This window comes from Pygocentrus nattereri, chromosome 15 (genome assembly GCF_015220715.1).
Source record: "Pygocentrus nattereri isolate fPygNat1 chromosome 15, fPygNat1.pri, whole genome shotgun sequence".
NCBI lineage: Eukaryota > Metazoa > Chordata > Actinopteri > Characiformes > Serrasalmidae > Pygocentrus > Pygocentrus nattereri.
The window spans coordinates 31,499,514-31,643,692 of NC_051225.1; the positions used below are offsets into that span (position 1 = coordinate 31,499,514).

The 144,179-nt window shown below is 39.9% G+C and overlaps 1 protein-coding gene across 50 annotated transcripts; it reads left to right on the forward strand.

Annotated features, from left to right (window-relative positions):
- The first annotated feature begins 19,034 nt into the window (after positions 1–19,034).
- adgrl2a (adhesion G protein-coupled receptor L2a) lies at positions 19,035–120,851 on the forward strand. Of its 50 annotated transcripts, none has more exons than XM_037545255.1 (27): positions 27,653–28,324; positions 46,756–46,934; positions 65,103–65,316; positions 71,861–71,970; positions 75,767–75,781; positions 77,017–77,817; positions 90,868–91,164; positions 91,545–91,648; positions 92,170–92,355; positions 94,065–94,103; positions 96,712–96,895; positions 97,396–97,518; positions 99,566–99,771; positions 100,400–100,573; positions 100,788–100,997; positions 103,160–103,380; positions 104,303–104,369; positions 109,007–109,098; positions 111,016–111,060; positions 111,630–111,656; positions 112,400–112,568; positions 112,853–112,981; positions 113,607–113,703; positions 115,802–115,930; positions 116,573–116,590; positions 118,032–118,070; positions 118,721–118,860. In XM_037545255.1, exons 2-26 carry the CDS (start codon positions 46,796–46,798, stop codon positions 118,067–118,069), a joined length of 3,834 nt encoding a protein of 1,277 aa, XP_037401152.1. In that variant the 5' UTR covers positions 27,653–28,324; positions 46,756–46,795; the 3' UTR covers position 118,070; positions 118,721–118,860. The 50 variants fall into 50 exon arrangements, 49 of the variants coding, with proteins under 49 accessions (XP_037401128.1, XP_037401148.1, XP_037401157.1 ...); XM_037545254.1 differs by having other exon boundaries at positions 118,032–118,084; positions 118,721–118,851; XM_037545252.1 differs by having other exon boundaries at positions 116,573–116,624; positions 118,032–118,084; positions 118,721–118,810.
- The last annotated feature ends 23,328 nt before the right edge of the window (positions 120,852–144,179 follow it).

Here is a 144,179-nt window from a genome sequence, read left to right on the forward strand (position 1 = left end):
CCCGATATTGACGGTTCCCTTCCTTTTGTACATCCTGTGACTGTGATGTTCTATGATATTCATGCAGAAGAACCTGTAATAGCACAAATAATCTTATAATCCTAATCGTATCATTACTACTCTATTATTGTTTTCATTTACTCCAAATAATTACTGTTTTGCTTATCCTCTTAAACTGCAGGCTTACTGTTAAGATATTAATATTAAGGCTAATTATTCAGTAAGTACTATGAACTACTACACACACATTTTCTAAGCCACTTATCTTTCTGGGTCACGCGGGGAGCTGGAGACCATCCCAGCAGTCATTGGGTAGAAGGCAAGACCCTGGACAGGTCTTCTTCTTCTTCTTCTTTTGGCTGCTCCCTTTAGGGATTATCTGCCTCCATCTTGCCCTATCCACTGCCTCCTCTACTTTCACACCAACCATCTCCATGTCCACCTTCACTACATCCATAAACCTTCTCTGAGGTCTACCTCTTCTCCTTCTGCCCGGCAGCTCCATCTCCAACATTCTTTGACCAATATATCCACTATTCCTCCTTAACACATGTCCAAACCATCTCAACCTGACCTCTCTGGCTTTATCTCCAAACTGCTCCACCTTCACTGTCCCTCTGATCTGCTCATTTCTAATCTTGTCCATCCTTGTCACTCCCAACGAAAATCTCAGGATCTTCATCTCCACCACCTCCAACTCAGCCTCCTGTCTTTTAGACAGAGCCACAGTCTCCAAACCATACATCATAGCAGGACGCACTACTGTCTTGTAAATATATATATACATATATGTGTGTGTGTGTGTGTGTGTGTGTGTATGTATATAAGCTATAGAATCCTCATCCTCATTGTACATGCTCATTTGTCTGACCTCCTTTTATCTCAAGCTGTTTTTGTTACTGTTATGTAAGAGTGATATATGTAAACGACTTCTGTTTGGCTGTCCTGAATTGTGTCTTATGCAGACGGCAGTCCAGGCTGAAACACCCCTTCCAGCATGAATTCTGTAATCCGAATGAACAGATATATGTAAAGCTATTTTGGTTTTAATGACATCCCAAAAACAATGCTTTCAAAACAGACCATTGTCACAGTTTAGTTGCCATAATTGGACCACGTAAATTGATGAGTGAATGTTGTGTTTTAAACTTTTAACAACATTCGCATGTTAAACTCTTCTGTTTAAAATTGCGCCGATTTGCAAGTTTTTCCATGTAGTTGCTGAATACTGAATAATAAGCATTTGATACTGGTACGTTTTTCATCCTCCTCCTCCTCCTCATTTCTCCCCTCAGTGCAAGATCACAGCTGCTGCTTCTCCTTTTGTAGTAATGTAGTAGTTGCTCAGGCTTTGGTTAAATGTACAGCAAGGGGATTTTTGGTTAGTTGTCCATCCTTGGTCAATATTGGGAGCTTTTGAAGCTCAATATTGACCTTAATAATATTATATTCTTAAGTTTTAATTGACAATCAGGCAACAGCTCTGTGCAAATTACACCAGAATGGATGCTGGAACTTAAATAGCTAGTCCTGGACTTAAATTTAATGAGAACCAGTAAATCTGTAATTATTTTCCCATGGACTAAACAGCCTAAAATGATGGGAGGGTCAGGCCTGACAGCTGGCACTGACCGCCTCAGTGCAATCTGGAAATAAATACAGTCCAGAGGGCTGCATACACACACACACACACACACACATTCTAGTAAAAATATCTTTGTGGGATAAATCCACTGAATCCTGTCATACCAAAAGCAAAACATCATCAATGTTTTAATGTTCTCCTTCTGGTAGGAATAATAATGACTGAAATATAGAATATATCCTATATAGAATACAGTGCTGTGCAAAACCAGAGACCCAATATTAAATCTCCACTTATTTAAGTTACAGTCAGAACAGCCATTAAATACAAGCTATTCATTTTTCTACATTAAGAAAGAAAGCAATAAAACACATATTTAATAGAAGATTATTCTTTAAAAAGCTTGAACAACTAAATATATCATCTTTTTCAGTATTCATTGTGTCCACTGGCTATTACAGCTTCCATTCTTTTCAGGAGACATCATGCTTTACTTGGATGGTCACTTGCAGATGATCTACAGATACTTAAATTATTATCAAACTTTCTGGTGATACTCAGTTCGTTATCAACAACAATTCGGGTTAGGTTTAGAAATAGGTGTAGGTTTTGCCTTGAGTTTAGGTTTAGGGTTAGGGACATCTGAAGGGATACTTTTCCACATCTCCAAAGTTCAGTCTTAGGAGTTGGTCTCATTTTCTGCTTCTCATGATCTAAGCAATCTCGAGGACCTCCAATGATGCTGAGGTCTGGACTCTGAGGTGGTCAGTCCATTGTTCTGAGAACATCAACGGCTTCTCTTCTTCTTTTTCGTCTGTTTTCTTTTCTCAGTACAGGTTTCTTGACACATCCTTTCAGACACATAGTGTTGAGTTATCTTCTCACTTTTCAAGATCTGAAGAGTGGAGCTTGATTTTCTCCTTTCTCTCAAACATGAAAGGATTAAGTGCTGTTTATCTGATGGGGACAGTGTTGGTGGTCTACCAGGTTTGTTAGGAGTCCTATTATCTCTGTTTCTTTTTTACCTCTTCCTCATGTGAGTGGATTATCTTATATCAAATATCAAAAATACTGGAAAAAAATGACTTGTACTTAATGGCTGTTTTGACAGGAAATGAACTAAATGACAAGGAGCCTCTGATGTTTGCACAGTACTGTAAATTGTAAATTATATTTTCTCATTCACAAAATTTCCCGAAATGGGTTGAATTGTTACCGTGCGCTTTGGCCACAGTCTTGGCATTCTTCTCCACAAACACGCAGACAGAAGCATGCTGTTAATTCATATTCACACTATTAACACATTGGCACCTGACCATGCTCCTTATCCTCCAGCGTTCTGTGCAGCCGGTGACAGCAGGAGCCGAAGGGAGGTCAGTTGACGAGTTGTCACAGCAAGTCTCTGATCTTCAGGCTGTAATTAGTGCCCGGTTGCTCTCAGATGTGCTGCGGCCCGGCAGCGGCGAAAGGAACGACACCAGCCGCACTCTAACCAGAGACTCTGGCCCTGTTCCAAATCTTCTCAAATTGCTTCCTCTCCTCATCTCCTTTTCCTCTGTGATGCTCCGTGATTGGTGAAGCAAAAACGGCAAAGGATCGCTCGTCCAATTGATCACAGACAGGAAGCAAGGAAAGGACACTTCTTTTACAGCGTTAGAGTTTGGCCTCTTATCTCGCGCAGCTCACTGGGCATTGGGAGAGGCCCTTTTATGGCTGCAGCTGGTGCGTATTCTGTCATTGTCACCAGCGCCCCTGAAGGACGTAGCCAGGGGCTGTAAATAAAGACACGCTAACCATCTCTGTTTTGCCCAACAGCTGTAACATTTTGCTTCATCTGGCTCTGAAATCACTCCGGGTGAAAATATGTGGAAATTTGTGTTGTGGACGGCCGTGAACTGAGAACATTCCCTCACCACAAAATGTTTCAAATTCTGTTTCAACACCATTTTAAACTGTAAATGGCAAAACACCCCTAGTAAAATGTGGACTCAAAGGTGAAAACACAACTTTATAGAGAACAAAATGAAATATTTTACTGTTAATTTTAGCAAACTTTGATTTATCTGCAATTTATCTGTGTTTAACATGCTGGAATAAAATATAGAGTAAATAGTACAATAGAAAGTAAAAGTAAAATATAAAGTAAACTGTGCCATGTGCAATAATATTTACACAGGCCACATTTTATGTTGTTTTTTCCCCTAAATGTTTTAAATTCAGCACATAAACATCAATAGTGCAATAAAATATGCTGAAGCGTGTGTTCACTTGTTTTCACTTAGAAAATCAGTACAACAGGGGACTTGACCAGGGAGCCCAAACCTGACTGCTGTCCCAGTATAAATCACAGTTTTGCTTATATTTCATGTTTTTATATTAATATTTACTATGCAACAAATGTAATATATAATAATTTCATTCTGAAATATATTCAAATGTAAACTATGGACCAAGCAGATTATATATATATATATATATATATATATATATATATATATATATATATATATACAAGTATGTTTTATTCAATATTTAAAGTTTTTGAGGACATCAAATATATTCAGAGATATTTAGAGATAAATAATACACTGTAATTTCTTATTTATTGTCATTTCTTGATGTTTTCATTTTTAATTGAAAATGAATGAGCCATGAAAATGAAGAATGCTGTTTTTATTATCCATTTTTTCATGTTTCATTCCGAATGTTCTTCAGCTTTCTCAGTTATCTATTATTATAAGGACACTGCTTTCTCTGTAACAAGTTTTGTTTAGAATAAAATCTGTTTATATTAATGTACACTAAAAAGTAAACAACATTTTTTCCCCTCCTGTACATTTGCCATTTGTTTTTGGACAGCAACAAGATGCATATATACTTAGATTAGATGTAAAAATGTAAAATGCAAAACAGCTGCCATTCTTTTCTGCACAAAAAATGCAGTGCTCCCTGAAGTTGCATAAATACCAAGTAAATGCAGAGAGTGATGTAATGTTGCCGCTGCATGATTTTTTATTTTTATCTGGGCAGTAAACATGTATTTGTTCAACAGAACACTAACATTACAAAAAAAACACTAAGGAAAGAAACATTGTGAACTAATGTTTATGAATGTGTTAGCTTAACCATTTCCAAAGCTGTCCATCAACTCAAGTATTTGCTGAAAAAATGAATGAAAAAGCAGTCAATCAAGCCTTGAGAAATGACGATGCTGTTAGTAACCTTGTGGTCAGGGTTGGGCAAAGAGATTAATAACTGATCATCACATTGATTTATCAGTCTACTCAGGCTTTAGCAGAGCTCAGTAACACTGAGATTAATAACTGATCATCACACTGATTTATCAGTCTATTCAGGCTTTAGCAGAGCTCAGTAACACTAAGATTAATAACTGATCATCACATTGATTTATCAGTCTATTCAGGCTTTAGCAGAGCTCAGATACACTGAGATTAATAACTGATCATCACACTGATTTATCAGTCTATTCAGGCTTTAGCAGAGCTCAGATACACTGAGATTAATAACTGATCATCACACTGATTTATCAGTCTACTCAGGCTTTAGCAGAGCTCAGTAACACTAAGATTAATAACTGATCATCACATTGATTTATCAGTCTATTCAGGCTTTAGCAGAGCTCAGATACACTGAGATTAATAACTGATCATCACATTGATTTATCAGTCTACTCAGGCTTTAGCAGAGCTCAGTAACACTAAGATTAATAACTGATCATCACATTGATTTATCAGTCTATTCAGGCTTTAGCAGAGCTCAGTAACACTAAGATTAATAACTGATCATCACATTGATTTATCAGTCTATTCAGGCTTTAGCAGAGCTCAGATACACTGAGATTAATAACTGATCATCACACTGATTTATCAGTCTATTCAGGCTTTAGCAGAGCTCAGATACACTGAGATTAATAACTGATCATCACATTGATTTATCAGTCTACTCAGGCTTTAGCAGAGCTCAGTAACACTGAGATTAATAACTGATCATCACACTGATTTATCAGTCTACTCAGGCTTTAGCAGAGCTCAGATACACTGAGATTAATAGCTGATCATCACACTGATTTATCAGTCTACTCAGGCTTTAGCAGAGCTCAGATACACTGAGATTAATAACTGATCATCACACTGATTTATCAGTCTATTCAGGCTTTAGCAGAGCTCAGTAACACTGAGATTAATAACTGATCATCACATTGATTTATCAGTCTATTCAGGCTTTAGCAGAGCTCAGATACACTGAGATTAATAACTGATCATCACATTGATTTATCAGTCTACTCAGGCTTTAGCAGAGCTCAGTAACACTGAGATTAATAACTGATCATCACACTGATTTATCAGTCTACTCAGGCTTTAGCAGAGCTCAGATACACTGAGATTAATAGCTGATCATCACACTGATTTATCAGTCTACTCAGGCTTTAGCAGAGCTCAGATACACTGAGATTAATAACTGATCATCACACTGATTTATCAGTCTATTCAGGCTTTAGCAGAGCTCAGTAACACTGAGATTAATAACTGATCATCACATTGATTTATCAGTCTACTCAGGCTTTAGCAGAGCTCAGTAACACTGAGATTAATAACTGATCATCACATTGATTTATCAGTCTACTCAGGCTTTAGCAGAGCTCAGTAACACTGAGATTAATAACTGATCATCACATTGATTTATCAGTCTACTCAGGCTTTAGCAGAGCTCATTAACACTGAGATTAATAACTGATCATCACATTGATTTATCAGTCTACTCAGGCTTTAGCAGAGCTCAGTAACACTGAGATTAATAACTGATCATCACATTGATTTATCAGTCTACTCAGGCTTTAGCAGAGCTCAGTAACACAGGGATTAATAACTGATCATCACATTGATTGATCAGTCTACGCAGGCTTTAGCAGAGCTCAGTAACACTAAGATTAATAACTGATCATCACATTGATTTATCAGTCTATTCAGGCTTTAGCAGAGCTCAGTAACACTGAGATTAATAACTGATCATCACACTGATTTATCAGTCTATTCAGGCTTTAGCAGAGCTCAGTAACACTGAGATTAATAACTGATCATCACATTGATTTATCAGTCTACTCAGGCTTTAGCAGAGCTCAGTAACACTGAGATTAATAACTGATCATCACATTGATTTATCAGTCTACTCAGGCTTTAGCAGAGCTCAGTAACACAGGGATTAATAACTGATCATCACATTGATTTATCAGTCTACTCAGGCTTTAGCAGAGCTCAGTAACACAGGGATTAATAACTGATCATCACATTGATTTATCAGTCTACTCAGGCTTTAGCAGAGCTCAGTAACACTGAGATTAATAACTGATCATCACATTGATTTATCAGTCTACTCAGGCTTTAGCAGAGCTCAGTAACACTGAGATTACTAACTAATCATCACATTGATTTATCAGTCTACTCAGGCTTTAGCAGAGCTCAGTAACACTGAGATTAATAACTGATCATCACAGTGATTTATCAGTCTACTCAGGCTTTAGCAGAGCTCAGTAACACTGAGATTAATAACATCATTGCATTGATTTATCAGTCTACTCAGGCTTTAGTAGGAACATCAGTGTTGGTGAAGAAGCTGTTAATTGAGGCCCTCTTTTGAATGTATTTCAATTCTAAAATAATTAATAAACATGCACTGATGGTGTTTCTTTTGAAGATTTTATGTTTTTAAATATACTCGGTATTTCAAAAGACCTAAAAATTGAAAAAGTAACTGCCTTTAAAAATTTTTAAAAATAACTTGGACTGAAAACACATACTTTCTATATTCTGAACATGTGGTCTCAATACTTGTTCCATTTCATTCCATCCCAAACATGCTTGTGATACAGTTGTGACTGAGTATTTATGTATAATCTATGAGATGTGCTGGCCTCTGTCAGCAAGATTATCTCAGATAGAAAAAAATGCTGAGGGGTTTATCTACGTGGTGTGATTCTTTATCTTAAGACACTTTACTGTAATTATCCTCTCTACGTGTGGTATTTCCCCTGCTAAATGCCACACTTCTTACTCTCATTCTATCAGCAGAATTACCATCTTATTTTTCAAGTCATTTTCCAGTAGTGAGGGGGGAAAAACTAATTAAGCCTCAATAAATTAATAGGACAGGAGTTTTCAGTTATTTCTCTTCATCACAGAACTCCACCAAGCGTTCTGCGCTTTATCACATAAATGGAGACCAATAAACACAAAATATGGCCTATTCAAAAATGAATCTGAAGTCTCTATAGAGCGTCTTAAATTGCTTTCACCTCTTTAGCTGACCCACTGAATAGACATTTAAATTAGCAATACTGACAACTGTCTCCTTCTCTATGATCCAAATAATTGGACATTCTAATAAAATAAAGAGACTTTTTTAATTCTGCACTGGACTTTAGCTTCATTGGACATGGTACTGTGTAGATTTTACTAGAAAGAACCACATTTTTTAACGGGAAGTGTTCAGACGTTAGATGTGCATCAACCATCCGTCTCACTGATGAGGGATGAGCATTTTGATAGCCTTTCTTTGAAAATAAATAAATGCATAAACAAACCAACAAACAGTTATAATGCTAGCGCATAAATTATACACACCAGCTCCTCATCCTGTTTTATGATAATTGTAAGATATATGGTCCCTTTGGCCACTCAGGTAAAATACCCTGTTTCAGAGACAATTCTGCCTGCAAGTAAGCTCTTTTCAGTTAAGCCTTTAAGTGGTAGTGGTGGGAGCTGGGGAGACCCCATAGTTCCACAAGAATGATACCAATGTAGACCAAATCCCTGCATCTCCACAGCTAGTGCTTCCAAAACCCACTAGTCTATAACGAACTGCCTGACAATACTAATAGAGCTACTGGATCTATGAATCTCTACTGTTTTATGAATTGATCTCTCTACTGTTGTGATAGGATAGCAGCTCTGCTTCCTCTGTAGCAAGGTTCTTAACCGGTTCTCGGCTTGGATGTACGGATCTATGAAAACCTTCAACTGGTATGGGAACTTTACATTGTGTGGATACACATATCTCATTTACTCATAAACTGATTCTTTAAAGAACCACCCACTGAAAAGTTCTTCAGGGAACTAAAGGGAGTTCCTCCACAATCCTGCTGGAAATTCTTATTTGGCGCCTTTATTTTTAAGAATGAGAATAAATGGCAAGTTGATTTTAATGGTGACATCCAAATCTGACCTCAAAATATGTCCAGGAACTATTGCTGGTCTGCAAGTTGCCTCTGGACAGGATATGGTCAGAGCTGCTTACACACAGTCTTTGCACTAGCAGGTGATTTTTCTTCTCTTTGAAGGAACTATCAATGCTGTTCTAATTGACCTTTCTGAAGCTGTTCTACGGTTCTGCTCCCATTTGATTAGCTTTTCCCAAACTGGTATGATGTCGTGTTTCATTTTTAGCAGCTACTAGTTATTGCTAGCCTTGAAGGCCATGGTTCTACTAAGCCATGCTAACAAAAAAAAAGCTGCTTTCCTTCCTTTTCAAATTAGAACCTGGATGGAATCCAGGTACAGAAAACAGATACATCACTTCAAGACTTTTCAGCCAGCTCTGTGAGATGTGGAGAAAAATGAGTCGTCATTCATTTAGCATTGCTGAGATATTATACCATACGGAAAAGAATATGCTCCAAATGTATTGGTCAAATATTTTTTTGCAATGTATGAAAACAGCCCAAAAATATATTTGTTAAATGTACTTTTAAAATACAATTGAAATATATTTTCCAAATGTATTTTTTTAAATACAGTACTGTGCGAAAGTTTTAGGCATCTAAGCAAATTTTTTAATAGTTTACCTCAGCAGCGAGTTTATCACAATATACATTAGAATAAAGTCGTATTCATAATTCAAATAAACATAAAAACTATAAAAAGTAATAAGAATTTCTTGGGTCCATATTTTTCCTTGACACCTTCACAGCCGCCACAGAGACGTTTTAATATCATTAAAATTTAATATCATCAATTACATCATGAGCACAATTTACTGAAGCTCTGATTGGTCAAACAAGGAGTTGCTTTTTAACTACATATAATACTGGGCTTCCTCGAGGAGAGGCTTGAAAATGGGTAAACAAACACACTAACATACAGTAAATCACTCTTTATTTATATGATTATATATATATATATATACATATATTCATCATTAATGAATATTCTATAAATTTTGTTTATTCAAATATTAACACTTTTCTCAGCAAATAAACACAAACTACGCAGATACATAGATTTTGAAAATGTGTCTTGGGTGCCTAAGACTTTCGCACAGTACTTTATATATGTATGAAAATGACTGAAAATGTGTTAAATACATTTTTTAAATGTATTTATTTGTATTTGTTTTTATATTTCTTCAATTGTGTGTAATACACATATGCCGTAACAGCACTCACACAAAATGTATTTCAAATAAACAGAATATCAAATCATTGGCCTGCATTTTCACAGTGTATCAATACCTGCAGCACTTACTTTTGTAAAATACTTTTAGTATTTAAAATGAAGTAGAATACAAAATCATTTCAAAAGATATTCCAAACACTAATGTGCATTAGACAAGTATTTTGGCTGTTTTCATAAATTTTCAAATGTATTTGATAAATACATTTACATACATTTATTTTTATATGGTACATTTCTAGGTCTAATATTTCCCCATACATTTTAAAGTATATTTGGTTAATATGGCTATGTATTCTAAAATACATTGAATAGAATTAACAACCATTTGTCACTGTGTTTGCACACTGTGAAATTAGACCTCTGCATTTAACCCATCCGGGCAGTGAAACACACACATACATACACACTAGTGAACACACACACACACTAGGGGCCAGTGAGCACACTTGCCCGGAGCAGTGGGCAGCCCTATCCACGGCACCCGGGGAGCAACTGGGGGTTAGGTGCCTTGCTCAAGGGCACTTCAGTGTTCTACTCAAGAAATGTTAAGCTAGCATTGCTAGTTTACTACACCTGAGATGTTAGTCTTTGATAGTTTATCCTTGTCTTCTCTACAGAAACAAGATGGACAAGAGTAACTTTGTAAAATCAAAAAAGCTGAAGCTTTTTGTCTCCTGCTAGAGATGCATTGCCTAGTGTAGAGCAGATATCCTGACAGGGTGGAATGGATCATTACTAGGACAAGGCCATTTTACTGTGTGCTAGCAATAACAGGCTGGACAATGAAGGAGAATGATTTGGCGCCCCAGCTTATTTTGTGACCTCCATCATGCAAGAGCTATTCAATTTTCATAGTCAGCCACAACATTAGCCTCATCCTGTTATATCAACTTTTTATCCATGCAGTGCTGCTTCTATTGCAGACTGGACTTTTCCAGGCATTTGGCCGAGCGAACTGTGCATGTGGTCTGTGCACTCTAACCCCCCTGGCAGACTTTCCTGCACATCAGAGCTCCCTTCGCTGCGTATGGGGGCACCGCTGCTAATCCCCCTGCAGCCGCCCAGCGTGGACACAGTTTGGTCCCTTTCCAGCCTCCACATTTGCCCCTATGCTCCACCACGTCCCTCAGGATGGGAGCACATCTGTGTTTGCCCTTACTCCCTCAATCCCCTGGTTTCCACCCCCCACAGGCACATTTCCCCTGCACTGAAATGTCATTCCCTAGCACTCACACATCCAAGAAGCAGCATCTTGGAAGAATCCTTTACCTTTCTGCTACAAGGCCAAGAGAAATTGCTGCTGTTTTGTAATAGAAATTCTGATAAACCTAGTTTTGTTGACTAGTTTGCTTTAGAATCATGCAATCCTAATGGAGCGTCTTCTCAGGCCATTGTAAGTTTCTCGTTATTTGATAAGAGTAATACATTCGCAATAGGGAAATAGTCAGGAATTCTCTTTTATTTCAACAGTTTCAATACTCATAGACCAAGCCACTGTCATATATCACAGCTGCCTTTCATCCGCACAGGCCATAGTAAAATGAGACTAGTCAGGTCTTAATGTAACCAACAAAAGCCGGATACAAAATCCATACAAACTCAATTAGGAATCAATTTGAGTTTGTGTCAGACAGTCTGGTGCCAACAGAGAGGGTTTTCTATCAGCTTATGCGCTAGAAAAAAAAACTCAAACACTTTTCATTTAAATATTTCACATGCTCTGCTTTAGAGTAGCTTAGGCGATGCTCGCTCCTTGTTTTGCTCTCTTGCTCTCTTGTTGTTTTGTCTCTATTGTCTTGCCTCTTGGGCCAATCCACATACAATGTTAGAAGATAAGTGCATGGGGAATATCCTGTAGTTAGTCTTATTTTGCAAGAACTGAGCAATCCATGTTTGATTGCTGCTGCATCAAAGTCTTCCCCATCCAAAGACATGTTAAAAAATGAGCAGAGATGTTTTTCACGGAGGCCTAATAAACAGTGAAATGTGGACAGTCTGTATGAAGTGCCAGACAGAACTGGATATAAATAAGGAGGACTACAGAACCAGACTAGCAGAAAGAAGCACACAAAATACAGTGTGTATTCTGCTAAGAATAAGATGTGGATCCAGCAACAAAACATCAACCCATAGGGAAATTGGATATATGGCAATATATTGTCACTGTCCAATGGAAAACATGTATCTCCATTTTTTCCCATGTTCACTTTTCTGAATCATTTGAGCTCAGCAGCTGTCCTTTACATTGTATGATAATTTCATGATGATTGGACCAATAGAAATGCTCCAAAATAGCTTAGACTAAAAACTTTTCCCATTAAGTTACATTGAAAGCAAAGAACGTTTTTGCTGTCTCCTGTAAAGTTACTTTTTTGGAGATACCTGTTTTTAATTGAACAGTAATGATATGTATTTCAAACATATGACGTATTAACATATATCGGTTTTCCTTTTACACTGCAAAAAACAGTGACTTGTCAAGAAAACATGTAAAATCTAGGGAAAAAATCGAATATTCCTCCTGGTGATGTTGTTGTAAGCTTAATTTAAGATTATTTAACTTATATCTAGACATTTTCTACTTGTTTTAAGTCATTTTATCGAGTAAAATGATCTTACTATATTGGCAGATAATTTTGCTTGTTTTAAGAAATGGGCTTGAAGCTATACTATTAAACAAATAATTATCTGCCAGTATAGTGAGATACTTTTACTTAATAAAATGACCCTTTATTAAGTAAAACTGTTAAATAAATTACAGAAATAAATGAGATAATCTTATTAGTGCACAGCCATCTCAAAAACTAGATTTATGACCATTTCACTTGAAAAAATGTCATTTTTAATGTAAGTCAATGGAACCAGACATATTTCCAAGTCATTTTGGGTTGTTTCTTTTGGTCCATTCACTATGAAACTTATTTATTATTTATTATTATTTATTATTCACTATGAAACAGTATTTAAAGGACAACAGGCATTTTCAGATTATGCCAACTTATTTGAATTGAGCCATTTTTTAAATGTGAGACATATACCATATGAGTCATATACCACCATATATCAAACACATATGTATACACACATATTTAACAATATATGTAGAATGTAGAATGTAATGTAATAAATGTTTTTACTACATATATACACAATATATGGACCGTACATGTGTGTGATAGGTGGGTGAACACTCAAATGCTTTTATATATGCAAAATTTCTGATATATGTATATTCAGAACATATGCTGTATGTATGTGTATTTTAAAATATATGTCTAACCTTTGATAAAACATATGCAGATATGGCCATATATCAGATTTCCAGAGGGGAATGGTTTTGTGTTTGTAACACATCTGCAGGGGGCTCCTTGTCTTGGAACCAGGCAGCCATATTCTGAAGCTAATAGCTAAACAACAACAGCAGCGGTAACAACGTCCAAGGTTTTCCTCTTGATTTAACAGGAATTTGGACATTATGTTGCTGTCATTTTCCTCGTTCGAGTGAGGCTCCTGTTGTACGAATCCTGTTTTGGGGTGGTTTGCTTGCTGCATCTGAAGTGGCTCTGAAGCAGTGGGGGAGCAGGCGAGCTAGCAGTTAGCACAGTGTGGCTCTGTCAGGTGCTTTGATTCTCTGCTCTTTTTAAAAACACAGGCAGCTCTCTGGAAATGGTATGGCCTCGCTTTTTTTCCTCTCTTTAAAATTTGCCTTCCCTTTATTGCGCTCTTCTTTGCTGCTTTCCTTGTCTTAAAAGCAGAGTTAAGTGTCAGAGTGCCTTTATGATAATTATCCGTCGAGATTGAAGTTCTGTTGCTGTAGCTGCCTAAGGGAGCCTTGCTAGCCCTGCTAGGCATTCACAGGAAAGAACAAAGATGAATGCAGATAAGGGGCGAAAACAAGAACGGGAAAAAAGCTGAGTCTTTTGCTGTGTAAATGAAACGATGGGGTAAAAACAGGTGAATTTAGGTGCGACATCAACAATCAAGATTCAGTTTTTAGCATGTTTCAGGAGAGCCGGCTGGGCAGACATGAATGTGTATGAGTTAGCCTCTGAACCCTGGGAATGGTTTAGTGAAAGGAGGCTTGTAAGAACACAATTAGGAGAAACTCTTGTGCGCCGACAATGCAGTCGTGGTTATGAGGCCTACTTTAGCTTATTTGGGCTTAATTTCATCCACTGGCGCAGCCAATCAAATTTAGCCTTTACCTAATTGTAGCTCAGACGATAAAATGCCTGTAGTTCCAAATAAATCAATAAAAATATAGTCAGACAAATAAATAAGTAAAATAAACAGTGACATAAACTGTTTAGCCTGGCTTCAGGAGGGCATCATAGACATAACTGTGGCACTGAGATTGTGTTTGCATTTCAGAAAAATGATAAGGGTGGCCTACTGAGAGGGCAGAAGCTCAAAGTCATGCAAATTATGGTTAGAGGTAACTCCATATGCTTAAATTCTTAACTCCGTATTCTTAAATTTGAACCATTTCTACTGTCATACAACTTTTTCGACTGCACTTGAAACACTGCTGCTAAAATAACACCATGAGTTCATGCTCTGCTTGGTTTATCTGCTCTGTGTCACCAGGCTGCGCTGTATCTTAGGCCTGCTTGGATTTCACACAGGCTTGATATCTAAACCATTACTTACTGAATGTTGCTTCATGTATGTGACGTGTAGATCACAGAATCTTCTTGAAGTCGTCCGCGTTCCTCAAACAAGCGCTTTGTGTTTTGAAGGGTTTCTTTGCCTGAAGAGGATGAAAGTGGAATGGAAAAGCGTTCCACATTCTGGGGGATGTGAGTGTGACTGATCAATTGTGGGCTAAAATGGTGTCATGCACCCTCATTCCACATCTATCCACACCGCTTCTGCTATAGCACGATCTCTCCAAGTTACACACTGTTTACCGTTTATGTACCCAATTATTGCCATAGAACTCTCAGACTATTGTATGAAATTTGTACACGTCGTATTATCCCTAATCAGGTGGCGAGGACTTGAGAGGAAGCTTTGGTCATTGTCTTAGCGATATTATACCATAAGCTACTTCAAAGAGTGAATAATACAGGAGAAAGATCTAAAATGATTGCGTTATGAATGGGTCCTTTATTTGTGTCATCAACAGTGCAAATAACACAGCCTACTACACCAACCCATTGTTAGAATCACAATTTCTGTTGAGTGAATCCTGACAGCAGGACAATAGACTATTAGTTCGCGCCTAAACATTTGGGGACATGGCCTCTTGATCTAATTGCATGGCGTGATGAATAACGTCGGGTCCCGACGACTGCCTGAAGAAACGAGAGCGCAGCTATTGAGAGAGGACAGAGCCGTTCTGCGGCTGAATGATGGCGGAGAAAAGTGGCTGGACTCCAGGGATCTGTGCGGAGGCTTCATGATCGTATGGGCTTCCAGTCACCTGAGCTTGGCTTCTGTCTGAAACCAGAGTGCTTTGCTGACAAGCAGTCACTCAAAGGTGCAACCAAGCCTTTCAACAAGACTGCCCAGCGGCCAGTGACCAGAGAATATCCTCTCAGAGAAGGAGCAGCTCAGCTTATGTCATCAGTAGTAATTACTGCAACTGGAGAGTTAGGTGAATATTTGGCTGCTCAGCGTCTGCTAAATTGCTAATTAAAGCCACGATTTTTGGAAAGGAAGAGAAAATTAGCTATTGTGCTAAATCTTGAGGAACTGTTAATAATTTAGGCTCATTAACACCTGAAGAAGCGATTTATATTCCTGAGTGGCAGAATTGAAAAAATGGAAAAAATGCATCAAAGTACTACAACTGGAGAGGTGAGTGTGTGGTTAGCCTAATGTCTGCTAAATTGCTAAATGAAGAATTTGGAAAGGAAGAGAAATGAGCTTTTGTGCTAAAATGCTAATTAGATCATTAGAAGTTTTTCTCATGTAGGCCGCAGTACTAAAAGGGGAAACTGACGAAAAGAAACATCAAAGTACTGCAACTGGACATGCAGGTTAATATGTACGTAAATTGCTAATTAAAGCTAAGAATTTTGAAAAAGAAGCGATAATGATCTATTGTGATAAATAATAAGCAATAGCTAAAAATGAATCTGAAGATGATGTTCATACTCAACTGTCGGAGCAATAAAAAAAAAGCTGGAAACTGAAAAAGAAAGTGCAGTTGGAAATGTACTACAGCTGGATATGAATGAATGAATGGAAGTGAATGTGTAGCCTAATGTGTGCTAAAATGCTAAAAGCCAAGAGCTTTGGAAAGGAAGAGAAAAGTAGCTGTTGTGCTAAATATTGAAGCGTCACTAATTATTTGGGCTAATTATATTTATGTGTTATAAAAAACATGGAAATGGGAAAAACACTGTCACAGGACTGATATGGAGGTGAAGGTGTGGTTAGCTTAATAGTGGCTAAATTGTTAATTGAAGGGAAAATTAGCTGCTGCGGCAAATATGGAGCAGCTGTTAATTATTCAATCATAAAACTGGTTCATATTCATGAGCAACAATAGAAAAAGCAGAAACTGTTAAAAAAAAAAACAAGAACTGTAACTGGTGTGTAGGCAAATGTGCAGTTAGTGTAATGTTTGCTTAATTTCTCCTTAAAGCCAAAAATTTTGGAAAGAAACAACTTTTGTGGTAAATATTGAGCTGTTCCTAAATATTCTGAATAAAACTTGAAAAAGATGTTCATATTCATGATTGGCCGAGCAAGAGAAGGATTAAAGTACTGCAACGGGGTCTCAATATGGTGAAGGTGTAGTTAGCCTAATGTTTGCTAAGCTGCTAATTCAAGCCATAGTTTGGAAAGCCAGATAAAATAAGCTATTATGCTAAATATTGAGCATTTGCTAATTATTTAGCTTAATTATAAATAAAATTGGAAACAGTAAGAATACTGCAGCTGGATATGCAGGCAAAGGTTTGGTTACCATAGTGCCATCGTGCCAAACTGCTATCTAAAGCTAAGAAATGTGGAAAGGAAGAGAAAAAATTGGCTACTGTGGTAAGTAAGGAGAAACTGCTAATTGTTCAATATTAAAGATGTCTGTATTCACGATCGACAGAACAATAGAAAAAGCTAGAAACTGAAAAAGAAAGCAAGTTCAGCAACTGGATATGAAGGTAAACGTGTAATGTTTGCTAAATTGCTAACGCCATACGTTTTCTTAGTAATTGAAGAACTATTGTGCTAATATTAAGGAACTGCTAGATTTCCATTATAAGACCTGAATAACCATGATCGACAAAGCAAGAGCAGGGGATCAAAGTGCTGCTGCTGGATTTGAAAACGTGGCTGGATGTGTAGTTAAATTCCAAATTAAAGTCACACGTTTTGTGCAGGAAGAGATCGTTATAGCTGGTGCGCTGGACACTGAGCAACTGCTAATTATTTCATTATATCCCTTGAAGAAGATGTCCATATTCATGATTGATGCAGCAGTAGAAGAAATTGGAAACTGGAAAAAAGAAAGCATCGAAGTGCTGTCATGATTTAGCCCATAGCTGTACACTTCATTTGCAATTTTTCATCTCATCAAGATCAAATATTTTACTTGCTGGACAGATTATAAGGCAATGGTGCCCTCCATCAAATCTATGGGTGAAACTCAGTGAGTGATTTCATTTTGAAAGCTGTTTGGTGAAGGAGCGGAATAATATACTCCAGGCAAGACACATTTCAAAAGGCCTGTCTGCACTCCCCCCGATTTGTGGGGGGAATTTAGCACTACTAGCATTAATATGAGGATTCAGCTGAGAAATTTCTCTTGGGCTGGGGGAGTGATGCAATTGGTTACTTTATTTGCTACATGTGCCTCTCGATTGGTGCCCTACATATGGAAGAATTTGGACCAATGAGTGATGGGGCGGTGACTGCTGACATCACCAGCTTCATTCTGTGCTGTGTTTTGAGCCAAGGAAGCACCAGTGCATCTGCCCGCCCGAGAACCGAGAGAGTGATGTTAGGCTTTTGAGATGTTCTACGCTGCGTCCTAACATTTATAAATGACATCCGCAACCTTTGGAAAACATGTGCTAATTGCCTCAAATGCCAGATGCCTGCTTTGTTTATTCAGGTTCTGCATTCAGTTCCTGCTGGTTTGTCCTGTTGTAGAAGTCCCACTGTTTCACGCATCGGCTCCTAAACAAGCAGGCCCTCTCCAGGGGCGGAACTGAATCAAGTAGCTTACACTGTAGTCTTAGAGTGGCTTACTGAGGGAAGTGGCACTGAACAGGCAAATGATGGCGTACTAAACGACATGGATGTGGGTTTAGCATGGTGTAAGCCTACGGTATGATAATAAAACACTTACCAGCCCTACTGTTTTGAAACACATAGGTTTTTGACATTGATTTCTGTCATAGTACGGCAGGATCTGTGGCTTGAACCAGGCCTCGGGCACAAATTTCAGTGAAAAAAGTAACGCAAGCTCTCAAGTTTTCTCCTGTGCATTGTATGGGTTAACAAAGTTTGACAGGGAAATGGGCGCAAGATTCCAGTTGAGGATTATTTCCATTCTAAAGAGGAGTCCGTTAGCGCACGTCGCTATTTGGGATTTTGTTGACAAGGGTATCTCTTGTGCATTGTGTCCATTGTCGTTGTACAATAGTAGAATTAACATTAAAATCAGACTGGGTGAGGCGAAGGCTCCAGCGCACAGTGAGCAGCTCCTATAATCCAATCTCCCTAATGGAGTCGATGTGGCGACTGTGAAGCCCGAGCAGCAGGGATGTCTTTTGTGGGAAAATTGAAGGTCTGTATGATTTCGGGCTCCAAACCATACAGAGGTCATTCTCCTTTTGCTCGAGTTATATCCTCTGGCTGTGTTTACAACATGCTGGCTGGTAGGTGGTATTTTCAGGGCAAATCTTCAAATGAATCAAATGCCAGTTAGCTGTCTTGCTGTGGAAATGTTTTCTCCCTCTCTCTCTCACTCGCTGGGTCTATGTCTCTCTCGCTCTTTGTTGGAGGTGTTAAACCAAGCAGTGCTTTGGTTCCCAGAAAAGCACCAGAGGACAGCTGCTGAGACGCTGGTTGGCTGAGGCATGATGCCAGGTGAAGGATGCTTGTGTGGAAGACGGTTCATTTTATGTGTCAGGTACCGTAATTTCTGTTCTTAAAAAACAGCAGGACGACATGACCGAAGCTGCCTTGAAATCAGATATGCTTGAAAGTGAGAATAACAATGGAAGGGCAAGGCCTTAGACGGATCTACTCTATCAGTGGATGTCCGTGTGCAAAGCAAGGCAGATTCTGCTGTATATTAATGCTCCTAATTTCATAAATGGCTCTGAGAGTATAGTGCCTATTGTGAATGAAGCTGTGTGAAATAATATACGACCTAATTTATAGCTATTGGTTCACGTACAGCTTATTCGTCTCATTCACATAAGCCTTTGCATAAATGCTCCAGTCTTATATCACAAGCCATTCAAGCCTCGGAACATATATTTAGTCCTAGTCTGTGCAGAAAAGCAAGAGTGGTTAGTCAGAGCATGTGAAAAAGAAAGATCTCTTTGAAAAAGATATGACATTATACATTTGCCATACATGCAGTGTTATAGAGTAAGAAGCCTACTGAGCACCGCACAGTCCGTCTTCATCACTCGAAGGCCGTGACGCTGCGCTGTGATTAATAAGGTGTGCCTTCTTTTCTGTGACTGTTATTAAAGTAAATACAAAATATTGTAACAAGATTCAGGCTTTGTGCTTCACTTGCTCTGCCGTCCCATGAGGCCAAATACGCATAGTTAAGATTAGTTTAAGCAACGAAAGCTGTGCATTAATTTCGTCCACTTTATGCCTTGCTGAACACCCGCTGAATATATTTAGAACAATAATGTTTTATGGAAATAAGCTATATGTATTAAAAAACTTTAATAATTGCGCTCTTTCATACGAGCCCAAAGAAGTTCCTTTCAAATTAGTCGAATTAATAAGAATGCACTGCTGGACTGGGGATAGTGCATTTACAATTACGCACGTCCGTGAAAGAACTTTTCCCCCCTCTCAATTAAAATTCAGGCAATTATGTATTTCATAAGATTATTGACCTCGGAGGGGACTTTTCACTTTCTCCTTCCCTTTTATTATAGTATTCACCTTAATTAATATAAAACTATTGATTAGCTCCTCCTCCATTACAGAGGTGAAGCACCTTTCATGATGAGTTGTGGTTAAGGAGGAAAAGTGGGTTTGTTTCTAATCAGATTCCAAAGTTTTTCTCATTCTTCTGAAGCATTTCAGGTGTGAGATAATGAGCGCCACCTCTTTGAAATCGCACACACGCAGATTAAGGCAGTCGAGAGGCTGGCGAACCATCAATCCTGTACATTTAGGAACTAATTTATCATTATGGGAGAATACTCACATTTGTTTTATGATCTACACACAGACATGTATCAAAGTGACCGGCTGTATCTAGATATACGAGCGCTAAAGGAAAGCCAGAAGATCCATTGGACTGCTTGCTAGCCTCCTCGGATCTAGAAAGCTAATTGATATCCAAGTTGTGATTGTATGTTGACAGATCCGTGCTCTTGCATAGTCATTCTGACTTGAATCAACTCAAATGGTTAGTGTGAGCTAATGTGAAATGCACTTGACCATTATGGTTATGGCCTTAAGCCGAACAGTGTGACGGTGCATCTTCTGGGCCTACAAAGTGCTTTTATTCTGCTGGATATAAAGGTGTGCAGAAACCCTCTGTTGATGGTGCATTAAAGAGGATTTTTCACAACTGCTGCCTAATTCAATAGCTGAGACGTAAATAAAGTCATTCGGAGTAGTTTGATGTGAAATGGTTCTTTTGTAGAGACTCGGATTTCTTTGCAGTGGTGGTTATAGGAGCCAGGTGTCGCGACGTCTACAGCATAAATATACCCATTTTATTGACTATCCAAAACGGCCAGTGAACCCACATAAGTGTTATAATGGAATACTGATGATGGTAAAACAGTGGTAAGTCTGAAAAGGCTGTTTTTCTTTAGGTACTATTTTGCCTTGCAGTGCCCTACAAGTACCTCTTTCCCATGAATTGAGTAAAAATGATACATTTAAGGCCAAAACTGTCTCAGAACTATGATAAAACAATGCTCAAAACATTCAGCGATTGGCCAATTTATGGTTTCTATTTTAGCAAATCTGTGTTGCAGGTTTATGATGTTACTAACATGAGCCAACAAAAATGTTGCAGCGTAACTATACATGACTCATTTTGCTAAATGGCCATTTACACTTTACTTTATGCATTCATTTATCTGACACAGTGTGAGCTTCGGGTTCAAAATAAAAACAGAATCGGAAACAACCATAAAAATTCATGATTGGTGCGTCTCTACATTTTGTGCAATGACATTCTGTGAGGCGGCTTTTAGAGGCCTTAAACTGTCTGGATTTCTGGTTCCTATCACCACCACTTGGAATGTTTCTCTGGAATGGCACACTTCACTTCAAACCACTCAGAACGTCTTTGGTTACATCCTAAAGATTAGTTATGCAGGAATGTTGCAAAGTTGTTCCTCTTCAAGGTAAATCTAGGTGAAACATTGTTCATGTCAATATAGTCAAAATATGACACTGGCTTTTAGTTTCAGCAGTATTTATAAAACAGTAGCAGTAGATACATGATAACATTCATCTCCATGAAACAGCAGTGTCTCTGTTGCCAAGCAAAACCTAGTTCAGAATAACTAAAACGACTAAAAACGAAATTAATGTTCCAGTTTTGGAAATTTGGTTTCTGTCAGGTTGATGTTTCTAACACTGTGTAAGGTTATGATTCATTTAGAGAAGAAAACAAAACAAAACATGATGAAACACGATAAAATAAGCTACATCAGGTTTATAAGACCTACTTTTGAGAAGTGAAGAAAACAATACACAAAACAAAATAAGCTGTATCACATTTGGGAGACCTTGACCGTACAGCAGCAGTCCTCTAGAATGAAAGGTCCATTGACTTAATTAATGCACTTAAAAACCTTCTGATGGTGTGCATTTTGGAAAATTTGGGAAATGTTATGCTATTGAAGCGCATTACCGCCCAACACTGCAATAAGGGTCTCGCAATAACAGCATTTATATATATATATATATATATATATATATATATATATATATATATATATATATATATATATATATATATATATAATCACATCGCCGTGTTCTTCATAAGACGAATTTATAAACAAAAGAATTTTCAAGGAAGTCATGCTTTTCGATTTTAGCAGCTTGTATAAACAGCACAAGGAGTTTAAGCACAAGACACTTAGCTGTTTAGACCAGCTCCATTATGTTGTTTAGACAAGAACATTAGGACACTCAAATGAGGTAATGGGTCTGAGACAGTATTTGTACACAATGTGGTTTTAGAAGGCGTGCACATGTGAAGTCCGGCTCAGTCATGTGGTTCATTGAAACGTTCACTAATATTTTGCCAGTAAGTTTGTGTTTCAGGCTGCATAAAATTGTTGGGGAATAATTTAAAATGATGCTCTTGGCTTGTTTGTTTGTTTAGAAGCAAGTAAACTCTCATGCTTCAAGCTGTGGCTTTGTGATGCCATGACCATGCGCATGCTTATAGATAACGGTGCCCAAAAGGGTTTTTGGAGTGATGCTATAGAACCCAAAGTGTGGCCTGTGGTCCAAAGTTGGCTCGTGAGCATGTTTGATTTGGCCCGCCGGAACATTACCCAAAATCCACCCCCTTCAGTGTAATATGAAAACAAGGACAATGAGCAGAAACATACAAACATGTTTTTGGACTACAATTTTTAAACTACAAAGACAGAACAAACTATTTTATACTATATATCATTTACTGTTTCAGTAACAAAATACACTGTAATGGTAAAAAATACATTTTAAAATGATGCACCTTCTTTATTTATACATTATTATGTCTTTTTGGCCTACCACAAATGCATAGTGGCCCTCCAAGTCAAAAGGTTTGGGCACCTTTGCCATAGAAAAACTACTTTTGATTATTCCAAAGACCCTTTCAGTGGTTGGTTCTTTAAAAGTGTCAGTCTGAAGACCCCCGTTTAAATTATAATCTCCATATGATGTAAAGATTCTATACCAATTGAAGTTTTTTTTTTTCCTGGAACTGAATGTCAAAGCCAATAACCACTCAGGAACCTTTATTTATAAGAGTATAGGCCATTTCATGCTGGGTCTTATGATTCAAATAGACTTAACAAAATCAGGTATATAAGAAACAGCCATTGGGTTGAACAGTACTCATTCTTATCTTTCCACAGTACTGCAGTGGTTCTGTTTCGATTTAAATATGTACATCCACCTTAGCTGGAGTATGTCACTACAAAGCAAACCAAAGCAGAGTTTCTGGCCACTGCTGCACGATATTATGGGTCACCATATATCATTTCTCTTGATGGGATACAACTAAAACACATATGTTTCCACTTGGTTGTGGCCGTCACAGCATCGAGCCCCTGGGTTCAGACTTAACATCTAGTTTTAATTACAGTGACCTTAATAACAGTTGCTAAACCATTTACCACTGGTTGGATTTGTTTCACAGATATTTGTTTTAGCAGATATCTTATTTCAGAGAGAGAGAGAGAGAGAGAGAGAGAGAGAGACAGCAAGAGAGACTAGCAAGCCATGCAATGCAATGCCTACACGTATGAACTGTTGAAGAAAATAAGGTGCACTGGGAGACGTTTTCTGGAATGGCATTTGTTTGCATAGTCTGTTAAGTTAACGGTCAAGATATTTGACATTTGTGTAATCCAGAAACATATGTGGTCATAAAGGCTGTTGAATTTGAAGTTCCTCCGAGGCCTGCGAGTACGACTCCGGCTCCGCTAGCCAAACAGTGATATTTAATATGAAGTGTGAACGTTTGAAGAGCAGTAAGATTGTTTAACGTTCAAAGAAATGCACCGTTTTGATCATTCAGACCCCTGTTTCATGATTTGGATATATTTGTGTGTTAGGCGGCTATTTAGTGGTCCATTACAAAGGTATAGACAAATGGTTTTCCTGTAAACAAACCATTTTTACAACATGGTTATCTAAAAAAAAAAAGAGCAATGCTTATGTAGATCCAAAATTAAATCTGATTAAATTAGCACAGCCTTGCGCATTATTTCCCCTCAGAATAAAATTAATCTTTCTCATTTAAACATAATTTATTGCCTTAAATGTCTCTATTGTAATGGACATATCAAGGGACTTCACTTTGCTCTTTTTTTGTGTCTTAAAGTGCAATTAATGGAACGTCCTCCCTGAGCGTCCACACCCAAGTGTGGAGGCCAGTCTGGGAGATGAAACATCAGTGGAGTCATGCTGAATTATATTGACTGAAATGCATATTGTCTTTCTCTTAGACATATGAATGCTAGAAAGCAGCAAAGATGAAGGTGGATGTGATGTGTACACAAAACAATCACCATAGCGATTGAATCAACATATAATAATATGCTGATTGTTTTTGTCTTTTAGTGTGTGTGTGTGTGTGTTTATATATGTATATGTAACCCCTTAATTTCACATTTTAACCATAAAATGCATGGAATTTAGATATGAAATTTTGCCGATTACTATTTATTGCTTTGACTGTGTTTTAGCTCTTAAAGCACTGCTAGCTACTAAACTCACTTCTCCTGCAAAATTCATTTTAACAATCACTATGCAATATTTTATTGCCATGTGAAATGAGGAATGTAACATTTTTCATGTTGCACAAGAAGAGATTTGAGTTGCAGAAATATACACTGTTTGAATCTGAAGTTAAATAAAATCTAATTACCGCTCTCATCTCCTACAAACTAACATTATAGGAAGAAAAAACTTTCTTGGCAAGATTCTGTCATTTCTATTGGTCTAGCAATGTAATTTTGGCACAGTATAAACAGCCACGGGCATTTTCAAAATTTTTCAAAAAATTGCATTTCAGACTGGATTCAATGTCTGTTTGGAAGTGAGTCATACTTTTCAAAAAATTCAAATAGCACTGAAGTGTTACTAAACTACATACACAGCTGTGTGCTAAAGTTTGAATACATTTTTTTTGTAAGTAAAAATATGTTAACATAAATAGTGCACTTTATGCATGTGTTAGTGCACAAATTATATTTTACTTGCTATATTATATTATTGTACATATAAAAAAATTATATAAAATAAAATTAACACATGCTACATTTTATTAATTTTTTCCCCCAATATGTTCAATTTTGCAATTTAAATTGTGCGTGATAAGTATAAATTGTGTTAAGTTGTGCATGATAAGTATATCATTTTTTTCTAAATAAACAAAACGTGGTTGCACTGAAGCACTAAAACGTTTCCATCACACATATTACAAAATATGTATTACACATATTACACAAATGCTGAGGAAATGTAAAAATTAGGGCTGTGCCTATATGAAAATTGTGAACTGATGTCGATATCGGGTATTTTTCAGCACATATCTGTTGACACACATATGCTGATACATGACCATTATAAAGATAAAGGATTACAAATGGATTCAAATGAATAGAAAGCAGATATTTTGGCACAGTAGACTAACATTGCTCAAACATGCAGCTTATCTGAAGTACAATAAATCCATCATTAAATACTGCTTTGAAATATTGGTCAAATGTAAACATCTACCCAATGGAAATAATTGTTATTAAGCCAATATTTGCTGATTCCAATATCATCTTAGATAAGACATCTTTTATTACAAAGTCATGGCCTTTTTGGTCAGTGGAGCTACAAGCACTAAGGCTGGTGTGGACTCTGAAACGGAAAGTCCAGAAGTCCAGAAAGAGAAAATGCTAGGAGATCAGTCTTGTAAGCAACTATTGTTTCGCTGTGCACTGTATAAAGCACTGAGTGCGTGTAGAGGCTGTTTGGTGTTTGCGTGTGTCTGGCAGCCCCACGGTTTTTTTTTCTGTCATTCCAACAGATTTTTTCCCCCAGAATGTTTGAATGTATGAATGAATGAACAGAACATGAATGAACAATATGAACTTTTGATGAAAACGTTTGGCATCTCTCCAACATGGCTGCAAAGCTGCCAGTAAATGCCTATGAAAACGTTTAAAGTAGTCATCATCTTCCATTGTTTCCAGCACTCTGGCCATATTCCATTTTCACTGAAGGATTTAGGCCTGAATTGAATCAAGTTGCTCTAAAGCCTACAGGAAAACAGCACTGAAACAAAGCACTTGAAACAAACATCTAACATTTATTTTAGCATTGATCAAGGATTATACTAAAGATGTCTTAAGGAACCGGCCAGACATTAAGCAAAATAATGTGTTCATTAATAAATTCATCCATTACTGCTTGATTCTTTTACTGAATTGTTCCATTGTCTGGTAGGCTAATCTGCAAAATCAGTCAAATGATTACAGTGATATTATTCATCGACTCTTTTATTGGAACATGTACACAGATGCTACCCAATGGTAAGAAGTGGGCTGTAATGATAATGTTATTACCTGGAGAACAATTTGTGTCATAATCTAGCTGAGAGACCCAATTAAGTGCCTTAGAAAAGCAGCGCCGCTGCAGTTAACCCCTCCCGAGGTTGGTGCTCTGAGAAGATTCCACATGTGGTTTTACTTGAAGCTACGCTAATACATACACATCACTCGTTCTTGAAGAAGGAATGAATATTTGCCATTGAATGACCTTTATTACATCTGTTTTCTCTTTTGTCTCCAAAGAATATGTTGATTATTATGTAAAATTATGCTTAGAAAAACACGAGCATGCCCACTCATCCTCTAACCTTCACCTGGTGAGTAGGACTCAAATTCATATTTCTCCTCGGCACTTAAAAGACACGCTATATTACAACCAGGTGTATAGCGGCCCTCCGCGTAAAAAGTATTTCAGAGCCATTTTCTCCATGTCTAATCAAATGAGAAGATAGTGTGCCAGTGAAGAACTAGCTAGCCTTTTTCTCTAGCCTACAGTGGCCATTTTAAACAGTGTAAGGCCTTGCATTGTGTGGGGTGCCATTGCTTCTATGGTGCATCAGACAAATTGAATAATGTTAAGCATTTTCTTCTTGAAAAATGGCAATATGGAAAATTGCGTCGGTGAAAGAGACGAGCGGCGTTAGCCTTTTTTTTTTTTTTGCTGTTTTGCTCCATTCGGCTCCATGCATAGTGGCGCGGCTTTCAGTCTTTCTGTTTCTGATTGAGGTCAAGTTGAGAGAGAGAGAGAGAGAGAGAAAGAGGGAGAGAAAAAAAGCAATCTGCACTTTTTTCTGCCTCTTCTTTTTGATGCATGCTAGAGTTACAGCAAGAAAATGTCTGCAGTCATTGGCTGAATAGACTGGACTGCCTACTGTGAGAGGGATTGAGTCTCCAATGCCCCAAAGAAGGGCATGTAGCCGTTCAAATGGAGTGGAAAATAGCCAATAGTGGCATATATTTATAGATAATCTACTTCCTACCCTGCTCTCTGTAATCTTCTTTCGCAACAGTTGCGGCTAAAAAGCAGAGCTTTGCTCCTGCTGTACATGCTAATATGTTTATATGATTAGTTTTCTTTGCACCCCCCCCCCCCCACACACCCACCCACCCACCCCCAGTAGTCCGGATCCGGCGAGTACAGAAATCCACGTCAGGTTTTGTCGGCAGCTCCCGAGCACGCATCGCTCTCCACTCTCTCTGCACTAGCTCTTAGCTACCTTACCTTTGGAAAGCCCGTTCCCCTCTATGCTAAGGCTGTTTCTCTCAGCGCCGACAGCAGGATTTCAAACCGAAGCTGTTTGAAACACGCCGGCTCTGTTAGACGCTCGTCCCGCCACGGAGAAGCTCCGACAGGATTGAATTAAACATAGAAGACGGGCCTTTTCTTTTCTTCTTTCTTCTTTGTTTTGGTGTTTTTTTTTACCTCAGAAAAGAGCTGGAGCCGGTTGACTGACTCGCACCTCCGCTCATCTTCAACCTTAACGTTACTTCTCCGCATCTTTTACTTCAGTCGGAGAAGAGGAGGAAAGCCGAGGCTGAACGCTGTATTTTTAACAACCAAAAACTCAAAAGTCCGAAAGTGAGCTGTCGTGGGACTGTTGGGACGGTTCTGGCTCTGGCCGAAATGTGAAGAGTCCGAGAGCCGCGCACAGCTCCAGCCGCAAAGGCGCTCTCCGTCCCGGGCGAGCCGAGCATGTACCCACAGCCTCAGAGCTTCCAACTCAACGCCGCTGGTCGTGCTTCGAGCCGCGGAGGAGCTCCTTCAGCCTCCACCGTCCACCCCCTTTCACAATTTTTTGAAACCGACCGAATCTCTCAGAGAGGTAAGAGCCAGTTTAAGTATGTATTTAACCCCCCCGCCCCTCAGACCTGTACTATCTTTGCCCGTGGCAAGTTTAGACCACACCGGAGTCCTTCAAGTTTTGCTTTGAGCGCAGAAACTTTTCGACCGTGCCAGAGGATCCCGGTGAGCTGAGCTAACGCTAACAGAACCGCGGCCGCGTTGTCAGATCATGGTATCAATCACAAGCCAGGACTATGTATGTTTAACTTTTTCACACCGCAAATGAATCACCCAGAGGGGCTGCGTCAAACCTTAGTGCAGAAGGGAAAGAGCCCGACTGCGTCTCACTTACTTTAAACGAACAAACCCGCTCTGTTTGGAGTGATTAAAATGATCGAGAGGGCTAGCATGGCTAATTGAGAAATGGTTAATCAAAACACAGCCAGATGTGGACGGCTTTGGTCGGCTGCCATCTCTCTTGCCCGCACACACACAGTCGCACACAATGAGTATGAATGGAAACTATTAGAACACATGAACAAAAACCCATAGAGGCGTTTAATATGAAATCCAATCTGTAAAAACGTCGGCGAACTGTTTATTTCCTCACAGTTCCGTTTGCTGTCGTTACCTTCGGCTTTGGCTAATGGCGAGACCTGTGGCAACCTGTGGCAGTTATTTTCTCTGTTAAAACTCAGTGAAGCATCTTTCATTTCGCGTTGTGCTGTTTCGGGCCTCGTCGGGATTTTCTCCGTAGTGAAAAAGCCGTTAAGGTTTAAACGCCGAGGCTTTAAAAAACAGCGAGAACTTAAAATCTTTAAACGGCCCGAGCTCTAACGGATCTCATGAATACGCTTTGAATGGGGCAGCCCGTGGATTAAACAGCAGTGAACAAGTTGGAAATGCTTGACTGAAAACCCCGAGCTGAGATATTTAAGACATTTCAGATATTTAAGATGTTGAGCCTTATCTACAATACGCAGTAAATGTGAATATTGTGAACTAATTATTAAACAGCGGGCCGTTAACCAAGTGCTAAAGACTGAGCGGTGAATCTCGCTGAGCGGGACTTGGCCGCGGTGTGCGAGGCTGAGGGTCAAACAGCATATTTCACACAGTTAACGACTGGCGGCACATTATGGCTATAAAGGCTTTAGAAGCAGTTGGGTGGGCTTTGTGGTTCAATACAAGGCGTGAGAGAGACTTCAAGGCAAAATTCTGATGATATGTAGGCTAAAATCCGCGTGGATATTGTGCGGTGTGATGCAGCACAGATGCTAAGAGACGCTAACACTAATACAGTCCACGTTGAAGTTTAGTAGGAATTTTAATTATTTTCAACAGAACGTCCAGATCAGGTATTTTTCATGCTCTCAAAAAAATGATAGAGCTTATTACTGAAAAATAACTACATTTGTCACTGCTACTGAATAGCTTGCACAACAGCAAAACATCTAGCATCAATTATGCTTAACCCCTAAAAAGTTTTCACAAGTGCACCTTCTAAGTGGTACCACATGGTATCTGTGGCATTTTTTTTTTTTAAATTTGAGATCCCGGGCCTGCTCCTATTTCACAGTGCTTGGCTTTTTGTAGACCCACTCTGGCCCAAAAAATATTTTGAATTCATGTACGTGTGAATGGCCCCTGTTTGAAGCTGTACTATTAGCATTTCAAAGTGGCCCGAGAAACCATTTCAATAGGGGAACCTTCAGCCTTGTGCCCATTACTTTTCGCAGGGGCCTATGGAGTGGGAGGGGGCGGAATGGGGGGAGGCACGTCGTCCGTCTCTCTGCTTCTTTGTGTTGCTGTGTGAAAACACTATCCCATCCCATTTGGTTCAAAGGAAATTTTTTCCTTGGTTCTCTCCTCCTTCTTTTCACACCAGTATCAGAGAAAAAAATAATAAAGACAAACACCAAAATAAAAGCTTGATTTTTAGAGCCATCAGTAAGTTCGGTGAAAGAAAAACAACTGGGATCAGTTCGGTTAGGATCGCATTGAAATCCAACACGTATTCCGGCTTAACCCCTTAAACTAAAAGGTCCTGTCGGCAGGTTCAGGCTTCACGTCCTCATTTGAGCACATACGTTATGTGTTAGTGTCGTAGTTGTTGCGGAAGAATGACTGGATTATAAACTTAAGATCAATAACGGAATAATAAACATAGAGTTTGAGGGCGGTGAGTTCATGGAAGTATGTCTTTTAAAAAGCGGCCGTTTTATATCACCGAAAGGATCATTTGTATTTGGCCTAAACGACTTGCCGTCTGTCCCTAAAGTTGAAGTCTCCTGGTCTTCGCACTCGGTAAGCTTTGTGTGGATACAGTGATCCAGACATATGTACAACAGTATTATTGGGATTGTTCAGCTTCACAGTTACAAAGAAGACTGTTTCTATATGACCTGGTGCCGCTTTTCATATAGGTTGGCATTTCTCACCATTTTTTTCGTTCTCAGTAGAATTTTTAGAAGACGAATGGAGTTTTATTGTGGGATTTATGACTCTGTGTTTTGTTTTAAAGATAATCAGCATGTGTTCTGTATCAAGACCATGTATTTGTGTTCTCTGATGTGAGGGAAAGACGTGTAAATGAAACATTACAGTTGTCAACTGTGAAATCAGATGTGTAAATACGCTAGGGACTCGGCTGTTGGTGAAAATTCCATATCGTGCATGCTCAGAAGTGAACCACATACACAGTGATGTGACAGAATATAGAGCTCTTCTTCTCTTACTTTTGTTGGCACGACGATATGGACTGGCAAACCAGGAGACTTTTTTCAGGCATTTGCATTGGTGACAAATAATAGCTTCAAGCCAATGTGCTGATGTACTTTGCTGCCCAGTTACAATGCGATCCATTAAGTTTATTGTATTGAAGCTTGCCAGTCGTGATCGCAGGGCCATTTCAAGTGAAGCTTGCACACGAAAGGTACTTCACCGTAACTTTGTTCTTTCAGTGCTGAAATAAAGAGAGGGCCCAAATGATTAGGAAAAGGGAATAGGCGATTAAACCGAATCGATGCCCCTTCCTCACAGCTCAGCCATGCGCAGTGCAATGCAATAATCTCGAATCAGACCATTTCTTTCCCCCGATTTTATGCAGTCATGTGTTTACACAGTGTTTTGAACCCATGCTGTGCTGATAACTACTCACCATTTTAAAGGGAATAAACAAGGCTTCCCATTTCCCTTTTTCCCTGAAGGCAACAGACATTGTATTTCATGCAGTACGCTTAAGGCTGTGGCCTTTGGTGGGCTAAGTACCTGTTTTTTATGACGAGGGTTATTTTACGATTGGTAATCAGCGGAACGCTCAGGATCTGGCAGTGCCCTTTCTGCCAATTTGCGAAACATTTGTTTCCACTTCTCAAAAGCTTCTGTGGCACTGAGATGCCTTACCTTCCCAAATGGCGGAGAGAGCACGGGCTGCCACTTTAATTAGCTTCAGGAGCAGAACAGCGTAGGATGGCTATGGAAGGAAGGAACGTTGTGTTTAGAGAAAGTATTTACATACCATCTACGGTCTCGTTCTTTCATAGCTGGGCTGGGAGTATTTTTAATTTAAAAGTAATAATAATTACACAAATTAAACATGACTAATATTATACTATACTTTATATGCTATACTAATACATTCTACTAGTAGTAATAACGGGGCATAACATTTACACTCCTTAAAACATTAATAGAGTTTTAGGCATCATATTAAAATTTGTGTGTGTGCATTTCAGTCTCAAATCAGATGAAATGCATTAATCTTCAGACACACGTGCTGATTTTTATTTAAATGTAAATGAAGCGCAATGACAGATTTTCTTCCCCCAAATTTCCATGAACACACTCGCAACTTTGTGTATATGAACAAGACATGTCTTATCTTTTCTAAGCTACATCAGTATTCAGGGGAAAAAAATTCAATTTTTCTATCACAGAGGAGAAGCAAGGAGCCGAGGCTCAAAGTAAACAGAGTGCGGCCAGGCTGTGGCAGTTCAGGGAGAGGGAGAGGGAGGGAGAGAGAGAGAGAGAGAGAGAGAGAGAGAAAGGGAGGCTAGGGTGGCGGTGAGAATCTGCAGACGGCTGCCAGGGAGAAGGGGTTGTGTCTGTGCTGGATTACACCACGGCGCATCACATCCACACTTAAAAGCCCCATTTTCAACGAAACAGACCTGTTATTTCAGGATGGTGAGGGGAGATGGTCTGCAGTGTAATTTCCCCCCGCAATGCTGTCCTTGACAGATGTGAGTAAAAGTAGAACCGAAAGAAAATGTACATGCAGACTTTAGGAGTTTTAAATGATTGTGGCTTGGCCTGTGTATTTATTGGGCATTATGTACAATTCAAGATGCACAGAGAGAAGTTTGACGAATATTTCTTTCCCAACTTAAGACATTTACGAGGTATTGTTTGTTTTTGTTTTTTTTTTTTTTTTAATTTTGAAATATTTAATGTAAAATGCAACTGGAAGCAATGCTTACATTTCCTAAACTGCTTTTGTAAGTCACATGGACTTTTCCTCTGGTTTCACAAATGTTTATTAGGCCAGTTGTGGCCAATCACTGCGCCGTAATCAGGAGCTTTGTTTTCTTAGCACTCCAGAGGCTCGATTTATCTGAAGGCTCATCCTCTCCATAGATAACGCGCCTGCAAATGAGTAATCCAAGCTGTGGGAAAGGGCTCGAGCTGCTCATCAAGCATGGGCCTGGCTTCCTCAGAAACAGCACCTTTTATGTATTTTTGAATCGTTGCATTCCGCAGTCGAAATAGCAGAATTCGAACTGCATGTGGTGCATCTGGAAAGGGTGCTGCTTAGTATTATACGTAATGCGCTGCAGAGCTAGCGGTAGCTAGCATTTTCTTTGAAGCTTTGCACGTCTTTTCGTGAGCTGGCGCCAACGCACTGATGGTGCAGCTGCAGCGGGAGGTTTCTTTACACCGCAAGGGAACATGAATTAACCTTGCTGCCCCTGCGCTTATTCCACAGATGACGAGCTTTCACTGGAACACTTAAACATACTGCCCACAGAACAGTGTGTCACTGATGTGAAACAGTATGTTATTTAGAAGCTGTTACATTGTTAGCATATGAGCAGATCAGCGTAACAAGGGCCATAAGAAGTAGCTGTTGGTTTAATCAAATCAAATCAAATCAAATTTATTTATATAGCGCTTTTTACAACTGATGTTGTCACAAAGCAGCTTTACAAAAATGGGACACACTAAATGCAGTTAACGGAAGAGCCAAGCGTAGGCCTAATAGCCATGTTGATGATATTACCAACTGGTACACAGTTCACCCCAAAGGGACACCTGTCTCAACAATGAACGCCTTTGTTTGGTTCGGTTCACTCCTCACAGACTTGAGCGGGTGTTGATAAACGCAGTAGCCGATACTCCTGGACCTGGATGTGTTTTTTGTGCATCTTTATTATGAATAAGGTCAGGTTTCTGAAACAGAAAGTTCTTTTCTCCAGCAGCAACTAACAGTGACCTCAACAGTGTAACAGAGTAGCGTTCTGTCCGGAGGCATCATTAGGTCCTCGGTGAATGGCAATTTTTATTGTGCATCAATATCAAGCCCTGATCTTAGTGGACCGGAGCGTGGGTAAATTAGCGTCTCTGAATTTTTGGTGGGCCGCCTTCTTCTATTTTGCGCTGAACTGAAGGCCCAAACAAACTAGTATTTACTCTCAGGACACAGTAATGCAGTGGTTTTTTTTTCCTGATTAGATAATAAGTAGTGTGCAGCAAACACCTGAGGGTAGGCTGAAATCTGGCCCGTGGAGACGTCTCCATTGATCAGCCTTGCTGGTGCGCTGCCACTTTACATAAGTCTGAGGAATTTAATTCCGGCCAACAACGAGGTTGCAGCTCGAAGTTAATTACGTGAGAGGAGCAGTCATTACTCCTCAGCCTAGTGCTGATCTTCTAGATAGGGAACTGTTCCATGTGTTGCACATGCTGTCACGGTTAACCTGTTCATTTGGCTGGAATGGCGCTTGTCAGTGGTAATGTGTTCCGCGCAGCCTCTTCTGCTCGTTTCGACGAGATTCATCATACACAAACTGCAGAAACGTGACAGCTCCTGTATTTACTGCTCTTTCTGAGACAAATCAGATGAGCACAAGATTTATCTTTAGGGTGTTTTTTTTTTTTTTTTTTTTGTATCCTTCGGCTGACGCGTAAACGCCAAGGCCCTGGAAAAAGCTGGTGCGGACAGAGATGCATTGTCCGGCGGCAAGCTTGTAAATGGGTTCCAGTGAAAGGCTACCTCTGTGATTCTCTTGACCGTAGCGTGAGTGAGCACAGACTGCACAACTGGCATTCCTGCACCTGCTGCCGTTCTCCAGGAGAGAGACACTAACCTCCTGGTAGAATTGAGCCGGGGGGGGGGTGGGGGTGGGGGTGGGGGTGGGGGGGTGGACAGGGCGCCGGCCACGCACTCGACTCCGAGGAATTTGGAGGAAGAAAGTGCTGGGAAGCAGAGGACAAATGTCATTCTAGATAGAGCTGTTTAAATCAGCCCTGCCAGCCCTGAGGTGAAATGTAGTCCCATTTGAGTTCAACTATAATGTCTCCTTGTGCAGAGTACAGGATTAATCATGAACTGACAAGCAGTTCACAAGCCGAGCAAGAGTAGACCTCTTGTAGGCATGACCATCATCAGCCACCAAGAAACAAGCCCCTCTGGTTGTATAAGAGGCACGGCCCGAAAGGGGCATCGTTAACATTACAGACTGTGATGGCAGGAGATAAAAATCTATCTCAACATCCAGGCTGAATCACAGCTTTTGATGAATGACTAAAGAAATCATAGTGAATTTCTTTTGCTGGCCTCTATGGGATAAACCTGTTAATTGGCATTTCATGTAGTAGTACGCACAGCGGAGAAGCTCCAGAATTAAAAAAGAGAAGCATTTTGAGACAACAAACCTGCAAGTGCAGAGAAGTCAGCTGAAACTAGCTGCCATTCGTTTCAACACTGGGTGACTGAAACATCACACTCCACTCTGAAGTGCTAGGAGCTATTTTTCAGGCTTTGCTTTGCTGCAAGCCAAAAGCCCTGCAGTAGATACTTCTCCTAATCTTAGAGAAATATGGTCACGTTTGTTTGTTTGAACGTATAAATTCGAGAGCATGGCATAGTGGGTGAACAGTGCATGTGAGCACACAGTGAGAGGAATGGAATAGAAAATAGAAATTGTGCTTTAAGCGTATCTATCTGACGACATTTTTAAGTAAAATAATTTATACATTAACTGAATAAAACCGAGTCTTCTTACTAATACCTTGATGTTTTCAAACAGCATTGGGGCTTGTAAAATTCTTTAAATAGTTCCAAACATTCTTATTAATTTATTAGCCTTTGTGGTGGTAAGAGATATCAGTGTGAAAAAATTAAAATTTTTAGTGTTGTTTTTTTAGCATTTGTTTTTTTATATAATTTGAGAATCAGTATTGCCAAAACGTTGTTGAAAAATCTGCCAAATTGTCTGAAATACGGGGAGTGCCAAAAATGGACATCATTTGAGATGTGAATATACCACATGTCCTAGGCAAACGAAGTTAAATAGGCTTCATGTTGAACAATACAAGATTTATTTTAGCAAAATTTAAACAAGAAATTCAGAAGGATGTAGATTTTATAATCGATTTCACAGCTTCACAGATGTTCAATATGCGCACCACCTGTGACACGACACGCGTCTGCTTTCCAGTTGGTGCATTTTTATTGAACTTTCTCGAAAATGCACGCTGCTCACTCTTGTTTGACTGTGTTTGAGCATAATCTAACGCACAAAATGCCTTTTCATTTCTAGTGAACGCCATTCTTTTACCTAAAAAAGTGATTCAAAATTAAACTTTAAACTTTTTACACATTTTGTTAAAATTCGAGATCATTTGAGGGAGAATTGGCTGTGTTATTAGATTCCAAAATGATGTCAGTTTTTTTTGGGACACCCTGTAGTTTAGCATCAGAACCTCCAAATTTAGATGAATATGAATAATTTCACATCCGGGAGATTCATTAACTCACCATTAGGAGAAATAATATTTTTTTATTTTATTTATTTATTTTTCTACTCGCAAAGCTCTTGAAGTGGCTCACTTTAGTGCACAATTTAGATGAAGTTTGTCGAATGTGTTTTTAAGAGATGACAGTGAGTTATACTCTAATAGTAATTCACTAATGGAAGGTTTCAAGAATTGGACCATGCTGGAGCGAATAGCAGAAACCTATTAAATGAATTCCCGGTTTGAAAATGTCTGTGTTGGTCATTTAAAAAAATCCTTTTTTCTCATACCACTGATTTTTTTTTTTTTTTTTTTTGAACAAATAGCAAAGTGACACATGTTAAATTGGGAATGCTCAGTAGTTTGAACAAACTATCCCTGTTGGGTGCATTCATCAAGAGGGATTTATTTGTCACACTAGTAATTTCCTTGCACAGTGCATACCATCCATAAGTCATTCTGAAGTCAGTATGTCAGACGTATTTTCGGTCTTTGCCTCTCAGTGCTAGTTGCTGATGGCATTTTCATCAGTCATCACCCGGAGCTGATTAGCAGCAAGTCTGGCCTGAACTGGCAGGAGACAGCTCCAGAACTCACTGCCATCACACATGAACTCAGCAGGCCCCTGGGCTGGCCGGCCAGCTCAGCCCTCCAACCCGAGCCCACTCTTAGCTGCATTTCCTCCTGCTTTTTTTGTTGTGCCCTGATAAGATCTCTCCGGAATGTTTCTCCCAGCTCCCAAGGTCCCCCAGTTGTGTGTCTGGTTACTTTGGTGCAATTAAGGGAGAGATGGAAACACAGCCGATAACATCTGATAGAAACATTGCTTTGTTGCAAAATTGTGTGTGTGGCACACGCGCCGTAATTGTCCATGGGACATAATAAAATTCATAGATTATGTCACTGAATGCATAGGGAACCTGGATTTCCTGTCTCCTTGTGTTTTGTGGGATGATGTTACATGTTTGTTTTTTTCCAGTTGGGCACGCTACCAGGATGATTCCTTGTTTTCCCGGCATGGGAAGAATCGTAGGCTCCCATCAAAGCAATTACCTTAGCTAAATCCATATTAGTCTTACAATTGGATAATCTTGTATTGCTTGAGCTTAATGCATTCTGTTGCTCCAAATGGTTGCTCATCCTCAATAACATATAAGTAGCTACAGCGCACGGACGGACGATGTCTTAGAAGGAGATTTCACCAATGTACACTGGAGCATTGTAACCATTACTCCCCCTTATGTCACATCGTTCTGTTATTTAAATTAATCAGTTTTCACGTTGAGTTTTTATACCACATGAGCTGTGGTATTATCATAGCTCACACACTCAGTTGCACTTCACTGGAATAACAATGCAAAGATAGATGGCAGCCTATATTCTTTGTGGACAACAGACACAAACTGAAAAGTCTTTATGAAGAGTGTGTATCAATAATTGATTTATATATGCTCGGCTCTCACAGGACCCACAGCATTTTTTTTCAAGGGAAGACCTTCTGTGTTTATTTCTTCCTTTCAGACTGACGTTAAAACGTTGCCTGAATTGATTCCTATTTTCAGACAGACAGTGTCATCCTCTGTGCCTGCCCGTGATACCCAGACTTGAGTCAGATTGTGGTGAATTGCGCTGAATGGCAGGGGGCTATCACAAATAAGCAAGCACAACTCCAGACGAGAGGAGGGGGGAAAGGAGGCGAGAGATTCTTGCGTCTGTGGCCCAGTTGTGGGTGGCAGAAGACGACTGTGTTACCAGTAATCCATTTACATTTGGAATGATTCCTCAGCAGTGCTCACACTTTGATTCCTGGATAGATTCATGGTCCATTGAAGAGAGGTCGTTTCCCCTGAATGGAGGTCACTTACGTGATTCCACTCCTTAAAGCAGTTGGATCCTCCAGCTTTTTCTGCATTACATGTAGTACATGCGAAACGCTGCTGAATGTGCCAAGTGGTATCTGGTAGATCAGTGCAAACACATCAGTGTAGTTCAGCTGTGGCATACATGGATGAGGGGTTGGGGTCTATTTCCTGAACCATTTCAACAAATGTCAGCGTAGCTCCCAGAAAAGAATAACATTTTGTTGATTTTTTTTTTAAAAATGTGACTCTATTGAAGGCTAGTCAGGGGAGAATAACGGCCCTGCTCTTTTCTGAATTGTCAGTGCTGATGAGAGAAGTTCATCACTTGCATTGATGAAACATCCAGTGCTACTGTTCAAATCAAATCGCTGATGCATTGTAGAATTATATGTAACCAGGAGAATTGCCTGCTGCTTATTATATTGATAGGGTTTGCCTCTATATTGTTCACATCATATGTTCTCAGTCAACAAACAGGCAGCGGCGTAGCATTTTGGACATTGCACATTGTGAAGCAGCAGTGAATAGCCTTCTCTCTTGCTCTCAAACAATTGGTAGCAGAAACAGGGTAACAGGCCCAGTCTAGGTTGCCCCATGCAGTAATCCAGCGCGGGACCGTTTGCATCTCAATTACACTCATGGCAGCATTGGTTAACACATGTTAATGAAGCTAACGATCCAGGCAGAAACACTGGTGCCCCCCCCCCCCCCCCCCCCCAACCCCCCACCCTCTCCGTCCTGAGCCTAAATACCTCGGAGAAACAGATCACCACACACAATGAAACTGGATCCTCCTGAAAGACTAAAGTGGGCCTTTAGTGTCTGCTCCTGTAACCCGTTTTCTTTTGCTGCACTGAGCTCTCATTTAACGCCCTTTGATTTGCATTGTTTAGATGAGCATTAAGAAAATTAGTGTCTGCAGACTCATTTTCAGACTTCTGTGAAAGATGACGGTAAAAACTTGGTCACGTCTCAGCCATACCCGCGTGGGATTGTTTCTCGAAGGTGAACGAGTCAAAATTAATATGGGAATTATGAATCAAGTTCTGCTCCTATGGATTTCATCTCCAATCCACTTGGCTAAACAATCGCATCTGGGCAGTGATTCACTCGAAATTATTCTCTGTGAAATTCTTGCCGCAGATTATGAGCACAGAGGAGAAAGAAGGTGGAGTGGTGTGCTGAATGTAATGCAGGGTGAATTAAAAAGTATTTGGAACATAGGAGCTAATCCCATCAAGTTAAATTGGATTGTAAAATATACCAAAAGCTGTACGACAACTGAAATATTCTATTTTGCCCTTAGAAGAAGTGCACCAGCCAGAAGATACTGTGAAAGTTGAATCTTAAACGTCCATAGAAAGTGTTCCCATAGGAGGTCCATAGGACCTACTAAGGTAGTCAGAAAGACACTTCACCATAGACATCATTGTCATGATAAACAGTACAGGATATGCTGTGTGTGAATGAAGTGAGAACCTTTCCCCCTGCTAACAAACCCCCATGAACTCAGCCCCCTTTTGTATTTTTGGCTTTCCATTCCCGTGTTAACATCCGAGGTTAAGCACTCATTTCTTACAAATTCACCACTGAGACACAGTGATGATATCCATAAACGAAATATCCTATAAGCCATGTGCATCTGGTAGCACTATAGGAAATATTGGCCTGGGCTTTTAACAGCTTATGTAGTTTTTAGCATTCAAAAAGTTTCAGCATGCAAGAGTTTTGAATCCAGTAGCTAATGGCTTCTGAGTTTTGCTTGTGCCTTTTGAAAAAGGTCAATATCGTACCATCAGATTTAGCAAGCGGCATTAACTGCTGGTTGTGTTGTCAGGAGAGATTTAGACCTGACAACTGATTTCTCTCAGGGAGTAGACTACACCCTTTCCCTTTGTCTCCAGATTTTCAAATGATTTGCTGTCTAGTGCATGTTCTCCGTCTCGCACCAAGACATCACAGCTTCTTTGTTCGCATCTGAAAAAACTCATTCAAGATGGCCAGGAAAAATCTGTGTGTTTGGCTTATTCAACCAGCACTGACTTCAGATTTCTAAAGGAAAAATGTAAGAATTTTTTTTGCAAGCAAATCATGCACCTCTACTTCTAATTCACTACACTTTCAATTAACAGCTCATGGATTAATTGCTGGTGAGAAGGCTGGAAACCTTATGATCATTGCTTGCTCTTTTAATGTCCTGTCTGGGTATTGCACAGAGCTAACAGCAGCAGCTTTTCCACCAAGGAGCTTCTCCCTAAACACAGATCAACCTTCTATTTATTTCTTGCACCACCTCTGTCCAGAACGTCGTCTTTTCTAGACATTTCATAAAGCTCCCCTTTTTATGTTTTGTGTTGCCTCCTGCTATCTTAAAAAATTAATCGTCCTGTTGAATAATGCCTCACGATGATGGTGAATAATTGATGATCTGATGCTTAATAGAGGGACAGAGGCTTTTCTCCGGTACAGCTGCTCATTCTTGTCTGTGGCATTCTGAGAGGCATTACATGTCTGCCCACTGGAGCAATTAATTTTGAAGCATCCATATTTTGCTCGCTCACTTAATATGTGTACCGTGTGTGTGTGTGTGTGTGTATATCATACATGAACACATACACACCCCTAATCCCAGGTGTGTTTGTGTTTGTACATTTTGAGGACAAACCATTGAAATACAGATGCAACCTGAAATGACACTGTAACATGTTTTTTGAGTCATTTTGAAAATTGAAAGGGTATTTTTTGGTCACTGGGAATTAAGGTTAGGTTTAGGTTGAGGCTTTTTATTTCATGTATGTAGTCATATATATTGTCACTGTCTGAGCAAAACCCCTAAGAAGATCTCCCAAAAAATAAAAGGTTCTTAAGTTTTAATTATGTTAATGTAGCTGGATATTTTTCATCTTGAGCATTTTGTTGTTTGATTTGTCATGAAATTCTGTCACCGCATTTTTCCAGTTATGGATAATTAGACAATGACAAAATATAGTACTGTATATGCTGTATAGTACTATAGTACCTCAGAAGATTATGTTGGTGTTTATTTTCTCAGAAAAACGCTAATTTGAGAATAAATGCAGAATATTAGTACTAGCAGTGATTTGATGTATGAATTTGTTTGTTCAAACATTTTCAAACCCCTCGTCATGGGAGGCCAGTGTTACTTGTAGTTATCATGCAATGCCTATTTTGGCTAATCAGCGCTTCATTAAATTAAATCAGGCTGGGAGCATCAAGGGGGGGATCAAGTGCCAGATATTTGTTCTTCTGCCTAGATATCAACTACTTTTTGAAAACCAGAAATGTGTGCTATTTGTACTGCATTGTGGTTCATTTGTATTTATTCTAATGTTATGCTGGGAAATACACACATTTTGCCCCAGATTAATGCTTTGAAGTAGTTTTATATATATATATATATATATATATATATATATATATATATATATATATATATATATATATATATATATTTTAATATAAAAAATATGTGCGTGTGTGTCTGTGTGCATTGAAGATATTACTGTGTATATGTAGTCATAAATGAAGAAAGTAGATTGTAACTCTTACAATATCTCTCAGTTTGGTCTAAGAAGGTCGCCAGAGGGGAATAAGAGTGTAAAGTGGAGAGGGAGTGGAGTGAAAGAGTGGAGAGTTAAATGCAAATGCATCAGGACAGATGAACTCCAAATGACAGATGAGACTGAGTCCGAGGACACACACACGCACACACTCATTTCCAGTCATGCTTTTGCTCCGTTTTGACAGCAACAGCGCTTTCACTGCTTTAGAGTGAATTAAAAATTGATGCATTTTGTTGAAATTGAGATGATGAGGCTTTGGAGAGTACGACTGGCTCGCTGCAGATCTCTCGTCTTTTCAGTTCCTGACGTTTCTTGACCCCATACTTTTGGTTCGCTCTTATCGTGTTACAAAGGCCCACCAGAATCTTACAGAATTCTCTGAGGCTGTAGAGATGCAAAGGAAGGGTAAAGTAACGTCTCTTCCTGTAGAGGTATAAGTATATTCCTCCGCCTATCTGTCTAAACTGAACGAGAAATGTAGAGTGTCAAGGACTCCTTTTACGCTGATTGACAGGTAGTATCTGTGTGAGATACCTATATAATGGTGGTCCTCAAATTTTTTTCTGACCTTCTTATTTATCTAGCTGTATTAATGTCAGCCCATTAACGCTGGAGCTGAGGAGTGCTCGGCAAAGCCACCATTAAATGGCTGTGGCACGATCCTCCTTATCGTCTGCAACCTAAAAGGAGGAATTTGACGCTATCAGTTAATGGAAATGACATTTCCAAATTTCATTTTGAGATAATCCACTTCTCGTCCACTAAAACATCAAAATTACTGTTACCAGTATGTGAAGGCTGTATTAAAACTTAGTTACCCTCGCAAATCGGCCCCATTATAATCCCTATTGAGAGACAGGTATAGCCACCTTGCCGTTTTAATAGGATTTTCCTTGCGTTACTGTAGTGATTATTGGACTATGCATGTCATTTATCTGCAAAAATAGAAAAGTATATATCAAAATAAGGGGAATGGAGTCTGAAGTATAGCATTTTTTGAAAACCATAGTAGGTGATCTTATACTCAGTAATCTGTACCAAAGTGAAACTGCTAATTCTGGTTCTAGCCCTTAGGATCGTGGGCTATTTCCAGAAGGTGCATTTTACGCATTTTGTAGAGAGAACATCGGCATGCTCTTTTTACTCTACCTCCTTGGCGGTTTTACTTATATTTATCGCTTCTCCTTCTCTCTCTCAGCTCAGTGGCAGCTTAATAAAAAAATGTTAATGTTTATCATATGCAAAAAAGGGGCTTGATTATTGATTATTTTGATTAATGTATAAAGTGCATCTCTATTTATGGCAAAGATGGAGAGGGAGGAAGAAAAATGAGAGGAAAGGAGTGAAGAGAAATGACTGCCTTTCTTTGGAACTCCAGAGAATCATCTGCCCTTTCAAGTACAAGTTGTAGACTTGTGCATGTGCTTAGATTTGAAATTTGGTGTACTTTCTCATTTCTTGTGTTAATATGGGTGTAGTATGAATGCGTTGCAAGTATCTCAGTGGTAGTAACGCTGAAAGGAAAGGTTTGAAAAACATTTCTGTAATGTTCTGCAGATTAAGTAATTTGTGAAATACAGCAGGGCGTCACGGCTTTGTTCTGTGCCATTACGTCCAGGCCAGCAGGGATTGCTGAATTTGATGAATTGAACGGGCAGAAAAATGGATAGATTTGTAGCAGGGGCCATTAGTAAGACATCTTACATCAGAGGAATGCTTAATTGTGCAAGTTTTACATTTAATATAATGCATTACTAAATTAATTAGTCTTGAAAATGAAGCAATGGTTTGTTTATGCAGACCATTCAAGAACTACTGGTCTGAGAGCAGTTTGTGCTGTTATGGATGTTCAAAAGTAGGCGCTGATATGTACTAAACATTCCTCAAGCCCCCCAAAAATGCACATGATAGAAGTGCATGTATCTTCTTCCTGCAGCAGTGTATAATAACACAAGGATCTCTCTAATTGAGCGCCCTCAGTCCAGCAGCACTCAGATGGAGCACTGAGGGTTAGTCATACCACCATGTGTTGAGCTACATCAGCTGGCCTACGCGAGGTCATTGATTGATTTTCCTCTCCGATATCTGGCTCAGTGGGACACTAATGTCATCTGATCACTGACCCAATAATCCAACCACTGGAGAAAAAAACAGCCTGATTTATGCTGCCTCCATGGAGCAAGTTTTCTTGGATAATGTGATGGCGAATCCAGAAGATAATGGGTAGAGTGAGATTGAGTCAGGTTGGTTCATGAGTTCATGCTTTCTCAGATGCCTGCGCTTTCATGCGTCATGCTAATGTAAGTGTGCATCTTTAATTTAGTCTCGCATGCATACGTTTTGAGTAATTTACTGTTTAGCCTGCCTCTTTTTTATACACTTGTCATATTCTCTGACAGTCAATATCACAGAAAATCTTTCTTTTAGTTCATTGAAAGCTTGGGGGTTAATTCAGAGGTCAAGCAAGACTTGCAAGCTGTCAATCTTGTATTGTAAACTCCCCAACCTCCCATCTGTGCCCCCCCCACTCCTGTGTCCCCAGCCTATTATTCCAGGCCTCATTGCCCTGAATGGCCTGCCTCTTCCTTTATCCTCTGGTGGCCCGCACTCGCCTGAGAGGGATACAACGAGGAGGTTTCGGGCAAAAGAATGCCGCATTCTTTCACATCTGTGCGTTGTTTCCCCATTGTGCCATTAACATTTCAAACTGTCCTTTCAACTTTGATTTTAATGCCTCCTTTCTTTTCCCAGCACCCTGCTTTTGTACAGGAGCAACAAATGTTCTTTTGCAATTCCCCTTTAACGTATTTGATGATGAACCTGTCTGCCTGCTTCTTTTGGTTTAAAGAGCAGCTGCATGGAAGTGCACAGCTGGTTTGCAGCCTCTGGGTCCATGCCCCTCTGGCTTTCCATCTTTCAAAGTACTTAAACATCTGCTTGCATTGGTTTTATATGTAGTCAACACAACACAGCACAAGCTGTCATATCACAACACGCATAAAATCTCCCTACATGGAACAGAACCCTCTTGTATGAGGGTATAGCACTGACATCAGACTTTAAAGGCCTGGTCCTTTGTACACAAGCATAAGTTGTTATAATTTGGCGTGATTCAACAAAACGTACACAACGGAAACAGCAAGGCTCCCTACTGCGCTCTGGCTGGGGGTTCGATCGGTGCTGTTTCGTTTGAAGCACTTAACAGGTGTTGATCGGCGGGTCTTCGCCGCAGCTTAGGAAGATAAGGTCTCCAGCAGAGAAGAGAGACCTTGGTGCGTTTAATGAGGAGAGTGGGAGTCAGGCAGACCGCCTTAGTCTGCGCCTTCAGTGCCTCAGACTGATCAGCATGTTAACCGCTCACAGCATGACACAAAGATATGAAGGTAGCGAGCTGTTGTCGTTGATTTAACCGAACACCCATCTGCCCTTGTAGAGGTTCAGCCCTCGCGTTTAATATATTTATTTCCCTTGACGAATTACCATGCTAGCAAGAAGAATCTGAGGAGAAGTTTATTAACCCCTTAAACTTTAGGTTTATTATTCTGTTATTAATTCTACGGCTTATTATCCTGTAGGGCAGCACAATTTATTCCATTTTAATTGTTAGTATGATATTGGTTTTTGCAATACTGATATCACAGAAGGCCTCACTATGCAAATAGGATTTTAGCAAATCACGAATGGCTTCCTGTGTTCTTTGAGCGTTCTGACCAAAGCTCAGATCATCCTGATGAGTTACTATGGATGTTTGGATGAATCAGGATGTGGTCTAACGAGGCAAGTCATTTTAATCAAAATAGCACAGGCTGAGGATTACTTGTGTGTTTTATCAAGAGTTCACAGATATTCACTGAATAGGTACATCAGAAGGAATTTCAAACATCATTTGGAATTTCATTCGTATTTTGTAGTAGCTATTATGAATTAGCTCCTCTGTGTTTATGAGAGTGGGGAATGGAACCATGGACCTGCCGAAAGGTCCGTACAGTTTAAGGGGTTAAAAAGAGAAAAGAAAAGTTTCCTGCCATCAAAGCCTTGAGAACATCTTGAACACAAACGCAGAGTTTCAGAGCACCATCGCCTCTCTTCACTTCACTACAGTCAAGGTCTGGGGTTTTTTGTGCTTTTCATGATGCATTCAAGCAGCTTAAGCACTAATGACTTGGAGCACTGCGCTCTGCGCATAACTTCCCGAATGCTCTATGAGTTAAGGAATTTTACTGCGTTTTTTGCCATTTAAAAGCAACTTTGCCTTGATTAATAGGCCATAGCTACTAAGCTCATTTTCTTCCAGCACTTCGGAACACATCCTGCTCACATGCGTGACTGAAAACTGACCAAAAGAAAAGTAGGAGTGCGCCTTTTTTCTCTCTCACAGACTTTGTATTTGAATCATATATACAGATAAGGGTGGGCTTGCTTTAGTGTGTCTTAAACAGAAAGCATGGGAGGGGTGTGTACAATGTTTTAATGGGCTCCTAAGTGACTTGTTACTGGAGTGACTGCGCTCCCCTGTGAGGGGTGTGAGAACGGTTTATGAGCGGGGAGCACCGGGGCAGACGGGAGGTGTAAACATGCGGACTGAGATAAACAGTTAAGAGGCGAGAGATACATGCCTAAGTGGCTTCAGTCAGCGGCCTTGCCGTTTAGCGGCTGCTTCGCTTGATGAATGTAGGGCCGTCTTTTTGGTGAATGCCAGGAGGACGACACACAGGCACTCCCAAGAGGTGTACAAGGACGGAGCAAGAAGAAGAAGAATGGCGAGGATTTGAATTTAAAGGCTTATTTTCTTCTTTTTTTGCACATTTGCAGTGTGTTAAATTTGTCATCTGGATGTGGGGGAAGCTATTTGTTTCCATTACAGGGTTTCCACCCTCAAGATTACACTCTGGTTTGTTGTAGGTTTTGTGGATTTGTAGTTTTCAGTTTTAAGAGTTTTTGATTTTCTCAGAAGGCTTTTGAGGTGTTACTCCAGCGCTGACGATCCACTGTGGCTGCTTTTTCAGGTGCGGATCCTAATGATGAGTGTCTTTGAGATCCGTTCTCATGGACTGTTGTGACTGCAGTGACTTCCGGCCAAACATGAGGAGAATGTCCAAGCCAAGCACAATGGCATGCTCAGCGTGGAGTCTCTCAACCCTCTGCTGCCTGATGTTTGCTTTGGCTGCTATACAATGCACTGAAGGTAAGAACTGACTCGATATTGTATCCCTTATTAGGACGTAGGTAAACATGTGAAAGAATTTCACGCAATTGTCAGTGCGACCACTATTTCGTCAAGGACTTTACTTCACTGGGGTGTATGAAGATAATTGCACATGCGTACATTACACCTTTTATGACTCTTTTAGCCAAACCTTCAAAGTTCAGAAACCTGCTCTGGAATGTACCTTCATTAACATTGAACGTGCATTGGGTTTGCTCTCAATTAAATTAAAAGTAAGATCGAATATCTGACTCATCTATTTGTTTGAGTTATCTCATGTTCCTATATTTGCTCAGATGTCCTCTTCTAACTATAGGGCTAAGCCCAACAACTGTTCATTATAAACAATATCCCCAAGTAAACATGCTTCATTACACTCCGCCCCGGCCGTAATATCTTTTTAATGCATTTTATAATTGAATTAAATGGGTTACTGCCGTAGCCATAAATGGCTGGAAGTTTTGTGCTTCTGCAGAAGCTTCGAAAGATTAATTGCTTCAGGGTTATACCCCCCCTTCCTGGTATATCCCTCGAAACTTTGCATCTCATCTTTCTTATTTAATTTTGCGGGGCTGACTGCTGTCTATATACTTGGACGTAATTCATTTGTATTCATGGCTTTCTTTTCACCTTGTCTCTTTCTAAACAAACCATCGGAAGAAAGACACACACACACACATATGTATGTATGTGTGTATATGTGTGTGTGTATATATATATATATATATATATATATATATATATATATATATATATATATATATATATAATGTGTGTGTGTGTGTGTGTGTGTGTGTGTGTGTGTGTGTGTATACACACGTTTTTGTAGTAAATGCTGGAAAGTTTACAACTCTAAACTGTTTTTCAAGGAACTGTGGAAAGTCTGCAAGAATTCTCCATATAAATCTGTTTTTATAGCAGTATATATTTAACGTAGTTGTACAGACTGCGGTGCAGTGAATCAAGAACAAAAGCGGTAAGTTGGGATCACAGCTTTACAGCAGCACATTACTTCCTTAGTGTTTTAAGATGACAGGCTTACTGTTTCATTAAAAAGCTTAACAAGGAATGATGGCCTCAATCATTTGAATATAAATTTAAGTTCATAAGTTATCCTTACCCCACCTATAGAAGTGTCACCATAGCAAAATGAAGTCTCAAATTGCAACCTAGTATTTCTCAATAGAGCTTCTGGAGCCTTAGAAAGATCCTCTAAATAGGAGCCCTGATTTTGACAGGTTCTTTTCCTCCATCCTTGAAGATTCAGATTGAAATGAGGTGTCTGTCTTGCTGCCTCCTGAAAGAAGGTCCTGCTGAATATGTGGTGATTAACGGTGGAACATGTCAGAGAGAGAGTACAGTAGCAAATCCCAGCCCTCTCTCCCCCTCTCCCCCACACTCTCTCTCTCTCTCTCGCTCTCTTTCTCTCTGTGTGCACTGGATTCTCCTATACATGAAAGTATGCACAGACAGCATTAGAGAGGATCTTCTGGGCTTGGTGTCAGTGGTTGGATTGACAGGGTCGCACCTACATCTCTTCAGGTGTCAGGCAAATATTTCATGAAAAGATGAGGTGAGGGGAAAACATGCTTCCAAATACGCTGTTGCCGCATCACATGCTTTTGTCTTTCCCGTGGGTTTTGTATGTAACACGGGAATATTCCTGCTGGAGATGCAAAGCAAGATAAAAAAAAAAATTGGCTCTGGCTATCTTTTTTTCCTGTACCCATCACTACTTTTGAATGCATATTTAGTAGAGTCATTACAGATTGCGCTGCATTGCTCAAGGGAGTCAAGTTGCAATTTGGGCCCTACTGTGAAAACAAATCGTTCTGTGAAGTTAAACGTGTGTGGGCAAGCCTACAACTTAAAAGCCTTGTCTGCTACTGACATACCGTAAAATCTCATCTATGGAGTAATGCTCGTTAATGAAATGCTTCAAGTCATAAAAACAGCTCAGGATTCCTAGTGTTTCTGGGAAATCTTCTCTCTAAGACCAATCAGCATGAACGTAAACCCAGTGACTTAAAATCCTTAATGAAGTTAAGTGAATAGTCTGGAGTCTTGTTCCATCTGCTTTGAGACAGACTTAGGAACACGCCTTTATTAAACACAGACTCAAGAGCGCAGTCCTTTTGTTCTGTTGTTCACAGTAAACAGCCTTCGTGGGCTTTTTTTTTTGCTTTTTCTTTGGGTTTTCTTTTTGTTTTCCACCCTGATGTCACACAGGGATTTTGTATCGGGCTAAGGGATCTGACTTCCCATAGTGCTAAGCTGCCGCTGGGTCAATACGCCATTGGTCCTGAATGCAGCTCAGGTCTTTCATCAACAGTCACCCCTCCTTGATAAGGCTGATAAGAGGACAATGGAATGGAGAGCAGACCGCTAGCCAAGGTGCGGCCGCCGCCACCGGTCCCCACCCAGCAGAGTTCTTCAAATCCTCATTAGGATTTGCCATTTAGTGTGGGGGGGGATTTAATGGATTAAGGTCCATCACAGCTGGCCCTTGGTTTGTGTTTGCCATGCAAAAAAAAAAAAAAAAAAAAAAAGCAAAATCAAGCAGGACCCATCACTGCTACTTATAACTTAGGATGTCTGTCTGAGGCTACTTCCCTCATGAGACTATGATGATACTCAATATCGATTTGGTCTGTATTAATGATTTGCCTATTTTCAGAACGTGCTGAGTAGGGACTTGAAGTCGGAGCATGAAGCTCTGGCCAAACAGGTTTATGGATATAGAAACAAATGGGTATCAGTGGAAACTGGCTGAAACTACTGTAACCTAGCCAAGACTAATTAGCATTTTATGGTTTCTTGGCAGCTTGTCCAGCAGTGGTTGATGCTATGTATGGGGGTGGATTAGACATAGCATTAACATTTTTTAAAGCGGAAGATTTTAGATGCACTGTTGTGGTCATTTGTATTCACTGTGACTTGGAGCATTTCAGGTTAAGTGACAGTGTGAGGGCTCCAAAAATGAGACTGTGTCGATTCAGGCTCATTTAATGAAAACCCCTAATTGGATAAAGGCTTTAATGACACACAACAGGGTTAGAATGAGGACACTCATTTCCCGGATGAGAACAGAGTTTACTGTTTTAGTCATCTACCCATATGCCTCCTATCTACCCTGTCCTCTTTTCTTTCTTTTTTTTCTTTCCCCACGTCTGTCTTTTATGCTTTGTCTTGTCTTGTTCCCGCTCGGGCCGGTTTGTGGCCATTTAACAAGCATATCCCAAGCGATCTGCACAACAGTGCAGGATAGCAGCAGACCACACTGTCAGAAAGTCTATAGAGAGCAAGTAGATTTGTCTTATCTGCCTCCCGTTTCGCCACAGACAACATCCCAACAGAAGTGAGCCACGAAACCTTTATTGTTTTGTTTTGCTTTTCACATACCATGCAGGCTGACTGTAATGTGGCCATAAAAGGCCTGGTTGCCAGAATGTGTCCTCTGTGAGCGAATTTCATCTAAAAGATGTATTTTCCATACGATAAGAATCTTCATTCCTCCTTTGTTTTGACCTCCTGTTTTTTGCTTTTCTGTCTTGAAGAGATAGACCCAGCTATACTGCAGGTGGTGGATAGTTTAAGAAAATTTAAGATCTGATTGCTTCTCTTAGTTCAGGGCTTTTGGAAGAACTTTCCTTTGTGTAACACTGAGAGCCATGGTTGCGGGCCATTTCTAAGCAGAATGCTAGAAATAGTATGAATGTGTTGGCTTTTGGTCTGTGGCGGGGGGTGGTGAGCACTCTGAGAAAAAGAGACCGTGTATTAGAGGGTCAGAGGGTAACCAGAAGCAGTTTCCTGTTTGCCGCTTTAATATTGTGGAATTTTAAGGTGATTAGGGCATGCAGTTTTAGGGTCACGTTGGCCTCAGCATCATTTGCGGTGGATTCTGGGAAGCCCATGGATTTCTTCTGTCTTTGAAGTAGCCAGAAGCAGACTTTTTGATAATTACTCAGTTAAATTAGTGACTGAACTGTGATCAGGAAACGACAGATTTGGCCAGGCACCTTCAGCATCCAAAACTAATTGGCAATTCAAAAAAAAAAAAGAAGAAAAATGGTGAAATGTCATGTTATACAACTCGGCAGGAGTTCACATGGTTTGGCAGTTTGTAATTTTTTGCAGTCAGTCTTTGATTGTTTTGGAGTTATTTGCTGCCAGCAAGCAGACAGAGCAAGATTTTAAGAGCAACAATGCATAAAACCTTTTTTCCTTTTGCAATTTGCAAATTTGCAAGAGGTGCTGTTGTGGATGACACGGAGTTCATTTATAGTAATTTAATTTACTTCAGAATAATTAACATGTGACTTTAATGCTTTACAGGTCATTGCGGGTCACATAAATCCGTATAATTCACATACATTTATGTACAATAGTGTTAACAGTGCGTGTGGACGTTGAAGCCCAAAACAATGCTTATGTTTGCCAACATCCACCAGGGGGTGCTGTCATTGGTTTTACTTGGTGATAAAATTGCAAAGGTGAAACACCCTGCATAAGTTTTGAACCTTTCATTAAACCGATGTTCTGTGATTAAAGCCTAGTATGATTAGTCACTAGAAAATCAGTGCTGCTCCTCTGGCACAAACCAGCTCTCCTCTACCACACAGATATAGTCGTATGCAGAAATTAGCACACCTGGTGAAATGATTTATTTTGTTGATTTTAAAGAGAACATGTGAACACCCCCTCTACAGAGAACACACTTCTGTATATGTTACTGCACAAGTACTGTTTATTGTTACATAAAACAGGTTTTCCTACTGCTGTATCAGAGATTAAATCTGTGTCGAACTTGGATCAAGTGGTAATGATGCTGTTATAAATTCTAGCGTTTTAACTGGTAATACACACTGCACGTGTAGTACGTTACAAAGTGCAGGCTGTGTCACACCCACATAACAATTCTGGGCAATTTAGTTGCAAGTATGTAGTTGAAATGTTCCATTCTGATTTCTATAGTCTTCAATCAGAGGGTTCTTGACATGTCACCCAACTCATCAGGGTCTGTTTGTGGAATTGCAGCTGCTGTGCAGATCCTGAGATGTTCGTGTCATATACATGCACTGTTTTCCATTGCTTGTAATTTGACGTTTGTTAGAGTAACGTATCACGCTGTGACTTACAGATGTTGAGGCTTGAGGTTTAAATGTAGCAAGCTAGTGTTAATTAATTAGCCTCATGATTGTCTGTACTCAGCAGGGAAGCAAGCCTGCTAAACTCTGGGCCTTTTTGATATACCGTCATATCACTGAAGATGTTTGGAATCATTTCATGATGAATTGATCAGCAGAATTACTCCAGAGTTATTTGGGGGAAAAGTGCGTACTCATTGATTTCCATTCACAGTAAAGAATGTTTTTTTTCCTTCTGTAAATATACAGGGTTTTGTTGCAACAGCAACAATACATACGTATGCAGAGCATCATGTGCAAAACTGGCCGTCTTGGTCAAATTGCTTGTTTTGTTGATTTTCATGAAAATAAATTAACACATCCTCTACAGAGAACCCACTTCTGCACATTTTAATGGACAGTTATTATTTAAATAAGACATAAAAAAACAGTAGAAATTGTGCACTAAAATGCCATATTTAGATTTGTTCATGTAGAGGATGCATCAACCATTCAAATGGGTGATGATATGTATACATAGTAGATGAACAGCATTTCTAGCAGTTACTTATATTATGTTGTCTTTATATCAGCTGGGTAGGTTATATTAGTCTGAATTCATGCATATTAAGCCTGTTGACTTTCAGGTCAGGTCAGTGGCCTTGGTAGCATGCTTATTCTGTGCGGGACAGATGCAGTGGCGCCATTCCAGACCCAAAAAATTAAGCCCTTCCTCACGGCCCTTAACTACTTCCACTTGGAATAATCCGTGTTGTAGGGCTGCATAGTTTTCATTTTGAAATTGAGCAGCTTTACCTAATACCAGGTAAAGCCTTTCAGTTTACAGCTAATATTTAGCCCAAATTCCTTGTATCTCATGGAAGTAACACTAACAAAATCTTTCAGCACCCCGACATTCCAGAATTAATGTTCATTTGCCCATGCACTGTGGATTTGCCAAGTGGAAGGGAGCAGGGGAAGTGAGTAGGGGGTTATTTTTCTTTGGATTGGAATTGGCCCAGTGTGTCTCTGAACACAAGCAGGGAATCACAATGACCTCACGCTGTGAGTCAGTGGTTGACCCGGTGAGTCATTTCACCTCTCTGAGCTTGAGATTGTCCGAGTCAGACACAGCAAGACTGTAAGACTGCATTCTAACGTGAATGAGGTTGAAGTTTACACCCTGTGGGGTGGCGTACACTCAATATCCTCCATGATAACAGAATGTCAATCATTAATAGAAAGAGCTGAAGGAAGCTCTGAAATTTGTGCAAACACCTGTACTGCGCCACAATTCTTCATGGCTCTATTATAACTATGCCAAGTTTTTCCGCAGAGTTTCTGATCGTTCTGCATTTTTCAAAGCTTTCTTAGGCTTTATATGTCAAATAGAGTTCCAGGACGGCCTCACAGAAGCACCTTTGCTCATTTTAATTTTACAGCACTTTTCAATACAGCCTGTGCTATTTGGCATGCGCAGATGAAACAGAGGTAACTAGAAATGTGCAATGCCCTTGGTAGCTAAATATTCTGAGATTGCGTTTGCAGATTTAGTACTGGACTGAAAAAAAGACAACCACTGTGCTTTGGCCATATATGGAAAACATGCAAATGCACTACCAATGCATGTTTTACACAGGCTATTTTCAAACAGGCAACCCATATCCAACTGATTTGCATATCCGATTGGAATCTGATTGTTTTTATGAAGTCTGACAGCAACAAAAGAACACATGAAATTGGATTTCTGCAGTGGATGGTTTTGTACCATTCATATTGCATTTTTTTGGAGATCTGCTTTAGTCTTACCACTGAGATCAAGTGCTTTTTTTCTCTTTCCTTACTTGTGGTGTGACACACGTTTGACAAACCATGACACATGAAACGTGCTACAGCGTTGCTTTCACCTACGTCATTGCCATAGCAGTGAGTGTCGATATACCAAAAAAGCAATACGCTGCCAATATGATCACCAATATGATCACTTGTAAATAACAGCATAGAGGGTGTAGCCTTAAAGATCTACATTTGAAAAACAGATTCAGATTGTCTTCAAATGTTAGCACTTTACTTCTGCGTAATGCATTTCTCTCGCACACGTTTTTCAAATACAGACGAATGACCGGCCTAATAAGAGGAGAAAAGTCCAATGTTGGGGTCGTTTTTGGGTGAAGTATCTCTTTAATACTTTCAATTAAACTTCATTTTTACCGTAGAGCCCTCACAAGACCTTTGCAGAGGGGCCAAAAGCTCACCATGGCTTCTGTTGCTTAAATGATTGAGCTTGTTCGACTGTGTCGGCCCGAGCAAACAGCTTGCTGGTCAGGGAGTTTAAATGCCAGGTGGAGGTCGGCAAAGCAGTGTCTGAATAATGTGTCATCGAGGTATTGACACGAAAGGGCACATTGCTCTTAGTGAGGGAGAAGGTAGTCAGAGAGAGAGAGAGAGAGAGAATGGGAGAGAGACCAGCAACCCCTCGTTCTTATCTATAATGATGTATGAGGAATACTTCCCTATTGATTGGAGGAGCATGAAATGGTTTATTGGTTTATTGGTTCGCTGCAGATCCCTAAGCATTATAGGAGCCTTTGTTTTAGTCTGATGTCCTAGACCTGCTGCATGTCAGAAAAGAAGTGTTTTTGTAAAGAGTAGCTTTTGTTGTAAGAATCAGCTGTTTTGCAGTGCAAATGTGAATGAAGTTATATGGATTTGTTCAAAGAAAAGTAAGAAGGTGTAAAAATGAAGAAATTTTACATGTGCTCATGAAGCTTTAGAACGCTGAAAATGAAGTTGGAATATAATTTGCATGTAGAGTGCTCTAAGTGGTGAATAAATATTGAGGCAGATAACGTGCAAGAAATGACTATAAATCGATAATTACAGTGTATTATTTAGCATATTATTTAATAAAATAACAATTTTTAATGACAAGTCATTCCAAACTTTGCAGACACCCCTTATAATTAGTCATTTCAGCTACTTCAAAGTGCCCCCAATGCTGACACAGGCATTCAATCACACACACACACGCAACATTCAGCTGGAGTCCCTGCTGGTTATCTGTAATCAACTAGCAGTAGAAATAGGCTTAACTGAACAGTAACCTACCACACAGAGCCTTTCAAAGATATTAAGAAGCAGAAACACTGTGGCAAAGGTATAGAAATGTGTACCCATGAGGCTTTGCTTTGTATTATAAGAGAGTAGTAAAACTTAAAATATGGATTTTCAGTGTTTCTGCTTGTATCAGCATGCTGTTCAAGCCATATTTAATACCATAATTAGAGAGATTTTGCATTTTTTAATGCTGCTTCTAGATTTCATGCATGTGTCACTAAACCATTTATAATCATTTAGCTAACTTCAGATATCTTCATTTTTAAAGTAACTGGTGCTCCTGCTATGATAATGCTAAATTCAATTAGTACTTCTATGTGAATGTCAATTTAGAGTCAGTGCCAGGCTAACGGTGGTGTATGTTTCCCACACATGGCTTAAAACTGCTTAGATTAGCTGTATTTAAACACAGACTTTTGAAGCTTGCAGACTTTCAAATGACACCTTCAGTGAAGTCTGACAATATTATAGCAGTAGCCTATTAGCCTTTTAGCTGCCACACGAAAGTCCTGCCCTTGTGCAAAATATTCAAACTACTGGAAATAGTCTTTCTAATGACCTACAGATAACCGGGTTTATGATTTATATGATAAACAAATCACTAAGCTGATTGATTCATCAAACAAAAACCTTTATCGATTATTTTAAAATCAAATAATTTATTGCAATCGAGTAATCATGACCACCTTTATTGCCAGTAGAAAAAGGTGCTCTGGAGCTGCCACACATTAGCCGAAGGTTACTGCACCCAATGCCAAGCATCAGCTACAGTGGTATTGTGTTGTCTGGACTGTGATCCAGAACTAATCATCCAAGATCAGTGCCTGGCCTTCTAATGCTCTTGGGACTAAATGTAGGGCTGTAGCTGTCGATTATCTTGGTGATCAAGTGTTCCAATGATTATTCCTTGGATTAATCTAGTAATCAGATTAGAAATACTTTTGCTTTATTAAAGAGCAGTAATAAATTAACAGTAGAACATAAGACAAATCTCTTAAAATTGAGGAGCAATCAACATTTCTATTGCTTAAATTGCATAAAGTAATATTATCTGTCAAATCTCCATGATGTAGTGCCATATTACATTCTGAGTTTTGAAGAAAACATTTTTTGAAGTACAAGTAAATAAATTTCAAATTATGTTAAGTCTAAGGCACACAGAATAATAATAATACTAACAACAACAACAACAATAAGAATTTATTACATTATTATAATAGCTTATTAATGGGCCTGATTGTTATACAGTAATTTCATAAGACTGGCTGATGTATGTCTGTTTGCTGTGTTAAATGCTTGCCCTACAACTGCTGACCCGACTCACTGCAGTCAAACTGAACTGTATATATCTGTGGGTTGGTGTGTGTTAGGCACCTGATATTTTGCTTTCGCTATGAGGTGTGTGTGTGTGTGTGTGTGTGTGTGTGTGTGAGATTATCAACATAACAACCACAAAATTAACTGTAGCATTTATTTTCTTTGCTTATGTTCCTGAGCTAAGCTTACAGATCTAAACTAGTCATCATATACTAGCCTTCATCTCAACCAGCAGTCGTATTGATTTACTGTAAGTGCTAACATTAACGTTACCTTGTGTTGGATCCACTGGATGGACTCGATGCAAAGACTGGACACTTTTTGCTGAAATGCTAAAGTATTGACACAGTGCTGCGATAATACAGCCTTAAAAGAGTCACAATGTACAGAGTTTCCGTTGCGCTCAGCTTGAAATTGTTCCAAGCTTTCTGTTGGACTCTTTCTGTCATTTTTCCCTGCTTCTGTTCTTCCCTTGCTGTTTTCTCTCACTTTCTTCATTTTTCAAACCTGTGCCATCAAATCACGTCTTCATCATGTCACCTGTGTGAGCGCCGGTGCAACAGTAATCATCATCCTGGCGCAACACAGTGAGCTGTGTATAGATAAATGGATTAAACAAAGCTTCAATGCAAAAAGTTTGCCTTGGTGATTTGTAGTAATAGAGTTACTTGAGTTTCTCGAGGAATTGTTACAGCCCTGGCTGAATGCAATCAAAATGCTCACAGCAGTCTTCCAGCATCTAGTGTAAAGCCTTGCTAGGAGAGTAGAAGCCTATACTGCAGCACCGGGAGGTCAGACTCCCTGTTAACTCCCTAACTTTTGGACAATGACTTATCATCGCACAGACTTATTCATGTGTTTTAGCATCCCCTCTAAAACGTGCCCTCTGGGCTTTACAGATTGAGGCAGTGTGAGAAAGCTGTCAGCTGCCTGTAGAGGTGATGCTGTTTCAATAACATGTCATAAAAGACAAATTCATGACCTTGGAGTGGTGTATTGTGTTTAATTAGGCTTAAAGGTCATACATGTCCATGTGTAATTGTACGCTATCACATCACATCATGAAACCTGCAGGCCCTGGTTTTACGAAGAGTTCTAAGTTATGTCTTTACTTGTATTTATGTTTTTATTATTTTCAGAAATGTATTTGTGTATTTTTGCTTTGCACAACTTATTGTGGTTGGTGGTTTATTTGCTTTCTGCTAGTAATTCCACTCCACTTAAGGGTTTGGAATGTCCTGCCCTCAGAGTGATAAGGTTCTTCTGATACCAATGTAGATAGACAGTATTCCCATTATGTGAGTAATTTACACAGTAATTTGTCTTTGTGTGCTTGTGTGTATCTCCACTGGTACAGCATGAGGGAGGAGAGGTGGGGGCTGCTATGGCATGCAGATGCTATCTAAACAGTCTTTGACGGGCTAAAGCTAGACTTTAAAAGGACCCACCTCAGCAGCAAAAAGGCAGAAACAGTAGGGTATATTCTTATAATATCTATCCCGAGCTAAATGACGCAATGTCTTCTTTTTTTTTTTTCCTTTTCGGTACGCACCTGTATCAAAGATGCTCCTGATAGCCCACCCGCTGTTGCTATGGAAGAGAAAGATGTAAATGAACTGGGGCAGACCATGGTCATGAATACCAATGAATTTTGGAGCCAGGAACCACACGAGGCTCTGTCTGAGTATCAGACAGCATATGCCTTTTCCTGCCTATTGAACGTCACCAGTACGCTGCTTGTTTTCCTATCTCCTGTTTTATGGTGTCCATCAAGGCTCGCCCATGACAACAGACAAACGGGCAAAGGACAGGCAGTTTGCTGCGTTGGCCAGTTCATAAAACACTGTGTACTGTGCTCTTTCCAGAGAGGCCTGACTCTTGTTTATGGAGCTCAACATGCGTAAGAAAGTGAGGCTTAGCGTTTGATTGTTGCGACTTGTCTGGCTAATGAAGATTTGGCCTGTGGATGGCATAGATGTTTTCACCGACCAAAGCTGAGGGTCGTGTCCTCATGTTAGCTTAGTATGCTTCAGTGGAACATCCTACCACAGAACTTGAACCAGACTGAAACCTTCTCCCCAGTAGTGAATATTTGCATTGATATCCACAATATTTTCTTGTTCCTTTCTTCTTCCCCCTCTTGCGAAAACCTGACTTCTTAAGACAACATGCTATTGTAAAGGATATTGCAGGATTATGGAATCAGCTCTGTGGGGGGAAAGGTGACTCAGGGTGTCTTCGCCTTCCCTAGACTTCCGTAGCATTTAGTGCTAGTAGTGAACATAAAAAGACTAAAAACCCTGGAGGACTCAAGCTGCGTTTCCTGTTGCTTTGCGCTGATTCGGTATGCCACGCTTTCCTATTCCCTTCCAAAATCCCCTCAGCAAGCAACCTTGTCAACCGCGAGAGCAGAATAATAGCAGTCAACGCTAGCGATGCTAGCTCATTTACAAGCAGCTGTATGCCACTGTCAGGACAAAGCCCAATCCAAGCTGCAATAACTGGGCTTGACAATCGTCATGAGTGTCCTGGATCCTTTTTAGAGCTTCAATAGGAAAGAATGCAGTGTCAGGCTTAGATAATTTGGTGAAAACCTCCATATACTTGGCCATCCCAAGCGCACTGTCAGAGCAGTTTTGCAGCAGGGCTTAAAAACTTCAATTCTACATTTTTACAGAACCAATACAGGTTTTATTCTTTCTTTCTTTCTTTATTTTTTTTTGTCTCATATACCAAAAAGCACCTGCTGAGCAATGAAAAAATGCATAGTTCTAAGAAAAAATCCCTTGAGCAGTATTTTTTTTTTCCGCCTTGGCCGGGTACTTTCTCTATAAGTGCATATTTCTTTACTAGGTCATATGTTTGTCATATGGCACCTCAGCAGTTTTTGTGTGAGGGCGATTACAACAGGATGCTGCTACTGATGATGATGATCTTAATCACTCCCTGTATGTTCATTACCTCCACTTCAGTGATAGTCATATCCTGGCAGATGGTCACTTTCCAATTGATTTGCCTCGTTGAGGAGATTAAAATATTATTGCACCACAGAGACCGGGCTCCGTCCTCGTCAAATTAGCATTTTTGCCCGGCTACTGCTCTCTGAATGGGCCAATGTCACCCCAAAGGTGAAAAGTGAATTAGAGTAGAATCATGGGACCGTGGCCACTGAGGTGGAACTCGCTCTACAACCTCTACTTATTATGCCAAATATAGGCCTACTGCTGATTGTCAGCACACGTTTAGTTTGGGTTTTAAAGGGATCTTGTGTAAAAACAAGTTTTTCTAATGTCTACAGAGCTCACTCCTGTTGGAAAGTGTTTTCTGTTACTATGGTGGGATAGCAAAACCAGTATTTTAGCCCTTGCCCTAATCCTGTGTAATTAAAAACACAAGTATCACAGGTCTCGTTTTACAGTGCTGAATTACAGTGGCACAATAGCAGCCTGTATTTACACAAACATTTACATGGGGAACAGAGCACAGTGGAGTAAAGTGGGACCAAGAAGTCATTTGTGCATTTGAACCATGATTAAAAGGGTCTCCCCCTCTTAGAGTTGCATTGACCAGATTTGTGGAGTCGTGTACAGTGGTGCGACTGATAAAGGCGGCAACTGAAAGGCCACCATTGTGTGCCGGCGTGGGGCCTGCTTGCTGGAGTTCAGAGTTGGCTACCTATCTGCCTGAAAGGAATTGAAAAGTGACCCTTGTGGTGACTGACCAGAATGCCTGATAAGACTCTGTGTCAACAAGGCCAGGATGGGGCGGGGGGATGGCGAGATCACTCCGATTATGGTGGTGCTGTACAGGTTGCTATGGCGATGAAATCCAGCATTCTCTTTAATATATTATTTACCGCCTCTGATCCTCGCTCCCGTTATTTAATTAGAAGGAGAGTAAAGGGTCGGAGAGCGATTCACTTTCTAAAGGCCTGATTAACTTCTGGCAAGTGCGGCTTGCTTGCCTGCTATGTTTTAGTAGGTTGTAATGTCATTGGCAAGTTCCTGAAACCAGAGTGAGTGAATCACTGATTTAAAAATCAAAGCCTGAAAAAGCCGTGCAGAGTTAGAATGGAAGACTTACTCCAACTCAGGGGGAAAACAGATGAAATGAAGCATCGTGGACGTTGTAGCATAAAGGATGTTGGCTGTTCTCGAGGAGTCTTGCTCATATGGCCTGGAATGAGACAATCTAAGCGAGGTGTCAGCATGAATTTTGTTTTGATCAAACAAGGATTCAAACAGACGTACAGTGTTTCACACACATGGTTTGACCCAAGCACATTCAGATTGTGCTTCGCTTCAACACATTGTGGTACAAAGAGCAATTTATGCTTTGGTGCTCTCTTTTCATGTCATACAAGTGAAGGCCGAGTTTCAAGATTGGGTCCAGAGGTCCTTCATTAAAACTGTGCATTTTTGAGGCGAGCACATTTGCCTCATGTCATTGAGGTGTTAATGCATTTCTGAAGGCTCTATTTTTTCTTTTTACCCTCCCTCCAGACGGGATACAAAAATAAATAAATAAACAAGTGGGAAAAAAAGAGAAGGTCAAATTGTAAGGACTCTCGTCCTCATTTTGTTTCTCTGGCAACAGCAGATGCTCGAATTTGAATTGGAAGATAGTGGCAAATTTGTTTACCAAATAAATAAACACACAAATAAATCCACTGAGCAATCCAGGGTCTGGTTCTTGTTGGCTCCATGTAGAACATCACTGTCTGAGCTTCTGCCTTGTTCTCTCAAAAGATTATTTCATGCAGTTTAAATTGCTTGCAGTCCTCCAAACCAACTTGTTTTCTTCTTGAACTTGTCTTTGTTCCCATACGCCCTGCAGGGATGTTCTCTAGATTAGTGGTGGCAACAAGCGAAACATTCTGGATAGTTTTCTGAATTTACTGAAAACATACAAGTGAATGGTATTTTGGGGCAAGTACAGAAATGTGAGATAAATCCTAGGAATTAGAGTCGTGTGAAAAAGATTGATTTGTTGTATTACAACATTTGGTTATTTTGCTATTCTGCTTTTAGGTTACATTATTTTGAGTTGTTGTTTAGTGGAACTTGTGCAGCTCACTCAGCGTGTGGTAAGTTAGAAATGTTTAAGGTAACCGATTGTTTCTGAGTTTCACACGTTTCAGAAAAAGATAATTGCGAGGGTAAATCACAATGTCAAAACATGATGGATTGTGTCATAAAAATTTAGGACTGATCTCTGAAGAGCAATGGGGCCACCTCTACTACTCTAGCGAGAGTTTGGGGGATGCCAAAGATACAGTGCAGCAAATATATGGACCACAAAGTCATAAAAAAATGAGTGTAGTATAAGTCCAGTAATTCTATAGTGACACAGGCACTAAATAAATAGTTACAAGGAAAACCAAAATTGAACAGTTTTCCCACTATTCCAATTTGGTGTAAATCATCAAACCACGTCACATTAAGTAATAACAAATAGACCTTTTGTGATTTTTGTGATTTCTAAATGCACACATTTTTACTTTTTATGTTACAGAAAGGCAGGAATGACTTCTAAGTATACTTGGGATTCCCGTATCGATTAGTCAGTGGCTGTGTCTGTCCTGAAAGATCACCCGATGTCAGGCTGAGAAAGTAGTTCATCCGCAGGCGTAATCAATGGCCAGGCTTTTGGAAAGTTGTTTATGAAACAGGCCCCGACAGCATGATCTATGAACTGCTTTGGTGGCCATGTTGAGGCCCAGACAACGAGCACTTATTTCCATTTCATTTCCAGACACATGAACAGGAAGGGCATCATGTGTTATAACCCTGTCATCATAGGCCACAGAGAAATGGCAAAGTTACTCATTAATTTGGGGCTGTAAAAAAGTGGCTGTTCCCCTCCGTCCCACGCCCTCAACATGTTCTGGTTTCCTTTAAAGGGCTGAAATGAAAGAATAGAAGTGTGGGACGATAAAGCCCAATGCCATATGGCAGAACCGCAAAGTACTCTGAAATGTAAGTGTTTTAGCAGGGTTCTCCAGATGAAGTATATGGGTGGGTTTGGCAGGGAAAGCAAGATCGTGCTGATGCTTTTCCTGTGGAGTCCAAGGGCCACATACGTTCTACCAGTGCAAAGTAGGGCAGCGAAAGCTAATGCAGTCCAGTCAAATGGACACCACTGCAGTCTCATTGATTCGTGGATGATGGTCCACGCGACCTCTCTATCGAGTCCGATGAGTTCAGTCAAATGTAGGCTGCGAAGAAAAGGCAAATGTGTAATGATTTCAAGTGCTAAAGCAATCAACCAGAGGGATTACTACTCTATCTGATCAGGATAAAAGAAAACAGAGAAAGGAGAGAACCACTTTGCTGTGAATCCGAGTGTACAGTGCATTGAAATTTAAAGTTAACATTGATTGTTTGGGTAGAGGGTTTTTTTTTCTGCCTCAGGAGAGCCGCTGACTCTAATTTTAGTTTTGAACTGGAAATGTACCAACACCAACATTTGTTCTGCGTGTCAGGTCTCTTTCTGGATCATAGTGTTTTGGCAAGGCAATACCTCTAATGAATTTTGCTTCTCCCAGAAGCATCCTGCAGAACTCCTACAAAAATGATAGCAGTGTGACAGCTTTGATGCAAGGTGAATACCCATCATCCCTCAACTCTTTTCCTGTGTCTTAATGTGTAATGGTCACACGAGGAATGCCCAAAGTCAAAAAGAGAGAACACAACAACAGTACAAATTCTCCCCCTCGCCTGATTGTTGACTCAGTCATCCAGAAACTCATTTCGATTGAGCGGACTTTTTAAAGTCATTTGAACCCATTTTGCTGTCAGTGTACTTTGATACAGCTGAAAACATCCCGACGTGTCAAAAAATCTGTGCAGGAAATGGCTTGATAAAAAGCGCTCTAGAGCCACAGTCGCTTTTTTCACTGTATAATTAGAGAACGTCACAGCAGTGACTTCTGAATAGGCAAAGTGAATGTCACGACCATTTTCCTGTTCATTTGGAAGGAGGAATTAAAAGAAATATTTCGAGCTGATAGGTGCTGTAAATGCTGTTTAATCAAATATCTAACCATGTGGCAAATCAAGTGCATGCATGCAACTGATTTAGACTGAATTTTCCCCTTAATCTAGTGGGGCATGTTTTTATAATGTGCGTGTCTGTAAGAAGAATAGATATTCCAAATTTTCAGTGGTACACACAAATGAAGGGGCCAATATTTTGGAGTGGCTTTGACTTTAACCCAAATGTTAAAGTCTATAAAATTATTTAATACATTAGAAACGGTAGCATGATTCTTATGGTAGAGCATACTGATGGACAACAGCACTACTGAATTTACAGGGCTCAGTAGAAACAGAATTTGTGTTAGCTGCAGATCCATGGGTACAATCCATGTTGATTCTAACTACCAGACACCAGCTGGCCTTGATGATGAAACCAGTCACCTGTCATGAACTTCAGTAGCAACATGAATATTTTGCAAAAATGTGAGGATACTGGATTAGCACATTTCCTCGTCATTCATTTGCAGTCTCGTCCTCATGTGCCTTTTTTATCATCGCCAAAGTTTTGATCTCAGCTTCAGCACAGCATGCCCCCGACCACTCACACGGACACGCCCAGATTTCTGAGCATGGTTCCACTGAATACTTGTGTTCAGGATATACTGAAAGCATCAGTGGGATTGCTGAAGCTAAATGCTCAGTTAATACCTGCATTCTCGTCGTGGGGTTACTTCCCTTGTGCTGTGCAATTAGTGAGCTTCTTTGTTTTAGGTGAAATTTCAAATAGAGAGAGTATTTTCAAGATAAAGACCTCTGTTGATCAAAAATAGGCCCCTTCTTGTTTGACATTAGAGTGCTGGAAGAAAAATGCCTGCTGAATGATTTGTTGAGAGTAGTTTGGTTCACCCCCTAAGCACTGCTATTTGGCACTGCTCACATTTGCAGAACACAAAGCAAAAGTATTGATTTTTTTTTTTCCCCCCCGCTCAACCAACCTCCCTTTCTTTCACCCTTTTTTCTCTTCAGCTGTGCACATGTCCACTCTCGTATTGCCAAAGCCATAAAATGGATAGAATTACCCATTTCTGTTGTTGATGCTTGTTTGGCTGTTTCTTTTTAAAACCTCCAAAATACTGCAAACACTCTAATACATTAGCTTTCCTCTCAGGTCTAATTTTATATTTCAGATCTTATCAAAAGAATGCGTTTGGAATTATTTTGCGTTATCGTAATGAACGTCTTTGATAGCATTTAGTTCTCTGGCGTACAAGACACTTCAGCAGACATATTTATTAATTGCCATAGATATTAAATATTGATTTGTTTTCTTTCTCCCCCCAAAGGTTTTTTTTATATTATTTTTCTTTTTTTTAGTTTAAAACAAACACTCTTATACCTCACGTAGCCCTGAACGTCTCATTCGTCTCTGTGTCAGTTTGGCAGCCTTTGAAATAATGTCCAGTGTGTTTTGCCCCGAATTTCTCGGTGATGCTTCTTGTCAGAGTAGTTGTATTTCTGTCTTTGATTTCTTCTCTCTCTCCCTCTTTAACACACTCTCTGTCTCGTTCTCTCTCTCTCTCTGTCTCTCTCTTCCCCTTTCCCCCCAGGGTTCAGTCGGGCAGCGTTGCCGTTTGGTCTGGTCAGGCGGGAGCTGTCATGTGAAGGTTACCCCATTGACCTGCGCTGTCCAGGAAGTGATGTCATCATGATCGAGAGTGCTAATTACGGGCGGACGGATGACAAGATCTGTGATGCCGACCCCTTCCAGATGGAAAACATCAACTGCTACCTCCCTGACGCATACAAGATAATGTCCCAAAGGTGGGTTGAGTGCAGACACCCTTCATTGGAGTGGACATCATCTACAAGCTCACTCGCAGTGCTGTATCATCACATGCTTGCACTACTGCCTATAGGTGAAGAGCGGTGTCACTTCGTGCTTAGACAAGCTACTGAATATAAAAGAAAAGTGACCAAAAGTAATGCAGCTTGATTCACAGGCTGACAGGATATTCACATGAGTAAAGTTACGTGAACACAGTTATTTAAAGAAAGTAAACTGGCTATTTCATTCATGCAGAAATGGTGTATACATTTAAATGACCTAAATTCAGTGCATGGCTTTTTAAAATGTGTTCACTAGAAATATTTAAATAGCAATACATTTTCCACTGAGAAATTAGTCCTAGAAATTGTTTAAGTTGAATGAATTTTCCACCGTACTGTACCGTATTTCCAAGTGAAATGCACAGTTAGTGAGGGTCACTGGTGCACAGTAATCCTAACTTAGATGTTTTCAGTGTGAAAAACTACTATGACACATTGGATAAAAGGGTCCATTTTGATTTCAGGTTGACTTAAATCTTCAGAAATGTTGATCACATATCCAATAACATATATAAAAATAATAATATCCAATAATATATGAATAATATCCAACCTAATAGTACTGATAACTAACTATAGGAAGCTTGCACTCTAAAGCCTGGTAATAATAATATTTGAAAGATGAAAAAGCAAAACTCCTCATTTAAGCTGTGTAGAACTTTTGCAATTTACTACATGTTGAAATTAATTTAAAATGATTTCCTTTGGTAAGCATTAAATAAATCTGGGCTCCTAGGAAAACATGACTAAACCAGTAGCTCACGTGTGACTCAGTGCTGATGAGATTTTAATATTAATATGATCGCTCTTTTCTTGCCTTCTATAAGCTGTGTCTTTTCTCTTGTGAAATCAAGCTATCAGGTTCTGTGGTATTGAGAGGAATGCCCTTAGTGGCAACACAGAGAGCATCGCCACCCTTTAAATATCTTGATGTTAATTTCAAAGTGCCCTTAAAAACTACACAAAATCTCGTTTTTTTTTTTTCGTGTATCCGCTTGCCAGCTGAGTGACTAGCTTACATCTGGAGCCTTGCAATTTCGCTTTTCTTGCATTGCGCTGGCAAACAGGAAGTTATGTGTGAGACGGCCTTTGATGTGTTTTGTAGGTCTAGGCAGCGCGGGTTGTTTGTATTTCCGCTCAGCTTATTATACGTGTGCCATGATTTGTATGAAAATAGGCCTGAAACTGCAGCGGCTCAATTAGGCCCTTCAGCTGCAGGCAATTAGCCGTCTCAAGTGGGTGCTAATCTACACGGGAAACTTTTCAAAGGGATATGCCTCCTTAGGTTTGCGCAAGCCCAGATGTGAAATTGCATTGTTTGGCACTTTTCATGTTGTTATTTCTTTTGGCCGAGTAATGAATCACCACCAACATCATAATCATTCATCATGACGGTTGATTAGTGTACGTTAATAATAGATGCAGGCTAATTTTTAGCGCCTGATGCTTCGGTTCTGTGTGGATGAAACTGGGAGCAGTGTGGGATGAACTGCGTCTAGGGATGGTTTTAATGGCCAGGCTCAGATTTAAGTGACCAGAGTAAACAAAGAGATTGATTACCAAATATAGTACCAGCACCTGTAAGATCTTAATGCTGCAAGGTTCGTGATTTAGCAGTGAAAGTTGGTTGACTTGAGGGCGAGAAATCAAAATGTAAAGTTCAGATTTCATATGAGGCAAGCACAAATGAGCTCATCAGAAGTTATAATTTGGTAGTATTTCTGAGGTGAAAAAAGCTGACGGCATTGCTTTGGAAATAAATGAAAGAAGCGCAACTGTCCTTGAATTCTTCACATTATATCTTGTTCATTGTCCCTCATCACGCTCTGTGTTAATTATGCTGTTTAGAGGAATAAGCTTAGTGATAGCAGGGATGCCTGCAAGGGGAAGACATGCTGTATTTGTATTAGTGACAGAAATGCTTGCATGGCTCTTTAAAGGCCCCTGCATTTGCCGCCTGATGGCACACAGCCTATTGCTGCTTCTGGCCACATATGCCTTTTGTGAGTATTTAAACTTCTACCGATTAAGGTTTCCTATGTCCCTCTGAATGCAGCCAAGAGCCGCACTTGTTTTTGAAATCAAGAGGCACTCCCAGGTGCTTCCTTGATTTCTAATCAGTAGAAATGGTGGGGTACTGCAGGGAAAGAGTGAGGCTCTGACTCGATCGAGCCACTGTAAACTGTTTGCGTAGGCACAGCAGAGTAATAAAACGAAAGCGCTTGTTTCTTCAATCAAGCACATCATTGCCATTGATATTATAACATTTGTTTGCTACTGTGATTTTTATTCACAGTAACCATTTCCCCGTCGCTTAGCGATATCGTTTAACATGTTTATGCAGGTTTGATGGGATTTGACTACTTGAATCATAGTTTATATAGTACTCCTAGCGTGTGTCAGGAAGAACATGATGTTTAGTTGTTTTGTTTTGGTTCAGTGTAATTATCACAGGCATATGATAATAATTAGACATCGCAGGTTTAATGACAACTTTGATTTGTTGCCTTCTGTAGTATGAACGGTTTCATCCAACAAGCGGTTATTATCGTGGACACGCTATTTCTAAGCACATCTCACCAAAGGAGCAGAGTTGGAATTATTGTGGGAATTGAACAGCAGCCTTTGCCTTGGCCATCTTTTCCCTTCCTTTCTTTTAGTCCCCTTTTAGAAGTTTACAGAGAACTATTAACGGACATGATGTTCAGTTGCATGAGATGCTACTATATGAGATGTTTGATATTCTTCAGCTCTTAATCACATTCAGTGTCGCACTGGGTTTTGATTCAAAGCAATTATCTTGGTCGTCAGTGTTGTGCTACCCGTAAACAGCACTTGAGCACCCAGCTGCAGCCTGCAAGGCAAGCTAATGCTCGAGTGCATTTTGACAATGTTCCTTTTTTATCGCTCATTGAACAGTTACACAACTCTCCACTTTGTGCCGTAGCATATTTTATACATAACATTTTATGCGTATGTAATATTAACAGTACTATTTTTCTATCATTAGTGCTACATAAAATTATGGTAAATGCAGTTTTCTGAGCCGTATGCATAAAATAATTAACTGCAGAACTGCATAACTGCAACATATGAAGGTCAGGAATTTGCCACTTGAATGTCTGTTACAGGCCTTAAATGCTTCAAATGTTGGTGTTTAAGCAGAGCTGGTTTAAGTGATATTATACCCTATGTAGGAAAGAGAACACCATCACTAGCGAGATGCTAACATTAAACATTAAAACTTCCATAAAAGAGCTAGCAGTTGTACTCGGGCTACTTGTGAAGTATATTTTTAGTGTAAAACACTGCTGTATAGTGGTGTGCAACTGTAGGAAGTCTATGAAACGAGTAGCTCACAGCAGCATTAACGGTCCCTCAAAATGGCATGAAAAATGACTTGATTCTTTAAGAGTTGAATTTGTAGATATTCGGCAGAGCCTAATGGACACACGATTCTGTTCATTTTTTGCTGCATATTGTTTTATTTATATATGAAATATTCTCATAGGCTTCTTTGAAAGGCTCTGTTCAGCCTTTTTTATTGTCTGACCTTTAAAAACAAATGTAAAATATTGTCAAAATAATGACCAGATTACTCAATTACCGCTACTGCGAGTAACCAAATGTGAAATTTGTATCATTTGTGCCTAGAGGACCCTTGTAAGAGCAGTCAAATTTAAGAGCAAATGAAATTTTGACCTATCTGTTGACACTATTCACTTCTATAAACTATAAACTGAAGTGCTGAAACAAAAAGCTCACCTACAGTGAAATGAACCTGAGCTGAGCATAAACATTCAGTGCACATTTCCACAATACTTAAATGCTTAACTTTGAGTACATCAGAGAAGTCCCAGTGACGAGAGGTGTGTATGTTAGACGTGTCATCTGTAAGACAGTCTCATTTTCTCTGTAAACACCTTTGCTGTCAGGCAAGGGTCTATTTTGGAGGGAGATTTCATCAACTCGCTGCTGCGCTCTCAAGCTGCTCAGGCAGAGCTGATGCTTAGCTCTCCTTAAAGGTCAAATATGGGAGGATTAGCTCCTGAATATCTTAGGGTGATTCATGAAATAGACGTGTTCTTGCTTCAGTAGGTAGGAGGTGTCAAGTTCCTATAACTGGATGGTGTTCTTATTTTTTCCCCTACATTTTAGATTTTTTTTTACGTTATATTTTGCATCATATGGACAGCAGTTCTAACTTGAGGTCTTTTGCTCTATGAATATGGTTCAATTTAAATGCAGATAAGCAGATAAACATTTTTGCTGGGGATGCTTTGTTTTCTGCATAGTGCGTGACATTTATTTCCTCTTTTTTAAAGTATGCGGTATATTACATTATGGAGATATTACAGCAAAAGAAATGTCCTTGTAAAACTTCGTTATAATCCTTTGCAGTGTTATTTCAGCAACACACTACAAGCCATATGTCAACCTTCCCCTTTGGTGGCAGTCTTAGAACATGAACAGTTACCTATATTTTATTCGCATATTAAATTATGCAAATGCAAAGACAGTGTGACTGAATGAAATATAGGGCACACAATTCACTACGAGTGCCTTTAATAGAGCCACAAATAAAAAAGAGCCAATTGGCACATTATTTCAAGCACTAGAAAGGTGCACGTTATGATTTTAAGGCTGTACTTCATTTATATGAGCAAACATGTTGATATTCAAGTCTGTGATTACATGTGCAGGCCTTTAATGAAGTAAAAAACTAGTGTACGAGTGACGGTTTTCCCTGGTTGACTCCTCACACGGTCCTCGTCCTCCATCGTGACGGTCAGGAATGCACAGCTGTGGCTCTAGTTGTACATGAACAACACTGTGCACATAAGAGCTTCCCCACATTATCCTGCCTTGGAAGGGAGGAGAGAATCTTCTCCCTCTGTATATTAAAACAGAGCAAATAAGACAAATTAATTGTCACCGCTAGTTGCTGAGGTAAAGAGAAATAAGCGCAGAGAAAAATGTTGCCCTCAGGCCAGGTCAGAGGAAAAAAAATGCCAGCAGGCTAATTCAGCCACCCGTTGCTATTTTGTGCGGAAGTGTCCTTTTTGTTTTATCACAGCTTCTGAGGACCTTTGTTTTCATGGGCATGTTGGGATTTGGGAATCAATTTGCCTCGTAGGAAGTACATTGGAATTTTTTTTTGTAAACTGTAGTTCACTTTCGGCACAGTTCTCTCTCTCTCTCTCTCTCTCTCTCTCTCTCTCTCTCTCTCTCTCTCTCTCTCTCTCTCGCCCGCTCTCTCTGCGCGAAAGCAAAAAACGCACACACAGGAAAGAAGGGCAGAAAATTCACCGATGTACTGCAGATAGATTTTCAGCGATCAATTGAAATAGTAGGCACTTGCCCACGGACAGAGTTATTGATTAAAGGCTACAGACGACAGATAAAATGCTAAGTCTCATCAGGGGGATGAACTGCCCAATGTGGTGGCGTAAATATGGCTGTTGGTTTGCGGCCACGATAACCGTCTATGACATCAGGGGGGCCGAAGTGAGAGGATGTCAGGATTGCTCAAGATTTATTCACTCACTGGAGCGTATTGGCTGGGCCAGAATGATAGCAAATAGAGTGGGAGGAGGCAGGAGTCAGAGCTCAGAAAGAGCACAAAAAATGTTTGCTGTTAGGTTGAAAAGCTAAACTTAAAAAAAAAAAAAAACAACAACAACAAAAGGTAAAATAAATAAATAAGAAAAACCCCGACAAACATGCACAGGAAGACAAATGCTGAGCACACAGCATGGTTCTTTGTGTATCAGATTAATATTCAAGGAAGGGATCTACATTTAAAACCACACATGCTATGATTAATCAGTCAGCAACATTTACATTGTAAGTAAGCAGCTCTGATGAATATCCATAATTAGAATACATAATTTTTTTTTGTTTGTTTTTTTTTTTTCCTGTAATTTTTTTTTTGGTGTAAGCCAAAAGCAAACTGATCGACCCTGGACAAGCACACAATCCATTACAGCCCCTGACATATAGTGAAAAATTCAGCAGAGTGAAATGGCATATAAGGAGACTGAATTCATCATGGGCCCAATCAGCATAGCCCCAAGGATGTATACATAAGATCCTTATAACTCATGTGCTGGCGGGTATGAACACCCATAGATTAGGTTGTTTATCTTTGTCGGGAGTGTCAAAAGGGATGCTGTGGCATCCGTGCACTGCGCTAATTTTCATCCCCTCTCATCTCATCCTGAGCAAAAAGTCATTCTTTCAGAATCAGCTGGCCTTTTACTCAAACGCCACTGTTTGTTTCATATTGATCTGCGCAACAACCAGGGCAATTGCATTATTGACAGCTGACAGTCGCAAAGGTGTGCACAGCAGACTCTCAGGATGATCGTGTATGATTTTTTTTGTCTTATTTCTCTTTGTAATTCACTCGCATTCTCACTCTCTTTCTCTCTCTCTCTCACTCTTTCTCTTCCCTCCCTCTGTCTCCTGCCCCTAGGTGCAATAATCGAACCCAGTGCATTGTCATTACTGGATCGGATGTCTTCCCTGACCCTTGCCCAGGAACTTACAAATACCTTGAGGTCCAGTATGAGTGTGTCCCCTATAGTAAGTATGAGCCATCATTTCGATTATGTAACGATTACACCTTGTTTTGTTTTGTTTTTTTTCCCATGTTATTCATTTTCACTTTCTCTGAGGATCCACAGAAGTTAAGAAAAAGTCTTTAGAAAGTGTGTCTGCCAAACTTACTTCACAAGGGAGCAGCACTTCAGTTTTGTCAGTGCCTACTCTGTCATCTTTTGTGTTTGCCATCTTTGTCATTATTTTTTTGGGGAGCCTCTCTGCTTTAAAAAAATTCTCATTTTTGTTGCTTTTGTAAAACCTTTCTGTACGGGTCCTCTTTTAAAATGACCTTACAGACATTGTGCATGTCTGTCATTGTCTGGTCCTTTTGTAAGTCTCTTTAATTTGCTAGGTGTCAGAAGTGCTCCTCATTAGGCAGATGAGCTTTATTTAGTGGTTTAGCATTGAGCATGCTTATGAATCGAAAAATTAATTACCTTAATACATGGCGCATGAAAGCAAAGGAATGTCATCATTAGACCCTCGTTCTCTGCATAGCGTGGAACAGGGTCAGACAAAAGCATCTGGGGGTTGTTGATGGATTTTAAAATATATTAAAACGCCTGGCAAAGATATGCAGTCTGAGAAGCAAATCTGATGCATCAGTTATAGCCAAACATCTTACCTTCCAGTAGCACCTCAACCGTAGCGATGTATGTAATCTGGCTACAGAGAAAGACAAATGACACAGAAGTATAAGATGAACAGAAACAATTTCATTCTATTTTAGGCTTTTCCATTACATTACAAGTATAGATTGTTTTGCTCCATTAGGCAATTAGATAGTTATATTATTCTCCAGTTGACTTGTCTCATCTACCATGAGAATATCTCTGTTCGGTTAAAGACATTACTGTCCGTTGAAGATATTACCCACCTAGAGAACCCTAGTGAGAAGTGCAAAAGCCATCTAAAAAATACATCAAAGTTTGACAGTAAACCCCATTTCTCTAAGCTGTTTTTCCAACTTTCATAACTTTGTCCTAATAATAGTTAGACAGAATAAACAGATTTAGCAAACAAGCCAATAAAACAGGATTTATGTCATTTATTAACCCAACTTCTAAGTTAACTGAGCAAATTCCAGGTAGTGCTGTTTTGAATGGTATGGACTATCAGAGGCTGATTTTATTTCATTACTATATTTTTTGATCGTTTTTCATTCTCGTTATATGCAGAATTAATTAACCATTTTCAGCATCCAGACTACTGTTTTCTAACTCTTCTGTTGAAATATAAGTCACAGATGACTCTTTCTCTTTTTAACACCTGCTTTGATGTTATCCTTTCCAGATTATTCTTCTGGCTGTCCACAACATCGTCCACTTATTCAAACTGAACACCTTTTGTTTTACTTTTTAGGAAGTTGGAGTTCTCCTGTTTCTTAAATACGATGCTGTATAATGAATTTACTTCCTTCCTGTGTTGAGAAAATGACATTACCTCAAAATGCAAAAAGAATTAGAAATGCTGGTTATGAAAATGGTGTTAAAGACCAAACCAGGAATCCCTTTTAATGCTGCTCTAACGGATGCTTTGAGACATTAACAGTCTAAAAAACACATGCACAAAAAAAATAAACTCTGCATCAGTGACCACTAAAGTGTTTCTTAAATGAATTCCTGATTGTGTCTTTAATGCTCACACACGTCATGTGTACTCAACTTATTCATATAGCCTTACGTGAGCAACACATACTCAGCCCGGGAAGTCTGTAATTAAAAATGAGTGAAATGTTGGGAAGCACTGGAGGGAGGATCAGTGGTTCACTCTAAATCTGAGATGTGTTGCTTTAACACAGAAGAACTTAAAACATCCACATAACAGTTGATATCTCAGTTTGTACTCAGTGCTACATCAAAACTGTGCCCGGAGAAATGGAAACTGATTTAACTGAGATATTAACTAAACAGTTCAGTGTTAAATAGAAACAAGGATGTTTACTGTATAGCATCTGTTGAAGCTTATATTTAATTGCCTGAATTGTTTTTTTTTATAAGACAATTATTAATTAACTCCATAGTGAACCTTTTTAATTGAATTTATTTTGGTTTTGTAAGGTCTCTGTCTTCACTGGAAGTGTTTCCTAAGAACTCAGTGTGTTTTAAACATTAGCAATCTTGTATTATTACTGCAAACTGAAGTAATAACTCAGTCTTTAGCTCTTCAGCTATAGTTTTATTAAAGAGCTATATTAGTGGAGAATACAGTACAGGCTTTTTGGTTACACTTTACTGTAGGGCACCATTCATTAGGGTGCTTGACTCCTACATATGCTCATCATGACAGTTGACAAACATTTATAAAGGCTTATTTTGGTAGTAGTTTGTTTTGCTTGTTTACTATAGATGCATTGCCTTTAATTTACATTTATCTGAATATCTATTAAGTGCAACTGAATTTGAAGTTTGAGTGATGGATTCTGTTAAATCTAAACCTGATCTCAAGTTCAACACAAAACGTACACATACTCCTATTAACACTTGGTTGATAATAAACTAAGCATCACTAGAAAGTTTGTTAATCATGGAAGTATCTATAGGAGACCCTCAAAATAAAGTGTGACTCTTATTCCAATAAGAATCATTGATCATAAAGGCTGTCATGATGCTTTTTTGAGTGAAATGGCGTAGCCCATTATAACAAATGACTTCATAGCTTTGTGTATATCACAGTGACATAATCCTGATGATGTCACAGCTCAAGTCTTATAAATTGTAAATGAAACTCATTTTACCTATTTGGTCACAAAAAATGACTTTAGTTCAGCTGCCTGATGCTCCAAGGTATGTTGTCATCATTGTCATATTGTCATTTCACCCCAAAAGGTGTCATGACACAAGCTAATTTTAGATAAAAAGAAAAGTCACTCACCCGATCTAGATGTTAGGTCAACTTGGCAAATGCAATCTTTGTAACAAATAACTCTTATTGGAATAAACGTTAATGTTTATGTAGGTCTATTATGATTGCTATGAAAGGCTTATGTATGTGTCATGTAGCATTATTAACACTGTGCTGCAGTAAATTGTTTGACTTTTTTAAAATTTGGCAAAAATAAACAAAGCTCACCGAGTCACCATTACACTAGATACTAGAGATGTAACAATGCATCATGTTATTGTGCTACTGTGGTGAGACAGTGTGCATTTTGGAAATGGGACTTTCTATTCTATTTCTCTTTTCATGCCATCTCAAGCAACTGCACTGTATGAATGCACCAAAGTTTGCAGATTCTTAGCACCAGTGGTGTCATTAGGAAGTTGTGCAACATCATGATTACAGCCATCATTTCTTTCTTACTTCAGATTGTGTTCCAAAAGTTGTTGGAATACAGTTTTAGGAATGAAACTGAATCGTGAACTGTGTTTATCAGTGTACTCTAGTGGGAACAATGACATGTTGTTGGCAAAACACCCAACCTAAATGAATGAAGTAATCAAGCTTTACATTTGCATTGCTCGTGAGTTCTTTTGGAAAGCTTCCTATTAGTTTATATACTACAATAGCTTTATTCACACCAGAATCAGTGCTGTTACATGCAGTTTTCTTCATTTAATAACTAACCTGGTCCTCTTCTCAATTTAAGGTGTTGCCTCGTGTGTCTGGCTCTAACTCAATTCTCTCTTTCCCTCTAACTTAGGTATACCTCTGTAAATATTATCCTTTAACTCATGACATGTTAACTGCATGTATTCATGGACATGATAGTTAATTCATGTTAATCTCTTTTTCCCCCTTGCACCCCTTTCATTCTCTCGTCCAACGCTTAAAATAGAAGTGGAGCAAAAAGGTAAATAACTGACACAATCTAAACTCCCCATAGCTCCTTTGTTTTCTTTGTTTTTTTTTTGTTTTTTTTTTTCTTTCCTTTGTGGCATATGGTCGTAAAAACCTTCCTATCCCCGCTCTTGCCTTTCTGATCCTAGCAGGCTGTAGGAAAAATCCTCTTGAATCAGTAAAGGTCAGTAAAACTGCAGCATTGGGAGGAGGACTCATTATAAAGACATGATAAGACACTTGCAACTTAAATGTTAGCTGTGATGTAGAGGCTGGAGTCTGTAGGGGTTTCTCCCCACCTCCCCCTCCCCTTCCCCATACCCTTGGGTGCTCTTTCTGTTTGGCACAGTCTCTTATTGCCTGGCTTTCCAATCCCCCCTTCCATAGCATGCCATGGTAACAGGTTTTCTCTTGGCCTATTAAATTCACTGCCTCGACTTTCGTTTTCTCTCTCTCCCTTTCTCCCTTTCTCTCTTTATCTTGTTCACTCTCTCTCTCTGACTCTCCATCTCTTTCTCTCTCGCTCTCGCTCTCTTTCTGTCTCTCTCTCTTATTTCTCTGCCCTCTTCCGACCATGCCACTTACTGCTCTCTTCACGTTTGAATATTGTGTCTGTGTTCAGGGAATAAAAGAAACAACACAACACCTCAAAAACTTAATATTGCCTTAAATCTTAATGGTTGTGGCATTTGCATCATTTAGTCACAAGGAAAGCCTCTCTTACGTATAGCATAAAGGCCACGTAAATGCCACATGTCTCCGTATGCACATTTGCAGACGTGTTGTATGCTGCTATTGAAGTTCTCCCTGTCTTTTTTTTACCAAATCTTTTTAGTTGGCTTCTTTTATTTACAGGACAGATTGGTTGTTTTCCTTTCATTTCCTTTCTTACAATTTTTTGTTGCTGTTTAATACCCCCTCGTTCCCCTTCGGCATACAGTATGTCCGAGGAGCAGGGAGCCTTTGGTTTCAGAACCATGATACTACTTTTATGTTGTGTTTTAGTTTCGATTACTTTCAGATCCAGATTCTTCGCACTAAAATAAACTGCTTTTATTGCGTATGATTGCTGAATAGCTGTAGCTTCTTAGCCACTCCAATGTGTGTTTTTGTCCCCGTCCTCTCAGACTGCCCAATTATCGAGCTGACATAGTGCCAGACTGGCCGCTTGGCCTTCTAATTACAATACGTCTGGGCTACGTTTTCTTACTTTTGACTGTTCTTTGTTCTACTCTTCCCTATCACTAGTTTTTGTTTGTCCTGGAACTCTGAAAGCTGTTGGAGATCCTTCCTTTCTCTTTGAAGCGGAGCAGCAAGCCGGGGCCTGGTGCAAGGACCCACTTCAGGCTGGCGACAAAGTTTACTTTATGCCCTGGACTCCATACCGAACTGATACTCTAATCGAGTACTCGTCACTCGATGACTTCCAGAACTCACGACAAACCACAACATACAAACTGCCCCATCGAGTGGATGGGACCGGATTCGTGGTATATGACGGGGCTGTGTTTTTTAACAAGGAAAGAACACGCAATATAGTAAAGTTCGACCTCCGGACCCGGATCAAGAGCGGTGAAGCCATCATCAACAACGCCAACTACCACGACACCTCGCCATACAAGTGGGGTGGAAAGACAGACATTGACCTGGCGGTGGATGAGAATGGCCTGTGGGTGATCTATGCCACCGAGCAGAACAATGGCATGATGGTCCTGAGCCAACTGAACCCCTATACACTCCGCTTCGAGGCCACATGGGAGACAGCCTACGACAAGCGTTCGGCCTCCAATGCCTTCATGATCTGCGGTGTCCTCTATGTGGTCAGGTCCACATACGAGGACAACGAGAATGAAGTCAGCAAAGGCCTCATCGACTACATCTACAACACCAAACAGAGCCACGGCGAGTTTGTGGATATTAACTTCCCCAACCAGTACCAGTACATCGCAGCTGTGGAGTACAACCCCAGGGACAACCAGCTCTATGTGTGGAATAACTTTTACATCCTACGCTACAACCTGGTTTTCGGACCCCCTGATCCAGCTCATGGTAAGTGTTTTTTCTGTTTGCCTTTTCAATTTGTCATTCAGTTCACTTTCATTTTGTTCTTAACCCACTTAATTCCCAAAGAACATCCCCTGTTTAACAGAAAAAGTTCCCTGTAAGTTAAGTGCTTAGCGTAACTGTATGGGCTGCTTTACTGGTAGCTTTACTGTAATGAACAGTCATGTAGCTATTATATTATATAAGGTGTTTTCCTTACTAGATAATAACCTAAATAGCAAATCAGGCTTACAGTTCTAAACCTTCAACCTTGTTTGACTGCTAGCTATGGGTGGGCAATATGGTAAAACTATTCTTCCAAGATGTTTTTATGATGCACCATATGCATCAACCAATTTTCCTTAGGTTTATTTAAAATTTCACACACTGTATGGCACTAAATACAAATGAAAAGAACTATTGTGAAATATTGTGATGTAGTTTATCACAATTACAATCAAGTATTGTCACATTGCCCAGCACTGCTGCTAACTTGTGTACTTTCTTGGTTTGTGCGCCATATCATTATGCAGCAATAAGCACTGTAAACAAGTTATTGTGCTTCACCAGTGGCCCATAAAGTACACTGATTTATTTGCATTTTTCTGCCTGTTGCTCAAGTGATCTCAGGTTTTTGTCAATTTATTTTTACCCCCACCTTTTTGGTACGTTTTTTCGATCTCCTGTCAGTTTGCTCTTCATTCTGTGGGTTGGGTTGGACTTAATTACTAGGGGTTGAAGTTCTAATCAGATCATATGTCTGGGCAGTGGCATTGAGGGTTCAGTGAGTGGGAGCTACTCGCTCTTTCTCTCTCTTTCTCTCTCTCTCACTTTTTCACTGGTTTTCGACCATCAACATGAGGAAAGGACAGAGCAGCCCACAGCGAATTGTCCCAATTGCCAGTATACCCCTGCTGACCTTGAAACTATATTATTGTACTTGACAAAGTGGGAAAAAGTCAAAATAATAGTTGGGTTTCTTCTGTCAGCGGTTGAACATATGTTTCAGCCGATTTCTATTCAAATTTTACATCCATGGTAAACACAGTCTCAGACAGATTGTCATATCAAATCACAGGTGTGTTCTGAACAATAGCTGAGCATGTTGGTATTCCTCTGGTATTTCTCCCGGTCTGTGTGTCAGATGTCACGGGTGAGTGATTTTTAATTTTAGATTTTAATATGTGTTTGATGTGTCCCGGAAGCTCAGCGCACGTCTCGGCGTGAAGCTGCTGGGCTCTGCGGTAAACAACATCACAGGCTCAGTTAGCATATCATAAGAGATCTGTGTCAGGGGATTTTCTTTAGACGGTCCCCGTTTCCCCTTTGCTCGGGCTCAAGGGGCCGATGTAACCAGCTTCTCTCCCTCTGAGAGAAAAGGATCTGCCCTCAGTGGAGCCATCGGTGGAGACATACCTGTCTGGACAGGTACACAGGCTGCCTCGGAGCAACAATAGATCTTTCCCGACGGTACAAAGTCCCCAATGACTATCAACCCTTAAACAAACAGTTCGCACTTGCACAGCCCAGCGATGAAAGCTTTAAGGTGAGGGAGGAGAGAGAAGACGGATCAATCTCAAAGGTCACGGCAGCGGAGCATGTTTTTAATTTAGCTGTCAAGAGCTGAGATGAGGGGCCCAGGCCAGACTATGTGTCATATATTTTATACATTGAAAATATAATAAGCATAATTACCATAATCCTGTCTCACCCTCTACACTGAGGCACAGGGACAAAAAAAAGATTTAGCTGAAGAGTGGAGGTCAGTCAACTTTACACAGATTATCAAGGCTCCAGACACTTTTTAATGTGTTGCGGGGAGAGTGGAGTACTTAACCCAGGTCTAGCACAGGGTCATAGCGTGCTGTTCAGCTGGAGTTTACTGTAACTAAATCCCATACGCAGCTGGATTTCGTCCCCCCAGGAATTGATGATCAGTATGCACTGAGTGCTCTAGGTTAGATTGGAATAATGAAGGGAAGGATGACTACCCGTTCTGTAGCTTTTCACCCCTCTTCACCCATGAGCAAATTGTTTGAAGTTGCTTCTTCGCCAGCGCGAAACATCCAGGGATATACTCGCGGCATTGCAACGAGGAGACGAAAACGCAGAGGTTTGTTATTTATAGACCTTTGGCGCAGCAGTTAAATATGGTTTGAAATCATAAGTAGTAAGTTTCGTTTTGCAGTATGATCGTATAAGCAACCTCAAGCAGATCAGTTTTATGAACAACATGCTCCATGTTATTATTAGAGTGACTTAGGGTAATGATATCGAAGGGAATTTGAAAACATTTTTCTCTGTGGCTGTGAGATTGTATGGCCACTAATTCTTTGCATCCTCATTCTTCATGACTCCCTGGCTCAGGAACCTTTCATCAGCAGAGTTTAACAAGCTAATAAGCACAGAGGCCACACAATCTCGCAGCCATTTAACGCTAATAACAAACCAACAACCTTGAACAAGTCGAGATCATTTAGCTGGTAGTAATAGTCGGTTCATTTACAGTTATTTTCACTGTTTTGAATAGTTAGTTTGAACTGATTTTTGTTGAATCGCGGTGAATTGAAACATAAAACCGCAAAACTATAAGGTTTATCTTCAGGTAGTTTTGTGCTTTCGCTTCTATGCTTCGTGATTATCATCTTTAACACTTGTTTTTTTTTTTTGTTAAGATGCAATAATTACAACATACTGTGTTATGCAAAAGTCAGAGAAAGCCCTTATTAGAAAGCCCATTTATTTATTTATTTATTTATTCTCCATTCAAAACAACCACTAAGTACAAATTATTCACTTTTAGAAGAGAATAAGAGAATGGAAAGCACAAAGTCAAAGATCTAGAAAAAATGGGGCTTCAAAGTGTACAAGACACCAAAACTGTCACCATCAGATAAACATTACTTAAACCTTTCATCTTTGAGAAAGAAGAGAAATCCATCTTTCCACTGTGGGAAGACAGCTCCACGCTATGGTTCTGAAAGTGTGTCAAGAATCTCTTACTGAGAAAAGGAAACAGACAAAAAAGAAGAAAATTTGCAAACCAAACAAAGAAGCTACTGGCGTTCTCAGAACAATGGACTGACCACCCCAGAGCCCCCCTCAACATCATTGAAAATATTTGGGATGACATGAGTTATGAGAAGCAGAAACGACAGCCATCTTCTCAATTGGACTTTGGAGGTGTGGAAAAATATCTCTGGAGATTTATTTCAACTGAAGGCAAGTCTTCTGAAAGGAATGGAAGCTGTAATAAAGGCAAAGACTGGATGCACTAAATACTGAAAAATTTTTGATTCGGTTGTTGCTGCTTCTGTGTAATTTTCTGTGTTTGTTTTTCCCTGACACTGAAAAAAGGAATAGCTTGTACTTTATGGGTGTTTTGACTGTAAATAAATAAAGAGACAGTGGTTCTTAAATGAAGAGTGACAGAGCAAGAGAATGGGATTGGAAGAAACAGAAAGAAAGCAGCAAAAGAAAGGGAAAAAAGGAGGTGAGGCATGGCTGTGGAGAGTGATGAACAGGCCGCAGTGATCCGTGCTTCTGTGCATTGTAATTGGGGAACATCCTAATACAGGAGGGCCCTGGTAATGCAGGATAAGAGATCAGGATGTGGAAAATGGTAAGGACACACACACACACACACACACAAACACACACACACGTCCAGGAGAAGGCCAGGGATGTAACGGTGTGGAAAATTATCAGTGTTGTTTCTCCCGGCATGCACTGTGTTCCTATGCATGTGGGCGGCCGTCTCTGCAGCCGCTGATAGTGCGGCTCGGCTCGACTGTAAACAGTTCCCCCTCTCCCGTGCGTGCCAGGAGACAAACAGTGCAGAGGCGCTTTGAGATTTGCGTCTAGCCCTGCTAGAGTCAGAGTCCAGGCTGCTGGAGCTTGGCGACTGCTGCGGCGCTGATTTAATCAGCACTGCATTACAGTTTTGTTCAGACAGACTCCTTTTGAAACCACCATCGCACAAGTGAATGTGCATAGTGTGACTTTGGGATGAGACAGATAAAATAGACTAGTGTTTCTATGGTTGTGTTGTTATGGGATATGGTTGTCCTGATCCGATATGACACAATTCTGATCCTTTCTTTGGGCCGTTTTTCCCATTTGTGGGTATACCATTGTTGTAATGGTGACATAGATGTTGTAATGTGTGAAATTAGCTGAGACGCATTTTCAGATATCAACAGTTGGTCTAAGTGTGCAACTTACAACAGCCAGTTGTTGATGTCTGCCCCTGTTCACTGAGGTTAATCTAGGAAGCTATATGGTTTCTCTGGTGTTTAAGATGAATGATGTTCTAAAAAGTTCTGTTCTAAATTTTACAAATGTATCAATGTATCAGCATGTGTTTATATATATTTTTATATATATATATATATATATATATATATATATATATATATATATATATATATTTATATTTGTGTGTGTGTGTGTGTGTGTGTGTGTGTGTGTGTGTATTTTTTGGTTGTACAGATTTTTTTTTTTTTGTACTTAAAGCCTACACGGTGTAGCTGTAATATCTATGAAAATACAAATATCAGATTGAGACTTGACATCAGTACTCAATATTAAAAGGGCACTATGCAAGATTTTTTAATTAAACTTGATAGAAGTTCTGTGTCTTCAGGAGTGAATGGAAAAGAAAACATGCTAACACATGGTTTTGGTGCGCTGATACTGCCTAAAGTAATCAATTAAAACTCTGTTTATTGCACCGCATCATATGTCTTTACATATTAATGTACACACAGGCCAAGAATCTCTGGCTTGATATTTAGTTCTCAAACAAAAAGTCAAAATTATATTGAGCAAGGTATAAAGACAATAGTAGATATTTCACTTACACTATATTGCCAAAAGTATTCGCTGCTCTGCATTCACATCCATACATCCCATTCTTAATCCATAGGGTTTAATATGATGACAGCCCACCCTTTGCAGCTATAACAGCTTCAACTCTTCTGGGAAGGCTTTCCACAAGGAAAGTGAAGGAGTGTGTTTGTGGGAATTTTTGACCGTTCTTCCAGAAGCACATTTGTGAGGTCAGACACTGATGTTGGACGAGAAGGCCTAGCTCGCAGTCTCCGCTCTATTTCATCTCAAAGGTGTTCTGTCGGGTTGAGGTCAGGACTCTGTGCAGGCCAGTCAAGTTCATCCACACCAAACTCACTCATGTATGTCTTTATGGACCTTGCTTTGTGCACTGGTGCGCAGTCATGTTGGAACAGGATGGGACCATCCCCAAACCGTTCCCACAAAGTTGGGAGCACAAAATTGTCCAAAATCTCTTGGTCTGCTGAAGCATTAAGAGTTCCTTTCACTGAAACTAAGGAGCCGAGCCCAACTCCTGAAAAACAACCCCACCCGATAATCCCCCTTCTACCAAACTTTACACTTGGCACAATGCAGTCAAACAAGTACCGTTCTCCTGGCAACCGCCAAACCCAGACGGAGACGCATGATTCGTCACTCCGGCGACGCTTTACACCACTGCATTCGACGCTTTGCATTGCGCTTGGTGATGTAAGGCTTGGATGCAGCTGCTCAGCCGTGGAAAACTATTCTATGAAGCTCTCTACACACTGTTCTTGAGCTAATCTGGATGCCGCATGAAGTTTGGAGGTCTGTAGTGATTCGCATCCGCTGAACCCGCTCTGTCATTTTACGTGGCCTACCACTTTATGGCTGAGTTGCTCCCAAACGCGTTCACTTTGGTATAATACCACACACAGTTGACTGTGGAATATTTAGCAGTGAGGAAATTTCATGCCTGGACGTGGCACAGGTGGCATCCTATCACGGTACCATGCTGAAATTCACTGAGCTCCTGAGAGCGACCCATACTTTTACAAATGTTTGTAGAAGCAGTCTGCAGGCCTAGATGCTTGGTTTTATACACCTGTGATGATGGAAGTGATTGGAACACCTGAATTCAATGATTTTGATAGGTGAGTGAATACCTTTGACAATATAGTGTACATTGTCGGAATTCATGTCTTTTGCCAAGCTTTGACCGAATTCTCTGTGAATACACTTTCAGTGAGCTTGCAATCATCAGGTTCATCTGTTTGCAGAAGGGGTTCGAAACACAACCTACATTACAACCTCTTCTTTGCACGTGGCATTCAATTACACATTTCCACCATGTCCCAAAAAAATCCCTGAAACTTAAATAGTGTAGTGTTAAAGGATTTGATTCAGGACTGGGGCAAGCAAACATGATATGCTTTACTTTAGTGCAGGCTAAAGAAAATGTGGCTCCTTTGTTAAATAACTGACATAACGTCTATGATAAGAGGTAGTCAATACAGGCCAACTCTACCCATTTACTCTTTACACTGGAAATAAAGGTATTCATTTCTCCTTCAATCAGTGCTGATGAGCTATGAGCTCTCCCATTTTATGATGTATTCAAACATAATAAATCATTTTCAATGTACTTGAATCTAATCTGCCATGATTTTTATGGCTCCACTCACATGTCTTTATTTATTACCACTACTGCAGTTCACTCACATTCCTCACAATCAGCCGACTAACTGAGATGATAGCCATGCTTTCTGTTTGCTTGAAATTCTCCTGCATGCTGCTGGTTCCACCCTCAGATTCAGACGTCTACAGGTGGAACAAATTCATCCTGAATATGCTCTTCCACTACGGCTGTCATTCATAAATGTATGAATGACATGACTGTTAAAAGAACAGCACACTACATAATGCAGTGTTTGCTGTTAGACCCGTGGCATTGCCTTGTCGTATGTTGTTTGTGGGGTTGTTACGGAATAGAACAGCTCCATCATTTAACTACAGCTAGGTAGAGCTGAAACGAGCTCTGAATGTTTTATCAAACGGTAGGTTTTCATAGAGTATACATTGCTTATTGATACGCTTCGAGTCAAGCTGCACTCGCACACTTTTCTGTGCTTGGATAGAGTCAACTGTTTCCAGAGAGCTTTAATGTGACCTGAATCAATGGATTCTCTTTCACTGCTTCTTAGAAATATTCCAGTCCAGCATCATTCAAAGTATTGATGGAGCACTGCCAACGGACTCCAAACGTTTGGACCAAATCTCTCAGATGTCTGGGAACAGATATCCCCCCCCCTTTCAGTGTGAGCGAGATATAGCCTGAAGGTGTGGGAGAATTTGCTGACTTACCCGCGCAAGTGAGCGAGTGAGCAGCGCCTGTGCGGAGCTCATTCAAACGAAGCCTCGGCTCACTTGGCTATGCTGTTTGGGATGTGAGACACGCAGAGAGCACAGACAGCGAAAATACACGGCTAAGTCAGCTGGCCTGCTGTTGACACTGTCAAGCTTTTCCATGGATTTAACATTCTACCTCATTTTGCAAAAGAAGGCAGACAGAAATTGTCCAGTTTGCCTGATCTGTGTCACTGGGGCCAACCAGGACGTGCAGGTCCATATCACCACACTGTGTAGAACGAACGTGACTACAAGAAAACGATTACCCTCGATCTTGGGTTTCTTGCTTCTTACTCTAATATGCTGCATACAGTAATCTGTTAACACTTTAACTTACCAAGATTTGATGTGAATGACATACAATTCCAGTATATAGCGTTAAATGATACATGCAAGAACAGTCATGATAAAGTGAAGGAATATGAGGTTATTCAAGGATAGTAATCATTCAAATCCTCATAATTCAGTCTTTTCAGCCTTATTGAGTAACAGAAATTCAGGAACAGCCTTGGGAGGATGTGATACAGCTGTTGGAGTTAGGGCAGCAAACACATTGCACAGCTTGTTGCTTAATCTCATTTTTCTCCCTCATTAATGAAATTAGTTTGACACTAATTATGATAATTGGCAATTTAGCTCAATAAAATTGTAGTGCTTTTACTCCTGTTTAGAAGAAGCCCCAGTTATGCAGGTCAAAGTGCTTTGGTTCTTTTCCCTCACCATTTCTGTCTTAAGCATGTGGCCTCTAATGAATACAGATTTCAGTATGGATGTTTTTTTGTGGCCTTCAAGCACATATTTTCATAAGCTTAATTGGTAATGCTTAAATGTTGAGGAGCCTTAATGCAGGGCGTCTTAAGTAAATGCTCACGCTGTAAATGAAGCATTCTAGAGTGGCAGCCAGACATGCAGACAGTTGTAGCCCTTTTGGCAGTGCAAAAGTGTTAAGCATATAAACTCATAGTCTTATTGTGAGGATGTATGTCTTATTTTTACATTTTAAAGAGCCATTTAAATTGTTCTATAGTGTCCTTACTAAATGAAACTGCTATGTATTCCCTGCCATTATGACAGCTAAAGGATCACATGGTTGCCACTGTGATTTTTAAGGTTGTGAACTTTTGCTTTCTGACACTCCTACTAGGGGAAAAAAACTAAACAAAAGCCTGTGATTGTTGGAGCGTTTTTTTGACTCCCTCTGTTTCCTGTTGCACTTTCCATTAGTGGTTGATTACCACCTGGGAGCTACGTTTCAGTCCTGATGAAGATCAGTGTTTAAAGCGCTGCCTCATTGTAGCACAGAAGAGGCGCTAATCAGAGAAGACGTCCTCAGCTCCAGCACTGAGCTTGATAATCTACTCAGCGGCAGCTGAAGGACCCCGTGTCACTCCTACAGATTTCGACAGATCTCCTTCGCAAATTACCCCAGGCATTGATCTTGCCATGCACCTTTTCAGAACCCCCCAAAAGCCTTTGGCTGCAGTTTCTCAACACAGCAAGGCGCGGCTAACGGGCCACGCATTACTCATGTGAACAAGCGAGCTCTGCACATCATAAGTGCGACCATTAAGCGTAATGTAGAATATACACTGGCTGTCACTTTTCATTTTTCACACTGTGTGTGAGGAGAGAGCGAGAGAGAGCGAGAGAGAGCGAGAGAGAGCGAGAGAGAGCGAGAGAGAGCGAGAGAGAGCGAGAGAGAGAGACAGTACTGGCACTGGAGGACTCAGTACAATCCCTCTCTCCTTCTGTGCTGACAACACACAACAGCTTCCCCTTTTTCTTGTCATAGATTATTGCCTTTATGTTCCCAATGAATCAAATCCTCCTATACCCTGTGGTGGTTCCTGGGTTATTAAAGTAACTTTAGGGGGTTTTAGGAGTGCTATGTGAGTGTCTTGTCACCTCAGCTGCTTATGAATATATCAGTTATAACTCTTCCCTTGCAAGATTTCTCTCCCCTTCTCTTCTTCCTTGACAGCTAATTGAAGGTTCCCTTTGGGCTTGCCATTTCACAGACATATTAATTTCAGGGTTGCTGGTCTACTGAGCTTAAGAAAAATGTTTTTGTGTTGTAACATAGGGCAAATTAATATCAGAGAATACTTAAGTACTATGTGAATGGTGGCTGAGTGAACACCCACTTCTAGTCTGGGGCATCACAAAACGCAAACCCTGAGGTAGTCTTAGTATAAGACTTTGAAGGCATATGGTGAGAAATTGATGAAAGAAGCAGCTCAGAATCGTTCTTATATTAATTCTTATAAAAGTAATTGAACTGGGAGTTTGTTTGTGTGAAAATCTTATATATCGAAACGATATGGAAAAATATAACCCTAGTATCATCTTCACATCTCAGTATGTCATATTTCTGAGATATTGCCAAAGCCCGCTAAGCACTTGCAATGTGATGGTTTTACAGTCATAAGGTTCACATACCTTTATACATACAGCGCTTCAAATACATCACTGTGCAAGACAATAGTGAGTATCTTTTCATGCGACAACCTAGTTTATTAACACCTTGAGCCACTGTGAGTCTGACTGAAATCACTTGTTAACAATGCAGAAAGCATAAGTCCCTTGACAGCAGCATATGGCAGACTAGCCACTGCTCTAGATTCACATCGCAAGCTTTCCATTAAAAAAAAAGAAGCAGTAGGATTCCTGATACTTGCAGAGATTAGTACAGCCCCACAGAAAGTAGGCATGTGACATGTGGGTGGACAAAACCCCCATACATACATGGATTTCTCAGTGACAGAAAATAAGAAATATTTCACAATTCCAGAGGATATTGCACAGTCCCAGACAGAGGTATTGTCTACTGACAGAATTCTCGGCAGACATTTTAAACAGGTGGGAGACAGAAAATAAAAGCACTCTTTTTCATACATTGCTCATACAGCATAGCAAATTAGCCATGACTCACAAATGCGAACTAGACATTTGAAAGATTATGATATGCCTCCCCCACAATAGCCTCAATTTTGAGGCGACAGTAGCACCTGAATAAGTACTACCACTGCAATGAAATCAGTCCTGCTACGTGGGGAAGGGGAATGTGTTTCAAATACAGTCATTTTCGTCTTGTGAACCAAAGAAGTGCAGACGTAACAAGGTGATATGCAGCCTACTGCTTCTTCTTTTCCTCCCACTCAGATTTGCTCAGCTCAGTTCCGCAAGGAAATAATGTAACATAATGAATCCAGGCGTCATTGTGGAACGCGTGATGGCTGAGATTGTTGCGACTAACCCCTCATAAGCAACTTTAGGCTTAAAATTAGTTATCTAAAGTGTCTGACTGGTTCAAGTGCCATTTATTTTTCATTCTTGTAGACTTTTGAATGAAGTTTAAGAGGTGCCAGTGTTGCTTATTTTGGCTGACATGTCTTTAGCTGACAAAATTGGAGGCTCTTTCTGCCTCAGACCTATTCTCTATCTGAACGCTATGTCCAAAGGTTCATCACGACCGGTTGGGATAATATAATCCATTAATATAATCTTTCATTGCAAGACTGGATCTTGCTTAGATAGCGAAGTACTTGACAGGTCTTTGAAAAAAGCATTTAATAGATGTGTGAGAAGAGAAAACCCTTACATGAATGTGTTTGCTTTATATCTTTTGAAATTTTAAGACCAGGGAAGTTTAGTTTACGGGGTGGGCTTTGTGAGATGTTGAGTTGCACACTAACCTGATTTGAGAATATAGAGGGAAGAAGTATAAATTGGATGTAAGGGAGTAAAACATTTCTACAGTTTTATATTGCTTTTTTCATTTTCGACCCTTTCTGTTTTTTATACTCGTGCATTAAGTCTCTCTTGTACTCTCGAGCAGTGAATTGAATTCTTGAACTACTCGCCGCCGCATCGCTGAGCATTGAGTGTGTTTGAAGGAGAATGCTAAGCACTTAACTCTACCATGAGACCATGTAGCTGTTTCATTGGCTAACATGTTACTTGGCAACAGTCCTTCACTCCCCACAAATAATGCGGCTCGTTGTGGTTTTGAGTACTGGACCGCACACAGCAAAGCTGGGTCCGAGTCAGAACCCCAAGGGTTTGGCTCCCCCAGAGTCAAGTGGTGCTATAACTTGAGCAAGGTTTCAACACACTCATGATTTGCCCTGCAAAGTGTGCCTCAGAAAATTGCATTTTTCATGTCTTTCATATTGCATGACAAAGTAGGTCGTAATTGTGGGAGCTTGCCTTCGGGCATTCAGAATGCACCTGAAAGAGACATTTGTTGATCCTATGCCTGAAAAGAGCTTCATTTAATATGTCTGGCAAGTTGCGCTGCTCGTATAACCACAGCAGACAGTTTTATATGAAATTGTGCATGCATTATTGCTGTAAAGGTATTAAGTAGAATAGGTGCTGAACTTTCTCATGAAGGAAATTACAGTCACAGAGACATAATCAAGTGTGAGCAGTCCTCTTCTACTCCACCAGTAATGGATATTCTCATGTTTTACTTGGCCTCATTGCGCTGCCCATTCCAGCCAGTGCCTTTCAACATGTATTACATACACTCATGGCTTATTGTGCACTGTGATGTACGGCAGAGATTTCCAATTGCTGGTAGAACCTCAAGCCCTGCGTTATTTCACTCAGCATGACAAGCAGAGAATCTACACATGTTGAGTGCTAGCAAAAGAAATGGATTGCCAGGAGAGAACAGTTGAGCATGGCAGACAGAGTGTCAAAACATCCGATCAGGTGAAACATCAGTGTTTGATGGTGGAGCCTCCGGAGCCATTTTCCGCAGGTCCAGGCCGAATCCACACTGGGCTGAACCGGAGCTCTCCACCGGTCAGTCGAGACTAATTCACAGTAGGTCATGACCAACCTCAAAGAGAAAGCTCTCTCGCGCACATACTGCGCTGGAATCTCTCACACACTCCATGGGGCTATTATCAGCAGGCTGCCAGACCAAGCTGTTTCCATCAGAGTCTTGTTTTCCAGTTGAAAGCAGCAGATACTGTTCAGACGTATTTCTTTGCTCTTGAACATGCTGTGATTTTACAGCTTTGGGTTTCCATTGAATACTATATGTGTAATTTAGCCAGTTTGGCTAGTCTTAGTTTTCAGCTAGTGTGATTTATTTATTTTTATTTTCATCTTTTTTTCTAGTTACACATCCAGTGGTAGTCGTTACCAGTTTCTACAAGCTTCGCAAATCCCCCTGTTGTTCAGCACTAGCCAGTCTGGCGGTGTGAAAGCATGAATGCTCTTCCTCTAAGGCACATGAAAAGTCACCACCACTCTTTTTGCAAACGGACTTTTTGATAAAACACTGCTTGTTGGTTCTGACATGCTGTTTAGCCTTCTTGATATACTATGAGAAACCTTGATCACAACTCAGTGTGATCTCAAGAGTTGTAACAAGTGTATTTTACATTGCTGTGTACATTGCTGTGTGTCCTTCTTTTCCCAAATTAGAAAATATTTGTCGCCTATGGCATCACATTAGTCACATGCTGACTTTAAAACAGGAACTTGCAGGTGGTGGGGGCAGGGTGTCGTTGCAGAATATTGTTCAATATGTTCAAACAAAACAGCATACTGAGATGGGGGCTTTTTTGTTGGAAGCTAATTGAAAACATTTGAAAATAACAGGCATGTGCACTGTGTTCTCTGTCATCACCTTTTTATGCCACTTACCCAGAGCCTAGAATAATATATAGGTCATGAGAAACAGTGTCTCCATATTGCTTCTCTATATAATTCAGGATTTGATTTAAAATCAAAACAAATTTGTTGGCAATTGAGCTGGCATCACCCTGAGAGGAAAACAGGTCAACATGAGCTAAATTTACCTTCATTTCTTATTAGCACCACCTATCTCTGAAGTCACCTCGGCGCCAGTGCTGCCGCGAACAACGACTACTACGACGACAACAACAACCCAACAAAAAGGCCTAGTGACGACCATAACCACTACGGGAACGCGAGTTGGTAACAAACCCCCAAAACCCCCAGCAGCTCCGCCCCGGACCACTACTCCTCCGTCCCTGGACTCTTTCCCTCCCCCTGAGCGCTTCTGCGACAGCGTGGAGCGCAGGGACATTATTTGGCCACAGACTCAGAGGGGCATGCTAGTGGAGCGGCCTTGCCCCAAAGGAACCAGAGGTAGGCATGTTTACTTCACCAGACACCCTAGCTGGCATGTATGTCCTTAGGGCTACAAATTCGCTGTAGCTTCGACACTGCATGCGATAGCAATGCACTAAATCCCAGGGGAGGCTAATCGCTATTCATTTGGGATCATTAAACAGGACAGTTTTGAGGAAATATTGTGCCATGTGTTATAACATTTGGGAATTTCAGTTCATCTTGGAGAGAGCACTCTGTCATTTTGAACACATAAGATTAAACTGCTGGCACATAAAAACATAACCATATGTACCATTTAATGTATCAAAATGTCCTAATACCAGTGAAGTCATGCAAAATGTGCAGTCATGTTTCATAACGCTTCATAAAATTGGTTTGAATTTTCTTTTTCATAGGCACTGCCTCCTACCTGTGTGTGCTCTCCACTGGGGCTTGGCACCCGAAAGGCCCTGATCTAAGCAACTGCACCTCCCACTGGGTCAATCAAGTAGCTCAGAAGGTTTGTGTCGACCCGACTCCACATTACTAGCAATACAAATGTGCCTAATAGCTCAGACAGTTTGCTGAGCTCACTGCTATGAATATAAAACAGCCCCCAGTGCCGAATTTTGAGGTCCATGCTTCCCGCTATCATTGGCTAAGATTGAGAAACGTAGCCTTGAGCTATCCAATAGGGCGCCCTGCTGCTTGATCTGATAATACTCTTCTAAATGTGTGCTCTTAAAGGGCTAATGCCTGCTGCTGGCTGAGGATAGAATGGGCCGCCATTAGACACAATGGACCACCCGCACCTAGTGCACCCGCAAAATTAACTTTTATTCAATTCAGAAAAAAACCCTTGTATAACGCGCTCAGGAAACATTATCAGTTTTTAATTACTAAGTGACGGCTCATGGGTGCTGTTACCAAAGCATATTTCCTCACAGCGTGAAGATGTCATAATTAGGGGCGAGAGGCTCACGGACGCAGAATGATATTTTTCAGACTCCTGCTGAGAGGCTAATTTGCTCGATCTTTCAGATCCGGAGCGGGGAGAATGCAGCCAACCTGGCCAACGAGCTGGCCAAGCACACCAAAGGACCCATCTTCCCTGGTGACATCAGCTCCACCATGAGGCTCATGGAGCAGCTGGTGGACATCTTAGATGCTCAGCTGCAAGAGCTGAGGCCTAGCGAGAAGGACTCTACTGGACGGAGCTTCAACAAGGTATAATTGCAGTTATTCTTCCCTTGCTGCTGTCCTTTCATCAAAGGTATAGGTTTCTGACTTTACAACTGTTCAGTTCAGTTAAGATTCTTTAGGAATTTTCACCATGATTTAATTAAGAATTGCTCCAAACGTGCAACAGATACTCCCAATGTGCTTGGAGGAGCTACAGCAGAGTAGTCTCATGGGGCCAGATGTGGTTTTGTGCCGAGAATACAGATCAAGCTGTTAAGCTTTTGCTGGCAAAATCCACTGCGAAGGTACGCCCCCAATCACTCAAGTGTGTGCTCTTTTAATGTCCAAGTACAATCTGTTATCCAAATGAGGCAAGTTGGCTAACAAAACAGTAACATTAGCTCACGGTCATTCTTCAAAGTGAATGACTCAGAAATCCTTTCAGTTTAGTTTTGTCAGAGGTGTGCTTGATGCACAAAATCAATTCACTGAAACTGATTAAAACACTTTCTTTGAAGGAATCAACGCAGAGCAAATGAGATTTGGCTTGTTTGTGAACAAGTGGAATAATAAAAGTTTAGTTTACAATTTGATGTGTAAAAGACAAAAATGGATAGTCATGGTTGTATTTCGATTACTGTTCATATAAAGCAGCAAGTTCATTCTCTAAATGCAAAGGGGGTTCCAGCTGCATATGTAGGTCACATCTTAAGGCAGAATTTCAGACCACAGTGCTTGGTATAGCTGTGGACAAAGCACGTGGCATTTTTCAATGGTGAGTACATGTGTTTATGCATTTTTAACGTTTCTGTTGGTTGCTGTAGGTAGGGTGATCTTTTACGCCTGCTTTTTAGTGGGCAAGACAACACATTGTGTAGCCAAGAGCTTGTCTTTTGTGGAACATAGCTGCCAATTATTTCTACATCACTTTTATTCCAGCTATATTGTTTCAATCCGGAGAGACAGAGGCCACATGGACTGGTAACCCATCGACAGCCTTCATTACTTGCCCAGTGATATTGTCTAAAGCGGAAGTATAGTCTAGTTTTACACAACATTTTTTCCATTGCAAGAGATCATGTGTTTTGCCATGTGTAATGTGTTCTCTGCAGTGTTTGTGAGACTTTTCAGTGATGGAGACTTACACGGTGTTGAGCTGGTTTAGAAATTTCACTCTGTTTTTTTCAACCCTAATAGGTCTTAAGTTCCTACCTGCATTTAGCCCAAAAATTCTCATGGTTGTCCCAAGACATGCATTTTCAGTACAAGATCACACCTGGCTCCATGAGGCTACATACAGAGAAGTGGAAAATAAACAACAAAAATAATACGCCAAACATTTCTCTTACATATTTTTAAATTTGAAAGTTAACTATTGGACAAAAATGAGTGCATGCTTTATTAAATATTATTGTAACTGATTTCAATGAAGGTCTTCATCAGGATTTAAACACATGGAGCTGATTCAGCAGCTGCACCTTTGTCAGGGATTCCAGCCTTAAGTAAACTGCAGAAATTATTATTATTGGCAAACTGTTGTTATGAGTCTGCACTGCACTGAGTTTTTTTTTTCTGGCCAGACACCATCTTTCAAACTTTGGCTTCATTTGTAATAGAAAAGGCTTCAGGAAAACTCAACTGTTTCATTGCTGAAGCCCATGTGGGATGGTTACCTGTGGCAGAACCTCCACACATTTCTAATGGTCTCTTTCTTTTCTTTGATCTCTCTTTTTGTCTTCCTTCTAATGACAAAGCTTCAAAAACGAGAAAGGACATGCAGGGCGTTTATGAAGGTATACTTGAGCCACGCTACCGTTATCACTGTGTTCTCTTCACGTCCCTCCCCCACTTTTCTGTCCCTCCTTCCTTGACTCTGCTCAGCGGCATGTTCCTGTCGTCCTGCCATATAGCTTCTCATTCTCTCCATCACTCCCTGCATTTTGAACTGCCAGTGCCCTCCATGCTCTTGCCATATATAATGTATTCGGTGGCTTGGATTCTTTTGCTGCTACTAATCTTATTCCAGCCTGATGCAGGGTTTTGTTTTCAGTTTGTTTTTTCTCTTCGTTTTCTTTTAATTTAATTTTTCTTTCAATTGACGTTCTGATTTGCAGCTTGTCAGCTTGTGGCCTTTTATTCTTTCTGGAGGCTGAATTCGAATGGCTACATTAAGTGTGAAGCAGGACGTCTTTTTCAGTGCTGAATCAAGATCATGAAAACATTGTTATTCTTAAAGCTGTGATTTCTTCTTATGGAGCTGGTGCCTAGTGGGTTTGGGCAGTATGATGTACCGCGGTACGTGCATATGATTGACGGTATTTCAAAATTATGACATGTCCGATTTCTATTCCATGTCTGAACGGATAAATAAGCCACCCATTTATGTTTTAGAGGGCTCACCGATTGCTGGTGTGTGAGCTCAGTAATAAGTGGCACTAACAGGAAAAAAAGGGAGAAATCAGAGCCAAGAAAAAACCTCAGAAAAACTAAGCATGACAGCAGTTCAGCCACAAGAAGAGCTACGTGAATCAGAATCACATTCTGTGTGCACACCATTGAGCGTGCTCCATTTCAGCTTTCATTCTAACACTAGTCAATCGATTTGTGCTATCCTCTAAATGAATGTTATTTTAACCTCTTTATTTAAACGTCATTTAATCATGATGTTTAATCACCCCACATCCACCCAGTTGCTCTGGTAATACTATATACCATGGATTTTTTGGTGACAGTTTGAAGGTAGTAAAAAAGGGAATACGCCCAACATTAGAGCCATTGTTTTTAGAGGAGAAACCCACTATGGTGCGGAAAGAGCCTGAGGTTAAACAACCCATGTAATTTGCAGAGGGTTAAATTATCTGCGAAGTAAAACTGCGTGCATGTAAACGCGAGCAGGGTGGTTCGGCTTGGACACTGGGGCATCCGGACAGAATTGAAGCATAATTACAATGCATTCTATGAGTGATTGGACAGTGACACATTTTTTGTTGTTTATTATTAGGACCATAATTAATTGGACAGTTGGCTGTCATATTGTACTTGGCCAGCTACATGTTGTTGCATCATACAGCTGATTCTAGATGTAGCATTTGCATCTGGAGTCTTTCAGCATGAGGTCCATGGAAATGTGAGTTATAGTACAGTAGGTCATCACAAAGCTGAACAATCAGAATAAATAAATGAACCCAGTGGTTGCCACAGAGGCCACAGTAGTGTATGATTAAAGTATACTTTTAATCATCAAATGAAACTGCAAAACAAGTTAAGAACATCACAGTGAAGACTTAGATCTATTAAAGGCTACCATACACAGAAGAGTACACAGTGTAACCTCATTGAATTTACCACAAGAAGTAAACTATGGGTAAGCCGCAGGTCAGACTACAGCAGTTTGTATGGCTCTGGGACAACGTTCTATGTGTGCATAAAATGAAAATGAACCTGTCCTAGAGTTCCAGACAGAGGAAAGTGTGGTGATAAAAAAAAAAGAGCATGCTCATGACCCAAAGCAAACCATCTCATCTGTGAAACATGAAAGCGCATGTGTGGCTGCCATTTAAACTGGCCCACTTGTCTTTATTGATCGCAGAAGCAGAATTCTACAGAATCATCTTAATAGCTCTGATCCAACGAAATGTCTCAAAACTCACCTTCCAGCAGGACAACGAGCTGAACGAAATAGAGACCAAGAACTGCAATGTTATTGACAGGCAAAGTCAGACATCTGGCTTGAACCTTATTGAGCATCTATTGCATTTACCAAGAGCAAGACTGAAGGCAAAAAACACTGAAATGAGTAGAAAGTAAATATAGCTGCATTATAAGACAGGAGTAGCATCACCCAGGAAGCACTTAGTGATATCTTTGGGTGGCAGACCTAAAGCTGGATTAGCATCGAAGTACCAAACATGACATTTTTATCTCAGATTATGGTAATTTTTCCAATTACGTATGGCCTCTTAAAATAGGGAGACTCTGTATTAAAAGGGCTGTGTTTCCTGTGGTTCACCCAATGTAGATGTAAATATCCTTGAATTCAAGCTGACATTACACACCTTAACCCCATCATCCTTTCATTTCATTTCAGATCCAGCGTGCTGGAATACAGAGCCAGAACAACAAAAATTGTGTCGCTGTGTATGTCCTCGTGTACATATGTGCTGCACTGTATATAGGGCACTTTGTCAACTTTCCTTATTGCTTGCGCTTGAATGAAATGTGCTGTTACGAAAGTCAATCAAAAAAAATTTGATTGACAAATTACATGGAGCTAATGCTGTCAAGGTGTATTTGTTTGTTTTCATGGTCATACGCTGACCGCTGCTGACATAGACTGAGAGATTTGACCTCTGACCGTGGTGTTGTCATAATTGCTGACACCACTGTTTCTTGTGGCTGCAGGCTATCGTGGATACGGTTGACAACCTCCTCCGTCCTGAGGCTCTGAAGTCCTGGCGAGACATGAACAGCACAGAGCAGACACACGCTGCAACCATGTTACTGGATACTCTGGAGGAAGGAGCTTTCGTCCTTGCTGACAATCTTATGGAACCAGCCATTGTGAAAGTGCCAGCTAGCAATATAAGTGAGTATCACCAGTGAAGGATGCGTAGATAATTTAAATGAATAATACACAGTGATGGGCACTGTATCTTTGGGAGCTGTGGACACAGCAGAGTATTCAGCAATACAAGCTATATATGTTGAGCCTGTTTCCTCCCTGCTTGTGCTACAGTGTTTACTGGAGTAGCAGACTGGGAGTTTGGACTATGGGTTATCAATCAGGTGTGCTTGTTAGAATTTTAGGACCATGCCCAGATAACCAGTGGTTCTAAAGCAGTCTTTATCATATTTTTTATTTTTTTCATTCAGACTTCAGTGGATGTTTAATGTAGCACTGCACTTTTATATTGCGCAAACATTTTTAATATTTTATACTTTCTTTCCTGGAACTTGAAATATTGTGATATTTTTGCCTGTAGTAATAGCAATAGGCTCAGGCAGCAATGCTAAAAATTCCGATTACACAAATTCCTTCTCTTATCATCTCTATTTATCTGTCTCTGTCTCTCTCTTTCTGTCTAGTCCTTGATGTTTACGTGCTGAGCACAGATGGCCAGGTGCAGGATTTCAAGTTTCCACAGAGCAGCAAGGGCGGTATATCTATCCAGCTGTCTGCCAATACTGTTAAGCTGAACAGTCGGAATGGTAAGCCCCATCGCTTACATGCGCGCACACACACACACACACACACACACGCACTCACTTCTCAGGCAGAAGTAGAAGTAGAAGTGTTTATAGAGCGGGAGGAGTGTTAACTGCTGCTGCTTTTTTTTTCCCCTGCTGTAACCATGGAGAAGGTGGCAACTGTCAAACTGGTCTTTCACTGTAGCCTGTGGTCTGTGAATCTGAACCTGCAGCTTTGACATATGTATCTTTCAGTATGTAACACGAGGCTCGTTTCAGGTGCCTGCTTTCAGATGATTATTTCATGCTGCAAAAATATGTTGCGTGAACATTACCTTAAGGGTGTTGGATCGAGACTTCAAAATACTTACATAAAGCATTTCTGGCATTGACAGAGCAGATGAATGAGCTTTCATAAACGCTTATAAAAAGAAACATGCTCACACACTCTGCACAACAATCACATCATAATGGATGGCAGTGGATTTACCTACAGGACTGGCCTTCTGGCCATGAAGCTTAAAAAGATTTTAATAGATAATTCCCATTGACACTGTCTGAAAATTGACATAACATGTATCCAGAAATTGGCCCTTGAAGCGCCGCATGGCTTAAGATAAATGATAAATGAAGAATCAAGAATTTAAACCTCCCGACAAAAGATGTCATTAGTCAAGCTGCTGCTGTAATACCCCATGTTCTTTTCTCTTTTTAAAGAAATCTAAATCTGATTCAGTTAGGACAAATGACATTTAAAAAAAAGCTGCAGTAAGATTCAGCTTCAATTTATTCAAATTTCCTGGTATATTTCAGCATTCCCATTATGGTGACCACAGTTCGGAGGGCAGCTGGAACAGAATTTGGAGTTGAGAAACAGCTGATAATAGTCTATAATGATAATTCTCTTCACTCATTTCAAGTCATTATGAGTACCTTCTGTTCTTCCTGCTATTTCAGATTGTTTTCAATTTTCAAGTCACTTGTGTATAAAGAGAGGATTAGTGCATGAAAGAGAGGTTTAAAAGGTTTAGGTAGTGGAGATTTGTTTCACAGATGCCAAGTGCGCTTTAGGGGTGTGAACCTTAAGCTTTACTACAATACAGTTTTAGTTTATAAAGCAGCAGCTTGATATTAGATCGTATTTGGTTGATGGTGAATATTTATCGAATTCTACCTGAATGAAAGCCGTAAGTGGATACTTGAGTCTTTCAAGTGTGACCGCACAAAAACTGAAAAAAGAAAGGATTTTTACTTTGAAATTACTCTAAAACACAAAAAAATGGTACTTTTACAACATGGAACAACCCATTTTTGTTGGATTGATAGAACTGCATCATAGCCTTCAGAATTGATGCAATGATTACAATTGATGTATTACATGCCTACGCTCGTCTTTTCTGTTGGGACAAAGATCTGGACAGTACATTTCTTTCCTACGGGAACATTGTATGGCAGCTTATTGATTTCAGACTTGACAGACTTATGACTGACGCCATCTCTTTGAAACGGTTTCAGACGAGACTGTCTAAAGACTCTTAGTCATATTAATAATGTGGGAATGCCGGGTATGACTCTGCATATCTTTGTGGCTCCTGGCTATCAGCAGTTTTTGCTCAAATACTGCTGCCATGGACATTTGTCTCACACCTTCCCCAACTCCCACCTTCCTCCTAAATGTTAATCCTGCTCTCCAGCTTTCGATCACACACAGCAGATGTTTTTTCACACCTGTACAGCGACAAAGAACACCATCCTTCATTACTGTTATCCACCTGACCATCCATTAGTGAATGCCTGAACTTCAGTTTATTGACTATTGTGGCCTGTTTGACATTTTTTGCTTGGTCTCAGGAAGCAAAACTATCGCTATCAAGGCATTGATCTCTATTTCTATTCTGTCAGAGCTGCCATATAATCATGTTGAACATTAAAATGTCAATTTCAAAAAGAGATTTTCTGGATTGTATCCAATCATATAAGATCGTATAAGGTTATAAAGGAGTCATCCTGCACTTCATGAGCATAGAATACTCAGCCCTTCCTTTTCTCTCTTTCTTGTCTTTTGCAGGTGTTGCCAAGTTGGTTTTTGCTCTGTACAAAAATCTGGGCCAGTTCCTGAGCACAGAGAACGCAACGATCAAACTTGGCAGCGAGGCTCACGGCCGCAACCTCTCCGTGGCGGTGAACTCTGACGTCATCGCCGCCTCAATCAACAAGGAGTCCAGTCGCGTCTTCATAACAGAGCCTGTGATTTTTACCCTGGAACACATCGATGTGAGTCCTGCTGATAGACAAACACACAAAGTTTATGCACAGCAGGAGAGGGCAGCTAGACAGAAAAGATAAGAGTACAAAGTACAAACTTTATTTCATTTTAAAATATCTTGCAAGGTCATAGAGGAGTTTGTTTAAGCCATCGAACATGAAATTAACTAAGAATGAACTGGTGATTATTAGGGGGTCTAGACGAAATTCTTAATGAATACTAATTCGTTCGTCGACATTAGGATGTAAATGATGCAATTTCCCTTTTTTTCGATTGGAAAATTAACTCCCAGATTAGCCGTACAATGTGGGATGAAATTACCGGAGGACCAATTATCTTCTGTCTTTTAAAGTTGTCAGAAGTGCTCCCAGAGGAGCCCCAGCTTGATTTTTGCTCTCTATCAAAGTAATTGTGTGATTTTCACAGACATGCCTTCAAACCATTATACTCCCTATTAGCACCTCATATAATCAATGGTCCCATGCTAGATTTCTCAGTTGTTTAGCAATGGGACTACACACTGAGTATTTAGTGTTTCCTACGAGGGAGATGCATCATTAGCTTGTCAAGGGGAACGATGAATGCTATGCAATTTAGGTGTGGAGATTATGAATATGTCTTTTTTTCCGTGCACAGATGCAACACTACTTCAACTCAAACTGCTCCTTTTGGAATTACTCTGAGAGAAGCATGATGGGATACTGGTCCACACAAGGTTGCAGGCTCATTGATTCCAACAAAACCCACACAACCTGCTCCTGCAGCCATCTCACAAATTTTGCCATTCTCATGGCTCATCAAGAAGTATTGGTAAGAAATGCAGCACATCAGATTCATAACTTGGTCCCCTAATCCATTCCCTCTTATTTGTTGAACAAAAACAAAAACAGGCTGTGTTTTATAGCCCTTAGCAAGCTAGAACAGATGGTTGTGACAGACATGATGTATCATTGGCTTGGCAAGCCATTTATCTCTTCTACTGATAAACGGATATTTTCTCTCCCTCCTTTCTCTTGTTCACCAGGGCCCGGATGGCTTGCACAAGTTGCTCCTGACAGTCATCACGCGAGTGGGCATTGTGGTCTCCCTTATCTGCCTTGGCATGTGCATATTCACTTTCTGCTTTTTCCGAGGCCTGCAGAGCGACAGGAACACGATCCACAAAAACTTCTGCATAAACCTCTTCATTGCTGAACTCACCTTCCTAATTGGCATCGATATGACAGAGTACAGGGTAAGCTTTGAGACTTGGCCATTGATTTTGTGATTCAGTTACTCCTTTTGTGTCTAATCATACCAAGATGTCTCTCTCCACAAGAAAGTTAAACCTTCTTTTTTGAAGTCTTGAGTAAGGATAATTGGTGTGCTGTATGATATTGGATTTTGAACTAATTAGCATAATATAGGAATCGTACTTTTGCAAACTAGGCCTAGGTGTTTTAACCACTTCTAATGAAATATATATATATATATATATATATATATATATATATATATATATATATATATATGTATGTATTAAGTTTTCTAAATGTGTGTATGTGTATATATATATATATATATATATATATATATATATATATATATGCATACATGCCTTAAGGGAAATATAATTTTGGCTTAATTTTGTCTGTGTGCAGCATTTAACATGCAAATAAATAAAATTTATTGAAATTCATGAGTAGAACTGGCCAGATTTCTCCAGGCTTTTGAAGGATGTAGTTGTGCTCAGTCATCCCAAAACCTGTCATTTTCAACTCTTTCTAAGCAATCAATCACTAGGGAGAATATTATTATTAGAATTATTATTATTATTACTATTAGAATAAAATGAATAATTTTAACTATAAAACCAAGTTCATTTACTGTGATTAACTTGTGGAAATGCAGTCAGTTGACTTAGTTCTGTGCAGTACCAACTTTGATGGTCCAGTTGTTTCTTTCTCTCGTTATCTTTCAGAAAAGTGTTTGAACTAGTTTTAAACAATTCATCACACCATTTCAAAAAACGGTCTTGGATCATAGTTTGTGTCTTTTAACATACCTGCTACATTTTAATCAAACACTGTGGGATTGACTTTCTTCTTAAACACCTAAAATATCAATGGACCTGATTATCAAATTACCCAAATTTCACATAAGTATATGCACAATCATTCTGATGATGCATACCAAATGTGACCTAGAATGGCCTTCATGGGGTGCTACAGTGCACAAATGATTTGAAATGATAAATTACATTGTAACTATGGTTCACTGTGGCATGAAGACAAGCAGTGATGTCAGATGATTAATTTATTTTGCATTGATTTTTCTCCAAAAAAATGATTAAAAATAGGATTTCTCATCATTTGTCATATAGCTGCAAAAATGCCCTATCAAAGTGTAGTGCTTTGACCCCGATGATTACCATTTTAGATTTTGGGTGTAGTTATTCTTCTGGAAAGAAAAATATTTTTTCCAAGATATATGCAGCCCACTATCCTTGGACTAAATCCAGTTACACTAATCCACTCATAATGACCAACATATTAAAAAAAATCAATAACTATTAAAACTACAGGCAAATGACTTGAAATTTGAATGTAAAAACATTCATGCGGTTTACCATCCTTTTCCTCACCAGCAGGTATGAAGTATATGCAACAAACTCTTTTTTTCCATGCATCCAAGTAAAATCATAGGCCAGAGGTGGTTTTTGGTGTTTGTGCACAACGAGCAAGAATATATTTTGTTTTTTATTTTCTACCTCTGTGCATAAATGTAAATGATATTGAATGCTCTGAGTAAACGCTGAGCATTATAGCGTACCCATGTGTGGCTAGGTTGTCTTACAGTTGTGGTCAAAGGTAAACTGAACTAAATGAGCCAGCGCATGCTGATATGCTAAGGGCGAAGCCTGGCAGCAGGCTCACACCATGTAATAGATCGAAATGACATTAGGCCCATATTGAAGCATAAATCACTGAAATTGTCCACTTTATCAGCATGAGTATAAAGATAAGATATTAAAATATAACTTAACCTAAGCACAACTCATCCAATCTGACATGCCCATTATTTTTGGAAATAAATAAAAAAATTAGAAAGAAAAAAGAAGAGGCTTCCTTGTAAGACTTCAGAGCTTCTCTTTGTGAATTTGAATGTTTTATTATATTCTTTTAAACATTTTGTTGACGGGGAGCGCAACAGAAATACTGCGGTCTAATTCTTCCGAGCGTACACCTTGTTCCCCTCTAACTAAAAATATTTAACAAAATGTGATGCATTCTGCTGTGTTCAGACATTCTGAGGACTATACTGATTCTTTGCATCAGACACATAAATGCGATTGCCATGTTTTTGTTTATCGTCTGTGTCTGTTTATCTTACTGAAGTGTTTTGTTTATGTCACAGATTGACTGTTCGGTCATTGCTGGGATCTTGCATTATTTCTTCCTGGCCTCTTTTGCTTGGATGTGCTTGGAGGGAGTTCAGCTCTATCTCATGCTGGTGGAGGTCTTTGAGAGCGAATATTCGCGGAAGAAATATTATTACGTCTCGGGCTACCTCCTTCCTGCCATTGTGGTGGGGGTCTCTGCAGTAGTGGACTACAGAAGCTATGGGACAACAAAAGCGTAAGTGAACACAGATTTGCTTTTTTATGAGCTGTGTGGATTTCTATTGTTTAAAGTGTCTCTTGTACACAAGGAGACCAGAGCCTTATGAGAATCTCCACTGTGGATGAGTTAAGCGTATAGGGAGCATATTGCCTTGAACACAGACACATGCACTCACTAAGTCTACAGAGGACACCTGAAGTGACTGTGGTTTTCATCACTTTGTTAGTGTGTTTGGCTCAAAGAGCCTCTGGCGACCTCTTGTTTGTAAAATGCTCTCTAACAAAGACAAGTGCCGCACTGGAAAAAGGCTTTTACGCAGATTAATGATGGTGTTTTAGCTCAGGCTGGACTCTAGAGGTGGGAAGGGCTCCTCCTTACATTGTTCATTAATGTGTGCCTAAAACAGGTCGAACTGCACTGTTTAGGCTTCTCTTCAAACTGCCAGTATGACTGAATGCAGTAATGCAGCATCACATGCAACTGTAGAAGGAAATGGAGAAAAAGAGAGATTTTTGGTTTGAAGTCATTTTCTTGTGTTGCAGGCTTTTCTCTGTGTGTGTGCGTGTGTGTGTGTGTGTGTGTCTTCTGTGGTTTCTATTAGCACGGTGTAAGTTTGCACTAATTTAGATAATCAATATATCCTGCCGGAGGTCACAGACAAGAGCACCTGGATACTTTTACAGACAATTACCATCTTTGAGCTGCATTTAACAGTAATGTATATACTGGCTGGGCAGGCCTACAACATCGTAATGTGATCCACACCAGACGCTATGCTACTTTAGTCAGGGATAGCGTTCTCGCTTTGCCTTTTTTGGTGTAATCCTTATCAAGACAGAACCTTGTTGTCTAAATAAATGCTTTTAACAAGGGTTTTCTTTTTTCCCTTGTAATTTGAACTAGATTTTTAATGGCTTTGATTTTGCCTTCTCTGCAGATGCTGGCTGAGAGTGGACAACCACTTCATTTGGAGCTTCATTGGGCCTGTTACCTTCATCATTATGGTATGTTCAGTTGAATTTTTGGCTCTGTGTGTGTGTGCATCTGCCGCCGTGTGTGCTTACCAAGTGGGAACAAAAGAGTAGAAAAGAGAGGTATTTGCCTCCAGAACTGGCCAGAATGATATGCCTCATAGTTTAAGCAGTAATTGACTTCCCTAAGCCAAGGACAGATGCTGCGACAAGAGGCGCCGCAATGTGAAAACATCAAGCCAGGCTGCCTTTGTTATTCCCCCAGCTTGATTCAACAAATTGTAGCCCTTCGATTTCTGCTCAGATCAGTTCAGTCTCAGCAAACCCAGTCAATATAGTCCACTGTAAGAGGGAAGCACTCTGAAAAAAGCCTTTAAGGCCCTGAATAATGTTTTTTTGTTGTTGTTGGGAATAATTGAACTATAACACAGAGAGCCTTTCTCAAAAAAGCATTCAACTATAATGCATCCTCAGATAATACTCAACATACTCGTGAAGGGCAAGCAAAGGCTGCTTTAGGCCAATGTCCATAAGCAGTAGGCAGTGTATTATTTTCCACAATGTGACTTTTTAAGGAAACTGATAATTGTCTCTTCTGATACAGTACTTCCAGCAGCATTGGTAGAGCTTGTTTTGAGGAGCATAAGGGTGAAGGACATATGGCATATCATATTGACACAGCTGCCGTTCAAGCATGCAATTATTTACTGGTTATGACCCCACTGCCTCCAAGTAGATTGGTGAGCCGCAGAAGCAAGAGGCCTGGGGGAGTTGGGGACAAGATGGAAGGAAAGGAGGGAGGAAAAGAAAGAGAGAATCTAGCAGGTGGCATTCACGAGAGCTGAGTGACTTTGGAGACAGCTCCACAGTCTGTTGGTTTGCCCTCTAATCTCTATTCCTGGCGGATGAGAAAGCGGTCGAAGCTCGTCCTCCTGAAATGAAGAGAGGAGGAGGAAGAGGAGGAGAAGGTGGAGAAATGTTTGACCAGGGCCGAGTTCATTATCCACAGACGACATGACCTCCTTGAACGTTTGTCAGCCATTGAGATTACGGTAATGGAAAGTGCTGTTTGTCTTACAGTGGCGAGTGAGACCTTGGGCCGCCAACACTGAGAGTTATCAAATGTAAAAAAAGAAGAGGAGGAAAAGTGGCAAACAGTGGCAGCTACTAAGATATAGGCTCAGGTGTGCAGTTGCAGATTAGAAGTCGTCCTCAGCAGAAACGTCTGCAAATGGCTCTTTGTGGAGGCATATGAGACACTCTCCTCTGTGGCCTGAAATCGTCTGCTGGTTTGATGTATGTGTTTGCGGTGCCTCTTATAATCAGAATCCATGTTCTAGTCATCTGCAACATAAGGAGCGTGCCCCTTTATGAAGCTGATTTATGGTTGAAGGCTTCGGCTGGACAGCGAGCAGGACTCGCTGCTCTCTAGCCCGTTTCCACAATTGACAATGCGAGATGAAGTACAATGGCTGTGCGTTCTCTAGGGATCCACTGGGACCAAGGTTTCCCCCTAAACCCATGACCCTGGTTTCTCAGCAAATTGGCTTTGTCCTTGTCAGTGAGGAAAGAGGTAGAGGAGGGGGACACAGAAAGAGATCTCATTATTCAAAATGTTACAGTTGCAGCAGCCTGATTTTAAAAAAGAAAGGAAGAAAAAATGCCATCCTGCTGAAACTGATGCTAAGGCCTAGGGTGGTCTTTCAGCTCGTCTTTCTCGCTCTTCTTTTATTATTTTCTACTCCTACATTTGTAAAAATAAAGGTCTTTGAAGAAGCTCATTCATATCCCTAAAGAACATTCCAGTTGAGTGGTTCCAGTTCGTTTTTTTTTTTTTTTTTTTAAGAATCACCCACAGGTTCTTTCAGGAACCAAAAGTGGTTCTCCTATGGCTTTGCTCCAGAGGACCCCTCATTTTTAAGATGTGGGTAACGCCTAGATAAAAGAGATAGTCCTGCAGGCTCTAGGAAGCTTGCCGGCAGCCAGAGGTTGCCCTTCTCCAGGGCACAGGAGGGGGCATTAGCTCCATGAAAAAGAAGGACATGGAAGTAATGAGTGGTCTCAAGGCATTAGTATGCCTTGCAAGCTCGGATCATGACACGTCACGAGCTGTTTGCATCATCCAGGACAGCTCCATCTGCACCTTTAATATTTCATCCGGTTCATCCGGAGTTCAGCGGGCGAGTGCGCACTCGCGACTCCCACGGTGTGGTAAAAAGCTTTCTGTACAGTCCACAGAGTAAGAGCCCAGGGCCTTCTGCATGGATAGCTAGAGAGAGAGAGAGAGAGAGACACACACCGACAGCGACACAGAATATGGGGGGCTAAGTCAGGAGCAGCTCTCACAAAGGTAGCAGAGGCCCCAGGGAGGCCAGAAGGAAAAGTGAGTTGGTGGCTGTGTGGAAGGAGGGGTTACCAGTGTGCTTGGCTGAGTTTCTTTTGCTAGCATTGCGCACACACACACACACACACACACACACACACACACACACACACACACACTCCCCTCCTCCCCTGTCTCATCAGATCCGTGTCACCACTCCAGGCTGTGTGAGAGGCATTTCAAAGTGCCCGAGTCACGCCGGAGCCACAGAGACCACCGGGTCCCCATGAAACAAAACGCAACATCATGGCAATCTGCCATATGAGAAGGGACGATATACTTCTTTTTGCTGTTCTCATCTCACTCCTTTCATTTTCTCTCATCGTTTTTCTGCACAGCCCCAGCAGCTGATTGTGCGAGGGAGGGGGGATATTGATTAGCTCTGCTTTTTGATCGCAGGGGACGAAACAACTAGGATGCGTGACTGGATGACACAGGAAAAAAAAAAAGTCAGAAGAAAGCTCACTTCAGACCACTGAGGTCGTTCAGTCATGCACTGTACTGTGAATATGCTGTCATTTTAGAACGGGAGTTCATAGCACATACTGCACCAAATTATAAAAAGATCTGGCAAGCTCAGCAATTTCAGACTGGCATACTCGCGCAGAGAAAGTGAAATATTCTAATGTGTGTGTGAGGTAGGGATGGGACAGTATTAGAGTTTTCTATCCTGATGAACAACTAAAATTGTCATAGTTCGTGGTGTTACTGTGGTGCTGTAAATATACTGTAAATGTTTCAAATGCACTCATACACAGAGATACTGTAGCTAAAAGCCCTATTTACATTACATGTGCTACATTTTATGAAACAGTGTTTATTTGTATTGTCTGTCAATTAAATAAGTACACAAAGAATAAAAATTCACCATAGGTTTAATTTGAATAGAATTATTTTTAACATGAAAACTAACTACATAAATGTACAAATCAGCTCATAACTAACATAAACATTATGTATTGTGCCTGAATTGTCTTTTGCATGTTTTGCAGGGAGGCTGTATGGTATTCACTTCCATCATGACCTAAAAGATTTTACTGCTGTTAAAATTTTAAATAATATGATTATCATTGAGTTTTTACAGCTCTGTGAAAAAGTCAGAGACCACTCTTGATTTGTTTAATTTCCAGCCATAACAGACACTGCAGGTTATTCTTTTTTTCAGCATTATTTAAAAAAGCAGAAACATATTGCCGTTGTTCAAAGAAAAAAAATGAATAATACACACATTTTCTAAGCCGCTTCTCCCTCAGGGTTGTGAGGGGTGCTGGAGCCTGTCCCGCTGGTCATCAAGCGGAAGGCAGGAAACATCCTGGACAGGTCGACAGTCCATCGCAGGGCAGACAGACAGACATACACAATAAAATGAATAATAATGATCATTATATATAATAAATATGTCCAAAATGGCAGCCTTACAGGAGAAGGCCAAAACATTCTTTACTTTCTATGTAACTCTATGCAAAGAGATTTTATTCCAAGTCATTTTGAAGCATTTTGATTGGTCCGTTCATGCTGAACTTTTCTCAAATGATGTAGAAAAGCAAATATCTAAAAATGGCGATACTTCTCTGTGGGCATCACAGGAATATAAAACATATTTATTTTTCCACCATGTAGTTTGTCCACCTTTTGCCTTCGTCACAGCTCCTGTTCTTTTCAGGAAACTTACTTCCCAATTTTTAAGGAAATCCGCAGGGATATTTTTTTCCAGACCTCCAAAGTTCAGTCTTAGACGTTGGTTGCATTTTTCTGCTTCTCACAATCCAAGTAAGGGTGGGCTCTGATTTTTTCACAGTACTGTGTCATAAAAACTGCTGACCGTCCCGTGCCTAGATTGTGTGTGTATAAGAGAGGAAAAATTGAGCGAGTATGTTAGTCCTCCATTCTTTATTTAAATGTTCTATTTTTATATCTCCCAATTGGAGCATGGAATATGTATGAATGTGTATGTGCATCATTATTTGATTTTATTGTTTTGTCTCATTCAATAGACTATTCTGTCTTGTACTGTCTTTCTGGTCTTCTCTTAACAGCCCCTGTGTTTATCTGTGGTGGATTTTGATCCATTTTTCATGCTCTTATCAATATAGAATGATACCACGGTTGGCTCCAGTCTTCTTGGCTGTGCCCTGCACCATGCAGGATATTGCATTAGGCACTGTCTGAAAAGAAGTTTAGGTGGCCCCTTTCCAAGAAAACAACTAATAAAAATCTTTCTTTTTAATTTTTTTTATTTAGTCATATATCTTCATTTATTAACACAGGCATTATCCTTTTTCGACAGCTTAATCTCATCTTCCTGGTCATCACAATGTACAAAATGGTGAAGCACTCCACTTCATTGAAACCTGACTCCAGCAGGTTGGAAAACATAAAGTAAGTGAAGTTGTTACGAGTCTTTTGATGTCAGCTCACCTGCTCACATGTAGTCCAACAGGCAGGCACTGTTTTCCACATAGTTGATATTATTATTATCATAAAACAAAGGACTAAAAAATTCTTTTTCCCCTTGTTTTGTTGTTGCTTTATTTATTGTATAGGAAGTATTTTACTAAACCACATCTTCTTGGTTAATTCAACCAGGCAGTGCAATTACCAAAGGAATTCAAATGGACTGAAGATTATAATCGTTTCAGACAACTTTTTTTTTTAAATAGGAGTTATGGCTAGAACATCACATAATGATGACATCTATTTTGTGAGTTTCTTTTTAGCATCCACTGTTACAGTGACCACAAAATTCCTCTTGGCACGGCTCCATGTATTTAGCTTAGAGTAAGGCACTGGCTGGATGGCTGGAAGAGCTGTGGAGGGGAGGGGGGTTAAGGCAGAATGAAAGCATTTCCATGTGTTTCTTTTGGGGGAAAAAAAAATCAGGACCTCTTTTAATAGCAGAAAGAGAACATATTTGTCTAGCGAGTTCTGTTTGCCTCCTGGCCCTCCAAATTAGAATTCGATTGAAAAGATGACCTAGAAAGACTTTTTGGTAACACTTAATTTGAAGGCTGCCTAAGTAGGGATTTTGTATCATATGCATAAGCAATAAATAATATGTTTATAAAACATCACTCGAATATTTATGGTAACCATAAGATGGCATGAGATGTTTAATGAAGTAAATGACTTACGTGACAGACATTTATTGTGATATTTGTTCTCACAGTTATGACGCATCAGTCTCAAGCAAAAGAATTTATAAGGCAGAGGCTATTTATTTCACTTTGATCTATTTAAGACCTCCTTGTATCAGTTTTGTAGAAGATTCAGATGCTTTTGAACTTAAGTGATCATTTTCATACATATGTAAAAATATGCTTATACATATACCTACAAAAGTCATGTACTTGAGTTAAAATAGGGACAAACATTCAAAATGACTTGATTTTTAAAAAAAAAATCAAATGTTAATATACTGAGTTCTTACTGTTGATCATTTTTGAACAGTTTTTGAACCATTTACCTGACTTAGCTGTTCATGTCTGCAGTCAGATGGCTCTCTATAATGGCAGTTATAATTTTGTACTTTAACAAAAACACACAGGGTTGAAATATATGGTACGGAGCTTATAGCTAACTCTGTCTTTTATGTTCTGTTAGCTGAAAATGATGCCTTATAACAGTTAGAAAAGGAAGACATGTCACTTTAGTTTAAGGCCTCTTGTGTCAAAATACAATGTTATTTACTTTATAAAATGTCCTACTAATTATAAATTAAAAATTTGCACGTAGCTTTAATAAATGCCAGTCAATGCTTATGTATGCTATGATGTCTCTGTGTAGGCAGCCTTGAAGTAGAGAATCGCTGCCTTTTCTATGTCTGTTTGTAGGTTTTGTTCATGAAAATTCAAAACTGATTTTCATGTCAAAATACAGCATTTAACACTTAATGACCAGATTTTGTTTAATACCTCATCTGTTTTTTATTAATCTGCTACTTCACAACAAATGTTACTGGAACAAGAACTCAGATATGAAAAACCGAGTATGATTATTGATAAGTACAATAATATGAATAGTAATAAGTAAAATATAATAAAAATGAAAACTAAAACCTCATGTTTGAGTGACATGCTGTTGGTTTTCCACTTTTTTTTTTTTTTTTTTTTTTTTTTTTTTTTAAGCTGAGATAACAGGCTGGGGGACTGCAGCCCACCTTGCACTGGATTCACTGTTTGCATGTTGCATGTGGAGAGAGCTAATCTGTGGCATCTCGTTTCTTCTCTTCCCGTTCTCCATTTTTCTCCCTCTCTTTCTCTCTCTTTCTTCCTCTCACTTTCCTTTTACCCAAACCAGTAATTATCGCGTTTGTGATGGCTACTATAATACCGATTTGCCTGGGTAAGCTCTCACCATATATCACAACCTACGGGGGTCACTCATAAAACTTTTACCGCCACCGTAAATTTTACATGGTGGGAACAAAGCAGCACATTTTCTGTTTAACCTGACCTGAGCAGACCCCACTTTGTCTTGTTTTGTTTATCAAACTGGGTTCGAGGACATACATAATATAAATCAAATGTGTTTCTGTTTTGCTGTTCCTTTTGCAAAAGGAAGTAGGAGCTAAAAAGCCCAATATGACTGTAATGCTTTATCACAGTACTGCTTTTGTCTGACCCGGTTCGTAGCATATGTTTCACATTTGTACAGTATCTTGTTGTATACAAGTGAATTGGCTCAGTGCAGTTTGCAATCTCATCATCTGTTTAACATAAAGAATAATAATGATGATCATTTTTCCTCCTGACTCTACCAGCTTCATCCAGTACTTCCTCACTAATTCCAGCTTCAGTTTTTTTTCCTCTCTTTTTTATTTCCTTATTTCTTTTGACTGGACTGCATGCTAATCAAACTGTGATCTGCCTGACCTGATTTTGTCTCTCTCCCCTGCCTACCATGCTCTCTAGCTATGAAGATAATAAACCATTTATCAAGTAAGAGCGTTAGCTAGACGTTCCTTTTTCGGCCTCGTAGTTCTCCCTTTCATCATTCTTACCGCTCTCGTCAGTCTCCCTCTGATACCTCCAGCTCCCTCATCCTCTGTTTAGAGTGCCCGTTCTCCATGTTTGTTTGTCCGGTGCTGTTATCCGTCAGCGCTGGTGTCCGAAGGCTCCCACGGACCTTCACACACCACCTCCTTTGTTTTCCTTTTTTTGGCTGTTCTTTTTCTTTCCTCTAACGGTATCTCTTTGGTTCCTTAGCTAGCCGAGACGTGTTGTCAGCGCCTCCTCAAGTGTAATGGACCCATTTGAAACGATTACAATTCTCAAGTGCAATGTTCCTTCTCTCCTTCTTTTTGAATGCAGCCCAAAAACCACACAAGCATTTCTTCACATAGTAGAGTGGCATGCATAAAATCCCCAGCATTCAAAATGCACTTCTAAATTACTGAGAGCCTAATAGATATACATAATATTCATTTATTCATTTTTTTTTATTCAGATCTCGGTACGTTCCCTTACATTTTCTCATCTCTCCCAGCCTCAGGTTCCAAATGACAAGGACCTGCTTTAAAAACCTTATTCTGCCATAAATGTTGTACAAGCGTGTTTTTTTCCCTCTTTTCTTGAATGTTTTTAGTAGATGTCTTCCTCTCATGTCTTCATCAGTGCTTGTTTTAAAGGTGTAGTAAATGGTGGCGACCTTCAGAGTTGGTGTTGTGTGTCTGCTTTTGAAGGTCCTGGACCCTAGGAGCTTTCGCACTGCTGTGTCTTGTGAGCCTCACCTGGTCCTTCGGATTGTTCTTCATCAATGAGAAATCAGTGGTGCTGGCTTATCTCTTCACCATCTTCAACACCTTCCAGGGGATGTTCATCTTCATCTTTTACTGTCTGCTGCAGAAAAAAGTGAGATTTACTCATTTTATGTGTATGTCAAATTATCAGACACTTCAGAGTCACACCTGGTCCCGACTTTGATTCCTGACTCGTTTTGTTTTACGTTCAGTAACTCAATTATAGAGACATAGAGAGGAGCTTGAGAGGTTAATAAATATAATAGTTGTGTACACAGTCCAAACCTGGAAAGTATTTGGGAAATGTATATTCTAGATTTAATTTGGTTCCAAGAGTTCAGTTGTTAAAAGGAGGGCACGTTCAGTAACTCGAAGAAAAATCCCTTTGAATTGTAGGTTCGTCGAGAGTACAGCAAATGTTTCCGCCACACATACTGTTGCGGTGGCTTGCCAACTGAGAACTCCCACAGTTCCACAAAGACAGCAACAACAAGGACAAGTGCACGCTACTCCTCCGGCACTCAGGTACAGTCGCTACTCTGCATCAGGAAGAACAGAGTTGACCCAGCCTTCTTCCACCGTTTATGAAAAAATATACACTGCAATCTCAAATGATTTGACTATATAAAATGTTTTCTGCAAATGAGGTACTATGCTTACACACTGTGGCATGTTCTTCAGCATGACAGCAAACACTGCATATTGTACCCCCTTTCACTTATAGTCACTTATAAACTTCTCTTTTGCTTTATGTTTTCACTGCTTGGGACATCTGACACTTTATTGGATATTTTCGTTCACTTGATTATCTAGGTTGCCTTGGCTTTTATCTTCTCTGTTATGCATTCTGACAGTCAGCAAGTCCCGATAACAGCAGTGATGGCTCTTTATAAAACCACAGGATGGAAATTTCAGGCAACATGAGAGAAATTAAATCAAGAATTCCAGTCAAATGTTGTAAATTAAGAAATGTGTCAAAGAGACAGTCTAAAGAGAATAATTTGATGAAACAACACCGCCGGGGCCACAGGTGTCAGGAGTTAGGATAAATAAGTTTGTTAAATCTCCAGCATAGTTAGAGATCATTTTCTCCCACTGTTAACGAAGAGAATCGGCCCTTAATTGCTGCCCTTTGCTGTGAATCTAACAGAGTCGAATCAGGAGGATGTGGAACGACACTGTAAGAAAGCAATCTGAATCCTCCTTTATCTCAGGGGACATCAACAGCACATCAACCCTCAACCAAGGTCAGTCAGAAACTACTGATGCTACATGAGAAGAATTTCAGCCTTTTGAGCTCTGTTCTACACTTAATGAGGCAGACTTATCACCAATGAAAAATCACTGTTACTCTGGGCCAAATGAAATGATTTCTCCTCTTAATTGTTACACTTATTCAGTGCTAGTGCTTCAGGTGTTTTTATACCACCTCCAGTACGTTATATTGGAGTGCCCTTGGTCACCCAGTGTTAATCAGATTTCTTTCTCTTCTTCTTTTAATGCCAAAGTGGTTTATTTTTGTCAGTTTTAGAGCAGCTTAATTGAATTTGGCCCAGATTATTGCATTGCATTGTTAGAGCAGTCCATGTAGCAGTCATCCAAACACATTGCTGTTGTCAGGAAAAAACCTAACTTTGTAGGAGAAGGAAAAACATACTTTACTTTTAATGTAAGTCAGTGGAACCAGACTTTTTTTCCAAGTCATTTTGGGCCGTTTCTTTTGGCCCGTTCTTCATGAAATTTACACACAATGTAAATCGCAAGAGGCACTTTCAGATTATGTCAAAAACTAAAAATTGGCAAAAATGGAGATACGAGGTTTTCTTCCGACAACAACGATATGGAAGTCAGTGTCTGCACTAAAATAATCCACATACAGCAACAGAATTGCACATTTTTAAGTTCAGATGTTCTTTTGTGCCTGACATACATAGGCACATCAATTAATCAGGATGTAAGGTGACCTAGTGGATGCTATTTGAAGGATTTAGAAAAAATGTCATTTATTATTTAGCCAGGGCACAAATGTATGATGATGAGAAGATGATGTTCAACTCTAGCTGACCCGAGTGGTAAGGTTGTGTTATTCAGAGTCATTGCTTTGGCTTGCTCTAAAATGCTAAAGCGGCACTTCATGCATGCATAAGTCAGGAGAGCTGACATTCTTTTCCTCTCTTCATGCTTCCGTTCCCTTGTACTGACTGAGACAACAAACATTTTAGAAGAGATCTTTCTTAGTGACTAGCTTTATTTATAGTCCCACCTAAACTGCCAGTGGTGTGAATGAAAATGAAATTTCAAATGAATACAGTCACTCAGGAAATAATATGTTTACCAATTGTTGTCATCCGTCCAGATAAGTGTCAAGATCCTTTCAGATAGGAAAGGGCAATTTTGCAGACTGTGCTTTTTTTTTCTCTAACAGTTTAATTGGCAAGCAGTAGCACATTAGATTGACAGTATTATGGTAAAAAGAATATTTGGTAAAAGTATATTAAACAATACTGTAATTATCAGGATGTAATTATAAAAAAAAAAAAATCAATTTAGTATTGTTTAGGACAAATGTTTGAAAGTCAGAGACCAGCCTTGATATTTTTTAATCTCTGGGGGTAAAACAGCCAATTAGAACCAGTTATTTAATTTTCAGCAGCAGGAACAAAACAGAAGACATATATTTAACAGAACATTAACCAACAATTTAGTATATTTTTTTTCAGTATTTACTGTGCCTACTGTTGCTGTTTTACAGCTTCCATTCTTTTCAAGAATCTTGCTTTCAGTTTTCCAAAGAAATCTGCAGGGATATTTTTCCACACCTCCAAAGTTCAGTCTTAGAAGTTGGTTGCATTTTCTGCTTTTCATGATCCAAGTAATCCTGCGTTCAGGAATGTTGAGGGCTGGACTCTGTGGCGGTCAGCCCGTTGTTCTGAGAACACCAGCAGCTTCATTGCTCGCTTTGCAAATTTTCTTGGAGCTTAATTTTCTGGTTTCTCTCAAGGGTTTTGGTGGTCTTCCAGACCCTTCATGGTTATTAGTCCTATATGTTCTATATCTTTTGACAAATCTTTTAAACTTCTATATCTTCACGCCTGCAAGTGGATCAGCTTATATCGAATCTGCTCAAAAATGATATAGTTAATTGTCGTTTTGATGGAGGGTGGTCTCTGACTTTTTTGCAGTACTGCATCTCTCCAGATAGAAAATACAGAGGCAGTTAAAAAAGAGTTTTTTAAAAGAAAAGAAGCCCAGCCTTTTCATCATCTTTAAATAAAATCTGAGCTTGAGTATATCCTTGTACACATGCTGTGAACTTATGTCTCCTCTTCTGTCTTGCTGATCCAGGAATGACGGGCAATTATCTACTAACAAACCCACTTCTACGGCCCCAAGGCACTAACAACCCATACAATACCTTACTGGCCGAAACGGTCGTATGTAACACTCCTACGGCTCCTGTCTTTAACTCTCCAGGTGCGCTTACTAAACCACTGCAGTTCAACAACAGCAAAATGGTCTTCTTTTCTTTGCTCTTAGATTTTCCCTGATGTCTGGTGACTGAGAGCAGAGTGCAGTGTAGTATTACTCTCTCAGCACATCCAGCTCACAGATGGCATATGCTGAAATATATTTATTACAGTGGCACACTCTCGCTGATTGATGTCTTTTGATTTCTTTTTTTTCTCTTCCAAGATATACTGTGCTACATTCTAAACCTCGTTCTTATTGTTTCAATGAGAGAGTGATACTACCTGCACTTGTTTTATATTTTTCCATGCTTTGATATTTCCTTATGATTAATTCTGTGATAGATTCTATTGTCACTGGATAGTAAGTGATTACTAGCAAGTGAGCTGAAGCTTTCAATTTAATGTTAACAGAAACGTTTGATGCTTCTTCCTTTTTACGATTAGTTCAGTTATGAATTCTCTTAAACATAAGGCACTTACATTTGTATGTTAAGATGGATATGCATTATATAAGCTAAACTGGCTTTATATTGATTCACAGTTTTGCGCCAGAGTATTTATTCAAATATTGTGACCTTTTGGAAATTGATGTGAAACCTTACTATCTATTTGCTCTGCTTTTTCCCCTCTCGCTGCATCCCTCTAGTGACCTACAGAGAGACAAGTATGGGAGTAAAACTTAACTTTGCCTATCAAATGTAAATTTTTTTCAGCATGATTTTCTCAACAAAAAAAAAAAAACAAGAAAGAAAGAAAGAAAAGAGAAAGAAATAATGGCACAATCACTGGTTTAACCTCAAGCCATCTATATTCAGTGAGCAAGTGGTTCAGAAACCAATAAAAATGTTTTAAAATGTTTCATCTCTTAAAGTCCCTCTAGATTTCAACAGGGCAGTTATTAATACCATAGTAAACAAGTTTTCTCAACTTTAAGTTTATGCACGTTATTTGTAAAGGGATTTGATTCAAAGATGCGGTTCCCCCTTTTCTCTCCTCATTAAATGATTATTCGGAAGGTGTTTGTCACAGATATAGAATATGAAATCTGGAATAGTAGCTTGCACAAATAACTTTCAACTCTCCAACTGAGAAATGGCTAACAGGCAGTAAATGAACTGAATGCATTTTTTGCAGCAAATGCTTTTATATTTTCTGTTGTGAATACTGACCACTTGTATAGTCGTTACCTCAGTAACCCTGGCTGAGGAAATATGATCTGTAAATCATTTTATTACTCAGCCATCATGGAGCTTTTTTCATTCTTATCCTCTAGCCCTTCAGCCGTTCACCTAAATGGAGAGTGATTTGTACTGATAGTAGTAAATAGTATGAATATCACTCTAGAAGTTGCTTCTAATCTTTTTCTCTTCCTTCATTACAAGTACATTTCATTCCAGCTGTTCTTTCCAAATTCTGATCTTTTGCTTTGTTTTTTCTTCGATTGCATCCATATTATTTGGTTGCTATCAGTGACGAGAACATAGTCATAATAAACATCTATTTCTTTCACACATTCCACATCCCTCAGCTTCACCCTCTTACCTCTCCCCGAATGTTTCCTTTAGCTTCCCTTTTCTCAGGATACCAAACCCCTGCTAGGCACTACAAATGCATCTTTTCACCTCCCTTTATTTTCCTGTGTGTCCTTTTTTTTTTCTTCACTTTTTCGTTGCATGACCCCTGTCTGAAGAGGTTCCAAGAATCATCTAACCTATCCCAACTGTGTATTCTATTAGGCTGCTGCTCAAAAAAAAAAAAAACTGCTACATGTAGTCTATCACTGCAAGCTGAAAGGAGAGCAGATCGGTAGGCTTTAGTTCACCCTTTACCTGCTCAGAGCAGCACAGCTTGCATACCCACTCAGTTAGCCACAGACTTAACGTCCAAGCACGGAGAACAAACAAACAGGACGGGTACATTTAATGAGGAGAGGAGCTCGTAATTGTCCATGTGATTTAATTTGCTGAACCCTTGCTTACGCTAACTTTGTAAATTTTACTTTGATTTCTGTTTCCTTTCTTTCTTCCTTTCTTTCTGTCGGTGATTACTCATCATGTTTTACACTAAAATCATTTGTGTTTGTTTCGTTTTCTTTTGTACATCAGCTACTCTTAGGCCAGATAGCCTGAACAGACAGACATGATGTGAGTTGTCTAAAGTGAGTCATTTCCACTTGCCTGTCTGTTGTGCTGTTGGATGGTTGCTTGTTGGCTTCCTCGTAGTGAGAGATTTTGGCTGTGTTTCTTTTTTTTTCTTTTCTTTTCTTTTCTTTTTCTTTTTTTTTTTTTGGTTCCTTTTTCGCTGGCCATGGCTCTGTTCATTCTCTTTTTCTCATACTCTCCCACCTCTCTCCTGTCACCCCCCATCAACTCTCTTCTCACTCTGTCTCCTGAAATAAGCTGGAAGACTGATGAATTATGTTAACATCGTAGCTTGCCCATCTGTGGCTCCACATCTGTGATGTTCTTTAAAATGTGTGTTTGTGATGTTTGTGATTTGCTGACTAATTTTTGATGTTGCTTAGGATATATTAACTATCAAGCAAGAACATATTGAAAAATTGCATTCACCCATTTTTGATCATACACCTAGCATTCATTTAGAGCACTTTGCCAAATTGAATGATACATAATATGATTTTATGTCATTGTACTAACTACCCTGTGAATAGAGAACCCAGGTCCTAAACAACATCTTTATTTTTTTATTTATTATTATTATTTTTTAAACATTTTCTGTCATTGCAGGGCCTGTAGTAACTAACATACACCCCTCACATGTTCTGTTGTTCTAGGACACTCAATGAACAATGCCAGGGATACAAGTGCAATGGATACTCTACCGCTAAATGGTAACTTCAACAACAGCTATTCGCTTCGGAACGGCGACTACGGCGACAGCGTGCAGGTGGTGGACTGCGGACTTGGCCTGGACGACGCTGCCTTTGAGAAGATGATCATCTCAGAGCTTGTGCACAACAACCTCAGGGCCTGTGGCAAAAGCCACCGCTCTGAGTCACGCATTAACACCAAAAAGGTGGCAGGGGCAGACGTTGGCAGCCAGGATGACATTATTGTAGCTGAAACTTCATCTTTGGTGCACTTGGGCACTGAGACTAATCATATAGTGGGGGGGCTGAGCCTGCACCCTCATCACCACCATACCCACAACCCCCACCATCCACGTGAACTGGAGGCCCCATTAATTCCTCAGCGGACTCACTCGCTCCTGTACCACACACAGGAGAGAGCGAGGACCGAGCCGGCTGCCCCGCTGCCGCCCCATAGCTATGCCACCCAGCTACCCGCCCAGCCCCAGGCCCAGGACAGCCTGCAGTCGCCCAACAGAGACTCGCTGTACGCCAGCCTGCCCAATCTGAGAGACTCACCCTCGGCCGAGAGCGGCCCGGACACACTCGAGGACCTCTCACCCTCTAAACAAAGCGAAAGCGAGGACGTTTACTATAAGAGCATGCCCAACTTAGGGGCTAGCAGCCAGCAGCTCCACGCCTACTATCAGATAAGCAGGGGAAGCAGTGACGGTTACATAATCCCCATCACTAAAGAGGGCTGCATCCCAGAGGGAGATGTACGGGAAGGACAGATGCAACTAGTCACAAGCCTTTAAAAAAAAAAAAAAAAAAAAAAACAGTTTGAATTTTTTCAATCAGCTCCACTCACCGGGACAATGTGTACTGGGGGGGATGGTTACAGAAGAACGTTTCAAATCACTCTTCCTCTTTCTTCCTTTCACTTCGTTCTGCCACTCTTTCACTGGCATCCCCCCAAAGATGAACAAGGCCAGAGCTCGGCCGGATCGCAGCGCGATTCCGCTCGTTCGAATTCTCACCGACCCGACTGTAAATACAACGTCGTTCGAACGCGGGGTTTGACGGACAAGCGAAGTCTTCATCCAATAGTGCTGCTGCTGTTAAATGACTAATAACAATGGAATGATTTCACATAAAAAAATAGAAAAATGTACCAAAAAAATAGTATTTCTCATTTCAGCGCATACAAATGTTTGTCAGAATTGTACATAGGTTCACAATATTTCAAATCCAATTTTGTATTATATACAAAATGGAGTGTCCAGGACCTAAGCAGATATGTGTACTACGATTGTATAGAGATATTCCTAATGGGACTTGTTCATTTAGGAATTCACTACCCTGGATCCAAGGCCCCTTCTTTACAACGAAGATTGGATTGTGCTGTATAACCACTAGCAATCAAACCCCAGGCCTTATCTTTTCTCAGTTGTACAGTAAAAACCATCAAGGGTAATGGCATAAAAAATATATATTTTGTTGTATTTCTGGTGTACAATAAAAAAGGCAACCATAAGTTATAAAAAGGATACATTTTAATTAAGTCTTTAATTAAGGCAATTCTGGAGAGACTATTGTGTGAAAGTTGCACATATATAACAAAAAAAATGTGTTTATTCTTACACTTCATTCATTGTGGTGTGTTTGGAAGAGGATTAAGATGAAATGAGCGAGCGCAGAGCTTAGAAAGGTTGCTGACATCAAATTCTGTCTCGTTCATGAAAATGAGTTTGCTGCACCAAAGCATCGGGCTTTAGTATCAAATTAGGATTTTCTCGCCCTGTTTAAAAAGATTCCGTGCGAATCTGGACAGGCATGAAAGTCACTCAAGACCACAGCCAAACATCATATGAGGCTTTTCCAGACACGTTCTTCCAGCTAGGTTCAGATATTTATTTATTAAATTATTCTCAAAGAAAAAAAAACGAACCAAAAAAAAACAAACAAGAAAAAAAGGTACTTTGGAACCGTTCTTTTTGTGAATACATTACAGCACTGGTTCATTCTTTGCATTACCATGTTATTAAGGAGCCCATACAAAAATGTAAAGTTCAACACTTGTTTAACAATAAATAAATGTGAATTTTTTTGGCTATTATAACGAGTTTTCATTCTCACGACCTTCGAGTGCTGTGTGAGTGGCTGTGTGCATCTGAGCAAGACGTGACTTACTTCAGATTAATTAAGCGTTCTATTATTTTGACAGCTCTATCGTCAAGTGCTTATCTCAATTGGCGAAGTCTTCAAGGCTGTTTTCAACACGACGGAAACCCATTGTAAGACGATGCTCAGCATTTACAGTAATTTGGGCACAAACACAGATGGAAAACAATTAAAAGCCGCTTCGTGTTTGGCTACTCGTGCTGAAAAGATGCTTGAGAGGGCTGTTGAGCTATTAGCCACCGAGGAATCTGCCGGGCTCTTGTAGAAAAGACCCTCTTTGTGAAGCTCGTTTTGTAAAATTGAACCGTCTCACAGTGTCATTCACGTCAACTGGCCGGTGACCCGAAACACTCTCGCTCAAACTCATCTACTGTATTCCTCCAAATTCATCCATCACTTACCGCGATCTCTGTCACTGTGCGGTGCTCGAACACAACCCTCATCTCTAAAGCTCGTTTGACAGGTGCAGATCAAATTACAGTGGGGAAGAAGTGCTCGGTTGTTTCTTAGCCTTGTTGATCTTAACAGTGCAATTCAAAGAAGTTTCTTCAGAAGACAATTCAGTGAAATCTTGAATTTCACCATGATTCCATTCAGTTCCGTTACAGTTCTTTAGCAGTTCACATGGCAAAAACTGATATCTTGGCAAGTGAGAATGTGTTGAATCTATTCAAATACATCGAGTGTTTGTCACTGTAGCATTGTTGTGAGAGTGATCATCTTTTTTTGTGATTCGTTTATTATTTCTCATTTAAAGGGGGAAAAAAAAAGCTAACAGCCTCCCCCCAACCTGGTCCACACACACGTGGGACTTACAAGCAAGACCAATTTATAGATGCAGCATAGGAGTTACATCACAACTTAAACACATCGTATAGTTAAGCGAGCAAAGGGGTCCTGACTTTAGATATTCTGTGAACCCATATGTGAAGAGTTCTAGCAGCAGTGTTGCTGAATCTTGCAGATGATGTTCCAGATAGTGAGAGTAATCTTACCTACTGAGCAAGTTTTATTCTGTTGGCAGATCATTTTTCTAGTGAGTAAATAATAAACAATAAAGAATTAACAGGAATGAGCCAAAAATGTCAAGAATGAAGTGAAATCATTTTGTAATATTCTTCCAACAACCTCAAAGTGAGACATATTTGATCTATGGATGCCATTCAAAATTGCACTTTTTCCAGTGCATCTTGACCTAAAAATATACTGAATATGCAAATGAGATTATTTCATTGAAAAGGAAAACAAAGCAAGCATTTTATTATTACGTTTACAGTGCAGTGTAAACGTCAGAGACCAGAGACCCTTCATGTATGTCATTTCCAGACAAAACAGCCACTTGAAAAGTGAGTCCACTCTTTGCCTTTATCACAGCTTCCAGTCTTTTGACTTGCTTTCAGTTTTTCAAACAAATCTGCAGGGATGTTTCTCCAAAGTTCAGTCTTAAACGTTGGTTGCATTTTCTCCTCACGATCCGAGTAATGCTGGTTACAAATTTAGACCCATCAGTTGGGAAGATGTTCATCTACTTCTTTTTCTCAGTAACAGCTTCTCAGCAGCTACGCATCTTTTCAGACTCATAACACTGAGATGTCCTCTCACAGAGGAAGGATGGACAGAAACACCTGTGGATCAGCTTGGTTTCTCTCTTAGAAATGAAAGCTTTAAGTGCTGTTTATCTCATCTGGACAGTTTGGTGCTCTACCAGGTTTATGTATCACTCCGACTTTTAAACATTTCTTTCAGTTCAGCTCCAGCTCATTTTGACTTTCCCCTTCCTGATCTTGTGATTATTGAGTAGTAAGTCTCTTCAGGAATATCTTGTTTTTTGTGGAAAATAATCAAATATAGGGGGTGCTCTCTCACTTTTGGGTGCTGAAAAACAGCCTAAGAACTTTATTCCGGACAAAAAAAATGAGTGCATACAGAATATCACTGTGCCACGTTCTCTTCTCACATTAAATCCATGCAGCTACACCACCACCACCAGAGTTTGAGGCGCTAATGCATTTTCATAGCCCTGGTGTCTTTAGATTGAAGTTATTCACACTGTTAACCATTTGCATGATGTATGTTGAACATATTTCCTAAAAAACCCCCCAAAACGCTGGGAGTTAAAAATCTCAATTTCTGAAGCGAACAGGGACACAGCTTGTTTAATTGATAGGGATGGAGCGCAGGTTCTAACCTTGAATGCAAGTTCACTTTGCAACTGAATATTGATTCTGCATTGCCTTGCTGATAGCAAGCGTGCGGGGTGACTGACAGAGAGCCGGCCATAAATATAATAAACGTCTCTGAAGTATTGTTGTTTCTGGTTAAGATTCCGGAGGAGCGTTCGGACAGAAATTGTCATACAGCATTGGTCAGTAATGACCCAGGAGTTCTTGCACTGGTATTTCTAAGAAATGTAAAGTCAGTTTCAAAAATGTTTCTTTTGGCTAGTAAAGTAACTTCATTGGCATAATAGATGTTTAAACCGGTGTAAATGTAGATTTAAAAGCTCTTAAACGAGCAAAGAAGGTACACCTATCTTTCCACTCACAACAAACTGATTCAACAAACAGACCTTGCTTCACAGCTTTGGAGGCTGTGTTGATAACTAGCAATAACAAAGTGCTTTATCTCCACTGCATCCTGATTCCTGACAGGTCACCTTGTGATGTGGATTTAATATTCACAGGTGTCGTCTATATTATTCTTCCACACCGTCATAAGGTTTAACCCCATCAAGGTGCCTCCACACTATAGATCTAGCTTTAAAATTTAATATCTTTTGAACCCCAGGTTCAGCTTTAATAAAGCTGTCCTATAGACCGTCTCTTTGAGTGAAGCGTCTGTACTTTGTAGGAAATTAATTTGCTTGCAAGTGCGTGTCTTGTTTGTGTTTATGTTTACTGCTAATGCACCTTTCTTTCAGCCGTTTTTTTTTGGCTTGATAATATAAAGGTGTTAATAATTTAGCATGTGTATACAAAGCTGCACATCTCTACTACAAATGCGAATGTAAGCTTTGTTTGCAGCACCTTCAGGTTACAAACAATTCGGCTCAAAGTGGAATGTGTGCAGATGTTAGATCTTAGATCTAGCCTGATAAGTGGGGTTCATTGTAACAAACTGAGAGGATACTTGTCGGAGTGGCTAAAAAGTTGGTAAATCAATGCAATGCAATTAATTCAGTGCACTTCTATGCTGTTTGAAAGGAAAGACCTTTCAAGCCTAAATGCATAAAAATCTCTGCATCAAAGCAACAAATTAAATCAATTTAATTTATTATCTCTCTAGGACATATTTGATACATTTGTGCGGAAAAACGTCCCAAAATATTAGGAATTCCCATTGCATTCACTGGGAGCATTGGTTATATCACTGTGTTAAAACTACCTCCGCCATGTGGATGCTGTACTTTAGCCTGGCTAGCTTTTACTGCTTCCAAACAGCTCTAGCTTGTCTCCAAGAGCGTGATTACAAGAGTACAATGATATGTGTGACATAGATACATATGTACATATTGTTAACTAAAAAAAAGGCAAGTATTTATTATACCTTGGTTACTTTACAAGAGGGCAAAAATGTTCTTAACTTCTAATGCAGATCAATGTAAAGAGAATATGTTCTAAGCAAATTCATCATGAAATTGACAAGCAATGTAAAGGGTAGCTGCTGCGATCAAATGATGTTGGGAAAAAAATAAATAAAAATAGAGATGTTTGTTTTTTTTTGACAGTAATGACCTGTGTATATTTATTCAGTAATAATAATTCCAAAATTCACAGATGAGGTTGGGAATACCTAACGTTGACCTACCTGGACCATGATAGTTTGCGCCCAGCTCTCTACTGTAGTAAACACGACCAATGTGCTTACCAAAACCATAATTATCCAAAGCTTTGTATCTCCGTTTAAATTTCAATTACACTCGAGTCTGAGGTCCTGCTGGCTGGTCAGGGTTTGAGGAGGCTTTTAAATCCAGTAATAGCTGGATGTCTGAATGTAAACCGTACATTAGGTTAACTGTTATCTCAATATTACCAAATGCTGTGAGTCATCAAATGGCTACATGCTATTTTAGTCTCCTCTGGCAGAGAGGCTTTTTCGCTGGATGTGTAATTAGTCCGTGGCTGTTGAGTTTGAGAGCAGTGTCGTCCGTGGAGCTGGATGAAATGGCCTCATTACTGCGGAGCAGAATAGCATGAATGGAGAAGCCTTACTGCTTCTCTGAATGTGTTGTTTTTATTTGTACCGTTTAGCTGAGGGGCCAGTGTGTTTTGGTCTTTTTTTTTTTTCCTTTGAAGACTTGACTTAATTTTAGGACTTTGATCAAGCCGATTTTGATCTCACTGCTCAGAATTGCCCCCAAATGCCTGCTTAAAAGTGACTTTCAGTGACTATTAGAGGGAAACAAAGAGTACAATCCCACTAGCACCTCACTGCAGTGAATGGAGGCTGATACTGAGAGCTCTGCTCAGTAATGCTGTGGCAGTGTCCAAATAAAAGTAATGTTTACAATCACAATAAGCAAAATAATTGTAGTATTATTATTGTTTTTGTTATTATATTGTGCAGTGTGCTGTTACACTGTTGTGTAATCTTGTTTAATCATTCAAATGTTGGATAACTTGGGGGGTAAATTTCCCTCTTGGGTAAAACAAATCTTTATCAAATAATAGGGCCAAATGTGCACTAGTAGTAATAATAATAATAATAATAATAATAATAATAATAATAATGATGATTATTATCATAATCATCATAATCATATGTATTATTATTACTATTGTTATTATATAAAATACTATTGCAATAATAATGAAAACAATTCTATATTAATTGTGTTAAATTATGTATATGTATATTATATAATACTTGTAATTATAATTAATTGTATTACGTTTGTTTTATTTATATATATATATATATATATATATATATATATATATATATATATATATATATATTTTTTAATTAATTGTATATATCAATACATATAATTATTAATTATATATAATTATAACAATACATATAATTAATAATATACTATTATTATTATGTAAGATAATTATTCATAACAACAATAAAGGTAATAAAGCAATAATAATACAATTTACATATTATTATGCATTTCTATAATCATAACTGCTATGTAATACACAAAATTAGCATTTTAGATGATTTTGTTTTGCAATGATCTGTGTTTTGTCATAGTTTATTCAAATTAAGTGGAATTATTTAGGCATAAATTCATAAAGACTTAAAAGGAGACTTTTGTGATGTTGTTTTGATTAATGACATATAAGTTTTATAAAATCCAAAGACTAGAAATAGTGAGAGAGAAATGATGAGATATTAATTATACATTCTGAAAAACGTGTAAAAAAGTTTTCACTTTTCAGTAAATAAACGCTGTTGAGGGGGATTTTCCCCGTTTCCCCCCCACATGTGGAGGACTGTAATCATCTAATCATACCTGATCATTTCAGTTTAAAGATCAATAAACAGGAGATCCAGATGACGCAGTTCTGACCATTCTAATGTGTCTGTAATCATCAGGAAAGTGAATCGTTTTTTAAAAAATATATTTTACTAATTTATTCATGAGAAACAGAACCTATTAATAACCTGTGAACTGTAACTGAGCCAGTTTACCCAGGAGGCCGGTTTTCTGCTGTCCCTGGTCAGACGTTAAAAGACATCTTAAAACGGCTTGAATTTAAAAGTGCAAATTAACCTTCAATTAACAGAAATCATACTGAATACTGTAGCAGCACATCGAACACAGACCAACATGCAGCATAAAACAACATCTGACTGTTTCAGGTGAGGTCAGTAGTGGTGGCCAGTTGCCAGAAATCTGACCACTATTGTGTAACAAGGCAAGAATTTTAAATTGATGCCAAATTTCATAATATTTAACATTGTTTTTAACAATTTTACTGAAAAATGTACTCAACACAGCACACTGTGAGGTTGATGCCAAGTTGGACAGAAAGGCACTATAGGCAACGACATCATTAAACATTTGAAGTGTTTTTCTTCTGTTGTTGTTTGTTTTCAAGGCATTTGTTTCTGTTGGCTGAAATGCTGGACAACTGAGGTGTTGACAAAATTGCAGAGGTTTCAGTCGTGTTTGTGCAAATTATATGCAGTAAACATAAACAGTGCAAAACAAGGTGAATAATCATATAATAAAATAAATCTGAATAAGTTGTAATATTTAGTCATATAAATAAAAATATACTGATCATGTTTGTTACAATAGGTCTTTTTCTTTATTTTAAGCTGTAAGAAAACGGGGACTTTTATTCTAGTAAAACCAAACGTTTATTTTATTGCTGTTGGAACAAAATCTCCAAAACAGACTTCAGAGAAAACAGAAGTTCGTCCTCACTGTAGGTTAATCTACATTCTCCAAACAAGATGGTTCTTCAAGGGTTCTTTAGGAAAGAAAGTGGTTCTACATAGAACCATGAACACTCAAAGAACCATTAGCATGCTTAAATGGTTTGTTGCATGGTGAAATGGTTCTTCAGAGTGATGGAGAATGTGTTGTTTATGGTTCTGTATAGAACCTTTTATATAGAACCGAAAAGGGTTCTGCTATTGTTACGAACTTGATACTGTAACGTTTTCCATCAAATTGAAGACCTATGCCACCATGCAGAGAACCATTTAGGCATGCAGATCTATATTGCACACTAAAGAACCCTTGAAGAACCATCTTTTTAAATGAGCGTAACGCGATTTTATTCCACGTTTAGAGAACAAAAAGGTACAGAACTGTCACTGAGGTGGTCAAGGCTACATCCTCAGTACCTTCAGTTAGGGAACCTGATTGTACCATAATCTATTGAAATGATATGTTTTTGAAGTTTTGACCTCTCTTATGTCCAGGCTTTTAGTGCTATTTGTCTGTTTTAAATTATTAGCATATGAAAATGTATTAAAATGCTTCTCTATGCTGGGAAAAAACGTACTTAAGATCCACTTAAGGTTGTACGTTTGTTTGAACCCTGATGAGTAAAAAAAGGTACATGAACAGTCCCTTTTTTCTGGCCGTGCAGGTCACAGACCCTTTATTGGTGACCCAAGATTGTCCCAATAATGACAATTAAAATGACAATAAAATACTGGCTGTTGAGCTGCGTTACTCTTACAGTTACAGAAGAGTTACTGTTTAATTACAGATACTGACTGTAAATGGTGACGCTGTCTTTTTAGTTCTGTTTTTTTAGCTGGAACAAACACTCAACAGACTCTCAGCCACATATGAAAAACATATGTGGGTTAGGATTAGGTTTTGGGTTGAGGTTAAGGTTAGGGTTGAGGTTAGGTTTAGGATTAGGGCCAGGGTTAGGGTTAGGTGTTGGGTAAGGTTTGTGAGCAAAGTAAAGGTCTTGAATGCAAACGCCGCTACTGTGTACTTGTGTCCTTCCCTTCCATCTCCCACTACATGCCATGTTATTTCCCCTCTCCCCCCAGCTACATCTGAGGGGAACGTAACATATGGGGGCTCGTCCAGATGTGCCTGGCTGTACCTGTGTAGACAGAATGGCTACGAGTAAATTTGATCTGCATGATTTTATTTCTAATCCGAGTTATGATACATGCAAAAAGGATGATTTGGTCTCTCTAGCTGGCCACTTCAATCTCTTCATTTCGAGGGCTTTGTTAAAGTCTGAGAACATCTACACACATTTAATTCAGTGTATTTAGAGGCTTCACTGATCTGTTGTCGATGTGTTACAGATAATCTGTTAAGAGTTTATTAATCATCTATAAAGGACCACTCCAGATAAAGTGTTAGGCAACTGAAGTCACTTTATACAGCTGTTACATTAATGTTGACACGCAACTAGTAGCCAATAGTTTACTGTCATTTTGAAAGTAAGATATTAGTGAATGTCTGCTTCTTAAGAGCGGAGGCGCAGTGATGTCATTGTTCCGCTGCATGTCCGATTACAAAACCTGTATTTGTTCTTACATATATTTTTCACACAATTAAAAAACATTGATCTTTAAATTGTATGATTATTTCACGAAGAGTAGTCGAACAGAAACTCTCCGGAATCTTGTTCCGCTGACATTCACTGACGTTCTGTGTGTCTTTTCCGTTTCACAGATCAAGGTTTTCGCACAACAGCAGCAGTAAGTTCTGTTATGTAGTTATTGTGTTCTTTAAGAGTGAAGCGCGCACCCACACACCGGCCCTCAGAGCTTCAAGGGTTAAACCGCATGTATATTCACTAAAGATGGCAGTGAATTAGAGGACAAAGTGGCCCAGAGTGAAGATTTCTCCCTTTATTTCTTGCACATTCTGCTCTGTTTGTAAAGCTGAATGTTAATGGAAAAAGGGTCACAAAGCTTCTGCCAGTGCATTGGCTCCGACATGCCTTTCTGATCTCCTTTCTTTATATTATCCCTCTCGTGCTCGCCGATCTTCTAGTGCTGGACTGCTCACAGTTCCCTCAACTAGACTTTCTACTATGGGTGGCAGATCTTTCAGTGCTGCTTCCCCCAAACTCTGGAATTCTCTACCTTCCACTCTTTGTAATTGCTCTTCTCTGTCTTCCTTCAAATCCCTGCTGAAAACCTTCCTTTTTTCCTCTCTGTAGCCTTAATAAATAAATATATATATATATATATATATATATATTAATGATGTAAAGCATTCTTGGGTTTGTGAAAGGCGCTATATAAATTGAACTTATTATTATTATTATTAATTATTAAAACCATTCAACCATTCCTCTTTATCCTCTTCCTCTTCTTCTTCCTCTTCTTCCACCTCTTCTTCTTCTTCCTCTTTGTCTTCATCTTCTTCTTCCTCTTCCTCTTCCTCTTCTTTTTCTTCCTCTTCTTCTTCTTCTTCCTCTTCTTTTTCTTCTTCTTCTTCTTCCTCTTCCTTTTCTTCCTCTTCTTCTTCTTCTTCCTCTTCTTTTTCTTCTTCTTCTTCTTCCTCTTCTTCTTCCTCTTTGTCTTCATCTTCTTCTTCCTCTTCTTCTTCCTCTTCCTTTTCTTCCTCTTCTTCTTCTTCTTCCTCTTCTTTTTCTTCTTCCTCTTCTTTTTCTTCTTCTTCTTCCTCTTCTTCTTCCATAGACATGGGTTTATTCTATGTGGTGCATTGATTTTATCTTAAGTAAAGAATGCTTTTAGAAATGACAACATGAAATATATTTACATACACAATATTACAAAAACTCATTTAGCAATCGGTCTTCATTAAAGTAGTTTGATTAGAGAGGTTTATTCTGTTATTTCCAAACAGTCTTTGCCTAAAGGAGTGCAAGAAGTCTCCCATCACTGTATATCGCCATCATTTCAAGAACCTTTTCGTTTTCCTATAATAATGAAAATATCATATCAGTGTTGAATGTCGAAACCTTCAGCCTACACGTTTACCATATAAGCATGACCGTATTAAAATAACAAATGACTGAGATAGTTACAGGATTATGTTTGATCTCTTTAACCAAAGACACTAATTGAAATTATAATAAGCTAAATAATAAATATATGAAACTTTAATTTGTCTTTCAACTTTGCACATAAAACTGTACTTTTTTACTATTGTTTTTGCTGTTATTCTTATATTTTCTATTTTTTTTTCTAATTTCTTCTAGGACTATATTAAGATTATGTTTAGTGAATGGAGGAACAGCAAAGTAAGAATTTCCTTGTACAGTGTAACTGCCTGTTCTGCTGTGCACATGACAATAAAACTCTTGAAATAGATTTCATTGATAAATGTAATACTTGCATTATTTTATTAAAATATGTTTTTAAAAAAGATATTTTCACATTTTTAAAGTTGAAAAATTTTAATTTGAGTTTAATTTTTAGGTAAAAAGCCTAGCCAGTAGGCGGAGCCTTATTTCAGCCACACCCCTGTATTTTACAGCAGAAAGTGAGACTGCATCCCTGTGAGCAGTAAGATGCCATTGTTTTGGAGTAAATGTGTCCCAAATCCTGAAGATCCGTGTGGAACGTTAACCAAAACACATTGTGCCGTTAAATGATTTTTTCGTGTTTTAATGAAGAATCTGGTTTTCTGTGTGTGTAACTGTTTAAAGATGTGTTTAAAGTCAAATGCTGGCTTTTTAATTCTGCTCACAAACTAGATAAAGTTGTCTCTACTGAAACAGACGATGCTGTCAAGTTTTCTAGTGCTGTATTAAAGTTTCTGAGGTGTAATTATTAAATATAATATGTCATTATTGTATTGACAAAATGAAATATATAAACATAATTAAGCTACAGGGTCAAGGAAACAAATCAGTCGAACCATCCATTGCTACATTTACAAGTATTATACTGCAAACTAATACCGAAGATGAGAAAAGCCAATCAGGGCTGTGTTATTAGCAGAATGAACAGCCGTCATTAAAAACTGACAACTGTGTATCCATGAGTTTGACCTACTTTGAATTCCATTAAAGGCACAAGACATCAGTGGAGTCTAATAAGCGCTTGATACAGCGTGTGCGGAAGTGGCTCTTACTCAAATACTGTGAGCGCATAAGTCGAAAATTAAAAGAGGGGAAAGAAGTACGAGTGACTAATTTCCTCTAATGGAAGCCATTTACGCTGCCAAATGTGTGTCACAATGGTTAATGGTTTCTTTTTCATTCAGAGAATGTTTCATTGGGTTCAGGAAGGCACAACAGCGTACCTTAACCTGTTACACACCATTTCACCCAATTTAAGACGGCCCGCTCTAATTTCTCATTCATTATTACCTTTAAACGTGTCACCGCTGCCATTCGTAACACATGCCATGTTTCATCAGGTCAACTGAAAGTAGGTATTAGCAGCTATTTCAGCAGAGGAAACGGAATGTTTGGTAGACGATGATCAGCCTGCACTCTCTGAAATAAAGGTGGGACACTGTCACGTGGGTGGAACCCTCAAAGGTACATCTCAGTACCTTTAGTCAGCGAACATAATTGTACCATAATCCACTGAAATGATGTTGTCTAAGCTGTACTGACTCCACACACCAGGCCTTTTATTTTAATGTTCTGATTGAATCCAGATTATAAAAAGTTGGAATTCTGTACTTTTTGCAGAGGCCCGCTGGTGCCATCCTGTATAAGAGACCCTTATTAGTCCCACAACGGGGAAATTTCACCTCCGCATTTAACCCATCCGTGAAATGAAACACCACATACACACTAGTGAGCACACACACACACACTAGGGGGCAGTGAGCACACTTGCCCGGAGCGGTGGGCAGCCCAATCCGCAGCGTCCGGGGAGCAGTTGGGGGTTAGGTGTCTTGCTCAAGGACACCTCAGTCATGTGCTGTCGGCTCTGGGGATCGAACCGGCGACCTTCCGGTCACGAGGCTGGATCCCTAACCTGCAGCCCACGACTGCCCCATAAATAAAAATAATGCGTGGCCATGTGTTATTAATGCATGGGAACAAGATCCTAATGCATGGTCACAACTTAGTAAGGTGTGGGAATGAGATCATAGACTACTAAGTTGTGCCTATGCATTACGATCTCGTTCCCACGCTTTACTAAGTTGTGGCCACAACTTAAACATTTCATTCCCACACCTTACTAAGGATGTCAACGGCAGGGCTCCGTAACTTTTCACCTGGAAAAACATATTTAAGGTTCACAGTTAGACCTGATGACCACTGAAGTACACTGGAGGGAACATTCGCGATGTTTGTACCTGTACACTCTCTTTATTTCTCACAGTGTGCTGATGCTGAACGATCAAGGATCAAACTTTTAACCATGGAAAGTTGAAAGAACAGCATCTGAACAGTCACTGCTCTCTGTTGTGGTCCTCTAAGTGCTCTCCTTTGTCCTTGCGTCGTCATCTGCTTCGTCTCAACGTTTCATTTCCAGTCCGGGCCTACCAAGCCGGACGATAACTGAGCTGGAGCCGCCGAGCAGATCCAGCAATTAGAGATCACTGATTGATCAGTGGGGTATAAACATACAGCATCTTCTGAAGCCATTATCTGATTATGTTCTGTGAAGGAAATCCCCCAGGATCTGTTTGTGTAATTAGACGGGGCAATTTTTATTTTTTTCACTTGAAAAATAAAAGCGTGATTGTGTGATTATGACTCTGTGATGATCCACCCAAAGAAAAATGCAGGCCAGACAGTGATGGAGAAAACAGCGCACTATAAATAGCAGAAGAGAGTAAATCCAAGTTGACTTGGAGGAAGAACTCTCAAACTAAAAAGGACGCCTCACATCTGCTTTCTCTCACTGGGGAGGTTTTGGGGTGAAACGTTGCTATGAAGCCGCTCAGAGCTGAAGTGCTGGAAGCACCGTGTCTGATTGATTATTTGGCAAATAGTAACCTTTCAACATAAAAAAGGCACTTCTATCTTCTGCACTGACTCCTCCGCATAGCCGTTACAGTGTCCCGCAGAGGATAGAGCGAGAACATTTTATGAGACTTTTCCACAAATGTTTTTGGGGAGTCGCGAAAGTAAGACAAAAGACAAAAGTCGGTCATAAGTTTTAGGTTAAGTGTCCTAGCGTGATTTTTTAAAATCATTTATTCATTATCGTTGTGTTTTTATAGTAAGAGGTAAAAGTCGGACACTTCTGGTCACACTGAGAACTACATACTGTGCAAAAGCCAGAGACCCCCCTTCGTTATTTCATTCACAGTCAAAATAGCCATCAAGAAAGTAGAAGTTATTTCTTTTTCATTTTTCTACATTTGAACACAGCAGCTGCAGTTTACCTTCTGTGAAAACGTAGTGAATCTTTGCATGGATTTATTTCAAAATTACTTGAACTTACTTGGAATAAAATCTCCAAGAAAGTTTTGTCACTACTTTGGATATATTTAATTTTTAAAGCAAGGAAACTGTTCAGTGTTTAGTGTGTCCACTCTTGTCCTTATAACAGGTTTGTGGATGGTTTGTTCATGGTTATTAGTCATAAACACTTCGTTAGTCATTAATAAGCAGTTATAACACATTAACAAAAAGGGCAAAAGTGCGCTGTTATATCTGATGAATATAAATATGTGGTGAAGCCAACAGGTTTAATGCTGAGTGGTGAAGACGATAAAGTAAAATCAGTAAGCTTCAAAATCTGCATGAGTGATTGTGTTGTAAATGATTTTAAGGCCTTTATGACCTTAATAACATTAATAAACACATTTTAAACCCTTCATAAAGCCTTTATAAGGGTAGTCTTATTTAAAAGTGGTACCTCTTGGTTGCATTTTCTGCTTCCCAAAATCAAAGTAATCTCAAAAACATTCAGTGATGTTGTGGTCAGTCCGTTGTTTGGAGAACACCAGTTCTTTGTTTGATTTGCAGACGTTGCTCTTTTTTTTAGCCTATTTCCTTTTCTCAATGAGGCTTATTGACAGCTACACGTCCTTTCAGGACCCACAGTATTTTTTCAGATCTGTTGGAACAGAGAAAAAAGAGCCAGTGTTGCTCCATTAAAGAAAATTACTATCAAAAACTGTCAACATAATGTTTTATTCAATATTTTGCAGACTGTGTTGCACTAAAACTAGTAAAATGGGACAAATGTTGCTCTCTTTATAGTTAAACCTGCAGTTGGTCAGTGTTTTACAAGCACTGATGATGTCCACAGTACATTCAGAAAAGTGTATTGTGCTGTATTCTGACTTGATTTATTATGATAACAATATATTTTGTCATATTACCCAGCCCTAAATCTTTAGCTGCATTCCAAAGCCCAGGCTGCAGCTGAGACTTTGGAACACAGCTGTAGCATTCAGTTGTCTTCTCACAGTGGAAGGCTGGACAGAAACACCATGGATGTTTTCAGATCTGAAGCGGCTTGATTTTCTCCTCTCTCTTCAAGATGAAAGCTGTTGTTTATCTGATGGGGACAGTTTTGGTATCTACCAGGTCTTTTAATCGTTTTTTCCAAACTTCAGTTTGCTGTTTTTCATTGACTTTGCTCGTCCTTTTGCAAGTGGATGATCTTCTATCTGACCCTCTCGGTCGAAACCTCCTGAAAGATGAATAACTTGCACTTGACAGTCATTTTGACGAGAAATGAAACAAATCAAGTGCACGGTCAGATTTTTCCATGGCAACGTTATCGTTATTATTGTTATTTTATTTATCTAAAGGATTTCCTCTGATTAGTTTGAATATCTGCAGGGCAAACCTTCATTTCTGCTGCCATTTAAGCTGCTTTGCACGGATAAAAACAATCAAACCGGCCTAAGACTGCGTCCCGTCCCCATCTACAACAAAAGATCAGTTTAAACATTTGCTTTGAATGTTTGAGTGCCGAGAGCGCGTTCCTCTCTGCTTTATCCGGCGTGCAGCTCTGCTCTGAACAGAGAAAGAAAAAAAAACAGGAGAGAGCTACAATACGCACACTTAGTGGATGCAATGAGCCAACGCAGCTCAGGTCTAGTGTCTCGATTGCCTTAAACATCCCACTATAATAGCTAGCTGTTTCATTATATGGCGAAAATTAATCAAATTTGACTAACAAATTGAATGCGCGGTCCCCTGGTGTGCAGCTGAAAATGAATAAAACAAAGAGCAAAATACTTAGGCAGCGATATTCCTTTGTAGATGCTACAGCAATGGCCATAAAAAAAAGCACGACAGTGTAATTGTAATATATGGGAACTAATGCATGCTAAAATAGTATTGAAAATATGTGGCGCTAAAGGGGGAGGAAATTTAATGAGACCTTTCCGTGTGCACAGCTATATTCCGACCCCCCCTCCCCGCCTCAATTCTTATCGGAAACAAAAGCTGTAGGGCAGAATTGTACTTTTAGAAGATTTTAATCAGTTTTCCCACCATAACAAACCGAGACAGTCTGAGTTTTAATCAGCCGCAGTGCTGTTGATGAAAGCTAACAGCTATGCTAAGAAGTTTGCCCATCAAAGCGAGAGGGGGCCATCTGGCTGGTGGCTCCCCTATTCGGTTCCTCTCGGTGTGGGTGAGCGCTGGGCCTCTGCCAGGCCGTCCACTCTCTGGGGAGGAGCGCAATGAGCAGCAGAGCAACACTCGCTTTGGATTTATGGGCAAGAATGGAGGGAGAGAACCTGCTGAACCATGAAAGAAAAGAAGGTGACAACATGAATTTATGAAACAGGGGCGATAGCAGCACAGCAGTGGCCTCTCCTGAGGAGATTATTCTCAGGCTTTGCTGCAAGCTCACGAGATATTTGGGATGCGTGCGGGTGTGGGGGACTTTTGTGTTTGCCTGTGTGTAATTTGCGGATGTTTTTAACTCTTTGTGGGGACTGAATGTGGTGAATGATGGCGAAACATAACACTGTTTGACATCGTAGAGACTTTTGGCTGCCTGATTCTTGGTTAAATGGGGATTCTCCTTTTTGGACTTAGAAATGAAATCACAAATCTTGCATGCAGTTCTATGAAAGTTTATAAGAAAAAATCTGCAATTCATTCTGCAAAACCCCATTTTATGACCTGTATAAAGGAGGAAAATCTGCTAATAAGTCTTGTTCAAGCTTAAATATATTATTTCAGAGTTCATCACGAACGCGGTGTGTGAAACATTTTAATGCAAATTAACATTTTTTTTATTCATATTGTTTTAGGGATCCAAGTAGTTTTACAAAATTTTTACTAATTAAAAGTTTAATATCAGGACTTTGCCACATGCAAATGTGTATCTGTGTATCAGTTGTACAGACACACCCAGTCAGATGATGTGTTTTGTTGATATTCTACATTTTTTATCATTGCTTCCCAATTTTTAGTGTACAACCTCTATTTATTTGCGTTTAACATATCAAAAAATAAAGAAATCTAAATGATAAAACGTGCCATAACTTGCTCAGGCCACATTTTCAATTTGATCTATTTTTAATATGTCAAATGTAGTGAATAAACATTAATTATGCATTCAAATGAAATGCATTAAATGCTCCCTCTCATACTGTCACATCATGTGCTGTGATGAAAAGTAACATCATGTATGTCTTTTTTGAAAGAGCCAGAATTAAAAACTGTTTTGATTTTATTCAACAGTGTTCATTTGCTGTTTCCTCCATCCTTGGCCGGGTCAGTCAAGCATAATGTCTGCCTGGTCACATAAAATAGAGAACAGACCGTTTTTTTATGCATATTCATAAAAAATTCTCAAAAAAGGTATGCAATTTACTAGAAAGTCCAACTTTGATAACAGGAAACATGGCAGCCTGTTAAGCCTGAAACATTGCATCACTTCACATTCCACTCAGTCATGAGCTCAGTGTGCTGCTGCGCTTCTCATGCTATTTGCAAAAATTTAAATATGGTTAGTAAGAATGGGAAATCTGAGTTTGAGCAATATGTAATTAAAACTATGGACAAAAATGGACTTCTTGACATAAAAAACTCAAATTAGAATGTCCGTTGATCTCGTTGGTCCGTTCATGCTGATCTCACAGAATATTTGTATGTTAAGCTGTTACACTGTAAACTCTGCTGTGTGCACCGCAGCAGCTCAGAGATGAGCATGAACAGTTGTTGCAAAACCTATAAATAAATGTATTTACAAATAAATTAATCTCTAATCACTAAACAGAAACCATCAGCATGATGTATGCTGACCTACAAATCAACTGTAATCTATGAGCCTCACATAAACATTTATTTAGAATGCACACATAGAATATGTGAGTGTGTTTAAAGCAGTCAACAGCCTGCAGAATTAGCCCTTGTGCTTGAATCTAGTTTTCATAAAATAGTTTAGTAGTTTTCATTAAAATGTTGAGCAGCCTTAGACTTAGACCCCATTACAAAAATGAGCTAAAAAAACCATCAAATTCCTGAGTTTCCTGAGGTTCCAATTAGCCTTGGAGTTGTTTTATAGGGACAGTGTTAGGATGGAATAGTATGTAACATTATTACAAGAGCCCTTCATGGATCGCGGCCTTGTCGTGGCAGAAGGGCTTTTGTGGTCTGGGTATCTTCAGAGCTAAGTCGTCAGGAGCAATATGCTCCTGGTAGGGTCTCCCAGGGCAAACATGTCTGGAGTGAAGACCCAGACTAATACGATCCATAAAACCCAACCTGAAAAACGGGCACAGAACAATGTGTACCCTGCCCAGGATAGGGTCACTGGGACCTACCCCTGGAGCCAGGCCTGGGGGTAGTGTCCCCTGATGAGCACCTGGTGGCCGGGCAGCCCACGTAACCGGGCCGGGCTCAGCCCAAAGAGGCAACATGGGGGGACCGTGTGGGCCCACCACCTGCAAGGTCCAGCATGGGGGAGCGGTGCAGTGCAGCACAGGCAGTGGGAGATTGCAAGGGGGCCCTTGGTGGCCTAGGCCCTTGCGACACATGGAATGTAACCTCACTGGGGGGAAAGGAGCCGGAGCTTGTGCGGGAGGTTGAGAGGTACCAACTAGATATTGTTGGGCTCACCTCCACCCACAGTGTCAGCTCTGGAACCAAACTCCTTGATAGGGGTTGGTCCATCTCCTACTCAAGGGTTGCACAGGGTGAGAGGCACAGGGTGAGAGGCACCGGGCGGGGGTGGGGAGTCCCTGGCTGGCAGCTATGCAGTTGGAGTCCCGGTGGATGAGAGGGTCGCCTCAATGCAAATTAAAATCGCAGAGAGGAAAACTCTGACTGTTGTGTGTGCTTATGCACCAAACAACAGGTCAGAGTATTCGGCCTTCTTAGAGCAAGTGGGTGGGGTTCTGGACAGGGTCCCACCTACAGGGTTTACTGGGGGACTTCAATGCTCATGTTGGCAATGACTGGGAGACCTGGAGAGCGTGATTGGGAAGAACAGCCTGCCCGATCTAAACCCAAATGGTGAATTGTAATTGGACTTCTGTGCCAGGCATGGATTGTCCATAACAAACACCAAGTTCAAACAGAAGGATGTTCATAAGTGTACATGGTACCAGAGCTCCTTGGGTCAGAGGTCAATGATCGACTTTGTTGTCGTTTCATCTGACTTGGGACCGTATGTTCTGGACACTCGGGTAAAGAGAGGTGCTGAGCTGTCAACTGATCACCATCTGGTGGTGAGTTGGATCAGATGGCAAGGAAAACTGATGGTCAGACCTGGTAGGCCCAGCGAATAGTGAGGGTGTGCTGGGAACGACTTTGATGACCTTTTCTCATGTCCTGGGGGAGATAGGGGACATGGAGTCTGAATGGACCCTGTTCAAAACCTCCATTGTGGAAGCTGCTAGGCATAGCTGTGGCCAAATGCTTGTGGGTGTCTGTCAGGGCATTAACCCAAGAACCCCCTGGTAGACACCAGTGGTGAGGGAGGCTGTCAAGCTGAAGAAAGGCCTTTAGGGACTGGATGGCCCTAAGGAAGGACTCCCGATTCAGCAGAGAGGTAATGACAGGCAAAAAAGGTGACAGCCGCAACAGTGGCAGAAGCAAAATCTGTGACTCAGGAGTGGTCGGGGTGGCTGCGCCCAAGCTGTATTCAGCAAGGGTGGAGAAATTCTGACTTCAAATGAGGATATTGTCGGTCAGTGGAAGGAGCACTTTGAAGAACTCCTTAATCCGGGAGACATGCCTCCCTCACAGGAGTCAGGGCTGGAGGCCTCTGGTGTGTCAAGCTCAATTTCCCTGGTGGAGGTCACTGAGGTAGTTGGCAAGCTCTTCAGTAGCAAGGCACTTGGGGTGGATGAGATTCTTAAGGCTCTGGATATTGTGGGGCTGTCATGGCTGACGTGGCTCTGCAATATTGCATGGACCTCAGGAACAGTACCCTTGGACTGGCAGACTGGGGTGGTGGTCCCCATTTTTTAAAAAAAGGGGACTGAGGGTGTGTGCCAACTATCGGGGTATCACACCCCTCAGCCTCCCTGAGTAAGTCTATGCCAAGATGCTGGAAAGGAGACTCCAACCGATAGTTGAACCTCAGATTGAGGAGGAACAATGTGGATTCCATCCCGGCCGTGGAACAATGGACCAGCTTTTCACCCTCTTGTGGATTGTTGAGAGGGTATCGGAGTTTGCCAACCCAGTCTACATGTGTTTTGTGGATTTAGAGAAGGCTTACAACCGGGTTCCCCGAGATATCCTCCAGGAGTATGGGGTACCAGGGCTACTACTCCAGGCCATTCAATCTGTGTACTCCCAGACTGAGAGCTGTGTTTGTATACTCAGCATTAAGTCGGGGCTCCGGCAGGGTTGTGCCCTGTCTGCACTACTGTTCATGATATTCATGGACAGGGTGTCAAGGCGTAGCCAAGGTCAGGAGGGCATTATGTGTGGAGGCCTGAGGGTGGCGTCTCTGCTGTTTGCAGACAATGTTGTTCTTTTGGCTGAATCACATTGTTGCCTCCAGCACTTACTGGAGCATTTTGCAGCTGAGTGTGAAGCGGTTGGTATGTGGATCAGCAGCTCCAAATCTGAGTCCATGGTCTTAGCCCAGAAAAGGATGGCATGCCCACTCTAGGTAAGGGGAAAGGACTTGCCCCAGGTGGAGGAGTTTAAGTATCTCTTGTTCATGAGTGATGGGAAGAAGGATCATGAGATCAGCCGCAGGCTGGGACAGGCGGCAGCAGTAATGTGGTCACTGTACCGGACTATAGTGGTGAAGAGGGAGCTGAGCAATAAGGCAAAGCTCTCTGTTTACTGGTCGGTCTACATCCCAACCCTCACCTATGGTCATGAGCTGTAGGTAATGACTGAAAGAATGAGATCAAGCAGAATACAAGCGGCGGAAATGAGCTTTCTTCGCAGGGTGACGGGCTACACACTATTTGATAGGGTGAGGAGCTCAGCCATCCAGAAGGAGCTCGGAGTAGAGCCGCTACTCCTCCGCATTGAGAGGAGCCAACTGAGGTGGTTTGGGCATCTGATTTGGATGCCCCCTGGACACCTCCCCGTGGGGGTCTACCAGGCACGGCCTACCAGGATAAGGCCCTGTGGTCGTCCTAGGACAAGCTGGAGGGATTACATCTCCAAGTTGGACTGGGAGCGGCTTGGGGTCCCTGGGATTGAGCTGGAGGAAGTTGCAGGGGACAGGGTCATCTGAGATTCTCTGCTCTCCCAACTGCTACCGCGACCCTGTCTGGATTAAGGGGTCAATGATGATAATAATGATTATTACAAGTGTTTGGAAGTGTTCAAAGCTCAGAAATGAAGAATCTATATTCAGTGTATATTACATTTTGTACTTGCAGTATTCAGAACAGGTTCTGTTTTTAGTTGCATTTTTTGGAGAATACTTTAAGAACACTAAGCCATTAAATTAAAGAAAACATATAGTCTTTAAAAGAAAGCCCATCAGTACTTGTTTATAAACTGTTTAACAGTCAGTGTGTAGCTTGGCAAAGGCCTTCTTTGCAAACACTGAAGTTTTTGCTAAAGCCTGAGTGGACTGATAAACCTGTGTGATGATAAGCTCATTTTTCAGGGAGCACAGAGCAGAACAATTACATTAAGGAAACCTTGCAGGTTGCAAGGAGCAGCATGAATGAAGCAAAATTTAGATAGCAGAGGTTTCCCCATGCACCCAGCACGGCCACAGGCATATGCAAAATTGTCATATTGTCAAATGATGTTTCGTCGATTTTGTAAGTGAACATCTCCTCTACAGAGAACACACTGCACCTTTTAATGCACAATTACTGTTAATTTGCTATGATGTTTACCAGTCACCAATTTTCACAAAAATCAACAAAACATGCTATTTTACACAAACTTGTTGTGTTATGTAGTAGGTAAAGTGTTATAGCAGAATACACTGCTGAAAACTGATCCACTAAATGTTTAAGTGTATATTGGTAACACCTTAAGGGTGGTAAACCCATTTCACTGTGAATCACATTAGACACTTTGTGATAGAAACTTTGTACCTTCTCACTGGGAAGGTACCTCACCCAAAACTGTGCATGGGAGCTACATAACAGCCAAACATGACGGTTGAGATATAAAACAGCATCTCAACTTCATTAGATGGACACATTGGTTATATCTAAAACACAAGGCGCTTATTCAGTGATGTATTAGTGACAATTCCAAAAAATAACCCATGCATATAATGACAGTATGCATCAATTATCTGTCAAATATCAATGATGAGCATCAGTCTTATTCTCTTCAATTTTAAGGTGCTGAGAAGGATTGTTGGACTATCTAAAAAACCTTTAACTGAGTGGGATGCGTAAGTTTGAAGGACTCATTTTAGTTTAATACACAACTGCTATGTTAAATTCCTGTTTGGTTGATTGTGTAGAACATTTTTGAATACATGTTAATTGGTGATGTATGTATATTTTCAACTTTACAAGAAGGAACACAAAAACAAGTAGAGAGGGATTGAGATATCAGTAACTGAAGTCTTAATCATGAGTTTGTGGTATTATTAGTGATAAAAAGAATCATTTTACTGAGAGGAACACAAAGTAGGAATTCATTTATAATAATGAATCAGTAGATTTTTTACTGGTAGTGGTACTAAGACATAAGTACAAGTTCTTTATGTGAGTAAACACACTTATCAGTTCACCAGCAGTGTAGTAAGTAACATTAGTACTGCAGCTGCTGTTGCTAGTGCTGTTAGTACTGCCACTCACCCTGCTGATGATACTGGTTCCTGCACAGACTCAAACCAAAACAAAAGACATTGTTTCACCTGCCTCAGACTACAGTGAGCTCCTCTCGTATTCATACAGATATATAAACAGGAATGGCATTCTGACAGTAGTCACTGATGTTCATGGATGTAATTATCACAGATGTAATTTTCACTGTGATACGCTCCTAACAGTAATCACTGGTTATCACTGGTTAATCTAAACGCTTCTGTCCAATAACAGAATAGTTGCTTTTTCCTTTTATTCAATAGTTTATATATTCACAAATATATATGTTCAATAAATTCATATATATATGTGTGTGTGCGTGTCTATATATATATATATATAGGGCGGCACGGTGGCGTTGTGGGTAGCGCTGTCGCCTCACAGCGAGGAGGGCCTGGGTTCGATTCCCCGGCCGGGCGGCCAGGGTCCTCTCTGTGTGGAGTCTGCATGTTCTCCCCGTGTCTGCGTGGGTTTCCTCCGGGTTCTCCGGTTTCCTCCCACAGTCCAAAGACATGCAGTCAGGCCAATTGGACATGCGACATTGCCCCTAGGTGTGAGTGTGTGAGTGACTGTCTGTGTCTGTCTGTCTGCCCTGCGATGGACTGGCGACCTGTCCAGGGTGTATCCTGCCTTCCGCCCGAAGACTGCTGGGATAGGCTCCAGCATCCCCCCGCGACCCTGACGGAGAAGCGGCTTAGAAAATGGATGGATGGATGGATGGATGGATATATATATATATATATATATATATATATATATATATATATATATATATATATATATATATATATATATATATATATATATATATATATATATATATATATGTCCAAAGTGAAAACTTTACTGGAGAAGGACAAAACAGACTCTACTTTTAATGTAAGTCAATGGAACCAGACATTTTTCCAAGTTATTCTGGGCTGCTTCTTTTGGTCTGTTCATCATGAAATTCACACAGAATATAAAGGATAACTGAAAAACGACAAAAAAGGAGATATGAATTTTTGTTCTGACAGCAGCAATATATATATATAATGAATATTGAATATTTTGTAAAATCGTATTCTCTTATTCTCTGTTCATTCACTCTTGTTGTGTTATTGTTTTGCTACCCAGAGTCAACCAGAGGAGGGTGGGTTCCCCTGTTGAGTCTTGGTTACTCTCTAGGTTTCTTCATCTTGCTCTTAGAGAGTTTTTCCTTGTCACTGTTGCCATTTTCTTGTTCATGGGGCTCAGACCCAGATTTTCTGTAAAGCTGCTTTGTGACTACACCTGTTGAAAAAGCACCATATAAGTAACCTTTGCCTTGCCTTGACTTAGATTTCACTTGTTTTCAGGCCAGGAGTTATTTGATACAGTTAAGCCCACCCCAAACTCTACACATGTATAAAGTAGGTAGGCCAACTTTGTAGATTTTGTACGATTTCCATACTTGCTAATGTCCTGCAGTGTTATTACCTCAGGTTACAGGTTATTCCTAACAGCAGTGCAGTCCTCTACATGTTTCAACACTTCTATGGTGATACAAAACAATAGCAATCAACTAGAAAGCTGGATTCACATAAACACAACCAACACTCAATCATGCAATCATGCATTCACTCACCACAACTTCTACACAGTGAAGATGAGAAAACTAAGTTCAAATCAGACAGTTGAGATGCACAAAGATGAGGAATAACAATACAGCAAACTTTCAACCTAAAACTTATTTTTATGGAGCTTCAAATTTAAAAACCAGTG

What these genes read in the sequence shown, in the direction of transcription:
- adgrl2a (XM_037545231.1), top strand. Translation starts at nt 46,796, where the DNA reads ATGGACTGTTGTGACTGCAGTGACTTCCGGCCAAACATGAGGAGAATG. An exon ending in TAAGCTGAACAGTCGGAATG is followed by an intron (nt 97,519 to 99,565) that starts GTAAGCCCCATC and finishes TGTCTTTTGCAG; the next exon opens with GTGTTGCCAAGTTGGTTTTT. An exon ending in TGGCTCATCAAGAAGTATTG is followed by an intron (nt 100,574 to 100,787) that starts GTAAGAAATGCA and finishes CTTGTTCACCAG; the next exon opens with GGCCCGGATGGCTTGCACAA.